The sequence below is a fragment of the Andrographis paniculata genome, unplaced genomic scaffold (genome assembly GCF_009805555.1).
Source record: "Andrographis paniculata isolate CXL003 unplaced genomic scaffold, ASM980555v1 Contig77END, whole genome shotgun sequence".
NCBI lineage: Eukaryota > Viridiplantae > Streptophyta > Magnoliopsida > Lamiales > Acanthaceae > Andrographis > Andrographis paniculata.
The window spans coordinates 2,351,901-2,496,079 of NW_026137614.1; the positions used below are offsets into that span (position 1 = coordinate 2,351,901).

The 144,179-nt window shown below is 33.5% G+C and overlaps 9 protein-coding genes across 14 annotated transcripts; 5 read left to right on the forward strand and 4 right to left on the reverse strand.

Moving 5' to 3' along the window:
* Positions 1 to 3,856: 3,856 nt before the first annotated feature.
* Positions 3,857 to 4,522, reverse strand: LOC127239190 (uncharacterized). Its single transcript, XM_051257217.1, has one exon. It carries the CDS (start codon positions 4,520 to 4,522, stop codon positions 3,857 to 3,859), a length of 666 nt encoding a protein of 221 aa, XP_051113174.1.
* Positions 4,523 to 22,220: 17,698 nt separating this feature from the next.
* On the forward strand, positions 22,221 to 25,137 carry LOC127266695 (mitogen-activated protein kinase homolog NTF6-like). Its single transcript, XM_051297047.1, has 6 exons — positions 22,221 to 22,473; positions 22,559 to 22,688; positions 22,765 to 22,902; positions 23,931 to 24,263; positions 24,365 to 24,554; positions 24,641 to 25,137. The coding sequence occupies exons 1-6, from the start codon at positions 22,295 to 22,297 to the stop codon at positions 24,802 to 24,804; spliced, it is 1,134 nt and encodes a 377-aa protein (XP_051153004.1). The 5' UTR covers positions 22,221 to 22,294; the 3' UTR covers positions 24,805 to 25,137.
* A 5,932-nt stretch (positions 25,138 to 31,069) lies between these two features.
* On the reverse strand, positions 31,070 to 40,335 carry LOC127239441 (general transcription and DNA repair factor IIH subunit TFB1-1-like). 3 transcript variants are annotated; one of them, XM_051257595.1, is made up of 20 exons: positions 39,839 to 40,335; positions 39,497 to 39,575; positions 39,201 to 39,262; positions 39,053 to 39,116; positions 38,483 to 38,609; positions 37,500 to 37,575; positions 37,127 to 37,219; positions 35,480 to 35,524; positions 34,850 to 34,906; positions 34,263 to 34,418; positions 34,094 to 34,150; positions 33,551 to 33,674; positions 33,280 to 33,333; positions 33,061 to 33,188; positions 32,791 to 32,982; positions 32,508 to 32,621; positions 32,322 to 32,399; positions 31,682 to 31,729; positions 31,512 to 31,580; positions 31,070 to 31,395 (listed from the first exon to the last, which is right to left on the reverse strand). In XM_051257595.1, the coding sequence occupies exons 1-20, from the start codon at positions 39,917 to 39,919 to the stop codon at positions 31,309 to 31,311; spliced, it is 1,791 nt and encodes a 596-aa protein (XP_051113552.1). In that variant the 5' UTR covers positions 39,920 to 40,335; the 3' UTR covers positions 31,070 to 31,308. The 3 variants fall into 3 exon arrangements, with proteins under 3 accessions (XP_051113552.1, XP_051113550.1, XP_051113553.1); XM_051257593.1 differs by having other exon boundaries at positions 34,094 to 34,159; XM_051257596.1 differs by lacking the exon at positions 39,839 to 40,335 and having other exon boundaries at positions 34,094 to 34,159; positions 39,377 to 39,499.
* A 10,059-nt stretch (positions 40,336 to 50,394) lies between these two features.
* On the forward strand, positions 50,395 to 55,114 carry LOC127239437 (uncharacterized protein YKR070W-like). The gene is made up of 12 exons (XM_051257589.1): positions 50,395 to 50,543; positions 50,661 to 50,764; positions 51,260 to 51,295; positions 51,773 to 51,846; positions 52,294 to 52,334; positions 52,959 to 53,030; positions 53,115 to 53,316; positions 53,821 to 53,916; positions 54,008 to 54,075; positions 54,319 to 54,508; positions 54,602 to 54,685; positions 54,799 to 55,114. The coding sequence occupies exons 1-12, from the start codon at positions 50,416 to 50,418 to the stop codon at positions 54,865 to 54,867; spliced, it is 1,164 nt and encodes a 387-aa protein (XP_051113546.1). The 5' UTR covers positions 50,395 to 50,415; the 3' UTR covers positions 54,868 to 55,114.
* Positions 55,115 to 57,808: 2,694 nt separating this feature from the next.
* On the reverse strand, positions 57,809 to 67,078 carry LOC127239386 (enoyl-[acyl-carrier-protein] reductase, mitochondrial). Its single transcript, XM_051257498.1, has 9 exons — positions 66,758 to 67,078; positions 66,102 to 66,233; positions 65,428 to 65,571; positions 65,247 to 65,349; positions 59,565 to 59,664; positions 59,273 to 59,349; positions 59,125 to 59,203; positions 58,346 to 58,464; positions 57,809 to 58,076 (listed from the first exon to the last, which is right to left on the reverse strand). The coding sequence occupies exons 1-9, from the start codon at positions 67,050 to 67,052 to the stop codon at positions 57,983 to 57,985; spliced, it is 1,143 nt and encodes a 380-aa protein (XP_051113455.1). The 5' UTR covers positions 67,053 to 67,078; the 3' UTR covers positions 57,809 to 57,982.
* A 19,508-nt stretch (positions 67,079 to 86,586) lies between these two features.
* LOC127239476 (DNA replication complex GINS protein SLD5) lies at positions 86,587 to 90,257 on the forward strand. Of its 4 annotated transcripts, none has more exons than XM_051257649.1 (8): positions 86,587 to 87,064; positions 87,751 to 87,966; positions 88,689 to 88,811; positions 89,058 to 89,140; positions 89,355 to 89,464; positions 89,543 to 89,618; positions 89,709 to 89,826; positions 89,902 to 90,257. In XM_051257649.1, exons 2-7 carry the CDS (start codon positions 87,796 to 87,798, stop codon positions 89,806 to 89,808), a joined length of 663 nt encoding a protein of 220 aa, XP_051113606.1. In that variant the 5' UTR covers positions 86,587 to 87,064; positions 87,751 to 87,795; the 3' UTR covers positions 89,809 to 89,826; positions 89,902 to 90,257. The 4 variants fall into 4 exon arrangements, with proteins under 4 accessions (XP_051113606.1, XP_051113607.1, XP_051113604.1 ...); XM_051257650.1 differs by having other exon boundaries at positions 89,906 to 90,257; XM_051257647.1 differs by having other exon boundaries at positions 86,587 to 86,865; positions 87,015 to 87,064; positions 89,709 to 90,252.
* On the reverse strand, positions 90,017 to 91,473 carry LOC127239475 (uncharacterized). The gene is made up of 4 exons (XM_051257646.1): positions 91,139 to 91,473; positions 90,919 to 91,023; positions 90,719 to 90,841; positions 90,017 to 90,502 (listed from the first exon to the last, which is right to left on the reverse strand). Exons 2-4 carry the CDS (start codon positions 91,012 to 91,014, stop codon positions 90,017 to 90,019), a joined length of 705 nt encoding a protein of 234 aa, XP_051113603.1. The 5' UTR covers positions 91,015 to 91,023; positions 91,139 to 91,473.
* A 23,184-nt stretch (positions 91,474 to 114,657) lies between these two features.
* LOC127239396 (probable serine/threonine-protein kinase PBL5) lies at positions 114,658 to 118,106 on the forward strand. Its single transcript, XM_051257517.1, has 5 exons — positions 114,658 to 114,939; positions 115,562 to 115,806; positions 115,896 to 116,085; positions 116,950 to 117,341; positions 117,420 to 118,106. Exons 1-5 carry the CDS (start codon positions 114,813 to 114,815, stop codon positions 117,657 to 117,659), a joined length of 1,194 nt encoding a protein of 397 aa, XP_051113474.1. The 5' UTR covers positions 114,658 to 114,812; the 3' UTR covers positions 117,660 to 118,106.
* Positions 118,107 to 140,784: 22,678 nt separating this feature from the next.
* Positions 140,785 to 142,685, forward strand: LOC127239381 (probable protein phosphatase 2C 75). Its single transcript, XM_051257492.1, has 4 exons — positions 140,785 to 141,554; positions 141,652 to 141,999; positions 142,180 to 142,285; positions 142,351 to 142,685. Exons 1-4 carry the CDS (start codon positions 140,958 to 140,960, stop codon positions 142,665 to 142,667), a joined length of 1,368 nt encoding a protein of 455 aa, XP_051113449.1. The 5' UTR covers positions 140,785 to 140,957; the 3' UTR covers positions 142,668 to 142,685.
* Positions 142,686 to 144,179: the final 1,494 nt, after the last annotated feature.

The following is a 144,179-nucleotide window of genomic DNA, read 5'->3' on the forward strand; positions in this document are numbered from 1 at the left end:
CGGAAACATCGCCTAAGAGGTTGTGGGATACTTTGAAGAGTAAATTTGTCACGAAGACATTGACTAACCGCCTGATTATGAAGTTGGATCTATACTTTTTGAAGATAGAGGAGGGAGGTAATATAATTGACCATACTAACAAGTTTAATGAGCTAGTATGTCGACTGTTGAATGCAGGAGAGAAAATTAAAGAGGAAAAGCAAGCGTTGCTCTTGTTAGCTTTATTGTCCAAATCCTACAAGCTCTTGGTGCAATCAATGTTAGTTGGAAAAACTACATTGAAATTGAATGAGACAATAATGGTTTTGAAGGAGAATGATAAGATAATAGGAAATGAAGGCGCTTTAAATGAGAGTCAACTACTAGTTGTGGGGAGTTCTGAAAGAGGAAAAAAAATGAAGAGTGATCGTGGTGGAAGATCGAAATCTCGGCCAAGAGATTACAGCTCTGTTGAGTGTCATTATTGTGAAGAGCTTGGTCATATTCAAAGAAGACTTGAGAAGTATGAGAAATTTGAAGGGTAAGTCGAAAGTTGAGAACTCCGCCAACATGGTCAATTATGAAGGTGATTTACTTCTTTTAAATACAAACCCTGTTGAGAATTCTAATTGGGTGATGAATTCGGCTGCCTATGTCCATATATGTAAAGATCAAGATTTATTTGATACTTTGCATACAAATGGAGATTCTAGCTATATCAATGTGGGGAATAAGATGAAGCAACGAATTGAAGGCATTGGAAGAGTTTGCTTGAAGCTCCATTATGGTAATGTCAAAACAATTTTTAATGTGAGGTATGTGTCTACTGTTGGAGCTAATATTATTTCATTGGGCGAGTTGGCTTCATATGGACATAGATATGTTGGCACTAAAAATCTATAGAAAGTGTACAAGGGTGACAGCTTGATTATGCAAGGGAGGAAAAAACAAAACAATATTTATTATCCAGATGGATGCGCTTTCCGAGCAAATGTGGAGAGCAACAATGATATGAAGAATCAAAAAATCGAGAAGAGAGTTCAATTTTCTAACATAGTCGAAATATGTGAGACTATGGGAAGAGGGAGGATTTGTTGTGTAAGTTTCCATATCCCACATCGGAAGTGTGATAAAAAGGTAGGGGCATTGGCTCCTATAAATTGATCCATTTGGGTCATTTTTAAAACATAACAAGCCTTTTTTTTTTTAGTAACTAGAGAGAGTGAAATTGAGATTTGGTGAGTTGTTGTGAGGAGGGTTTTACAATTTTGTCCGTGCAAAAATTGTAATAAATATTTTAGTGGATTATCCCGTTTTAGGATTGTGGATATAGGTCTGTTGTGAGAGCAAACCACGTTAAATTCTCGTGTCTTGTTATTTTATTTTTCTCTTTTTCCTTGTGTGTGTTCCCAACAAGTTGCAGACGGTTGCAACTGTCAAAACTTTTGTTTAATCTATCTTGATCATCTTGGGATGATCACTTCCAATATAGACATTCCTCCCAACTTAATAGGAAGTGAGTAGTTGCGAAGTAAGATCTTATGCCTAACACTTTGTTTTCGTCCAAAGTCTATCACTCAACAAACTTCTTCCATCAAAGCAAGATTGATACATCATCGAAGCCAATTCATTCTTTGGTAGAAACATCTATTTTAGATGAAAAACAAAAAAAAAAAAAAAAAAAAAAAAAAAAATTCTAATAAGAAAGTAATCACGAGAGAATTCTTATAGTGTATTGTATAAAAATTTCAATAATCATGTGTCACTTTTTTGTGATTTTTTTCCTCTAGCCGTGTTGGTGTGAGTGAGACGAAAGTTGTTGTAAGATATATTTATTGTAATTTTCTCTTCTATGACGCTATGAGTATTATTTGCATATGTGTTTCTGAAGATTATATATGCTTCTCTTTTATATGGGAGAATGGCGCGTATTTGCTTTTGTGTGATTATTCTAATTTATCATATTCACTCTATAAAATTTTTATGCATCATTATTTTAAGTTTGTGATAATTTTAAATATGATGTTCTGATACTTATTAAAAACCTCCCACGCCAACTTAGCTATCTACTTTAAAGTGTTTATTTTTTATTCTTTTTATATTATAACTATGTAAATATTTTTGGTTATAAATTTATTTATTAACAATATATACATACTTATTTAATATATCGTAATAAATTTTCACCAAAAATTGATCTTGTTTATCTAATATTAAAAATTATTAAATTTTTTAATATATATATATATATTTAGTGTTGAAAATGACTTTTTGAATTTTTTCAATTGTCCATCAATTATTTTATTTTATTTAAACTCAGTCATTTTCTTATAAATATATCACATAAACTTCAAAGTTAACAATACATTTATTAAATCTATTATTGATATGGTAACTATAAATAGTTAAGTATTAGATTATATTAATATATGCAATAAATTAAATTAAATTATTTATAATGTAATTGTATGTAATTACACTTTTTTATACATAAATATAAATATATAATTAAGATTTTGCGAATATTTTTGTATTTATATCATCATTTTAAATAGTTTTGAATACTTACAAAATTATCTAATTACAATACTGGTAAAAAATAAAAATATTGAAGATAATTTATTATTTTGTTGTTACTTTAAATACCTAGAAATGGTAATAAAAAAAAACAGTTGTAGTTGTTTTGTTTATGTATGCCATGATTTTAAAAAGTCATAAAAATTTCCTACGACAACATCTGTAATAATCTAAAATGTTAGTAGATATTTTTTGTTATTTATGCCGCAGCTTTAATTAGTCACGAAAATATTTCATGACAATATTTGTGACGAAATATTCAAAGGACGCGGAATAGAATTATATTGGATATTTTTGTTACATAAGCCGCTACTTTAAATAGTCACGAAAAATTATTTATAAATTTTCTGCAAATATAACTCACGGAATACTCAAAGCAAGAAGTTGTAACATAAATTTGTCACACAATTGCTCTTTATGACTTTTAATCGTGGTGAACTAAAATCTGCTATAAATTTATGCAATTATCAACATTTTTCCTAGCAGTGAATCAGATGAAAAATGAAAATATATAAATAGAAAAAAATGAAATTCAAGAAAGGCAACAATATAACATATGTGAATTCTTTCTATTAAATTTGTAAGGAAATATACGACGGATGCGATGTTTACAGCGGAAAGCAGGGAGTTCTTAAAAAAAAAAAAAAAAACTAACAAACAAAATTTGAAAGAAGAAATGAAAAAAGCAAACTCAAAATTTTATTCGAATGGTTTTTATTAGTTTGTACGGAAATAATATGTTGAATGTTTTGTTAATGAAGTGAAATTATGAGAATGTAAAACAAAAAAAAAAAGAAAAGAAAAATAAACTATAGAGCAATGTAAAGTTAAAGAACTAAAAAAATATTAATAATAAAAAAAAGAAAAAAAAAAAAGACTAAATCAAACAATTCATATGAATCATTTTTCATTGGAAATACAAATAATATAACTGGATTTTTCAAACACATCATTGGAACAATCACATCATCAAAACTATTAGTTATTACGAGAAAATTGCAAAAAATATCTCATGTTAACCCCATTATCATTTTTTTCCTATATTTATTTCTTGGGCAGAGTATATCCTACATGTTTGCAAAAGTCGCTATTTCTATCATTTAGCTGCGTGTGACGTTCACACCACGCGCAGCCATGCACGACCAAATGATATAAATAGCGAATTTTGTAAACATGTGGGATATATTTTTTTGCCCGCGAAATAAATATATGACAAAAGTGATAATGAGGTATACATGTGGGATATTTTTTGCAATTTTCCCTAACTATTGCCAAAAAAAAAAAAACTATTAGACTCAATTCACAATTTTAGAGATAAGTCAAAGCCAGAGTCATCAATATCTGGGTAATCCTCGGCATCATTCCTTGGTGCTTTCGGGGAAAACCCACCGACATGGTGAACTCTACTACCAAAAGACTGAAGGTTTTCAAAACCCTGATTTCCAGTAGCCGAAGAAAAATCCGACCCCATAAAAGGGATAACATTCCTCTGGGTTATCCCATGAAAGGGATTATTGAGTCCTGGTTGTGGGTGTGCCGGTGGCAGTAGCACAACTATATGAGGAGATGGTACGGCCATTCGGGGGATCGGTTGCATTGCTTGACGAGGATTGAACCCCAATCGGATTCTAGGGTGTTGCAAAGGTATCTGTGGCGCCTGGAAGGGTCTCTGATAAGCCCCAACGATTGGCAAGGTAGGGCCCATTGCGGGAGTGTATGGTTGGCCAGCCCCGGCAAAATAGCCAAAAGGGGACTGACGGTTATGGGTATTTTTTTCGATAGTTCTCTCCATCTTGTGGGTATTTTGATGCCCTCCCAATATCTGCTTACTTCTAAACTTCTTATCAAAATAGTTGCAACTATATTCGGGTTCGGCACCCTCTGCATCACCGTCAACTCTCTCTGGCTCGGGAGGATTAGGGTTTTCATTAGGGTTTGGGGGGGATGGTGGTGGTGGGTGCTCCATAGGTAGGGTAGTAGCAGGGATAATTCTTAAAACAATTTTCGCAGAGGGATGTTAGAAAAGGCTTAAAATTTTGTATTTGTAGGATAAAATTTTGGAAAGTAGTATCTATAATAGGTTGTAAATACAAAAATGGAAAGTCAATAAAGACTATGAATTAATTACATCTCTTATCCGTCGACTCTCACCTATCAAATTAATGAAAAAGATAAAAGATAAAAATTATATTTTCATAATTATATAATTATATTACCTAACCAAAATAACTTTTCTTTATTATTATTATTATTATAGGTAAGTGAACTTACAAAATTGTATATGATATGCTTTTTTTTTTTTTTTGCAATCTATATACGCATGAGATTATAAGTTGAGGCTTTATCACTTTGAATTGAGTATGAATGTGGCACGATAGTTGGTTTAATATGATTATTGGTTTAAAATATATATAATTATTTTTAAATATTTAAATCAATTGAAATTGAAGACTAATCCTCACCTAATCTTCGTAATTTTGTTTTTAAAAAAATAAAAAATAAATTGTTGAGAAATTAACTACGATACCTTTACCGTAGATATTATTGTTATCTCTTATTAATTACCCACATTACTTTTTGAATCATTGAGAATACATAATTTGTTGGAATAGTGGGGTAATTATTTTTCTGGTATAATATAATTAAAAATGGGACTACAATGACCTAATGTATTAAATACATATTTAGCCGGTATTAATACATCATTATCTATATTATTTTATTTATTTAAAAATACTTTATTGAATATCTAAATTATTTTTAGTTTTTTTTAAAAAACCATATATGTATATTTTTCAAATCTATAAAGGAACCTTATTTTACATTTAAAAAATTATATCTAAAGGTTATTTTCAATGTATTAAATCATAAGTAAATATAAGTTTTTTTTTAACAAGTTTAATGTAATGTTAATGGATTAAAATTGTGACAAAGTCAAACAACCGAAAAAATAAAATAAATAAATAAAAATTAAAGAACAAAGAGAACAACAATATATTTTAATATTGTTAAATTGATTTTTACGGAAAAAAAAAAGTGTTTAATGTAATGTTTATTAAAAAATTATTAGATTATATAAAATTAGAAAAATAATAAAAATAAAATTTCCAACCTTTAATACGAATCATTTCAAATTCAAAATATAGAACAAATCAAAAGTAGCACACAAGATAGATAATACCTATAATATTATTCAATTATCAAACACAAGTCAATCTAAATCAGGACAATCAATGGAGACAATTAGAATGACTCAAACAACAATCAGACTATTTATTTTATAACTTGAGATTTTAGGTCTAACTTAGAATCGTTACTCACCAGGCGATTAGTAGCATCATTTCCTGGAGCAGCTTCCAGAAACTCATCGCTCCGACGAGTCACCTTGTTGTTGCCGCTAGGTCCACTGCCAAAAGTTTGATTGTTCAACAAACCCTGATTTTGACTAGCAAAAGAAGAATCCGGTCCCAAAAAAGGAACAGTACATCCGGCCACGGTGCTTGACCCAGGAAAGGGATTATTGAATCCCGGCGGTGATGGTGGTGGAGGCGGCAACATCACCTGGGGAATGAATGGTTGGGCTATGCTGGGAATCGGCTGCATTTCCGGGCAAGGATTAACCATGAGATAGATTCTGAAGTATAGTGAAGGAATCTGCTATGCCAGGTGGGGCATGTTGTAAACCCCAAGGAGTGGCCTCATCCCGGCGCCGTATGTCAACCCGGCCCCATAAAATAGCCAATATGGGCTTTATGAAGGTCCCAAATATTTTTCTCAATAACCCTTTTGTGGGCATTTTGGAGACCCCAAGGTCTGCATATTCCTGAACTTCCTTCTACAATGATTGCAAGCATATTCACGTTCACCACCCTCGGCCTCAACCTCGCCATTGAGCCTCTTTTGCTCGAAAAGGTTAGGGTTTGGGTGTGGTGGTGCTAGGAGGTGTTCCATTATTAGATGTAGTGTAGCAGCACGGATAGTTTTTCAGAATTTCAAGGTAATATTTGAAGACTAAACCCTTATATTAAAAAAAAAAATCATAATAAGACTTTTAGATGAAGTCAATTATCATACCTATCCACTCTAAGGTGGAGCATGATGTATATGTGGAACTCTGTGTTCAATATTTTAATATATGAACCAATATTATAGTATTTTCTATATTATTGTGTTCTTTAAATATGTTTACTTTTTTGATTTTTTTTTATTATGCTAAACTCAGTGAACTGATTAGTAGTAAATTTGCCATTGCTTCAGGTATATGTTTACAATATTAAGTATTTTATTTGTTAACAATGTGTTTCAAATGTATGAGGACAAACTTGGAGATTATGAATTTCTATGGGGTAACCTTTGTGCCATTAAATGGACCAAAATGTGTAAACATATAAGTTTTTTGGCCCTTGAGCCATGGGCTTGGCCAACTGGGTGTTGAGTTTATCTCTGTTGCGCCATAAAATGGTATCATGGACGTGCCAAGGATTGATGATTGGGACATGGACTTATCTCTCAAGCGATGATGTTAATTTGTCTAGTAGTTGTTTGTGACGTAATATCTTATAGCCCCGATGATTTGATTGTCAAATTTATTGAATGATATAAATTATATTTTCTAACTTGTTCTACTTTGTTGTTTGTTCTTAATTTTCAATTAGAAAGGACCCGGATAAATTATTAGGTTTATTTTCTTAGATTTTTTATTCTTTCTTTCGAATTATTAACTTTGTAATCTCAGAATTTTCTTTGTAAACCATTCAACACATTTTCCATGTAAATCAATTAAAAATATTTACATAATTTTTTTTTCAAATTTTATATTTTGTGATGACAAAACACAAATCGACATAGTCAGAAAAGAGTAGTACTAACAGCCTCAAACGGGGACAATTTAGTAGTAGTACTAACATGTCTATTATAAGAAAATTCAACATGTGGTAGACATTCATCCCATGTTCGACCACTATCATGTACCATGGCACATAGATGATTACCTAAGGTACGATTGACCGTCTCCGTTTGGCCATCCGTTTGGGGGTGACAAGTGATAGAGAAAAGTAAGCGCGTCCCAATTTCATGCCAAAGACTTTTCCAGAAATACGATACAAATTTTACATCCCGGTCTGATACAATAGTTTTTGGAACCCCATGCAATTTCACAACCTCTCGAAAGAAAATTTTTGCCACATGACTAGCATTTGTCGTTTTCGCACAAGGTATAAAGTGAGCCATCTTGAAAAATCTATCAACCACAACAAAAATTGAGTCTTTAGCACGCGGTGTCCGAGGTAAACCAAGAACAAAATCCATAGAAATATCTAACCAAAGACCTCCCGGAGTGGGAAGAGGAGTACACATACCATGGGACTTCAAAGTACTCTTCGCCACTCTACATGCTAGACACTTATCAACAAAAGAATCAACATGTTTACGCATATGAGGCCAGTAAAAGTGAACACTAAGAACATCAAATGTAGCATTTCTATCAAAATGTCCAAGCATATGACTACCATGACTCTCCTAAATCAAAACATCTCTAATACTACATCTAGGAATGCACAATTTATCACCATGAACAAATAGCCATCATGCTTATAGTAATCATCAAAACCATGCTTCTCACACCTCCTAAATATATTACCAAAATCTACATCATGCTCATACAACTCACGAATATGGGCAAATCCAACCAAATGTGTACGAGTATGATTAAGTAAAACATACCTCCGAGAGAGCATCAGCAACTACATTCTTCTTCCCTTGTTTATACTTAATCACATGTGTAAATTATTCAATAAAGCTCACCCACCGAGCATAACGCTGATTGAGTTGTTGATGCCCACACAAATGCTTGAGAGTCTCATGATCCGTGTGAATTACGAACGCTTTTGGCAGCAAGTAATGTTGTCAACTCTCAGGGCTTGCACAAACGCATATAATTCCTTATCGTATGTCGAGTAGTTCAGGGCTGCTCCATGGAACTTCTCACTATAGTAAGCAATTGGTCGCCCTTCTTGTAAAAGTACTGCACCTATACCAATTCCACTAGCATCACATTGGACTTCAAAAGCTTGTTCAAAATCGGGTAGTGCCAAAACCGGAGCATGTGTCAAACTATCTCCAAGCTTCTCAAAGGCTGCTTCGTGACTTGCCTCCCACTTAAATAGAACATTCTTCTTTAAAAGGGAGGTCAGTGGGCTGCTATTATACTAAAGTGTGGTACGAATCGCTTAAAGAATCCACGCATTCCAAGGAACCTCCGGACATCAGCCACACTTGTACATTTTTTCCATTCCCCGAATTGCAACAACCTAAGCTTCATCAACCTTAAGACCATTTGTACCTACAATAAAGCCAAGGAAAATAATTTTATTACTGCTAAATATGCATTTCTTTAATGCTTCATATAATCTAGCATTTCTTAAAGCATGAAAAACTTGCCTAACATGTTCAAGATGGTCCTCCAAACAAGTACAATAGACAAGTATGTCATCAAAGTATACCACCACAAACTTTCCAATAAATTCTCTCAACACATGGTTTATCAATTGCATGAAAGTTTTGGGCGCGTTTGTCAACCTAAATGGCATTACTAGCCACTCGTACACCCAAAATTGGGTTTAAAAGTTATTTTCCACTCATCTCCGGGTTGCATACGAATCTGATGGTATCCACTCTTTAAGTCAATTTTTGTAAACAACCGTGCTCCATGCAACTCGTCAAGCATATCATCCAATCGAGGGATTGGATGTCCATATTTCACAGTAATTGCATTGACAGCCCTGCAATCAACACAGATACGCCATGAGTTATCTTTTTTAGGGACAAGTAAAACATGTACAACACAATGAGATAAAGATTCTCAAACTCATCCCTTATCAAGAAGTGCTTGGACTTGTCTCCGAATTTTCTCACTTTCTTTTGGATTACACATATAAGCTAGCTTATTGGGAATTGATGCACCCGATACAAAAGCTTTATACCTAATATCATTTTGACTGACGAATTTTAAAATAAAAATATTTAGAGTTATGAATAAACAGGCATGTGTAATATACTGCCGAAATAACTTAAATTCGGATTAAGGTAAAATTCTCCAAATATAAACTTTAAGTTATATCTAACATAATAATTTAAAAATTATCTTGATTTGATAGTTAAATATTTAATTATCAATTTTTGAAGAATTTTTGTCAAATATCTTATTTATAAAATAAATAATCTAAATCGTATTTAGAATTGTAATTAAATTCTACTTGCATTCAAAATTAAGAAAGTCGAAACTAAAAATCACACGAAATAATTTTTCCTTTTTATTTTTTATTTTTTATTTATTCTTCTTCCCCCTTTCTTTCTCTTGCTGGATTTTGCATTCGTTTGCTTCGAAATTGGGGATTGCTTTGATTTATTTGATAACTATGTAAGTATAATTATATTTATTATATTATTATCGTTTACAAATTATAATATATATAATATATTATTATCATCATGATTATCATCAATATTATTGTATATAAATAATTTAACGTTTATGCATTCAAATACTATAATAATGATATTATTATCAATATTAAGAAATATTTGATATTTATCCTTAATTAAAATTTATCTCTTCAAATAATATCTCTTAATTATATTTAATATACAAAATACAAATAAAAATTATGATATACTAGTTATTTTTCCTTTTCATTAAAATTTTTGGAACATTTATTTGATATAATAATATTATTTTATACACTTGAAAATCGGGGCATTACAATTCACTCTCTCTTAAAATAATTTTGTCCCCGAAATCTAAACTCGAGCACATAACAACACTACTTAACTAAAAAACTGTAGGTATGCTTTAAACATATCTTTCTTTAATTCCCATTTGACTTCTCCTGCTTTATGTCGGGACTATGTTATCTTTACTATACAAATATCCAAGTTTCCCTTTTTTTTTTTTTTTTTTATGGTTCTAATTTTTGATCTTATAATTCAAAAATATCTTTATTCATACTTAAAACCTTATTTCATCTCTTGCCCATCCTTAACAATATATGAGAAGATTTTTCGATATACCTCCAATGTTGTAATACATATACCACATTCTATATATACATTTCATGAAATTTGGAAGTGCCAAACAATAAGTCTAGTCACCAAATCGCTCAATAATTTCATAGAGTATAATGTAATGAGCAGTTAATTTTTCTTCAATCCAGAACTTCCTAATACTTCTCATTTGAGATACTTTCACTAAAATAAAATCTCAACTTTGAAGTTGACTGTTACATCAAAGTTTTATTGGCATAAATCTTCTAACAATTATGAGTTGCCTTTATTTTCTCTCTAATAACTTAAAATTTTATTTTCAATTCTTTGATATTTTCGGACATAATATCAATCGATCACTTCTATCACCGCAACTCAAAGGAGTCTTGCATTTTCATCCATAAAGAGTTTCAAAATGAGTCCCTAATACTCGCTTGATGGCTATTATTATATGGAATTCCACCAAATTCAAGTGGTCCTTCCGATTCATTAAAATTCCATCACACCAGTTCTTAGGGTATATTCTAAATTTAAAATAAATCTTTCCGATTGACCATCATACATTGAATGAAATGCAATACTCATGTGCAACTAATTTGGCTACATCCTCTTCATGCATGCCCTTACCCAAAAATGCTTACGTAAATCTTAATACATTTTAGTTCTCAATGGATGCACATAATAAGGTGTGTTGTGAGCCTCACTTATTATTAGCTTTTTTTTCCAAATCAACTCGATCATTTGAGATACACCATCTTCAATAGAATCAAAGACTCTCATTTGGGCAATATTAAAGTTTTGGATCTAACTATGCTGAAATTTTATAGCTAACTCGATCATATTATTATCTTTCGATTGAGCCACTCCTATATGATCCTATATTTCAAGCTCAATTTGCATCATTTTCAAGTATTACCAAGTCATTCATCGTTCAAGTACCTCAATTTATCCGTGCCAAATCTTGGCATAGTTCATCAACAATCGACATGGAACTCAATTTATGTATTGGTTTTTTATGTAAGGCATCAACTACAATATTTTTTTGCATTTCATGATATGCAATTTCAAGGTCATAGTTTTTCACCAATTCCAACAATTTTTTTTTTCCGTCTCAAATTTAATTCTCTTTGGTGCATATAATTTTCAAACTCTAATGGTCAATAAACACTCTGCAATTGATGACATTAAAACAATGCCTCTAATTAGTTCAAGCAACCACAATTGTCGCCATCGCCAAAACAAGTGTAAAATAATTCTCCTCGTGAGATATCAGTTGTCATGATGCATAAGAAATAACTCTTTAATCCTCCATTAATACACCTCATAATCCACATTTTGATACATCGCTATAAACTTCAAACTCCGCACCTTCCACGGGTGAAGCCAAAACTAGTGCTTCAGTTAATCAATGTTTTTATTGTACAAAAGCTGGCTCACGCTTAAGATCCAGTTAATCTTTACATTCTTCTTCAACAAATTAGTCAGAGGTTTTCCAACCTTCAAGAAAAAATTTCTGATAATATCATACCAAACTCCGAAAAGGACTTCGTACCTTTGATTCATTGGTAAGCTTTAGTCAATCCTATATTGCCACCACTTAGGATCCACCAAGATACCTTCTCTAGAAACATGCCATAAGAAAGCAATTTTTCTCCATCAAAACTCACATTTAGATAACTTTACATATGATTTTCTTGTATGTAGTACATTTAATATCCCATGCATATATTTTTGCATTTTTCTCTTTATCCAGGGACTACATTAATTTATCATTGATAAATACTACCATAACAAACTGATCGAGGTACAATTGAAGAACTCTATTCATCAACCCCTAAATGCATTCAGCGGATTAGTCAATCAAAATGATATAACTGTGAATTCTAACGCTCATATCTAGTCCGAAAAAAAAATTATCTTCAGAATATTCTGTTACACAATCCCTAGGTTATAATATCAAATTCTCAACTTAATCTTAAAAATAAACTTTTACTTCACGGTAGTCAATAAACAACATCAAACTCTCATCCTTCTATTTCTTTTTTCACAAATAAAACCTAAGCTTAATTTCAAGGTGGCGTACTTGAATAAATATATTCATTATCTAACAATTTGTCAAATGGAAACTTAAATTTTTGGAGCCCTAATAGTGTCATCTGATGATGGTCATTTTTTATTTTTTTTGACACCCCACAGAACTTGGGCACAATATTAGAATATGACCACTGCCACCACACATAAAATATAACAACAAAATTTTATTATTCCGGTTACCAATTCTGGGATACAGTAACTTATCAGCTGAAGCATCCAGCTTTGGATCTCGAATAACCCTATATAAACTACCACCTCTCAAAATTTCAATGATGCTATTCACTTTCTGAAATCAACATCAACATGGCAACACACAACTAAAACAAGTATAAAATTTCAAATAAAACGAATATAAATACACACTTGTGCAGAATCTTTCCTCTCTTGGAAATCTGCACCATCATTCCTGGTGCAGTAGGCAAAAAATTTTCGCCATATGAGCCACATTTGTGCCGCTGCTGGGTCCACTGCCAACACCTGAGGATTTATAAACACATTATTTCGACTAGCAGAAGAAGAAACCGGTCCCAAAAAAGTGACAATACTTCTGCCCACAGTGCATGACCCAGGAAAGAGATTATTGCATCCCGGTGGTGGTGGTGGCGGAGACGGCAATGTCACCCGGCGAAGGAATGGTTGGGCCATGCTAGGGATCGGCTGCATTGCCAGGTGAAGATTAAACCTGATGTGGATTTCAGGATATTGTGAAGGCATTTGTTGTGCCTGGCGGGGTCGGTTGTAAGCCCCAAGGAGTGGCAGGACTGGCCTCATCCCGGTGTTGTATGGTAGCCCGGCCCTAGAAAAGTAGCTGAAATGGGCTTGCTGAAAGTACCAACCATTCCTCTCAACAGACCTTTCGAGTTTGTGGGCATTTTGGTGCTCTCCCAAGGCCTGCTTGTTCCTGAACTTCTTTTCACAATAATTACAAGCATATTCACGTTCAACACCCTCAGTCTTAGCCTCGTCGTTGCCCCTCCCCTGCTCGAAAGGGTTAGGGTTCTGGGGGAGTGGTGATGCTGATGGTAGGTTTTCCATAGGTAGACGTATGTAGCAACATGAATAGCTTTTCAGGATTTGTAGGTAATATTTGAAGACTAAATCCTAATATTTATAGGAAAAAAAAGGCTTTTGGGTGGAATACTTATCTCACCTGACTATTCTAAAATTTTGAATTAATGAAAGAAAAATTTACTAAAATTATATTTTCAAAATAACATTATCTTATTACACTGAGTTATTATTATTATTAAAAAGTTACCTAAAAATCAACTAATCTTTTTTAATTGTAATAAATAATTGGTTAGAATAATAAATTTTGTGCCTTTACTATAAAGATTGTTGCTATCTTTTACTAATTACCGAATTTTTCTTTGAATGTAAAAATAAATAATAAATTCTAATAGTGTATTAATTATTTTATTGTATAATGAAATTAGAAATGTAATTAAACCACTTACTACATTCAATACGCTTTAGGAAGAGCTTTAATACATCACTAAGAAAAAAATATTATTTTTAATATTAGTTTATCTTAGTTTTTATACTCATTCTTATTGTAAATATGAATAAATCAAGCTTATTTGGTAATTAAAATTATTGAGTGTAAATTTAAAATTAGGATTTTTCAGCCCATGGGTCGAAATTGAATGGGCCCAATGATGGGCTCGATTGAAAATTTCAAACCAGATAAGTAGGTTGAAGTGAAGAGAGCTCACGAAGGTTGTTTAGAAGTTAGGCGATTGATTATTTTAAATGATCAACTGACGAACATTACTCGGACGGTTAGATTGGGAGGAACTGATTGAAAATATTGAATTGGTCGGTAGCAATTTTAAATGACTACGTGATGACATGAGAATCATAGGTTGTAATGGATGACGGTTTGACACACGAAGAGGGTAACCGACTCTAGAACGGTTCTAGACGATTTGGATGGGTGTATATATCAAGCGATTCTAATGAAAGGATAGAAGCATCTTCAATCAACAACAATTTCATGAAAGTCTCATTGGGGATCATCCTTTTACATTCTCAGTCTGACCTTTGTTTCATGTATTAGCTTTTTACATACTTTAATTAGGGATCTATGATCTCAGACACTATTTTGTTCAAATTCAAACTATATCTCCGAGTTTTACTTTAAATTGTTGAATTTCTACATCAACAAATTGGCGACCATGGGAGTCGAGGCAAAATTGTTGATCCTACGTCCAATGATAATTTCATACAACTCTAATCCGGTCGAATCATTGCAAGGAACCTCATGGCGGGTTCCCAGTCCCAAAGCCTTAGCATAGCCGTCGGAGCCACCACAATGACTCCATTAACTATCTCGACCACGTGGGGAGTATCTCAAGTTCCATCTGAATGGTTAGCATATGTTCAAAAAATGAACAACCAGCAAACAGCAACCATGCAGCAATGTTGCACGATCAACAAAATTTATGCAGAATATGCTGGATCAGGCTCTATTGAGGGGCACCCTGCATTCCGTGCCTACACTGCAAGGAATGTCTCATTCACGACTGCAAGCGAATTTTGCGGGGCCATCGTTCATGGATAGCACCATTCCAAGTGCTACCGCCCCTAGTAGGGTGGATAGGGGAAAAATCCCTCGCACCTATCCTATCAACATTCCTTTAGGGGCAAGACCTGATCCTTTTCAAGAAAATCTCCAGCGAGAGAAACGACCAGGATGTCAAGCAAATGATCCCATCCTTATGCCGGATCACCAACCACTCAGGCTGGACCAGAGGATGTCACACACATTTTGAGAGTCTATTTTGTCATGAATCCCTAGATTGCCAACTGACCCGTATATCAACGGTCTTTCCCGAAAATGATTATCAATGAACATCCTCTTTCGAGAAATTATCAACCACCTGATTTTCATGCATTTCAGGAGAGGATGGTTCATCCACTATAGAGCACGTAGGCCATTTGATGGCTCAGTTGGGAGAAATTGGACACAACCCTTTCTATAAACTGCAGTTGTTTGGTTTATCTTTGACCAAGACGGCGTTTTTGTGGTTTGCTAATTTACAACCAAGGAATATTCAAACGTGGAAGGGGTTGGAAGCAGTTTTTCACGTCAGTTTTTCCAACCCTATTCTAACGGTATATCTGACTGATTTATTGGAAATCAAGCAACTGTTGGAGAAATCTTCTGCACAGTTTAAAGAAAGGATTTGTCTAATAAAGGGAAGGTGCCCAACTATGATAAAGGAGAAAAAAAATGACCAATCTTATGGTCTAGAACATGCATGGACGGTTATGGAAAGCGTTACCCACCCAGGATGTTGAGGAACTGGCCAGTCTAGTGTCTAAGGTTGGAAGGTTAGAATCTCTATTCAAGGAAAAAGATCAAAATTTTATACGTAACAAGGTACAACAGATGGCCAATAAAGCCAAAAATTTCAAATATGTTACTTTGGGAGTGCAACAACAACCATTCCCAAAGGTGATTATGGTTACGATAGGAGTTTTTCTGAACAAAGGGTTAAAAAAGAGAGCTCGACTAGAAGAACACCAGAAGAAAAGCTCAAGTTGTGGGAACACAGAGTTGCAGAAAAGTGAGACCACCCTAATGGAACTTATAAGGTGGAACTTAAAGACCAGGTGTTGGTTCAAGATCAGCCGACTAGGAAACTCTATCCAGTCAACAACAAATGGAGTCGAAATAGGAAGCCGTTGTAAGTGGATATTGACCCTCGATTTCCAGGTATGAATCGTACTCAAATTTGCAATGCTAAATTTAGGTACGCTGTTAGGCATGGTCGGCGTTTGGACAACAAGAGGGTTTTTGCATCGGAATCCTAGCCCGGAATTAGAGTGTCTCTTGATACTGCAACAGATTATAGATCCGTCCAGAAAGAGAGTCAAGAAAAGCCCAATAAAAATGAAAAATGCTTCAGGTGTCAATATTGTAATTGGATTAATATAGATCCAGTCATGAAGAAGATCAAGAAGGATCGCCACAAAGTGTAGTTTGGGTCATTTTCTTCGACCGAGATTCAGTCACTTATGAAAAACCAAGGCAGACCCTGTCACCAAGCGATTCCTTTTTAAATTTGGGATGTCAAGAATGAACTGGCAAGAAAAGAAGCGGATTTGGGCTAGCTTAGTGGATGAGTGTTTGGAATAGCCTAAATGCGCAAGGATAACATATCTCTATCCACCAATGAATATTCTTTTACCTATGATTTTTTCTCCCCTCTCTGAAGAGATGGTTCCTAATCTGAAACCCCTTAATGTAAATGCTCATATTTGCGGTAAGCCAATCAGAATGGTGTTTATTGATAATGTTGCAATCTTCAATGTTATGCCTTTGAAGACTCTTAAAAGATTAGGCAAAGGAATTGCTCATTTATCACTAGTGGATATTGAGATGACAAGTTTTACATGACAGCCGACTAAATGCTGAAGCTACATATCAAAGGGCCATGAATGCCATTTTTTATGACTTGATCGTTAAGTCTGTGGAAGTCTATATTGATAATGTGATTTTCAAGTCGATTGATTTTGAAAGCTACTTGGATGATATGAGGGTAGCATTGCGTCGGATGAAGAGTTACAATGTGAAAATGAATCCAACTAAAAATGTATTTTTGGGGTGTCAGCAGGAAACGTTTTGGATTTCCTGGTACATAAAAGAGGGATAGAGATAGATGCGAACAAGGCTAAGGCAATTCAGATGATCAGACCCCCTGGGTCGGTCAAGAAAGTTCAAAGCCTACTTGGGAAAGTAAATTATTTAAGAAGATTTATCATCAATGCCTCCGGAAAAATGAAGCCCATTACAAAGTTGTTATAGGAGAAAATGATGAATTTTGTTTGGGGAGCCGAACGCAAAAGGCTTTGAAAGCCATCAAGGCGGCTCTGACCAAGCCACTTGTGTTGATGCCTCTAAAGGGATACCAACTGCTTAAGTTGTACTTGTCAAACACTCACGACATGATAAGTTGTCTTTTGGCCCAGGAATAGGAAAATGGTATGGAGTGGGCTATTTATTATTTGAGCAAGACCCTCACAGGATCCAAGCTGAATTACATTATACCTAAGAAGATGAGCTACTCGCTAGTTTTTGTTTGTACCAAGTTGAAACATTATATTCTTTCCCGACAGACAAGTTATTTCCAAGGTAGACTTGATCAAATTAATCTTGCACAGACCAACTATGTAGGGAAGATTAATGAAATGGGCCATTAAGTTAGCCCAATTTTTGCTAAAATATAAACCTTTGAAAGCAGTGAAAGGACAAGCAGTCACTGATTTATTGGCTGAATTTACCGGGAATGGACTGGAGGAAACAAAGTATGTGTCGTATGTGGGCAGACCATAGTATATGTTTTTTAATGGTTCTAGTTCAGGAGGAAGATCAGGAACCAAAGTGATTTTAGAGGGACATGATTCCCAAAAGATCAAATTACAACTACAATTGAACGCAATGACCCACAATTCCGCTGAGTACAGAGAGTTGATTTTGGGTTTAGAGGCGTTGGTGGCAAGAGAGGTCCAGTTAGTTGTAATTCGGGGAGATTCAAAGTTGGTGGCTAACCAAGTAACAAAGCGATATGCATGCAGTTTCCTTCATTTACATCTGTACAAGGATTTGGTATATCGTTTATTCTCCAGAATCTCAGACGTTGTTATTGAACACATCCCGATGACAGAGAATTAGCACGTAGATGATTTGGCTCAAGGTGCTTGTAAACGAGTATCAAAACAAGTTTCAAATATGGCCATTTGATACGGATTTAGAGGCGTCCGCATCGACCGACCCGAGGACATATGTTATTAAATATCTCAAGGAACCGAATTCAGCTGCACCCATGGGAGTGTGACTGAAAGCGCTCCGGTTTTGCTTGATTGAAGAAGCTCCGGTTTTGCTTGATTGAAGAAGTTTTTTAGAAAAGGACTTTTGAAGGTGTGTTATTGAGATGCTTAGGGCCGGAAGAATCGTTGGAAATAATGCAGGATCTACACAGTGGATTGTGTGGGGCCCATCAAAGAGGCTTGAACATAAAATAGGCCATACATTGTATGAGATTCTTTTATCCAAAGATATTCGAAGATTGTATTAAGTTTGCTAAATGATGCTAAGAATATCAAAGATATCGACCATTGAATCATTTGCCAATTGTTGACCTCCAGGCATTAATCAAACGATGGCCGTTCAAAGTTTGGGCAATGGATGTTATTGATAAGATTCACCCAGCTTTCTCAAAGCATCATTGTTTCATTAGTTCAAAGTTAAGTCTTACAGGCCATTGTGTGACTTGTCTTGTCGAGCTTAGTTTGCAAGGTATTAGGTTCGGCCAAGTGTTTATTCAGAGCGCACTCGAAGAGTAGCGGCTACGGGTTCCCACGATATAAAAGAAAAAAGAACCCGTAGGCGGCTTCACAAATAGTAATTACATATAAGTTATAACATCAACTTCATGTCAACAAAAAAAAAACATAATATAAACATCAAAGTATCAGAGAATAACTTCTAGCATTCCAGCTATAGCTCCAACTCCTCCTTAGCAAAAAAACTCTCATCGGCTTGTTGTACCATCTCCCTCTTGGCTTGCAGAAGAGGCCAAAAATGGGCAACATCAAGGGGCTGCCTCTTAGGCATCATCATCGGCATCGGAGAATTCATCATAATCATCACAGTTGTAAGATAGTAGGGCACGAGGCTCAAAGCTTGAGCAATTTTTTGTTTTTGAACAATTAAGACAACAGATATAAAGGTTTTCTCCTTCATGACATCTTGTAGAAACTTTTGTCACTTTTCTAGATAGGCATCGGAATCTGTTGGTTCACCATGAAGAAAATCATTGTGTAAACGCTTTAGGTTGGACTAGGCCAAAAATGAGTGTGCAATGGACCATTTCTCACTAGCTCCATGATGAATTTCATGAGAACTTAAGAACAAGCAGATCAATGCAGGAAATGGTCGATTCAACCTTTGATTCAAATGAGAACTCGAACATCTTTTTTATCACAACAAATCCAAAGTTTATCAATTTAATGTGTTTATCGATGGAAAAAAATTAACTTATCAATTTTTTGTGCTAACAGTACTAGCATTCGCCGTTGGGAAAATGATGGTTCCACATAGACGATAAATGCATTGGAACATCATAGTTAACATTACAGAAGTGACACCTTTTCTTTCAAAAGAAGTGGAATGCTCAACATATATAGTCTTGGCAATCTCTTGAGTGGACTCCTCAAGTAGTTTTGATAGCAATTTTGATTTGTTGTTATCAAGTAGTTGCAACAACAAGTTAAGGACATAAGGATTGAATTCCAAGATTTTGTCCTTGTTGCCCAAAACAACAAGTGTCTCTCCTCCAAGTTGGTGCTAATGATTATGCGACAAACACCCTTTACTACCTGTGGTGATTAGAATGTTGTAACTACACATGAACTTCCTGCTACTCCTACTCAAACAGCGAAGCCTTTGGATCGTGTGACGAATGATGATGCTGCAAATGAAGAAGAGGTTTAGGTCCCTTGTAGGTGTTGATAAAGAAAATGAAGATGACAAGGTTGTTAGGCCATCTCTAACCCACGAACTCTATTTATGCAGTATTAACTCAAAAAATATCGTTGTTACAATATGTTTACTCTAATCCACAACTCTATTTTTTACTTCAAAAAAAAGAATATTATTCAAATATTCTATTTTATACATTATTTTAAACCACTTTTTATATCTATAATTAATTATTATCTTTTAAAAAATTAAAAAATAAAAAATAAATCAAATAATTAATATAAAAAAAAAAATATAACAACACGAAAAATGGTCTTGTCACAGTGCAACACCAAAAATGATATTGCACTGTAGCAAATACCAAAAATGAAGTTGGATATGGCGTTGCATTGGAGGGGCCAAACTCCAATTATGTGAGGCGCTTTCGAGATGACCTTATAAAGGATCATACATGGAAAAGAAAGTTTGAAAGCTCATCTTTCTCTCCTCCGCACGGAGAAGAGATGTAATTATTTATTTATTTAATATTTTTTAATTAATATATAAAATTTATACAATGTTAGTTAAATCAAATTTAATATTATATATAATAAAAAATATAATTTAATATTTTAAATATTTTTATTACATAAAATAATTATTAATATATATAATTAAATATAACTATAGTAAATATTTTATAAATTATAAAAAAAAATTTAATTTTATACTCCAAATTAATTATATATACGTGAATATTAAATTAAATATTTTATTATATAAAATTTATATTATATAAAATAATATATTTATTAATATGAAAAAACAAAGGATAACTTTGGGAATGCAAAACTCAGTTTTATAATATGACTAAAAAATTGAATAAATTCTTGATAAATTCTTAAATTGATATATCACACTATAGAGAAAAGAAAACTTCGAAGAAATCAAAATGAGTTTTTGATCTTACAAAAACATCAAAAGGCCTTGCTCTGAAAACCTCCAAAGTGCAAAATAGCACAACTATGCAATTGCAACAACAACCTAATAGAAAGTATTTTGTGTCAGATTGAAGCTTTTGTCAAAGCTTTTGAAAAAAGTAATACGATAGCCTTTGTTTTGATGGGAAAAATGAACAATTTAGTTTACCCCTTATGCAGGTGAGGCACACTTCACACCTCTGTCTTTTTTTTTCTCTCTTTATTTTTTTATTTTTTCTTTTTCTTTTTAATATTTTTCCCGTCCCAAAAATATAGTTTGGATTGTATTTGATAAGAGATTTAATAAATATTAATATTATATTGGTAGTGGATAAAAAGTACGGATAAAAGACTTTTTTGTCTTTGTGAGTGTATTACTGTAAAAGTAGTGACAAATGTGTAATAATAATGATAAAGTAAATATAGTTTTATAATGATATGATTATTTATGAAAATAAACAGAGAAAAATAGTAAACACAACTATTTATTAAATAATAAATAGTTTTGAGAGAGTACATTTATTTTAACTTTATCTTTTCCTCTTCTCTCTTTTTTCTTCATCTCTCTCAAATAAATTTATTACACACATTATCTTCTATTTATTAAAAATATATTCTATTTTTTTTGGTATATCTCAAACACCGTCTCATATTTTCAAAATAAAAAATAATTAATTATATTTAATCTCTACCCCAATAAAAAAAATAAAATAATACATTTATCTCTACCCAACAAAAAAATAAAATAATATATTTATCTCTCCATCGTTATCCCTTAATTTTTAAATTATCTTACTTAACCGCTACTCACCTAAAAATTTATACCCAAATATAAATGTTGTGTTTTGTTTGGCATCGAGGGAGTAATATTTTGTTGAGACATGTAAGCTTACGAAGCTATTTTAGAATTGGCCATTGCAATTGGCCTCTAAAGTTGGTTGGATTGGGTCGGCCCCATCCGCCCCCAAAATTTACACCCGTCCACACTGAATCATTGCCCAATACCCTACCAGATCAGACCACATCTCACTTTCCCTCCTTTTTAAATTTGACTTGATTTCCGACTCTGTACAGTACAGGAGCAGCTGCCTGCACTGCAGCAGATCTTATCTCCTTTTTTGAGATACCTCTTCTTTTTCTTCCAGGAGAAGCGGCAATGGAAAGGGAAAGTGAAAGGGAAAATGGTTCCGATTGTTCAGTCGTTCAACTGGAGGGGAGCCCCGTCCATGGAGGAAAGTTTGTCCAGTACAACGTCCTCGGCAGCCTCTTCGAGATCCCCTCCAAGTACATCCCTCCTATCGCTCCCCTTGGCCGAGGCGCTTATGGTCTAGTTTGGTAATTTTCTGTGTATATATATATATATGTTCATGTCTGGTTGATTACAATTATGTGAGTTTGCTGCGGTTTCTGCTATGTTCAGTTCGGCGACGGATGCGGACACGAAAGAGGAGGTGGCGATTAAGAGAATTGCGAATGCCTTTGATAACCGGATAGATGCTAAAAGGACACTGAGAGAAATCAAGCTTCTCACTCACATGGATCACGAAAATGTTGGGGGAGATTTTGATTAAATTTGGTTGAATTTTGATTCTGTGATTGATTTTAATGTAATGATGATTCCCGCAGGTTATTAAAATTCTGGATGTGATAAAGCCACCAGATAAAGCGGACTTCAATGATGTGTACATTGCATATGAATTAATGGAAACTGATTTGCACCAGATAATAAGCTCGCCCCAGGAACTTACCGAGGACCATTGCCAAGTAAGTTTTACTCGATAATGATCTGCCTGAATGATTAGTCACTAATATTTACATATGTTCTTTGGCAGTAAATGTTTACTCGTTTGAATTGTTTGGTTCCATACCAATCACTGCTCCATCAATGTATAATCTATTACTCTTGATGATCTGATATCCTGATTTGCTGATGGCATGTCTGTGGGATGAAATCTTTTTGCAATTAAGGCTGGGTGAATGAAACTTAACACTTAGAAATTTTAAGTTTGCTAAGGATTTGATCTTCGTTAACTTGGCTAGCGTTCCTTACTTGTTGGAACCAATTGTTTGGAGTTAATAAATTAAAAACAAAATGTTCAACTATCGATCTAGGCAGCACAATTTTCATTTGTAAACAAAGAAATGCAAGTGCAAGGAAGTACTTTTTGAGCTATTCTTTCCATTCTAGAGAAGATTTAATCTCAAAATCCACATTAGGAGCTTGTAGAAAATATTGGTGACAGTAGAAATTTGTTATCATTACCTTTTCATCAGTTGTGTTATACCGGTACCTATGGGTACATATATGTGTGAAACCTTCAGTAAGTGTTATTTATTCATTTTTGTTTCTCTGCCTTTTTTGTATTTACTTTTATCACCTTTTCACTTAAAATTCATTTTTCTTAATCTTCATCTCGGACTCAAATGTGTTAATTTTACGGGACGGAGGGAGGGAGTCTATAATTTAATATTTGAATTTGAGTTCACAACCTTAGTTGCCAGTATCATGTTGATGTTCTGTTGAAAGACTGGTCTTTTAGTACTAAGCGGTGTATCAGTTTTTTATCTGTGCATCAGATTTTGTTTCGTTTTCTCAGTTTTCAGCGACTAAAGTATTTTTATTTGCTCAGGACTAGAATTTGTGATGCCTCATTGTTCTCTAGTTTGTACACCATGAATTAATAATAATGTGTTTTTGATGTGGTGTAAGAAGTATATTAATTAGCTTTGGTGAATTTATAAATGATATCTGCCACTGCTTCTTCAATTGTACTTGTCTCTTGCTTTGGCAGTATTTCCTTTATCAGATATTGCGGGGACTAAAATATATACATTCCGCTGATGTTCTGCACCGAGACCTTAAGCCCAGCAATTTGCTCCTAAATGCTAACTGTGACTTGAAAATTTGTGATTTTGGACTTGCAAGAACTGCCTCCGATACTGATTTTATGACTGAATATGTTGTCACCCGATGGTATCGAGCTCCTGAATTATTGCTCAATTGCTCAGAATATACTGCAGCAATTGATGTCTGGTCAGTTGGTTGTATATTAATGGAGATTATTAAAAGGGAGCCTCTTTTCCCCGGCAAGGACTACGTACAACAGTTGGAGCTAATAAATGAGGTACCTCCCTCCCTCCTAGCTAAAATGTCGATGATGTGGTCTCTAGAGTTGTAGAATGTTACCTAAATCAGTCACTGATTATTTTGTCAAATTTGGAGCAGCTATTGGGACACCCTGAAGATTCTGATCTGGGATTTTTAAAAAATGACGACAATGTTCGAGGATATGTCAAGCAGCACCTACCTCAGGTACCCAAGCAGCCCTTTTCCCAAAAGTTCCCGGAGGCATCTCCTCTTGCAATTGATCTTGCAGAAAAGATGCTTGTTTTCGATCCGGCTAAGCGTATTACAGGTATCCATCCATCAGTCCTTAATCCTTTTTGTCCAATTGGAAAATTTCTAACATTCACATTGATGAGCTTTTTTCGATTGACAAAGTGGAGGAAGCACTGAATCATCCATTTTTATCGAGCCTCCACGAGATCAACGAGGAGCCGACTTGTCCATCACCATTTGTTTTTGATTTCGAGCAATCTGATTTGAGTGAAGACGACATAAAGGAACTAATATGGAGGGAGTCTCTCAAGTTCATTCCTGAATAGAAGAACAAGATTGCAGGAGGCAGGTAAGCATCCTCAATTTTTCTCCTTGTTGTGATTTGTTATGTTAGTAAATAATAATAATAATAATACTCCATGATTTGTTGTTGCTGCTATCTTGTGATACATAATATTCTATACTATACATAATATACATTTTGATATTGTATGGCATTGCTGTGTTTGGTGAGAAACATTATTATATATAACGAGAGAAAAGAGTGAGTATTATAAACTAGGGTAGTTTAATGTGATTAAGGAACTTCCCATGTCTGTTTGTGATCTGTTGCTTCTTCATCAGGTCAGGTGACACTTTGCTTGATGATGATAATCTCATTTTGAATTCTGTGTATGGTTATCTATTGGCTCATCATACCTTTTTAATTGGAAGTTTGTTGATGTGTAGTTTATTGTTCTTTCAGATTTTGTTATATTATTTTAATTTTTTATATAAATTTTACGATATGAATTTTTTTTTATTTATTTTTTATTTTGTTAATCTTCGATCAATAAAAATATATAATAATATAAAAATAATTATAAATTTTGTACTGTTGTGTATATATATATAATTAATTATCAATTGATTATTGTTAAAATATTCTTTAAGATGGTCTTTCAAGTTTGGTCTATTGAAAAATAAAATGAGTTTTTCCTAAGTTTTTCAATTTATTAAAGAAAGTATTTGGATTGAACCTCGTTTTTTTATAATTGAAGGGGTTCAGATTTTGAATTTTAATTTTGAATAGTTGAATTTGAATATTGTTTGTTTCGATATAAATAGGTGTTATGCGATATTTTTAATATAAAATTAATTTTATATATACTATTAAAAAAATAAAAATTTGATTTAATGATTTTAGAGTTAAAATTTTATGAATAATTAGAAGAAGTCTTTTTGCCCGCTTTAGATCAATAAAATGGGAGATTTTCGCTCTACCAGCCTGAGGCCAATCCACCTATAAGCAAGAGTTCATTTCGAAAGCGGGTGGTCCCATCGCATCGAATCTACAGCATAATTCATCCTGATGTTGCATCGTAATAGCTGTGGTTGTTCTGAGTGAGATTGGAATTCCAGTGGCAATATATTTACTGCATTTATTCTAAAATCACTTTGTTATCGGAAGGCTCACTCCAAATCCCAATTGGTCGCATGATATCCAAGCTAACTTCAGATATTTTATCTACTTCAAAGTAGCTATCTTGGGTTTTCCTTAGGTAACTCAACTATATTAACACCTTGTTAGGCTCCTATGTTGCTACGTAATTCCCTCAAGGGGGCCTACCTCTTAGTTTTTGTTTTGGCTTTCATTTCTTTTGGGTGGTCAGTCGATGTTATAGGTTGTCTAGGGCTAACTTAGATTCCTTGGAGGGTTTTTGCTCTTAGTATGAACTATTTTCTCTTTTTTATTATATGTTTTCTTCTCTAGCCTTATGACTTAGCGTTTACATTGTTTATACACCTATTCAATCAACTTAATCATACTCTTGGATGGCCTAACATTGGTTCATTGGTTCATCCAAATACGGGAGTTGGCCTAGCACCAGCCCAATTTTTGGGGTATTACATCCTCTCCCATTTTAGAATGCAAAGTTCATGTTACACTATAAGGATTCATCAATTTCTAGGTCCATCAACAGTCAGGTCAACAACTGTGGACTATTGCAGGTCGGTTGTCATACTAAGTATAACACCATGGCTTGCAAGCCACACTGACCAGGCGTGTCGGGATTTAGATTGGCTCCACAGATCAACATAAGTCCTTCAATTCGTTTTTGTTTTCATTCACACGCACTTTGGGAGACTTCTTAGAAAGGTCATCCATCCTCAAATCAATGTACACCTCCATGGAAATCCCAATCAACTCATGCAAAATATCATTCATGGTATGCTAGTAAGTTGCTCTGGTATTCTTGAGCCCAAAAGACATCACAATCCATTAAACAATGTCAATGGCTTTTGGACAATGGAAAGTTTTCTTGTAGGTATCCTCTTCAGCAATATAAATTTTGTTATAGCCGGAATATTCATCCATAAAAGTAAATTTGGTACCTATCCATGACATCGATCAACATATCTGCTATTGGCATTAAACTTTCATCTTTAGGGGCTCCTATATTTAGGTTCCTAAAATCTATGCACACCCCAACTTCCTATTTTTTTTTAAGATCAGTATAATATTTGAAATCCATTTCGGATACCTACAAGTTCGGATGAAATTAACCTTTAGGAGTTTCTTCACCCCTCTTTAATTTTTAGAAGCAAATCTTGATTGAATCGTCTTGGAGGCTGCTTGTGAGGGCGGTAAGTAAGCTTGGTAGGTAATCGATGTTTCACCAAACTTCGAGCCAACTGGGCATCTTGTGATACATCCAAGCGAAGCAATCTCGGAACTCTCAAATATTTGTAATCAACTTTTCCTTATGCTCTTAGGATAGTAAAGTATTGATCTTCTTCATCTGAGGCTCTACTTCACTTCCCAACTTCCGATGAATCTTGAGCTTTGAATGGTGGAATCGTCCTCCAGATGGCTGGATTCAATTTTTCGTTATCACGATTGCTACTAGCAGGCGGAACGTCATTAGATACTGCTTGACCCTCAATGGATTCCGCCGTTTGTTCTTTTTCTTGATAAGACAGCTTCCGCAGTCAATCCTCCCACTTACTAACGAACTCAAGATCATCAACCATCACATTCTTCTATGAAATCTGGCCGTTGATCAGCCTTCGTGAGGATTTCGAATCCTTAGGTGGTGAGATTGTATTCTTCCCAATTTTTGAAATCTTGTACCATCATGAACAAATGGTACACATTCGGAGATAGAAGATTGCTTCCAAAGTGTGCACCTTCATAAGGGGATATGTTTCTGCTTCCACTTTTTCACATTGTCTCCATTCCAAAATATCACTTTCTGATAGAGGGTAAAGGGAACGCATTGTGCCATGTGTATCCAATCATGACCTAGGATGTCAGAGTAAGTTGGCTTTTCTTCAATCACAAAGAATGTCATTGAGTCATTCTGCTTCCAATGGTCACATCCGCCACAACAACTTCAGCAGCCTTATGGGCATTGCCCATTAAATCTGTCATCCTCATGGTTAGTAGAATCAGCTCGTTCTTGGCCCTCTCAATCTTTTTCAGAGAACCTAACGTCATGATATTGACAGAAGATCCGCCATCCATCAATACCTTGGTTACTGTCCACCCATCCAGGGCGATGGTGAGGAAAAATGGCTTCAAGTGTCGAGTTTCTTCCTCAGTAGATTTCTTGAACACCATGTCCTGGTGCTTAATTCCCGTTGGGCTGTCCGAATCATTAGCCCACAAAATCAGCCTTGCACCGTCTACTATCACGTCTTTCTGCAAAAATTCTAGCTGCAGAAATAGTGCACTGAACGCCTTTGGAAATACTCTAATCATGTTGATAGCAAAGTCTTTGTGGTATTTCATGGCTTCTTCATATCTTCATTGGTCAGTATGACTATGAAGCTGGCCTCAGACTCGTTGCCCTCTTCCATGAGTGTATCTCTTAACGGGTCGTCTGACTGATCCTCAGACATCTTGTTGTCAGATGACTATTTTGGTGTTTTTCAGCTAGGTCCAACAGGAATGACGTCTCTCGTTGGAATAGGCTTGGGGCGCCATTCCTACCTCATCCTCAGGCGAGGCTGTGATCTTTTCTTTGGCATATTGTGGTATCCACCAGGAACCGTAGATACTGCCCTTTTGCTACCTTCCATCTGTTGCATGGCTTCTGGCTCCGTCCGATGTTGGTGCTACATTCGCCACTTCTACATCACTTCTACGTCCTGATTATGGGTTTCTGTTGATTTTTCTTCTGGTTTACCACCCATCTTCCATCCGCCGGAGGCTGCTCTAGACATCGTGTGGACTGTGGAATAATTACCACCTGATCTACTGACGTAACCTTCCAAACTCCTTCGTTCTTGTAAAAACTCACTTCCGCTACTGTACTGTGTGGTGAAAGTATGTCCCACACAAAAATCCTCCTTGGTAGTGCGGAAACTCGTCCCGGTGGTCCAACATTCCACCCCAACCTTTCGAACAAGTTTCTCCTCTGCACGGCTTTCATATATTTATTTTTTTGCACATTGGACAAGGTTGGTTCGGGCACACACCAATTACGTTGACCAGGGCTGAAAATGAGTCACTGTCCACCTTTATATATGGCTTATCCGCTAATTTATGTCGTCTTTCTTTGATAGTTCACTGCACAACGTTGCGGAAAGTTAGACAATTTCCCATTTGATGGTCATAAATACCTTAAGTCCACTACATATTTGGATTGTAATAGGGCTTAATCATACAAATATGATTGTACCTCCTCCATGCTTTGTTCTCGGATGAGACTGGCGGACACGGACAAGGCCGGCGACTGCTCTTTATTTCCGTTGTGAGTTAATGTGTCACCAGTGTGGGGATCATTGTTATGTGGTGAATTCTCCTGACTCCCAATGTCAGTAGTGTTGTTTCTTGGCAACATGATATATGGTAGTTGTCGGCTACACAGTTGCATTTACAAATGAGACATAACAATCGTGGTCCCACTGAGTGTCAATTTATTGTATCCGGAAATTTAGCTATTTTAATTTCGCAGCAGCGTAGGAAAGTTTGTCAAAAAAAATAGATAAAGGGTTCCCTACGGCATTCTAGAAAGCCCCTAGAAAAAAATTGTGTCCACGGAAAAGAGGTTTAGTGGAAAATCCACCGAATAAAATAAATTATAAAATGACTTTTAAAATAAAATTTTCATTAAAACTTGAAAACAAATGCGGGAAAGTACTGTGAAATTGAAAGAAAGCTGGATGAATAAACTTACGGAAAATAAAATAACAAGAAAAATAAAAGACAACAAAATAAAGACAAAAAATTGGTAAAATTGGAAAATGGGTTGTGTTGTTGGAGTTTAGGACTTTTTTCTCATCTCTGGTTTTCGTATTTTATAGCTTCACTAAGGTTTGAGACTTCTCTTCCTCTTGAATGCTTATCATTTCCGTCATTATTAAAGATTATTTAAACCGATATAACCTACATAATCTCCATGCTTGTTCAATAACTGGAACTCTTTAGTCAATACTTATTAGACTTTATATAACCTCTTTTTATTATTCAGCTTCATTTTATGTATTTCTAACCACCGTAACCGCCATGCCCCTCGAATAGCTTATCTTAAGAAAGCCTCCCACTACTAAGCTCCTTACGTGCTTGATCTTAAATTTATAATAACCAAAACTTCCAGGTTTATTTAGGGTGTGTTTGTTTGAGGGTTTGAATTTTGGGTTGAGATTTGAATAGTAAAAATTTTGAATTTGAATAGTTGTATGATGTGATATAAATAAAAATTGATGTGATGTTTTGAATGTAAAATTTATTTTTAGTATAATATAAAAAATAAAAAATAAATATTTGATTTGATGTTTTTTAAGAAAAAATTTTGTGGGAATATTAAAAATCCCACAAAATCCCTCGAACAAACACACCCTAAATATAGACCTCCATTTCCTTAACAAGTATCATAACTTTTGCAGCTACAATTTTTTTTCATCAATTCCGCTATGTGTGAAGTTTTTGCTATAGAGTGCACCTTAAAATTCTTCATGGGCCGACACCAATTCCTCTGGACTTGATCGAGTCTTCTTGTCTAGGCCTTTACCGAATCATATTAGCATTTTCCTCTCACATTTTTTTTTTAGCTCAACATAGGAAAATAAATAATGATACAATATATTTATTTATTATTTTCTACTTTTAATATTTATAACTATTTAATATTATATTATTTTAATCTTATAAATTATCCCATCTAATTTATTATTTGAGAGTTTAATTTTTATGTTTTAGAAAGAAAATACTCTTAAATCTAGTCCTATATAATATCATATCTAATTTATTTTTTTATAAAAGAAATCGCCAAAAATATCTCACTCCTTCAACGGTCATTTTACCTGATTTACACTTCATGTCTCTCTGTGCATATATATATTTTTTACATTTCTCAGTTTCTATTTTACCAAACAGAATTTAGTGATTTAATTTTCATTTTCTAATCTCATTTATCTCTGTAATTCATTCTCTACTTATTTATCTCTAAATTAATTCTCTATACCAAATAGCCCATAATACATATCCTAATTTTATCCCTTTTTTCTCATTATTATTTTAGGATTGTTTGAAAAAAATATTATTTCTATATGATAAATTATTGCAAGTTGACAGACTTCAATAATAAAAATAATAATAATAATGTCATGCAATATAGATTGCGATCAAGAACAATACTAGAATTGCATGAACGGCACAAAATTAGTGAGAAGCTTGACTCGATGATACACATGGAAATCTAGCACAGCAAAACAAACCAAAACAAGCACATGTAAATGTAAATAATGATACTCTTCCAATAAAATACCAAAATTTTGTGATAAAATGTACACTTGAACAGAACAGGAGAAGTGATACGTACGTTGATTATAAAGAAACTCTATCAGGTGAAGCCGTTTGGCCTTTCCCCACTCTTGGAAGATCTCCTCTGTGCATCCGCTTCATAGTGTGCAAACGCGGCGTCCAGCGCCTACAGGATACAGTTGTTATCTTATTGATCGAGAAGAGAAGCATGCGACGCCATGCAACATAATAAAGGGAGCATTGGCGGGTATGAATAATGAACAAATCAAAGTTTAGTGTAACCTGAAGCATCGGGTGAACTAGAAGTGAGACTTGATGTCTGAAATCGGACTGCACAGATTCCTTGATCTCCTGAAACAAGAGTATGAAAAAATGAGATGATAAATGCATATCCATATCCTGGTTGCATCATTATTAGCATTGTATGGCAGATGTTGGATTGGAGTAAGTACCTGCAACTTGGGATAAACTTGGGACATTGCATCTTTCAATCTGGTTACCTGTGGCCCATGTGATCGAATGAGCACAATATTGAGAATATTTAGGTGTGGACGAAGATAACAAAGAAGATAATATCCCCAAAACTGTGGCTGGTGATATAAAACTGTAACTCGGATCCAGTGTGTTTATGGTAAGAGTGAAAACCAAGTTTCTGCTAAACATTACTAATTAACAGAAATGGTTAGTGGAGAATAGAAACATCCAGGCTCACTTTATTGATGAGCTATAGCTTAATCCATTTCATCCTACGAAGCATTCTTGTGCCCGGATAGTGGTAGGAACTTGGCTTCATAGTAGCATTGCATAATGATCATTTTTAGAAGCTAAGAAGTGAAAATGGGTTTCTAATTGCTAGTATAGAGGCGAGATGCAATGCAATGATCTGTGGCCAGATTACTACAAGGAATCCTACAATATTATACCAATATGGTAGATCGCACATGGTGTGAAGGATTACAACATAACTGTTCATCATGTAGATAACAGGAATCCTATAATATTATACCAATATGGTAGATAGCACATGGTGTGAAGGATTACAACATAATTGTTCAATGTGTGGATCAATGTAATCATGATGTAGATAACTACCTTGGTATAGAGGTACTTGGTTGTAATAGGATATGATGACCAAAAATGTTTGAGCAATTCTTGGATAGAAGTCCAGTGCTGCAACAGATATGGCATTTCATCAGTTAGTACATTATGGAGCAACAAGTTTTCTTGAACTGAAACACAATGCTATGTGGAGAGGTTCTATTATTAGCATAAACTCACATGTAAAAGCTCCTCTTTAGTGACTTTAGGCAACCTGTTCAAGACACTCTCATTTGGATTGATTCCGAGATGAAACCTGGTGCTGGAGATATTTTGGGTCAACCCACTAAGGACCTATCCGTAAGTACACCAAGAATTTGGTTACCGGTTGATTATTGAGTTTGAAGTTGAGTTGGACTAATTTATTTAATTAATATTTGATTTATGATGTAATTTATATAAAATTTACTGATTCCACTAGACCACAATCAACAGTTTAGACATGCAAAGGTACATTGCATACCTTAAGAGCAACATCGTGACTCATTATTGGGTCACTCAATCCAGTACCTCTGATTTCTGAGACTAGATCCCTTAAGGAACCATAAGCTTTAGAAGAGCTCACGCTGGATTTTAATGGTTTTGTACCTGTACCTGCATCTCCCAGTGCTTTTAGTGCATTAGCATGTTGAGAGTCAAAATAATCCCGTGGATCCTGTTATAAGAAGGAAGGCGTGTCAAAAATACACAGCAATCTGAGATTGGAGTTCGTAAAAGTTATTGACAGCCAAACCTTGATGCTGAGAGGAGCAACTGCAGTATCACGTGGCCCTTGCAGATCTTCAATCTCAGCCATTCTACAAATCTTGTCCGATAGCTCTTTTTCTAAATTCCGATTGGATATCTCATCAGATAACTCAGCTGCAATATACAATTCGTATCATTAAGCTTTCATATTGTGAATTTGAATAGTAAATAGGAAGTGTTTGAAAGTTAAAAGAACACTTCCAACCTTGTTTTGTCCTCGCAAGGGCCTCCGCAACAGACCTTGTATCTCCTAGCTCATCTTTTCTCGAAGACAAAAATAGAAAATTAAGGTTTTATAGAAATATTTACTGCTCACGATTTACATATTTTGGTCAATCTATTTTCTAATTAGTTTCAGAATGCCATGATACAAATTGGCTTGAATGACTGTAGTCATAGCAATTACATTTATTAAGCAGACCAATAGTATAATTTACAATTAAAACTGATATTAAATAGTGCATTCACTAACCTACCTACAAGCCTTCCCTGAAGAACAACAGAAGCATGTTGATTCAGATCTTGTGCAAAGGATCTACGATATGGCTTATATTGTGATTCCAATACATCCTTGGTTTCATCACCAAGCAAGCCATGATCCTACATTATTGCAAGTGTGCTCAGTGAAGAGAGAAGATTGTGCAAATTACATTGTATGAAGGACTGAAAACTGAAAACCAGAATGAAAGCTGTCATGATAACGTGTAAGCAATCTTTGGCAATTTACATCAACACAAAAAACAGTTCTCAAGAAACGCAACAGGAAATGTTAACATTTCATTAACAAGGGTAATGTCTGGAGACAAACTTGAGCAGTTTCAATCAGTTGGCACATCAGAGATAAAAAATAAATAAATAGAAAAAGGAAAAAAGAAAAAAAAAAAAGAGTGAGAAGAGAGAGAGACAGAGAGACAGGAGGGAGGGAGGGAGAGTGAGACAATATATATTCTACTAGAAAAACCATTCAGAAACATTTCTAACAATAAGCTTACACAATAAAGGTGAGCAGTATAAAGTACCGGTAGATGAGTGTAATCATCACCTTCATCAGCTTTCATGTCTACAGTTGGATCAACCTGCCTGATCTGAAGGAAGTATTAACTTGTGAAATCAAAATAACAACAGCTAATGAACATTGAATTTACAATTGTCAAACAAGGACAACATAGAAAGTTGGAATCAGATTACCTTTCTCCTAGCCTCATTTGCAAGCATATCATCTTGCTTCAGAAAAACAGCAAGCTCTTCATCTTCAGCAGCTTCGGCTGCTGCAGCAACTACGTTTTTTGTGCTGTGAAGATATTCAGCTCTTGAATACTTGGTCCAGAACTCTTTTTCTGTCATCTGAAATACAATAAATATTTTTTACTAGCATTTCGTACCATGGCACTTTTTACAGGTACAGCACTATGGTGGGATGATGGCTAAGGCTTCAAGATCCAGAAAAGATACTATATACTTTTACCAAGACACTGTTCATTTGAACAGGAGTAGCCCTTCAATGAAGCTAAACTAATTTTGTTTGCCAGTAAAAATTCATATTCTTTAGACTCAATTTTCAACTTACAAAGAAGCATGAGAAAATATATACAGTGATCAAAGATAGAGAAGTGACACTGAAGTTTCAGTTCTCACGGAAGCCTGAATATTTAAAAACTAATCACAACTACCAAAAAATGTTTGGAACTAGGAAGAACAGAAAGGCATGCAACCTGAAGGTGAAGTTTAGTAAATATGAGCATGGATTGCGTATAAAGCTCTATCATTGTTCATACCTTGTTTGGGACAAAATTTAAATAAGCCTGGCGTACAGCAGGTTTCTCAGCAAATATCTGCAAAAAACATATTCAAGGAATCCATTGAAAAGACTATAATAGTAAGTATAATAGAATAAAGGACAACCACCCTTTGTATACTACATCTACTAAATGTGATATTGTTTTAATTTTTCTTCTAAAACTCAATCAAAAGGTTATTGCCTTATTAACAGAACCAAAAATTAATTAGGGACCAGTGATATATATATATATAACCACCAGATGTGGTAAACAATAAAAATAGATAAATAAATAAAAAACAGAGAGAAGCATGATGGCAAATGAATGATTTTAATCATAGAATTCTTTGAAGGACAAGGTGTCAGGAGACCCCAAAGAAAAATGACTATAATTAGTTCACTTCATTCAAAACATGTGAGTGGACACGAGAAAGTTTTGGTTCCCAAATCAAATGATGTTATTTTCTAAGAACTACAAAATTTTAGATATTTGTGCACTGCTTTTTCCACTCCTGTCTAAGACAATCCATGTAATTGTGTACTTGTGCTACAAGGAAATCTATCTAGATTACAGCTCCACACACACATAATGGGCAGCAATATAACAGGAAGGCAAAAGAAAATGCACCTGATGAATGATTTCTGGTGTCAAGTTAAACGTCACTCTGTTGGACTGAAAGAAAATAACCCTAGATGTCAATGCAACATTCTTGTTGATATGATAAATGGCAGAAAAAATATTAAAGCACATAAGCTAAGCATGAAGTAATAGATGCAAAAACGCTATCAACACATAGGTCTTATGTTTAAACAAGCACACATTTATATAGTGTATCTTTTCAGAGAATCATATCCATTGTGCAAGTTTCTCATGTTTCTGTGAAAACTTCTGATTTTTTATGTAGTGTAAGGGTTATAAACAACATCAAATTCATGGGTTTTACAATTCCCAAGTTTACATTCTTAATTCATATTGATGTCACATTTCTTTGTTTCACGGCTTATTACACTCACTGTCATTCAAATCTATACACCTTTTTTTTTTTGTCATTAGAAGATGTTCTTTTCCATATTTAGCAAAAAATACATTACTCTTTTTTGTACTTTTTTACTATTAAAGACAAAAAGTAACAATTATGATCCACTTTTATAAAAATCCGTACTCAAATATTTGAGCGCATAATTAGATGACAGAGAGAGTATTTAATACTTTATGTAGTGAACTAAAGATAAATGTAATAGAACAGGTATCAATGTCTTTTGGCTTACGAATAGTCTTAAAACATGAAAGGTGTGTTTGTTTGGGGGATTGGATTTTAAATCCACTATTCATTCCATTTTTTCCCCCCAAAATATCAAATCAAACTAACTATTTTTTATTTTTTATATTAAACTAAAAATTAATTTTACATTCAAAATATCACATCAACACCTATTTATATCACATCATACAACTATTCAAATTCAAAATTTTTACTATTCAAATCCCAACTCAAAATCCAAACCCCCAAACAAACACACCCGAAATGTCTCAAAGGCAGCTGCTTACTCATATTGTTGAGTAATCTATTTTTCTAATTAATCAAGTCATTAACAAAAGGTATTCAAAAGTTGATTCTAGCATACTTCAACAAGCACGGAGGTTATATAATACATATTGATAAAAGTGACAAGTTCAGAGTAAAGTAAAACAGAGATCGCATCAAAAAATATTGTTAGATATATTGGGTATGTTTGTTGTGGGATGTAGTTTTTGGGTTTAGATTTTTTAATAGTAAAAAGTTGAATTTAAATAGTTGTTTGATGTGATATAAACAGAGGTTGATGTAATGTTTTGAATTTAAATAAATTTGTAGTATAATATTAAAAAAAAAAAAAAAGTAATTGTTTGATTTGATATTTTTTAAGAAAAAAAAAAAGAATTTGAATAGCAAAAACCTGCGGTAAAAACTACAAAAGAACACAACAATCATATAATAGTATGAAATGCAGTTTAGGTATTTTGGATAGTTGTATTATATTAGGAATTTTTGTATATTGTAACTTTTAATTTTACGTCAATGAGAATCGCGATATTCTTCAAATATACTATGTATTAACATGGCATAGATATGCATGCATTAAACTTATATGTATTCTTCTACAATGTTAACAATTGGAGCTGTGTCTGAGAAAATCAAACACAAGTACATAAAAGAAAGAAAAGGGTGCAACTGGAACATGAGCATTATTCTGGACTAGGAAAAGAAGTGCCTAAGAAAGTGATATCTTGTACCTGACCATCAGATAATGGTTTAACACTCCACATTTCATTTTTTAATGCCAAACGCTGCTTTGGCTTTCGGCTATCACTGTGGTCCAGCAATTTCTGCGTTTACAGAAGATTGAAATTATTATCAATTTTTTACTAGAAGTTAAATGGTAGAAATAAACTAGATAACACCTTTTTGTCAAATAGACACTGAGGAAAATAAGAAAAAGTATCGAACATGTTTGTTAAAACAACAGAGTTACTTATGTCAGCAAAGATTGGGGTAAAGGGTAAACTCCATGGTTGAGAGAATAAAACTGCATTTCATGTTTTATTCTCATCTTCCTTGTTTGTTAAAAAGGAGAACAAAACTTGTTCAAATTTCCTTTTAGCTAACCTTCCTTGTAGCCCAGAATTCATCATCTGTCAATATCCCTCCGAATACAAGTTGCTTGTGAAGTGCCTGTAATTCACTGCCATTTACACTAGCTCAGACTTCCACAAAGAACAATTTAACATGCAAATTTCTAAATTCTAAAGTTACAGAAATGATTTTATCTGGATTTTCAATTGATACTTTCAAGGGAAATAGGGTTAAGGATGTGCTTATGACCAAGAAAGTAGGCAATGGCTTAAGCAATAGAGACAACTACCTTATGTATGTAAAACATGCTGTTATATCATCTCAGTGAATTTGATCATTGCAGATTATAATATCATGGAAGAGGTGTGTCATCTTATTGTTAATTGGAAGTCACAAGTATAGTTTCCTAAGGTACACTAGACGTTACAGAACACCAAGGATTACTTGTTCTTTTCTTCTAATTTTATTGCTATTCTTTGTGATTATTGGATCTTAGCTTCTGCGTGAGATGATCTACATGAAATATCCTATTCCACAGAGAAAATAACTGAAAACACTTAGCATGCCAAAATTGTGATTTTTCGGAAAACACTGATTTATTTGTTTAGGGCAAATTTTGTTTCATTTGGCAGCACATCCAATAAGTTTGCCAAAATTTAGCATTACCGTTCAATTAATATGAAATTTTTTAAATAATAATGGCAGCACATTTCCAGTAAAGTTAGAATAAAATTGGTTTGTTCAAAGAAACAATCTTAGATTTCCTATTAGACTAATATATATTGAAATTGAATCATCTTCCCTATCAACATTCAATTTTAGGTTATTGGTCCAATCGAGGGAGCTATACAAGAACATGGGAGAGCACGGCTCTCAAATTGAAGGGATATCAAACCAAAATGACAAGGATTATGTTTCTTTTCACGAATGAATGAAATATAAATCATATTGTAGGAGTTAAATGGTTTTTCTAATACAAGAGTAAGAGATTTCACAAATCGAGAAATTCTATCTACCTATTCTCCTGAAGTAGCTTAATTCTTCGTTCGGTTTCTGCTCTACTAAGTTGTTCATTGCTCACAGGGACATTAGATTTTTCATTGACCAGCCTTCCAGCTTCAGAATGATGTGCAATAGCAGTGGCTGCTCGAAAATTAATATATATAGAGGTAATTGTTAAGCCCACAGCCGGAATGTTTTTATGAGCAGTGAACAGGAAAAAAACAACAGATATATGTACTGTCTTGCAAACTCATAATTTAACACAAGTGGATGCATAAAATTCAAATTAACCTACTCCGAACCACAAAAATCAATTTTCGAGCAAGATATAACATCTTATGACCCAACCACATTGAACTCCTAACAGAAACAAAACAAATCATATATTCTGCTTGTTCAAAGCTGGGAGAGGAAGGGACACATTTAAAAGCTACATGGTAGTTTGCAAGCTAATACTATATCAAGTTCTTTAATTTTCCAGAAAAACGAACTAGAACATAGCAAGCAAACCACATCTTCCAATAAACAATCTTAATATGTATACCGTGAAAGATGATAAATATATGTTAATGCTTGAGACTCACCAACATATTCCCGGCATGCATCTCGATCAGAAAAGCTATCAAACTCAAAAATGTAATTTTCCCCCTGCAAATAACAATAAATAATGTCTCTGTTTGAATGCTTGGAGATTTCATAAAGAATGAGTTCTTAAATCTAATGGCCACAAACCTGGTCTTGGGTAAGATTTAGTAGAGCCTGCTTACTTGAACCCTCCTTTGTAAACTTATGACCTGTAAGTTATTAATTCAATAGAAATGCTAACACATAAGTGGCATCGTTGAATTGCATTGATAATTAGTAAAAAGGTTGGTTGTTTCACTCAATATAGATGAAATGTGAATTACATAGATGAATTATTATGCCTTCATTTTCAATATGTATAGATGGCTCCGCCATTGCTTTCAACTGAATAACTCATTAAGCAGATTTGTCCAGAGAAACGGTCAGTTAGAAGAAACCAGCACCTTTTATCGTCCTAAACTCCACATTTAGCTTTGTGGCTGATGTAGGATCATTTGGCACAAACACAAATCTTTCCATCCTCTGGATAGAAAACAACACAAAAAAAAAAAAAAAACGAGTCACTGAAAATCACATTTGAAAAATCCATCCTTCAATCTCGTGCATAGAACATAAAAATTATCCAAAGTCCCTGCTTATGAATCTTGTATCAATTTGAGAGTCCAATATACACTAATGTGTCTTTAACATTTAACTTAATGAAACAGCATGGAAGGATTCACAAAGGGGTTTCCAAAATCCAATGCCTGTCTTTATACATAACGCAAATTGCTAGGGTTTAATACCATTTTGAGAACGCCGGCGACCCCGGGATCCTTGACTGAAGACTTGTACTTGGCACGCTTAACAACTTGTTTGTCCGCCATGGTAGATTAGAATCCACGTAACGAACAAGCGGAGAGAATTGAATCGCTGATCGGTACTCTATTGGATCATCGGTATGGAAAACACAAAGACATGTCTCAGCACAGTAGAATGCAGGATTCGGCGGTGGAGTCTTAGGGCTTCAATGGAGCAACCGAGAGCAAGAGGAAGAGTTCCGATTCGCCCCCGCGTAGGAGATCAAGAAGGCGGCGGAGGTGGTCGAGTCGCAACGGCCAAACAACGCAAAACTGACAGATGCGTCTGTCAGTCTGTGTATAGAAAGTATTGAGCCGGTGGCTGGCAGGTTCGATCGGCTTTGGCTATCAGCTGAGCAGCAAGTGAAACGAGTCTTCTTCCAACCTCTTCATCATAAAACCTCAAATTCTTCGTCATTTTAAGAACACAACACAACACAGGGCAGATAATTCAGCAGGTCATTTTATATTTTTATGAAAGTTGTACCTTCATCTCATTTACGGTGTACGGTTTTGTAACCATCAATTTCGTTTATTCAATTTTATTTTCAAATATGCAGTTGTTATTTCAACTATAACTCTATTTTTCACTATTATTCTTCAAATATTTAATTTTTTTATTATTTTAAACAACTTTTTATTTTTATAATTTTAAATAAATTTTTTAAAAATTTAAAAAAAATAAAAATTAAATTTAAAAGTAAATTTATAATTTTAAAAATTTAAAAAATTAAAAAAAATAATATAAAACAAACACACATTAATGGCGTTTGTTGCACCGTAACAAACATCAAAAATGATGTTTCAAGTGGCACCCGATTGAAGACCATCAGCGGCATAAATGGGGTTGCAACGTCAAAATTGACATTGTATTGAAAATGCACTAAGAATAACCGGTAAGGTAATACTCTCTCTTTCTCGGAACATTACTCTCATTACATAAATACAGGCATTATGATTTTTTTAAAAACATTTTTATATTTACTATCAATATAATACTATTACTCTTTAATTTTTATACCCATCTCAAATATCTATGTTATTTTGAAATGAAAGGAATACTACTTTTATATATTAATATTTTTTATTTATGTTATTTTGAAATGAAGCAAATACTACTTTTATATATTAATATTTTTAATTTTATAATTTTTAGCATTCAATATTTCAATTTATTTTAGTCTTGTTATATATGTATATATGTTATTAGTGTAACAATTTTAATGTGTAATGGCAATATGATGAAATAAATATGGAGAGGACAATAATGATTTATATCATATATCATATCATATAGTCACTTGGTCTCACTCCAAATGGGTTCTTTTGGAATTTTGTAGTAGATTAAGAAATAATAGTACTCTCTCCGTCTCATTCCAAATAGATCATTTTGGAATTTTATAGTAAATTAAAAATTATAGTATTCCCTCCGCCCCAATTCAAAATACATTTTTTATTATTTTCGTTTGTCCAACTTCAAAGTATTTTTTTCCTATTTTAAAAAAAATAATCATATACTAATATCAAAATACTCTTAACCTTTACTTATATTACAAACATACTATTACACATAATTACTATATACATAAAGTCAAAGTAAAAATGTCAAAAACTCTTGCACACTCCCATTAATTATTTTATTGGTTAGTGGAAATGTGTAAGAGGTTTTAACATTTTTACTGTTTGATTTTATGTATAAAGTAATTGTATGTGTAATGGTACATAATTTAGGTAAAAGTTAAGGGTATTTTAGTATTGATGTATGATTATTTTTACTAAAATATTAAATAAATACTTTTGAGTGGAACGAATGAAAATAGTAAAAATAGTACTGTGAGTAGGAAGGGAAACATCATATATATATATATTATGTATATGACAAGTGATTTTAATTTATGTATTCTCATAATTTTTTATTTTTTATTTTTTTAAATATTATATTTTAATAATTAATTAAAATTTGTTAGAATAAAAAATAATTCAATAAAAATAGAATTTATTGAAATAAAAACAACAAAGATATGGATAAAAAATATTTATGTGCTAAGTTTACTCTTAGCCCAACATAAATACATAACCTACATTGAATAAATATATCTATTTAGATCTATCACACATTTTCGATTTTGAATTTTGCTTAAGAGTTTAGAATTTTATGGCTTATAGTGATATTTTTTAGATATTACATATATATATATATATATATCATATTTAGGATTTAGAACTTGTTACATGGCCAGTACAATCTTAAATGTAATAAAATATATATTATATAACTTCTCAAGCCTATTCGAATTACATATATATTACACGACCAATCTATATATTTCATTAGTATAGATTGGAAAAGTAGACATCTAACTATCTTAAAAAAGTATATGTACATTTTACGGGACATATTATAATATAAAATAAGTTTATAAAGTAATAATTGAAATATACTATTAAGATTGGAGTATGTACAATATATATAGAAGTATGTATTGACAATGTAAAAGTACATAGACGTATACCAAATAAATATTATCCTTTAAATTTCAATGATTTCTAGTCACATTTCAATTAATATTATTAGCATATGGTGTAATGAGATATATTTATTACTAAAAAAGTTGATAATATACAACTAATGATAGTTAGAAATCGCATGCATTTTATATTCATATCATATGCGATATTTGAGTAATTTTGATTGGATTCTACCTAATTTATATGTGAATTGTTTATTTGTTGTGTGCAGAGGGCAAATATCGAATTTGACATAATTGGCAGAAAAAGGAAAAAAAATTCAGATTTGAACAACCTAGTTAGTCATGATCATTACTAACTACACCCTCTTGTTATGAGAAATTAATTAAAGGTCCAAAAGTCCATCTACAAAATAGTTAGGGTAAAAATTAAATAAAAGAAGAGGGGATGTTTTGAAGAAGAGAACGGCTGGAGCAGATACACACAGGAGCATGAGACTGACAAACTCATAGATCGCACAGAAGCAAATCAACAGAGAAGATTTCCCCCTCCCACTATGACTTTCTCTTTTGTTCTTTGTTATTTGATTATGGAGTAGATACTTTTCTGGTTTGAGGGGTGATAATATTTTGGTTCTTTTGTTTTGGAGATTCTTGATTTTCTTTATAAAAGTTTTTCTTATTATCAATATCTGTCTAATTCTGATAATAACGTTTGTGATTGTTAGATTGATTGAATATTTTGGTACCGATATTTGAATTAGTCTGATAATCTAAAGTCAATTCAGGTAGGATATCCGTAATTGTATTCGCACTTGAATAGATGACAACCGGGTCGAATAGTTCCTTCCCGGGGTTAGACAATCAAATTTAATTGCTCCTCTTAGATAGTAATTGTTTTGAATTGGGTTTTTCTAAATTAAAATGCAGTTAGGCAATATTCTTATGGGCATACTTAGATTTATTTGCTTAATTAGGGGTAGTTAATGGTCGTACCTTAATTACCTACATTGTAAGAAAAAATTGGTTATCAAAACTTGTTGATAACTATAACTAGTTTATTGATACTTTAATAAGAATTAACTTTATTGAATTAATGATAAAACACAAGTGTCATAACTGCATTATCCCTTGAGCCAGGCATCCCTTTAATGATAAAACTCCCCCTTTTATTTACTGTATTAGAACATGAAAGAGTGAATCACACAATCCCTGTTGAGACATCCCTTTCTATGTATTACATTAAATTGTGATAACGGAATAGGTGAAATATTTGATTAACCGCGCGACAGGTCAACTATACAATAAATTATTTATAAATTGGGTCATAGAAACCTATGACAATGCGGTAACATTATAAGAAGTATGTAATCATGATGGTGGCGGCGACTACAGTGTTGAATTTAAATTCAGCATTGTGCTGAACAATACATCGTGTGCTATTAGACAACACATAATATTATTACAAACAACACATTGTATATGTTAATATAATACAAATACAACACATGAACAAAACACACATATTATAGTCTCGCCAACATAGAATATTACTACATACATCATACAGTATTACTACAGACAACACATTGTATATGTTAATATAATACAAATACAACACATGAACTAACAACACATATTATAGTCTCATACAATACACAACAATTGATTTTAGCACATAACAATACTTGTATACAACACACTTGTTATTATTGAAAAAAACCACATACCTTTATCATACATAGTATGTGTTGTGTGTAATACTAATATGTGTTATTTGCATATATATAATGTGTGTTGTGCGTTGATGTGAAAAATTAGGATGGTGTTGTCAATGCATGGAGTGTCAATTGTCCATTTATTAATAATAAATGAGATAGGCAATTCATACCCACATTTTATTAATATAAGTGTATTAATGAAACCGTTGACAATGCATTGGTTGCGATGATGTAAAAATTTTAAAAATCAAAGGAGTAATCAATCCACGTTACAAATATTGTATAAATTTTTAAATAAATTTTATTTTATTGAAAATACATATATATAATAATAAAAAAAATTATTGAGAATTATTTAAGAACTCACACAAACAAAATACATCTTAATGTGTTACTAATAATGTATGATGAGATAGTTGGTTGACTATAATTTATAAATTATTTATAGTGTATTATAAAGTACTCTATATAATTGTTTACTCGTCGAATTTCATTCTCATTCAAATAATCATTGAAGACAAACCATATATAAATAAAATTGTGCCGTAAACAGTTACCTATTTTGTGTTACATAACATATATGTTGCAAATATATTATAATAATTATGGAGTGTTATTTCTATTATTCAATATTTATAATTTTGTAATACTTATCTAAATATTTGATCAAAATAAATAAATAAAATCGAAATATAGAAAAATTACCAATAAAAAAATCCCCTTGATTCCTTATTAATTTACGGTGTTCCCATAATTCACTTGAAAGGGAAAAAGTAGAGTGGAGAATGTTGTCAATTCTAAGAATCTAATTACAATTCAGTGTATATGCAATATTATTATACTTATTTAAACTTGATGTGTGCAATATAATAATACATATTGATTATAATCTTATAATTGATAGTTAGAAATCGCATGCGTTTTATGTTCATATCATATGCGATATTTGATTGATTTTGATTAGATTATGCCTAATTTCGGTGCGTATTGTTTATTTCCGACATGTAGGAAATAAAAGACAATTTTGGTGAATTTGGAGAAAAATAAAAGAAAAAAATCAGTATTGGACAATCAAGTTAGTTATGGTCATGACTAACTATACCCTCCTAACATGGTAATTTAATTAAAGGCCCAAAAGCACAACTACAAAATAATTAGGACAAAAATTAAATAAAAATGAAGGATCACACGTAGAAGAGAAGAGAACGGCCAAAGTAGATACGCAAATGAGGAGAAGAACGACCATATCAGATATGCACATGAGGAGGAGAACGGCCAGAGCATATACGCACAAGAGCAGAAGACACACAGATTTATAGATCGCGCATGAGCAAATCGACAAAGAAGATTTCCTTTCCCACTATGACTTTATCTTTCTCTTTCGTTCTTTTTTCTCTGATTATGAAGTAGATATTTATCTGGTTTGAGGGGTGATAATGTTTTGGTTCTTTTAGTTTGGAGATTCTTAATTTTCTTTATAGAAGTTCTTTTTAATTATCAATATTTGTCTAATTCTGATAATAACGTTTGTGATTGTTAGATTGATTGAATATTTTGGTACCGATATTTGAATTAGTATGATAATCTAAAGTCAATTCAGGTAGGATATTCGTAATTGTATTCGCACTTTAATAGGTGACAACCGGGTTGAATAAGTCCTTCCCGGGGGTTAGACAATCAAATCTAATTGCTTCTCTTAGCTAGTAATTGTTTTGAATTGGGTTTTATTAGATTAGAATGCGATTAGGCAATATTCTTATGGGCGCACCTAGATTTATTTGCTTAATTAGGGGTAGTTAACGGTTGTACCTTAATTACCTAGACTGTAAGGAAAAATTGGTTGTTAGAGCTTGTTTATAACTATAACTAATTTACTGATACTTTAATAAGAACTAACTTTATTGAATCAATGATATACACACAAGTGTCATAACTGCATCATCCCTTGGGCCAGACATCCCCTTAATAGCTAGTTCTCCCTTAATTTAATTGTTTTCTTGTTTTATTTTCATTAGATAACAAAAGAAAATTCCACCCAATTATTTAATGGATTAGAATACGAAAGAGTGAATCACACAATCCCTGTGGAGACGATCCATTCCCCTTGTTAAATTAAATTGTGATCACAGAGTAGGTGAAATATTTGATTGACCGCGCGATAGGGTAATTTTTGGCGCCGTTGCCGGGGATTGGCGCTTTGTTTTACTATTTTGTGTTATTTTTATTTATCCTCCTATTTATGCCCCGTTTTTCTCGTACAGGTGAATTGATATTTAATTTTGAGATCGAGAAGGTTGAGCGAAAGTTGTGAAATGAAGCTAAATAACAAAAACCTGCTCAAGTTGCAAAGCTGACAGAATCTTTAATCATTATTTTTGATTTAAATATTAAAATCAAATTATGTCAATTATTGTTAGGAAAATCATTGCATGTCTATTTAATAGATGATGTTAGTTGAGTTGCTTCATTTTTGTACAATAGTGCATAAGTTAGATATTAACCATTTTTAATAAATGGTACTAATATTTAGAATAAAATATTAGACATATTAGTAAATGTAATTCTAAAATTAGGTCAAATTCAATGAATATGTTAATTAGTAGTGACTTATAATATGTTTGTTTTAATCTCTTATATGCAATTTTTAGTTTAGGTCAAGTTCAATGAATTGAATATTGTTATGCTAATAATGATTAAGGTTTGTTACTTATGATTTTTTTTTTTTTTTATCAAATTATGATTTTTTTTTAAATATTATATTAAAGAAATATTTTATCTAAAAAGTAAGTAAATAAAATGGCAGGGAATAAAAGGTTTTGATTCTAGAATACCAAAATTTTAAATAAATTTTATTTTATTGAAAAAATATATATAATATAAAAATTATTGAGAATTATTTAAGAACTCACACAAACAAAATACACCTTGATGTGTTACTAATAGGGTATGATCAGATAGTTGGTTGACTATAATTTATTTATTATTTATAGTGTATTATAAAGTACTCTATATAATTGTTTACTCGTCGAATTTCATTCTCATTCAAATAATCATTGAAGACAAACCATATATAAATAAAATTGTGCCGTAAACAGTTACCTATTTTGTGTTACATAACATATATGTTGCAAATATATTATAATAATTATGGGGTGTTATTTCTATTATTCAATATTTATAATTTTGTAATAATGATCTAAATATTTGATCAAAATAAATAAATAAAATCGAAATATAGAAAAATTACCAATAAAAATATACGCCCTGATTCCTTATTAATTTACGATGTTCCTATAATTTACTTGAAGGGGAAAAAGTAGAGTGGAGAATGTTGTCAATTCTAAGAATCTAATTACAATTCAGTGTATATGCAGTATTATTATACTTATTTAAATTTGATGTGTGCAATATAATAATACTATATTGATATTGATTATAATCTTATAATTGATAGCTAGAAATCGCATGCGTTTTATGTTCATATCATATGCGATATTTGATTGATTTTGATTAGATTCTGCCTAATTTTGGTGTGTATTGTTTATTTCCGACATGTAGGAAATAAAAGAAAATTTTGGTGAATTTGGAGAAAAATAAAAGAAAAAAATCAGCATTGGACAATCAAGTTAGTCATGGTCATGACTAACTATCCCCTCATGACCTGGTAATTTAATTAAAGGCCCAAAAGCACAGCTACAAAATATTTAGAGCAAAAATTAAATAATAATGAAGGATCACACGTAGAAGAGAAGAGAACGGCCCAAACAGATACAAACATGAGGAGAAGAACGACCAGAGCACATACGCACATGAGGAGGGGAACGGCCAGAGCAGATACGTACAAGAGCAGAAGACTCACAGATTTATAGATCGCGCATGAGCAAATCGACAGAGAATATTTCCTCCCTGCTATGACTTTATCTTTCACTTTTGTTCTTCGTTTTTTGATTATGAAGTAGATATTTTTCTACTTTGAGATGTGATAATGTTTTGGTTCATTTGTTTTGAAGATTCTTAATTTTCTTTATTAAAGTTCTTTTTAATTATCAATATTTGTCTAATTCTGATAATAAAGTTTGTGATTGTTAGATTGATTGAATATTTTGGTACCGATATTTGAATTAGTCTAATAACCTAAAGTCAATTCAGGTAGGATATTCGTAAGTGTATTCGCACTTTAATAGGTGACAACCGGGTTGAATAGTTTATTCCCGGGGGTTAGACAATCAAATCTAATTGCTCATCTTAAGTAGTAATTATTTTAAATTGGGTTTTTCTAGATTAGAATGCGATTAGACAATATTTCTTATGGGCGCACCTATGTTTATTTGCTTAATTAGGGGTAGTTAACGGTCGTATCTTAATTACCTACACTGTAAGGAAAAATTATTTGTCAGAGCTTGTTTATAACTATAATTAATTTATTGATACTTTAATAAGAACTAACTCTATTGAATCAATGATAAAAACACAAGTGTCATAACTGCATCATCCATTGGGCCAGACATCCCCTTAATAGCTAGTTCTCCCTTAATTTAATTGCTTTCTTATTTTATTTTTATTAGATAATAAAAAAATACCCCCCAATTATTTATTGCATTAGAACACGAAAGAGTGAATCACATAATCCCCGTGGAGGCGATCCCTTCCCCTTGTTACATTAAATTGTGATCACAGATTAGGTGAAATATTTGATTGATCGCGCGACAGGTCAATTTGTTGCGCCGTTGCCGGGGATTGGCACTTTGTTTTACTATTTTGTGTTATTTTTATTTATCATCCTATTTATACCCCATTTTTCTCGTACAGGTGAACTGATATTTAATTTTAAGATCGAGAAGGTTGGGCGAAAGTTGCGAAAGGAAGCTAAACAACAAAAAGCTGCTCAAATTTCAAAGATGGCAAAATCTCCGATCATTATTGTCCATTTAAATATTAAAATCAAATTCTGTCAATTATTATTAGGAAAATCATTGCATGTGTATTTAATAGATGTTGTTAGTTGAGTTGCTTCATTTTTGTACAATAGTGCATAAGTTAGATATTAACCATTTTTAATAAATGCTACTAATATTTAGAATAAAATATTAAACATATTAGTAATTATAATTCTAAAATTAGGTCAAAATTCAATGAATATGTTAATTAGTAGTGACTAATATGTTTGTTTTAATCTCTTATATGTAATTTTTAGTTTAGATCAAGTTTAATGAATTGAATATTGTTATGCTAATAATGATTAGGGTTTGTTAGTTGCGATTTTTCTTTATCAAATTGTGATTTTCTTTTAAAAATATTATATTAAAGAAATATTTTATTTAAAAAGTAAATAAATAAAAAAGCAGGAAATAGAAGGTTTCGATTCTAGAATATATGCCTATTTTATTTTATTTGTATATATTTGTTAGTCCCACATGAAACCTATTAATATAGTATATACCCCGACATGAGATCAATATATCTTTTAAAATAATTTAAAAACTCATGTTTAGTATAAATATACTCCTATGGACTAACACGATTGCTTTTGTAATATAAATGTAGTATGACGGTGCATGAGAGGTTAGGTACTTAAACAATCAATTTACCCATACAAGAAAAGTATTTTATTATTATTATTATTATTATTATTATTATTATACATGCCAATCCAATATGCATATATGTTAAGTGGTTTAGGGTTTTGATTTTAGGGTAATGGGTTTAAGGTTTGGGATTTGGGACTGAATTCTCTTGGGGTTTAAAGGATAGATATAATAGGTAAAATAAATTTTTTATATGCGTAATGAATTGTTGACTATCTAACTCTTTTTTTTTTTTTTTTTAACGCACAATTGCAATTACATTATATAAATAATCTTGTTGATCCATGCACATAATAAACGTGAGTATTTAGATAAAATTTATAGGTAAATTAATAGCATTATGATTTATTGACTATAAAAAATTATGTTTATAATTCAATATATATATATATACTCTCTCCAGTCCCATAAAAAATATTCATTTGCTTTTTTACGTAATTTTAGAAATACTAGTATTATATTGAAATATAGTAAAAATAAAACAAAAATGACTAAAATAATTTTATTAATTAGTACTTGTGATATAAAGGTAATGACATTCGGTGTAATATATAGTAAATTGTAAAGTTATTTATAATGTTAGATACAATACAATTATTATAAAAAAAAATAAATATTTTATTACTAGACGAACTAAAATTGAAAAATAAATACTTTGCCATGCTGGGGGAGGAGTATATATTTTATATACTTTTTATATTTAATACTCTCTTAATTTGGAGAAATTTTCGAAGTATGCTACAGAGCAAATGAGATTTCTGCCAGGTTTGAGAAAAGCTGTCAACGCTTCTCTTCCAAATCAGGCCAGAGTTTCTTCGGTTTCCGCCGCCAATGGCCGCCGCTGTTTGTTGACCGACCACTCTGATCCTAGCTACTCGTACTCTTTCTTTGTCATTTGCACCTGCTGAAACACATCTATTTGCTCCGATTTTGTATCCGTATCTGTTTTATGGGTGGTAATTCGTTAACGAAATTCTCAAATCGTTTTATGTAGCGCACGGTTTGGCATTGCGTTCGACATTGATGGCGTTATTTTGCGAGGCGAAATTCCCATCGGAGACTCTCCGCGGGCATTGAAAAGATTATATGATGATTCTGGTAAACGAATTCCTTTCTCTTTTTTCTTTTTCCTACCCCGATTCCCAACTCGGAACACGAAAGCCAAAAATGTGTAACTGCGCAGTTTATGGTTATCCCGATTTCTAACTAATTAGGTGTTTCAAAAGATTTTGGATTTTCGAGCTGTAACAATCTAACGAAACTTCGGAGAAGATAAAACTCAGAATAGAAAGAAGTAAAGAAAGAGTTTTGTAATAAAATCTTAAAACATGCAAAATACAAAGAAAATTTTGTTGAAATGTTTAAGTTCTTTTTCTTGATTTTACTATTACAATGAAGCATGCTATATTTTATTTATAAGATTAAGGAGGTGCTTTAGATAAAGTTTGACATAGATTTTAGTTTAAGCAGGTACATTTTTGTTATAATTCTTTATATGTTCATATTTTTTGGATATTAATGTACCTATGACATAACTATTCGTATAGTGAGCGCATTGTTAAACTTCATAAAAACTTCTTTCTTTGATGCCAGGTAACTTGAGAATTCCCTATGTTTTCTTGACCAATGGTGAGCCACTGGATCATTCCTTTTCTATAATCCTTGAAATCATTTTTATACAATATGATGTGAGCACTAAGCCGGGCTGTCTTTGGGTGATTATCGTTTGGTATGATGATGCTTCTTTATTATCCTTGTGTTTTGTACAAAAGCCAGTTTCCTATGCGGAAATCGAACGTTTATTTCTAAGATTGCAGTTACTAGAAACTTCTACCTGATTTGAACAGTTCATGTAATTTCTCTTTTGATGTTTATTATTTCAGCAGCAAAACAATAGTCGAATTTAGGAGACAATGTGCAAATTTTATATATTCTCTATTAAGTGTATTCACTTATCTGCTGATCTATATCTCACTTAAATTAAACCATTACTTGTGCTCAATAAAGCATTTCCTGCTTTCATGCTGCACATACATGTATTAAGTGAAGTTGCTGCCGTAACTCTTTGCTAACATTTCTTATCTTTTGGTCAAACACAAAAATTAGGTGGCGGTGTACCTGAATCTGAAAGAGCAGCGGAGTTGAGCAAATTATTAAACGTCCATATACTTCCTTCACAGGTTCCTGTTACAATGCATCTCTTTTCTTATTCTTATAAGCATTATTTACATTTTTTTTCCTTTTTTTTTGGATAAATTGCTTAGATTAGTGAAAAATATTGTAGATCACCCATTTGTGTCAAAAGAGCATTGATTTTGGATCCTGTTCCTAGTCTTGGTTTTAGTTTTAAAGATGCATCAAAGCGTTTTTTATTTTTTCAGACATTGACAATAATAAAGTCAAGTGGTGGAAAACTAAAACTAAAACTTATTCCATGAACTTCAAAAGATCTCAACTTCTCGGACAACAGTTCTTTATTTTCTAATTGCCTGGAAGGGTTGAAAGAAAGATCCTGTTGTTTCTTCAAAGATTTCTGATCTCAAGTGGACCTCTCACTAGGATCAAACCCAAATTTCCTTTCATTCTTCTACGTTTAAAGAGTTAACTTAGTTAAACTGTGATTTCAGGTTATACAAGGACATTCACCTTTCAAGCAGCTTGTGGGAAGGTATTCTTTTGCTATTGTACAGGATTTCTGCATCTTGGGTCTCCTAGAATGTTTTTTTGCCAGTAGAAGTGGATCTATTCCTTCAAGTCATTTGGATCTATTTATATAATATTTATTTTAGGCAAGTTTAATCAATGTGAGAATCTTACTAATGAGAATGTTTCTCGAGAAATGCATTATAAGATATATTGAAAAAAAGGTGCAACCAAATTTGGCTCCTGTGTGGTAGATGAATTGTAAATAGATTTGTGATTAATATAGTGTTTTGCATTTATTTATTTATTTTTTTTTTATAATTTGAAACGATGATGTGGTTTCAAGATGAGTGTGACAATCAATCTTGTATTCTAGATGATTGAATTACCTTTTTTTTTTTAATTTTTTTTAATATATGTACAATTAGATATTGAAACTGTTGTTATTTGCTATTTATTGTTCGACAATCTATTCATGTTCTATATATGCAAAATAATTAATATTCAAAAGTTTAACTTTTCTATATATATATATATATATATATTTATGTACCTTAATATTTTTACACCACTAAGAAATATGAACCGGTCAAATATAAGAAGTAATTTCTTGTACTTAGGCAAGTCGTTAATCGTCTCTCTTTTGCAGATTTGAGAATGAGCTCATTATTGCAGTTGGAAAGGGAGAACCTACAGCAGTGATGTCTGAATATGGTTTTAAGTCAGTGTTTTTTTTTGGTATATTCTTACTGATTTGTTAAACATGATCCAATTTTCTGATTCTCTTGTGACCTTACTGCTCCAGAAATGTTCTCTCCATGGATGAATATACATCTTATTTTCAACATATTGACCCATTGGAAAAATTTAAGAACTGGATGAACCAAAGGGCTGCCCATGGGAAAAGCTTTTCCAATGAACTTCCCCGAATTATTAATCCATGTTCAGAGAGAGTACAAGCTGTTTTCATTGTTAGCGATTCTGTAGATTGGAGCAGGGACATCCAGGTAATTCATCTTATTTTGTTTATGTTAAGTTAGCATCAATTTCATTCTAACAATGAAATTCTTGACCTTTAGACCTTAGTAGTTAGTAAGTAGATGGGAAGTTAATATGGTTTCACAGTTAATCACTAGAAAGTACAAAATCCATCAAGACCTTAGTGGATTAGCCCTTTAGGGGGAAATCTAAACTAATTCTTCTTCCACAACTAAGACAATTTTGTAAGGCTGCACTAGAAATTATACATTTGAATGAAATCTGTTTGGTAAGAATTATGAATCTGTATCTTTTCGGTTTGTTACAAGATTATGTGAGATGTTATTGGGATGTGGAATTCTCTCTAATGTGGAAACACTTGGTAACACAATTTTATTTCTGTTGCTATTGTTAATGTGCCAAAAGATTTTTGTTCAACGTATTAAGCTGCTGAGCATGACTGCATAAGTTACTTGAAAATCAGCCCACCTTTTTACTCCTTACTGTACAGCACAAGAGGAATCAAATTGCAGGTTTTATGCGATATTTTGAGCACTGGAGGTCTTCCTGGAAGTGAGATATCAAGCCAACCACCTCTATATTTTGCGAATGATGACCTTTCCTATCAAGTTAGTTTGCCAAGCTGGAATTGGCGTATGTAATTTGTTTGCGTGTACGCTTTGAACCATTGCTAATAATAATAATACACATCAATTGCAGGGCCTATTTCGTACCGAACGCCTTGGAATGGGAGCATTTCGGATTGCATTAGAATCTGTTTACAACAGGTATGTTTCAAAGTGGTCTATTGAGAGGGGCTTGATTATCTTGAAAACAGAAACATGTTGACGCTTTTCATTAAATTTCGTCTGTAAACACTTAGGATGAAGGACCTTTTGATTTTCACAATAGTCTATTGAAAGACATTATTTGTCGCAAGTCTTGAACAACTTCATAATCTTCATGATCCAATTGCCTTGTGAACTATAGTAGCTTGCAATGCTGTACTACTAAAATGTATGTATGCACAGAATTTACTGCAATCCTCTGGAGCACACCTCATACGGCAAACCAACTCCATTTGTATTCAAGAATGCTGAAAATGTATTGACCCGACTACTACCTTCCAGCATAGACCATACCGATAAAAAACCATATCCTTTCAGAAGGTTGTACATGATCGGAGACAACCCCTCAGTCGACATTAAAGGGGCTAGGCAGGTTGGTTCTTAGCTAAGTCCTTGTCTTCCTATTTTCCATAGCTATTTGCATCTTATGTTAATATTATCAATAATTTTCTCCCCTATTATACAGGCAGGGCATCCCTGGTTTTCAATCTTGACGAGGTCTGGGGTTTTCAAAGGAAATGAAAATGACCCGTCGAATCCTGCAGATCTGGTGATTGTCTTGGGCAATAATCTACAATCTTTCTTCTTTGTTGTCGTTATCTTCTTCTCATATATCCCGCAAGGAAGGCAAGTTTTGTGATGCAAATTTGATGATGAGTGCAGGTTGTTGAGACAGTAGAAGAGGCAGTCGATTACATAATGAGGAAGGAAGAAGAGGAGGCACTGAACTAATTTATTTATGGGCATATGATCAGACAACGCAGGTACAACACAACATCTAATAAGCAATGTCTATGCCTGCCTGCCTGTGCCTGTGGATTCTTATGGATGCAAATACTATAGTATTCGATTCGGTATTTGTGAAACGATTCAAATATGCGATTTGATATTTGATTTGTTTCAAATATTAAATGCGATTTGTATTCAATTCGAAATTGTGTTAAAAATTATTCGACTTGATTTGAATATTTTATTTGAATTTTAAAATATATTTTTAATAATATTATTCAAATATTAGATTGATTTATTTTTTTGTCCTAATGAAATGTTTTTAATAATATTTTTTTATGATCAGTGCATACGAATGTAGTGATATAATGTTTATCTCTATAATGAAATGCAATTCACAAAATATTTGTTTTCACAGTTTCAACTCAAGTTCATGTTCAAGAAATCGAGTTCACGAGTGAAAACGTGACTACAATGAGTATATGTAATGACAGTGAATAGAAAAATAGATTATTAGAATCATTCAATAACAATCACCAGAGGGCATATAAAGGATAATCAAGGAATAACAGTGAATATCGATCCACATCCAACTCTAATAGAATAGAAAAATGGTTTAAGAACATTCATCACAAGTCAAATAAAGCAAAATCGAGTCATAACACTTAAATAAGATATGAATTGCAACATACTTGAAATGAATCCCACATCACTGAGTTATGAGTAAATATTGATTTAAATCTCACCAACATTCTCAAAAGGGACGTGTTCGTAGAAGCGGTGATTGGAGTAGATAAATGGTTTCCTCCATATCAACATCACGCCCGTCTTCTGAGTCAGAGGCGAACCCAAGCATAAACATAGCCATTACAACATTCCCAATTAACAGACAGGACGTCATAGGTAACGATTTATGTTGACATTTATGTTCAAAAGCGAGGCTCAGTTCTTACAAATATTTCCCACTGTGATGAAACAGGGCGAGGTAGAGCCTTATGGATGTTGGTTATTTTGTATTGGATTTATTCGAAGATAAGGAATGTAGTAATGAGCTATTCTCGGGAAAGTGGGGTGCGCGCTCGAGCATGTCTATACGACATTGAACGAAGTGTTTAATAATTACATGAATTTGTATATGGATGGATGGTTTAGTCATGCCCATGACTAAAAGAGGGTTACATACGAAAATCACGCACAAAACTCTCATGATTCAGATTAAATTAAATATTTGAATTGAAGAGATTTAATCTCTTAAATTTGAAATTAAAAGTTACAAATTTTCAATTGACGATTTTTGGGATTTAAATCTGAAATTATTTGAATAGCCACTTCAATGCCTATTTAATAAAGCTTATCTTATTCTTATGGAAGAACAATTCTTGTCTGCAGAATTAATCTACGTGCGCAAATTAATTTTTCAATATTTTACTTGCTCAATTTTTCGCCTAAAATTCGAGTGTTGCTTTATTTTATCCTCATACAAATTTTGTGCAACCCGGGGTATTAATAGGGTCGAAATATTGTATAAGGAAAGCGAATCTACGCGACTCAAAGTATATCTAAGATCATATATATCCTGCGAAATTCGATTTGTTCTTATTTTCATTCAATCCGGATTATTTATCCAACAATGGAATCCGTCAGTTCATAGTCAAGGCAACGACAAAATTGTTGGACGAGCTGGCCGAGGCAGAGATTCAATGCTTAGCCGAGGCCCTAATGACGTTGCACACGCACTACAGGCCGAGGAATCGATTTCTCCGGCCCACCACCCCAATAGCATCAAATAAGCAATGCAGTCAGTCGAGACGGACCTTGATCAAACCAGAAGCGAGATCGATATATTGTTGTCAACTAAAGACAATATACTGGAAGATGTATTAAGAAACGAGCGCAAAGTCGAGATGATCAATATTAAGATATTTTAGATATTCAATTTTATATTTAATAGATTTATATTTAGATATGATCTTATCCATATATTAGATCCTCCTTATTTTGATGATTAATAAGACAATTTTATTATTTTTTCTCACAATTTCTAACAGGCACAAGGTTGGAGAAAAAACACGTTGAACTAATTATGGAGATAGACAAACACCTTGACGGTATACTTTAGAGCCTCACAAGACAACAAAACTCCCATGCAAAGTTAGCAAGCCATTGGAGTAAAGCTAAACTAGCAAAGCAAATGACGAATATAACTATTACCCTAGCAAGGAAGCACACCAACACCCTTAACAGAAAATGGAGTGATATCAAAAACATAATTAGGACATTACTGTAAATGTATTACACTGTATTCTCATCCTCAAAATATTAATTCCCCAACAACTATTACATTGGTGGTGCTTCTTCCTTCCTTATTTTCGCATGCACAACCGATCTAACAACCAATATGTTGTCACATTTATTATACTCCCGCTACCTCATGCCTCAAAGTTTCATATAAAACCCACAACATGCCCTCCACAACGCCTCCTTCAACCGAAAAAAAACGCCCAAACGCAAGGTAAGGCGAGCTCTAGTATATATATATATATATATATCTAGTAGAACAGAGTGAATAACTGCTCAGAGCTCACTGTTTATTTGTGGATTTTAGATTTTGGGTTTAAATTTTTTAATACCAAAAAAATTGAAATTGAATAGATGTAATATAAATAAAAGTTGATGTGATATTTTGAATGTAAAATAAATTTGTAGCATAATATAAAAATATAAAAGTTATTGTTTGATTGATGTTTTTTAAAGAAAAAAACAATCTGAATTGTAACAAAAGAACACAAAGTAAAAGTTTGATTGATCTTAATTTGAAATTGAATTTTGATTTATATAATATTTTAATTTGATAATTTGCAAAAAAAAAATATAATACTTATATTTTTATTGAAAATCATATTGAGTAAATTATTATTATTTTGTTTCAAATCAAAAGCAAACCTCTGATAACTTTCTTGGATTGTGACCTGTTAAAACAGAAGGTTTTATTACTGCTTCCTAACAGCTATCCATCAACCGTTAGTTGCAAACAGACAGATATATCGAAGTGTATTTGTAGTGTTTCCAGTGGTTCCGATATTAGTAATAATAATAATAATAATAATAATAATAATAATCAGAACTTGAGAACTTGCTTGGGATGACTTCCCAACTTCCCAAGGGCCTTCTCCAATGATGCACCAAATTCATCAAATGGACAAACCTCCATGCTGCATATACACACAAATACAATCAATCTATCAATGCTTATGCTTTGATGAGAGAGAGAGATTAATTTAGAACTCAATCACTGAATTCAACCTTACCAAATGCTAGTCACTGAACTTAATTCTTATGAACAACTAAGACACACTGTTACAACCTTGAACAAGGCTAATAATGAAATATGGAATTCACCAGAGACAGAGATATTCCCTTCTTAGCTAGCGATGGAATAGGAATGAACGACGTGAGGAAAAGACAGAGAAAGGGAACATACTCGTATTTTAGCTCACCACGACGGGTTAGATCCAAAAGGTAATCAATCATCTCCCTGCACTCTTTCGCTTTCTCCGAACTCAACCATTTTTGCAACCAGAATCCTCTCAGCTGCAAATCCTGCAAGAGTTGGAACATATTTCATAAACCATCCCGGGTATGCAACAAATTCATTTGTACCTCTGGCATTAGACATCATCCAGATATACTAACAAGAAGACAACTTGACCTCTAACCACATCAATGTTTTATGAGCTTTATAATGCTGCTTTGTATATTTTCTTGTGTACCACCTGATTAATTCACACTCTATAAATTATGCATCCCAAATTTTGTCATATACATGAAATGCCACTTCCATAGTTTCCCAGAAACCAATGACCATGCAGATATCACAAAAGCAGAGGATAGAGCAATTGCATAGGCATAACAGTAATGCACAGTTATGACTTAATTAGCATTATAAGTTACAAATTCAAAGCAGAAAACTAAAGAACTGACTAGCAGCATCATTCCTGATGCTTGCTCACATTATCGAAGCTTTTCTAGCATACAAAATTATTAAAGTGTGTCCTTCTTTCCTTAAACTTATGACCTTTTCATGAACACCTACAGATTTGGACCTTTGTTCAACCATTTTCACACAAGATATTAATGTTAATGAAAGAGCGCTCAACTTAATGATGCCTTTGCTTCACATATTAAATTCATTCCCTTTATAATATTATGCAGGAACAGGATGAATCCAGAAAACCCAAGTTGACAATTTTCAAAGTGTACCTTGAATATGAAAGATGTAGTAGAGACTGTTATAGGCTTTTTCGACATTCCACCATATGTAACCATTGTCCCACTATGCCTGCAAACAACAAAATTTTAATAAGGGAAATGAAAAGAACATACTGGAGAAAATTACAATCGATCTCACTTCAGGAATTTGAGGACCAAGGAAGCAGCATTGCCACCAACACAGTTAAATCCTAATGCTGGCTCTGGTAGATCACCCTGCAAAATATACAAAACAAATTAGTAATTTGGGCAAATATTGGGGATGAATAATACAGATGATGATCAGTAGTGTGAAAGATGTATTAGAATTAACACCAGCCAATGATACACCTCTTTCAAAATATTCATAGAAAACATGAAACACATAAAGAACCAAGAGAATAATAGTAATGCCATTTTTCTAGACACTATTTGTAGGTTCGAATTGATACCAAAAGACTCTTCACATTTTTAACTTCCAGTTGGCTCTCTGTAAAAACTTCACTAGCACCCAGTCTTGTTAGCTTTTCTTTTACTTCATCAGATCCTGCCCTGGATCATACGACTTCATAACATGAGAAACTGCCCACACATAACTTTTCATGTTTGATGCAATAAATGTTGTGAAAATATCATGGAAAGCAAAAGAAAACAATATGAAAGCTAGTTTTTCACTAGAAACTCTTGGCAAAAGAACTATTAAATGTGAAATACATCAGAAAGCAAGATAGAAAGTAAGATTAGGGTTGACATGTGTTACATTTTGAGAGAATTTCATAGCAAGTTTCGAAAGGCCGATTCGTTGGTAGTACGGCTGATTCCGAAAAATTCCACAATAGCACAAATAATAAGACATCAACTTTAGACCATTTAAATCGATCATTTGTCGTGGTGGCAGCAGCGTGGCTCTAAACCCAAAAAAAATTGGTTTTTGGTGGTGGCGAAGATCCACTGTCTCTACCACAGTACTAAGCTGAGAAGCTAAACCCTAATAGAAAAGTAATTCGTGAACAAATAATCATAAAATCAAGCCAAAAACTTAATTATAGCTGCCAAACCCTCCGGCTGTGTAGCAAGTGGTGCCGAGGTCGAACTACAGGAACTATGAGGTTTAATTCATGTGTTGTCACAATTCAAGTGATGGGGGGATAGATTAGCAAATTCAACCAAGGTAATTAAAATAAGCGACCAGAAATAAAAATTAGATTCTAAAGAGATTAGGAGGACATTTGGTAAAGAGAATGAAATTGCAAAGAAAAGGAATTGAATAAGAATAAGTAATTCTCTTGTTTGATAGAATAGAGAATTCAATTGAGAAATATAAAAAAATTGCAATTATTTGAATACATCGAATAAGAATAACTGATTAATTCGAAAAAAGAGAGTTTTAACATGAGAATTCATGAAAAAAAATATTTATTTGATGAATTTTTTAAAAAATTTATAAATTATATACGATGTTTTGTAAATTATATTTTAGTACAATTTTTTAAAAAATCGTAAAAATTAAATACTTATAATAAATGTAATGTGATTTTTGTAAAATTGAAATAATATAATTTTAAAAAATTATAAAAATTAAATAGTACTAAAAAAGATTAAAATAATTAAAAAAAAAATAATATTGCACCGTTGATTTTTCTCCATTTATCTGGATATAGGAGAAAAATAAAATCAGAGAAATGAAAATAATTTATTTCTCAACTTCCATTTCTCTTACTAAACAAACAAGAGAAATAGAAACATTTTCATTTCTATGCAACCAGATTAAAAATTTGATCATCGATTTTAAATAATCTTCTTGTTCAATTGATAAATTGGCTATATGCATTAGATACGATCATAACGCCCAATTTTTGCTTAGTTTATTGGTGGCAATGGTACGACCGATTGACCGCATCCGTATTCAAAGAAATAATCTAGGTACGATCATAAATTAATTTTTCCAATTGAAAATAGCACGAGAAAAACCCAATTCAAATATTCAATCAATTACGAAATGAACAAATTATTTGATTATGTAATTCCTAAGCTAAGTTTGTCAACCTATTTGTCACTTTATCAAAACATGTGCGAAATTACGGATGCAAATGTTTGATTAGCACACAATTGCTAAACCAATCTAAAATCCGACCGCGATAGAAGATTAAATAAAACAATTGTAGACATGTATCACAGAAATTACGTAAATTTCAATTAAATAAATAAGATTCAATTCAAATCAAAACGTAATCTCACAAATCCGAATCTGAAATCTACATCAACCCTTGGACTAGAATAGAAAATTAGCTACTCATGTTTTAAAATAAATAAAACCGATAAAAGTGATGATCATTCGTGGCACTTCCTCTCAAACCGTCCTTCTCAATCCTCCACTTGAGCTATGAAATGTGAGTGTAAATCATTATGCTTCAGTTCAATGCCTTACTCCCATTTTATAGATGAATAGGTCTTCAATCGCGCTTTAATCACTCCATCTCAATCATCACTTGTTTTGACATGCAAGCTTAAATCAAGCACTTTCATAATTCTTTGACCAAAAATTTGGCATGGGCGTTCAATTCTCTTGCACCAATCAATAAATGCAAAAAATGAGTAGAAATCTATCCAAAATATTAATTATATTTTATCTATACAATATAGGATAATATATGTTGTATCATCACTATTCATGTTGAACTTCTCTAACACTTTCCTGATATACTTCTCCTGAGATAGCGTCAGAGAGCCATCCTTGTTTTTTTATTATACTCATCTTAAGTATCTGTTTGGCTGGACCTAAGTCTTTCATATCGAATGCCTCAGACATTGTTGCTTAACTTAGTGATTTCTCTCATGTATGCACCAGTTATCAATATATCATCCACATACAAAAGTACAATGATGTATGAACCCTTATATCTTTCACATAGCAACAATGGTCTATTTTGCATCTCTTGCAGCCTGTTCTCATCGTGAAGTTGTCGAACTTCATATACCACTGCATAGGGACTTGTTTCAAACCATATAAGCTCTTTTTCAGTTTGTAGACCAAATTCTCCTTGCCAGCAACTTCATATACCACTGCATGGGGGCTTGTTTCAAACCATATAAGTTCTTTTTCAGTTCGCAAACCAAATTCTCCTTGCCAGCAACTTGAAAACCCTCAGGTTGTAACATGTAGATATTCTCATCGAGATCCCCATGTAGAAATGTTGTCTTAACATCCAACTGCTCTAGATGTAAACCCTTTGTAACAAAAATACTGAGAACAAATATGATAGTGGTCATCCTTACTTTGGAGAGAGCAAATCTAATTTTTCGATTTATTTGAAATTGTGTATTATACTCTATATATATAAGCCTATATACACAAACCCATTGGGCTTTACCCTGAACTAATCCAATCTAATAGAGTAATATCTAACACTCCCCCTTAAGCTGAAGCATACAAATCAAATGCGTCAAGTTTGTTACATAAGTACTTGATGCGAGGACCACTAAGAGATTTTGTGAAAATATACGCAAGCTGATCAACAGAATGTACATAGTTAGTACTAATACACCCAGGAATAAAGTGACAATCGACTTCAATATGCTTTGTGCGCTTGTGAAATACTGGTTAGAAGCAATGTGAAGTGCAGTTTGATTATCACAGCATAACTTTATCTCGGAAATAGCAGTAAATTTACGTTTAGAAAGTAATTGCTTAATCTAGATGAGCTCACATGTGGCAATGGTCATAGCTCAATATTCGGCTTCAACACTCGATCAGGCAACAACGTTTTGCTTCTTACTTTTCCAAGAAATAAGATTACCTCCAATGAAGATACAGTATCCCGAGGTAGAACATCTGTCAGCAGGAGATCTTACCCAATCTGCATCGGATATCCAACAATGTCCATATGACCGTGATTCTTATATAACAAACCTTGTCCAAGAGACCCTTTGATATACCGTAGAATGCAAACAACATCTTCCCAATGGACGAGTAACAATAAGATAGTTCAGTTTACCGACTAATCGTTGATAACGACCAAAACTAATTTGGACATGATCAAAATATTAGTTGACAAATCAATGGATTAATGTTTTTCAAAGCATGTTATGAGCCCGTAGGAAGATCAAGCTTCAAGACCTTCTTCAAGCCGATGGGAGTTTTTCAAGTTAATGTCAAAGCTTCAAGAAGTTCTTGCCATTCTGTGTGGAAATCAACAATTCGACCCTCCTCGATCCAAAAGTTAAAAAGACATGATGTCAAACACCGTCAAATCCATCAAAAGAAGTCTTCAAAACCAAACCCGATGATCAAGTCCACATTCATAAAGATCAAGCTTCTTCAAATCCGTCAAAGGAAAGACATAAAATCCATAATCGAGAATCAAATCCGTCTTTGCAAAGATCAAACTCCTTTAAATTCTCTAAAGAAATCATCCAAAATCAAGTTGAAAATCAAATCGACACAAAAATGAATCAAAGCACTCATTTAGAGAATAGGACATACTATAAATTCAATTCAAATTATATATAACTTGTACCAATTTTGGTATTTATAAAAATACAATTTTTTTCTACACCTACTATGGACTCTTTTATGTTTGACACCCGGAGCACTTAATCATATCATCCTAAGATCACCATCTCAAGAACTTGGACTGCCCACCAACAATATCAGTAACTATAGAAAGATCCAAAAAATCCCATATTTCTTTTCTTATAAAATAAATTTTCTACAAATTTGGTTTCCATATCTAGGAGTTCTCTTTTAACGGGTTTCCTTGCTTAGGAGTTTCCTTTTGTTAAATGTTTTCTTTTTTTTCCCCAAGGACCTCCATGTAAAAGGCCCTTGGTTATCATTGCAAAACAAAAACACTTTAATATTCTTTATAAAATTTTGTTTTTTTTCAAAAATGATTCTTGCTTGCTTCATTATTTGAGATTGTGAGATTCAATCTTCGATAGTCTTTTAAAATCGTGTTGTTTTCGAGTTATTTGAAACAGTTTGTTGTCTCTCAATCGGCGTTGGACCGCTTATGCATCAACTTCTTTCCTTGATTGGTTTAGAAATCTTGTGTTGCGTGCTGCCTAGTTCTAACGTAGTGTCTATCCGACCAACCTTGTGGATCGAGAAGTCAAAGTCCCCTTCTATATTTCTTGTTTGGTATAAAGATTGTGTTGTGTAGTCTAGTTCTCACGTGGTGTCTACCCGATCAACCTTGGGAATCAAGAAGCCAAATTGTCCTTCTATTCATATCCTTTTCATCTCATTTCTTAAATGAAATTTTGCATCCTTCTTTTTTCTGTATTTCTTGTGGTTTGCAAGTTTCCGAATCCTTTGATCATGTTTGCATCAGTATTTGTGTGACAAGCACATTAGACATATGCTCCAGCTTGAGGGAATATGTTAGATAGTTAAGGTTAAGCCCATTGGGCATGCATATTTATATATAAATTATATTCGTTGTGAAGAAAAAGATTATACAGTGTTCTTTTTTTTTGTTTTATTGATAAAGGATCTATAATATAATATGTCATTTACACAACACATTTAACTTTGAGATTATAGTATTGAATTTCAGAAATCATCGATTGTTACATGATTGTTTACACTAATAAAATTGTCTTGAAGTGATATAACTTTATTTAACATATAAGGTAATTATATATGCATACATTGTAATATCTCTGAAGTTGGACCGTTGTTGGGCCTATTCCCTTGTATGGATGAGCCAGTGCCAGGCCATCCAAGAGTGATTAGAGATTAAATAAATTGAAAAGACTACTCATGTTAACAGTATGCACATTCCTTTTGTGGAGCCCTACCGAAGGAACTCTAGAGTTAACGTGCTTGCCGTAGAATAATTTGAGTATGGATGATCACTTGGGAAGTCTGCTAGGGTTCGGGTGAGTGAGGACAGAAATGCGCTAATATAAAATTAATTTTTAGTATAATATAATATTATATATATATATATATAGGTGTTTGCTTTCATATTTCTTGGGGAGGACCATTTGTGGATAGGAAAAATCCTTCCCAAACACACCCTAATTTTTACAAGGGAAAATAAATCCAGCCTGGATACTAATATTAAGAAAGCACAAAAGACAACATGGCACACACACAAGATGTCCACTTGTGTATATTGAGAGCGCACCTGTCCCTTATGATGTTGATAGAATGGATGCCTCGAAGCTTTGCAAGCTGAATGATGCATTGCCCCACAATGCTTGTAGCACCATTCTGAACAACAGCATCGCCTATTCCAGTTGATTACAGTAAGGAAAAGCGAGTGAAAAGGCTCTAAGAAGGCAGATATTTTGTTTTATGTTTAGAACCTGATTTTAGATCCACAAAGTCCTCTAGCATTCTCAGTGCAGTCAAAGGATTAACAGTTATGGTGGCAGCATACTCCATGGGTGTGCTTTTATCAATTCTATGCCACACACTTTGCTCTTTGACCACAAAAGTCTGCCATGTACCTAAGCAGAAAGGGCTGTCAAAGATAACATAGAGCACAAAGTTATGATGAATTACTTGCTCATACAAACATGTCTCCCCGAGTTCGGGAAAGGAGAATCAATTGCCTTGTCCCTGAAATTACACTTGCAGAAAGAACTCTGCCAGGAAAACAGCAGCTTTGAAGTGATCAAATAATGAAAATGACCACAACTGATACATTTGCACTTTACATGTTAACATGTAAGGTTACCTCTCTCCTCAGTGCAAATACTCAAGAAGTCATTATGTGATAAGGACCAATACTGTCCTAATTTTATGCCATGCTTCTTAATACACTACTCCTTCATTTTTAATGTTAATACTATAGAAAGACACATGCTTTCTCTGATTATACCTCAAGAATAACCACATTAACTCAAACATTAAAAACCAGCTATGGTGATGTTTCCCCACTATAGCACTAGGATAGGCATCCCAAATCAATCTATGTTCATACTCGTATCGAAAAGTTATACAAATTCAAATCCAGCTGAAAAACATATGTGCATACCTGAAGAAGGTGGTGAAGGGATGACCCAATCGCCAAGGTTAAGTCCTTTAACGGCAGAGCCTACAGAATGTACCTCCCCTACGCCCTCATATCCACCTACAGCAGGAACAGGTGGCCTCACAGGATATACACCTGCATCGTACCAACTTCCATCACTTCCCTATTTAAATACTTCCATCGCAATAAAAGTTACCACGGGGAAAGTACATGAGTGTGTTCGTATGAGGAATTTGACCGGATTTCTACTATTCATCAATTTTTTTCTCACTAGAGACGTCAAATCAAATACATATTTTTCTTTTATATTTATATTATATTGAAAATTAATTTTACATTTAAAATAAAGCATCATCGCTTATTTATATCACATTGTACCGTTACAATTCAAAATTTTTACTATCCAAATCTAACTCAAAATTTTTACTATCCAAATCTAACTCAAAATCAGAACTCCCAAACAAACACACCCGAAGTTTATCAAACACCATCACAAACAACGGGCAATCAGTTCAGCCAATTCTAGAACTGAAATAGAAGATTTTAGCAACATACAGCTCTTTCAAAACAGATAACCTAATAAAAACAGGAAAGGCCTCACTTATATATTATAATACATAGAAATTTAGAACCGGTTGATAGTGAAGCGGACGATGGACCTTCAATTCGATTGATGTCGGAGGGATTTATCGGAGCTGCGAGCATCCTGACACAAACGTCGTCGTCCTTCATTGGTACGGGGGGCAGTTCTTTCACTTTGCAGACGGCATCTGGAGGGCCATGCTCCTCGTAGACGACGGCCTTGGAAGGCGGAGACAAGGTGGAGGAAAATGCTCGCAAGTCTCTGTTTGGAGGGCGAAACAGCCCCACCCACGGCGGATGAGATAAAGCCGCGCCTCTGCGCCTGCGAAACGGGGCGATCGAGTGGACGAGTCTGGCACCGGCAGTTGCCATTGTTGAAGTTGGATAGTCCGTCGGAGCTTGAAAACTACCAGATTAGGCCCATTAATTGTAAGCCTGTTATATATGTGGCCCATCAGGACTGGAACTCATTTGGTCTACTAAAGAGGTGTGTTTATTTGGAGGATTTTTCAAAATTTTTACTATTAATTAATTTTATTTTTTTTAAAAGAATATCAAATTAAATGTTTATTTTTTATTTTTTATATTATAATAAAAATTAATTTTATATTTAAAACATCACTATCGCACCATTATTTAAATTCAAAATTTTTACTATTCAAAAGCAATCAAATAGTTTCTTTGTTTAGTGTTTCAATTCATAAATTTTTTTGGTGTGTTTGTTTGGGGCTTTGGATTTTGAGTTGGGATTTGAATAGTAAAAATTTTGAATTTGAATAGTTGTATGATGTAATATAAATAGGTGTTGATGTCATATTTTGAATGTAAAATTGATTTTTAGTATAATATAAAAAATGAAAAATAGGTGTTTGAGTTGATGTTTTTTTGAAAAAAAAAATTGTATAAATAGTGTATTTAAAATCCAATCCCCAAACAAACACACCAATGTAAAATATAAGAAATTATAAATAATACTCCCTCCGTTCCGGTGAAAGAGTGACATTTGCTTTTTGTACGTATATTTTTTAATATTAACATTATATTGGATTGTAGTAAAAAAGATAAAAATACCCCTATTAGTATAGTGTAATATAAAAGTAATGGCATTTGTGTAATATATTGTAAGTTGGAAGGGTATTTATTATGTTAGGTAAGTAGTACAATTACGAAATTAGGAAATAGTAATCTTGTTTTGGGACGGACAAAAATGAAAAATGGCAACCTTTCAATGGAACGGATTGAGTATTTTATATTGAATATTGATTTTTGTATAAATATATATATATATATATATTAAACATTATATTAAAAAATAAAAATTATAGACAAACAAACACAAAATTTCATAAAATATAAAAATACAAAATATACATATATATTAGCCGTCAAGCCATGTGTAGCTAAACAAAGAAAAAGTGCTATTATAGGCAAGTTTTTAATTAATTTATTTATTAAATTTACTTTTTTTTAATTTTAAATTTATAATAAAATTTTCGGATAATTGGATAAAAGTCCCAAAATGCATAATGAACTTTGGATTCAGTCCCTTCGTAAATTTGTTTGAACTGCAATCTCTACTTTACATATAATATTTGTTTTAACTCCCTGTTTTTTTTTTTTTTTTTTTTTTTTTTTTTTTTTTTTTACCTTCATCGCCTTCTTCCTCCGCTTACCCTCACACGATTATTCGATTTCTCTCGCTTGATTTTTTGATAGTTTACCATAGTATCAATCAATACCGGCAGCCACTTAAATCCTACATACGCTTCTTTCTTCCATGGAGGCTAGCCGCCGGGAAGTCAAAATTGAGCGATGTCATCGGAACCCAAGTAAGCACAACCTTATAGTTGTAGTGATTGATTTTTCCGATATAGAGTTAGAATCAGGAAATCAGACAAGAGCTATGGATGAAATCCTCATATTTTGAAATAAGATGAGACTCAACGCAATTCCTAACCTTTTTTTTCAGTTTTTTTTTTCAAAACTAAGACACAGATTGTTGGGATTGTGTCTGGGTTCATAATTTTTTTTGAGAAATTGGAGATTCGATCGAATATTAAATTGGGCAATGTGTTGATCAATATATACTCGAAATATGGCTGCATTTATTTTGCTGAGAAGATGTTCGACGAAATCTCTGAACGAGATATAATAACACGGAACGCTATGATCTCCAGGCAAATGTTGTAGGAAAAAAAGAATGTCAATTTGTTTTCGAGGATGGAGGACTCGGGAATTCATCTCGATCGGGTGACGTTTACTTTTTCTCTCGTGGGATGTATATATTTGGATATGGCGATTAAAGGATTGGATTTGGTGAGGACTTTGCGAGATGTGTATGACGTCGTGCCCAAGATCAAGCATTTTGAATGCATTATCAATTTTTTAAAGCCGGGTGGGGCTTGTCGGATAGGGAAAAAAATTGATTCAAAGGATGCCATTGAGGTCGGAGGAGGCGGCGAGTTTGAGGGCATTGATGAGCGGGTGTTGTGACGACAGGGAGGTGGTGACGGAGCGGGTGTTGTGACATTGGAACGGAATAATGAGACGTATGTGTTATCTTCCTAATGTTTATGCAGCGGTGGGGATACACGGTTAGACGCAGAGGGTTTGAAAGGCGATGAGTTGGCAGAATGTTGAGAAGACATCGAGATGTAGCTCGACAGAGTTATTCATGATTTTGTTTCCAAGGAGAAGATGTATTGTAATGTGAATCGAAGAAATGATGCTATGACTCGCAGCAAATAAAATAGTCACGAAAATGTGGACGTTGTGGTTGTCTCGGGCACGTCAAAAGAAATTGTAAAGTTGCGGTACTGTAGGCCTTTTGAAGTGTAATTTTTATTTTTGTTCTAAACGTCCTTTTTGGTGTGTAATTACATTTGGCATAATTGATAAAAATGTAATGTGGAAGGTAAATATACAATAGCAAGATTCAAATTGTACAGAACTGTTGTTGTAATTTGGATATTCTGATGGTATATGAACATGAACAACGGGTATGTGACAGTTCTCCTTTGTGTATGATAATTCAATTACACAGGTTTCAAATAAATGAATAGAGACACACGAATTATCTGGGGGAGTATTTAGTTGATCTATCGAGGCACATTTGGTGGTAGCGTATTACTGTCCCAACAATATCAGTGTGGTCTTGATAATTAATAATCGCATTGACATAAAGTACACGAACATACTGTGTTGATCATGTCATATCGGTTAGAAACATACAAATGAGGATTAAGTCTTAATCTTTTTCGGAATCTATGAAGGTTATATGCTAAATCCTTACATGCATTAAATGGAGCCATGAAGGTACACAATTCGAAAACCTTGCCATAAGATTACGTTGTTCAGTTACACGTTAGACTACAGAAGGTACACAATTACTAGGATTTTGTACACCATGCGAGTTTGGGGGTATGGCAGACCCGCTTGGAGCATTTGCCTATCTAGTTGAGTCATGCGCTATGCAAGTATGCTTCTAACCAAATGTTGTTGTGTATGAAACAATGTGGATTAATCGTAATAAGTCTAATGAATTTCAATTTATGACATCAGTCATTTATACTAACAACCAACATAATTTAATTTACTTACTCATGACTTGTTTAGTCATTTACAAGTCAAGGTTGGAATATTATCATACAAATTAACTAATTATTTATGATTTGTTTAACCATTAATAGTAAATATGTATTGTTTATCTTTCCATACACTTTGGGGTGTTACGAGAAATACTACCATGGTTGAATTCATTCATGGTTACTATCATTTAGTGAATATTTTAAGCAAAAATGCATATTCTCCCGCTATAGGTTACCAGAGCATATGTAATCGTAACTGAAGTATATTTGATTGTTATTGTAGGTATGTAATATCTTATATAGGGTATTTACATTTATGATTCTGGTATGTAACCATCTGAGCCGAGTATAAACCTCAATATAAGAGATATAAATAATAATTTCATAGGCATTAGATTTGTAGTACCAGGTATCTTCAAATGTAATTTATTTTAGTCAATCCCATGCAGAGGGTCCAATGCGCGAACTCGGTGAGAGTACTTCCTTTCTCTACCTTTGTAGACCAAATATTGTTTTGTGTGCTACGGTGTGTATTACTGGGTAATAGGTCTAAATAACCAATCAATCCATGGGAACAATGGTATATGAGTAACAATCAACATAACTTACCCTAGTCACTCATTACTTGTTTAACAATCTATAGTAAATATGTGTTTATTACAGTTTCATACACTTCGGGCATTCATTTAAAGTATGCAGGTACACAATTACCCACCTATTCATAATGTTATATTTTCTATTTACATGAAAGCAGAGCATGGGTACATAATTTGATAAGAATTGGTACATTAAAATCAATAGGGGGTACATCGGAGCCATGCTGAAGTACTTACCATCTCAACCAAGTTATACTTCTTTGAAATGTTTCTGGCTAATTGATATTGAGTTTATAAATGTGCAGTAGTTTGGATTATTATGTCATGGGTCAAAATATTTTAGACAAGATGTGTTTGTCCTATTACGCACAAAACACTTGAAGTCCTAATAGTAGATTACGATTAGCGTGTTCACTTGAATATTGTTGTGTGTGCTACGATGTAGATTACTATGTAATGAGTCTAAAGATTTTCAATTCATGACAGAAATTATGTATTCTAACAACTAATATAATTTAACTTAGTCATTTATAACTTGTTTAGCCATCTACAAATGAAGGTTATAGTATAATTCTACATATATCATACAATATAATTAAGTCATATTTTACTTCTTTAGTCATCTATAGTAAATATGTTGTTTATCTCTTTATATAATTCAAAGTGTTATGGAAATACTATTACAATGAATTCATCCCTGATTACCGACAATAAATGAATATTTTGAACCGAAAATGATTGGTTACCTAAGCACAAGTTACCAGGGTATATATACCCGATATTGAAGCATGTGATACCAACTTTATCGGTACGTAAGATCTGCGCTAGGGCATATCGGTATTTGATGCAGGTATGTTAGTATGTGTTCCGGATACAAACACCGACATTTAAGGTATAAATAATGGTTGCTTAGGTATTATCTGTGTAGTAACAAGTATCCATGAATGTGTTTGATTGTAGTTGATCCTCTTATGGAAGGGCCAATTCACGAACTCGGTGTGAATACTTCTTCTCCCAACCCCGATGGAAAAATTTGGGCATAGTACGTTTACATTCGACAGCACATGCCCACACTTTTCAATGGCAAGACAATAAAGCATGTACAAGTAACAACCAACATAGTTTAACTAAGTCCTTTATGAATTGTTCAGTCATCTACGGTAAATATGTATTGTTTATTCATTACGTAGATTTCTGGGATTCACGGGAATACTATAATGATACCTTCATCCCTTATTACCGACAATAATTGAATGTTTCAAACAAAGAACAATCGGTTTCTGAAACACAAGTTATCAAGGCATATATACTTGGTGGAAAGGTTTGGGCATGATACATTTACATTCAACAACTTATGCCATATTTTTCAATAGCGTGATTACAAAGCATGTAACGTTATTCAATGGGTGTAATATAATTACTTTATGCGTCAATAGGATATAACCGGTTGGATCTGCTGGTATATTTTATTGTAGTAAGTGGTATGTAACTCTATTACACAAGTATATAATGAAATAGTAGAGGTTTGTAAATCTATTCTGCAGGTATATTAATAATGTACTGAGGTATTTGATGATGCAACTCTGTAAGAACGAATGATAAATATAATATCATGTTATTTCCATGGTATTTGAATTCTATTATTGGGTAATCATTTGGTCTTCTAATAGCTGATTAAAACCCGTTGTTGTTGCTAAGTACAACCATTACCTATATAGCACAACTAAACACCAAATTTCCACATCCCACACAACTACATTGCTATTATAAAGTTATATACGTTAATATTACATGTATATATATGTATTCTGCAAGCATGTTGGTAATGGAATGAGCTATCTGGTGATGCTAACATGTGGGAACAAATGGTAAAAATAATATCATGTTGTTTCCATAATGTCAACTCCGATGTTGAATGACGTGGGCTCCGGGCTAAAGTTATTAATTAAGGCAAGCAGGCGGTGCCACTACAACCTTATCTTTGGGTAGTCCAGAAAATGGCCGAATTGAGTCATTTTGATGGCTCTAATATGTTCATCCAATATGCATTTCTTCATTTTCTCCACCTTGTTATGAAAACATGGTACTGCAAATCAGATGATAACCTATTTGTATTCTTTCCCCAATTTGTAAATAAATACCACCAGTTCACATTGCTCGAACAATAAAAAAAAAAAACTAAAACATGCAACTTCGGGTAGCTAAACAAAATGTACATTTACAAAATTAACAAAATTCACAAATTAAATAAATAAAATAATCCAAAATTGGTGCCAAAATAAAACACTCAACTCGGTGTATATGGGCAAATATACGAACGATTTCAAATCCGATTAACAAATAAAACTACATCGATCACTTAGGGCTTCTCAACACCAAACCAATGCATACAAACACGGGACCAAGACTTACACCTCAAATAATCAAACAAACTATGGTATAATATCAAGGTCAACAAATCAAAACTTCTCAACAGATCTTACTTCTTCGAGCTTGTCTTGGGGGATGGGAGCGGTCAGCTGTTTTCTTCACATTCTTGCACCAAATCGGTTGTTACTTAATTGCCGGAGGTTCAAAAGCATCGGTTTGCCTAGAGATTGAAGAAAAAGGGTTTAAAATCGGTGTGGGGGGAGTTATGAGAGGTTTCCTGCCTTTACCCTTATTAAATCGTGAATTAATTATTTTTTTTAAATTCACAAAAAGAAAAGGTACGCGATTTCTAACTAGAAGTATATAAGGTTACAATAGAGGTAGAGCGGGAAGTAATATAGGTATATATTACAAAATTTGAAGTATTGATCAACCTATTTCGAGTACATATTGCGTATATAACGGTGATTGAGGGAAAAATACACATTGGGGAGCTATAACAAACCTAATTCATAAAGTAGGGATTGCAGACTAACTAATTTCTAATAGGGACTGAATTGCAAGTATATTTGTCTGACAGGGATTTTAATCCAAGTTTCCCAACCTAAATTTTTTATATTTTACCTATTTAACTTCATAATATTGTTAAAATATAATGTAGTTATACTTTTCTTTTGATGTAATATTTTAAAGTAAAAATTATTTTTAATGAAATATGAAAAAAGAAAAATTTAATGTAAAAACTATGTTTTTGAAAAAAAAAATTAAATTAAAAAAATGATGAATAATAGATATTAAATCAATATCACTCAAACAAACACGCCTTGTATCCTATATGTTATAGTTTTAGATTTATAAGGTTTAAACAATATTTGATTTGTATAGTTTATTAAAAAAATATTATTACTTGTATCATGTATGTTATAGTTTTAGATTTCTATGGTTTAAACAATATTTGATTTGTATAGTTTATTAAAATAATATTATTTTTGCAGAAAACACAAATTCAAACAATAAAATTTGAAAAAATTTGTTCAGTAAACACTTTTAGTAATTATTTATATAAAAATAATAATAAATAAATAAAATACAAATTACAATCAATCAACTTAAAGTGTCTACTCCTGAATGTAGGGGAGGACTAGTAGTTGGAACCCGTACTGGCTAGGAATCAGTAATCGACCATCCAGGGTGGAAAATAAAGACATCTTAGCACAACAAAGTCATGGTCTGGGAGCCTTATGTGAAAATGCACTATGGGACGAAAGACACCCCAGTGACAGAAGAAGAGCACATTGCTTTTATACTATACTGGCTCTGCAGGTACGTAGCCCTCTCCAATTAGCATTTTGTTCTTACTATACACTTTTCTTATATGCTCTATATTCTGGTCATGATATATATGTAGTCTGCCCTTCTTTCAAATCTATCACCTATACTCATAATGACATCGCCATCCACCTGACCCAGGGTCAATTTCTCTCAATCAGTATCTTGGTCCTTGCCAGCCTTTTTTAGGCCCTCTCCAAAACCTGTCCGAAACTTTCAAGTTCCACTAAACTTGACACCATCTTTTCCGGTCCAATTTAGTTTTTGGAACTATGGTTCCGTCTATACTTTCATCCTCTCTTTTTCGGGCGGCCACCCCTTCTTATCGATTCGGATATATCATTCGGCCAATATCTTCTCTTTCTTTGCTCCGACTGAAAACACCATAAAAACCTTGAGACCACCCTCAAAGCTATTTAGGAAACCGACCTTACCGACTCAAACTATTATCCCTATTTCCACCTTACTACGTTTCTCCTGCAATCCATTTTCCATATCTGACACCCTCCGAATCGCCGCACCCGACCTTCAAATATTTTTGGGAGGCGGCTTTAAAGCCTCGATCCCTTTTCTCTGGGAAAAAGATCGGCAAAATGAAAAAAACATATGTTGCATTCCCCTACTATCCGCATTACTTGGCACGTCAATTCGGCTACTGCCAAGGCATCCTAAATTTAGCCTTTACTCATCACCTCATCCGAACCCATATCCAAAACGTCGTGGACGAATACGTCATTAAGCCATACACCGATCAACTCACCAACTACCTTATCAACCACATCTATACTCCCTTCCGTGAATGTCCCAATACAATCCCAACCTTTCGAAAATGGTGGTTGGAAATCGCTTGGCCCGTGGTCAGGATAACCATTGATGATTGTATAAAGATCATTTTTCCTTCGACCGCCCAATCGGAGTCCCAACTAATTCTACTACTACAACCTTTAACAGGGCCGGTTGCCATGGGACCCCCACGACCGAAATGACAACGAAGGACACAGGCCGGTGGGGCCAGCTCTTCCCTGAAAAAAGGCCAAGACTCCCGCAACCGCCCAACTGGCGAGTTCGGAAAATCACTGCAAAATGGAAGACTACCTGGCCTCTCTACCAGTAGACATGACCCTTTTTCCTGAATTCCGAACGTCTGCTGCATAGCGAGCCCTGGCATGTAACTTACTCCAGTAAACCCTTGATCTTAAATATCTATCTTGATCTCACCTTACCTTTGCGTCAGCTGCCGCCGGTCCAACTACCAATCCAACCATCGCACCGACGGACCCCCCAACTCCTGGCTTGGCTATTCCTGCACCAGAAGAACCAACTCCTGCCTCAATTTCCTTGCCGACTTCAAGTCATCAAGCCACACAATCTCCTACGCCTGAGGTATTCCTTGGATTTTAACCATAAATGGCATTTCAACGTGATAACGTCCGACTGAACACAGGGGCCAGACATTCTGAGGGAAGGCAACCCACTACAGATTTTCCGATAACCGACCATAACGTGAAGCCGCTGGTCGAAAGGCAAGCCTCACCTACCGACGTTCCCAGGCCGGAACCCTTAGTGCCTGCCGAAGTTGGAGTCCAGATCTCATCCAAGTAACATTTAGTTTCTAATAATTATTGACATATTATTCGAGTTGCACTTATATGCCGAATTTCCACATAGTCAAAGTTTCAGATGAAGGGTCGGGGATAGTCAACAAACCCATGAACGACCAAGGTGCGGAAGCACCAGTTGAGAGGTAAGGACCGCTAGGAGCAGCTGAATTGCAAATGATATCTGAAGAAGCTCCTAAGCACCCCCAATCCCTCTAACGCAAGATTCTAGACAAGGAATCATATGTGGCAAGCTTGCTTATTCATTACAACTTAATCCTAAAAACTTAACTCATTTTCATATCTCAGGAAACGGTCCCGTCTGCGCCCGAAGAGCACGTCGTTGGGCCGACCGAATGGGGTGTCGCCCAATCTTATGTAAGGGAAGAAGTGGTGACTTATTCTTCTGAAGATTTAGCGCGAACACTGACAGCTCCACAAAGACCTCAAATTCTGCTCAACCTGTCCGTGTTCTTGGCCCCGTTCCATACGGCCGCCCACGATCAGGTTACCAAATTTTGCATTTTCTCTTGTTATGAGTATTTCTGCAACACACTTACCCGTAATTCATTTTGCAGGATCCAGGCTTTCTGACTCCTCTCTCCATTGTCGTTCTCTCTGCCGACAACCGGCGGGTGATCTCCAAGATAGTTGGGAGACCTCTTTCCAGCATGACTATGGGTGAATTACATGAGCTAATGGATAACCTCCTCAGTCTGCTGAGTAACCAACCCGCCGAATCCCCTGCCAACCAAGTGCTCGACCGGGTTCTTGAGCGACTCTCGGAAGTTGTCGTAGACTTACCACTTCTTCAACCGATGACAATTTAGGACATCAAACCCCCATGACCAACTCCATTATCGCACCTTAGTAGATATGGATTCGGCCCTAAGCAGATCGCGACAACGAGTGGCAACCCTCAAATTATCCAAGGAACAACTCTCTGCAGACATAGATAGAAACAAACGAGAAATCGAGTGTCTACAGTAAGAACTGTTGAGGCAAGAGAAAGAGCTGGCCAAACTGGACAAGTGCCTGTCTGACGAACACCAAATATTGCAAAGCCAATTAGATTGTCAGACAACACTCGTTGTCGGACAACATTTGTGCACGAACTGAAGGTTGCCTGCGGAGCTAAACAAAGGGCGGAAAGAACCTCCGTTGTTGCCTAACGGAAGGCGGCCAGGCTAAACCAAATGTGGTTAGACATCCTGGCCGCAATCAACTCTTTTTTTGTAAAGACCTCGTAAATTGGTAACTTATTATAGACGTTGTCTTTTATGCCCTTTCTTATTTTCAACCAACACTTGGTCAATTCAAAATTTCGATCCCACAAATAAGGCCAAAACATCGGTAACCAATCGAATAAATAGACAATCAACCTGCAACCCTTACAACAACACCTTCCAGATAGCAATTTTCGACCAGACGACCAACATGTCTTCCTAAAAACCTCATATCCGTGTCCCAATCAAGAACTAGGAAGGTGTTCTCCAACCCTTTTTGGTTGGGCAACACCCTATTTCTTGCACCGAACTACCCGTTTTATGCAATGGGTAGTTGAAAGCTACGAGACCTCCAGAGACGTGCTCAGTTGGTTCCCCGATCTGGAACACCACATGGATTTGATTGAACACCATGTCATGTCCATCATGCCAGATCTCAGTTGGGTAAGCGAATTCTTTCAGCAAATGACAGCCTTTACCCGTTTACGAGTGCTCCTTGATAAAGAACGTCAAACCCTGGATGATATGAAGAAAATGACTGAAAGGGCCGTTGAGGAAATGCAAGAGCAATGGGAACGGTACCTCTCCGAACTGGATGACTAATGAAGAGCCATCAATAACTGTTGGACCATGGGCCTCAGACTCCGATGATGACGAAGATACCCCATCCATCACCATTCCTGATGAAGACTATTTAGGTTCCACACAGACCTAAACCCCTGCCGGGTTCAGAAACAAAGTGACCGTTTAGTCGGTCCCACACGGACCTGAACCTATGCTGGGTTCAGAAATAAACTGACCGTTTAGTCGGTTTAGGGTTTAGGGTTTAGTCGTGTATTGATTTATGTCCTTATCAATAATAACAAAGCCTCATTTACCATTCTTTGTGGATTATGTAAGGTCCTTCCCAATTGGTGGACCACTTCCCTAGTTAATCCACATTCTTATAGATTGGTAGAATACTTTTCCACACCATGTCTTCTTCTTTAAATTTTCTTGCACTAACCTTCTTGTTGTCATATTTCATTCAAACTTCGCTCTCCAAATATATGAGGTCAATTGTCTCCATCTGAGATACGTCCAGTTCTTCAAACTACTTAAACATTTTATATTTCATTTCATCTATGTTATCGACCTCAGTCAAAGCTGTTCGGGCAATAGGTATTCTAACTTCGGCTGAAAAGACTGCATCTTGCCCGAAAGTAAGCTGATACGACGAGAAACCAATAGCCGAATTATGGTTGTTTCGATGTGCCCACAAGGCTTGTGGCAGAAGCATGTGTCATTTCCTCGAGTTATCGTTAATCATCTTCTTAGTAATATTGATAATGATCTTGTTTGCAGCCTCGGCTTGTCCATTTGCCCTTGGATAATATGACGAAGAATGATGCAACTTAATATCAAATTCTACCAAAAAATCCACAAACCTTTCTCCCGTAAACATGAGCCCCTGATCTGTCACAATAGTGTACGGAATTCCATAGCAAAAAAAATAATATATTCCCAAACGAAGTTCATCACTTTTTGTTGGGTTGCATTCTTCAGAGGGATGGCTTCCACCCACTTAGTAAAATAATCAGTTGCCACCAAAATGAAACAATGTTGTTTGGATGACGAGGGGTGAATTTTCCCGATGATATCCATAGCCCAAGCTTTGAACGGTCATGGTTTGATCATCGCTTGCAACTCCACACTTGGTAAGTGATTCAACGGCCCATGTCTTTGACATTCTTCACATTCTCTAACGAACTTTATGCAATCTTCGAACATTTTGGGCTAGAAATACCCCAAACGATGAATGACCCATCTTATGTTCAACCCTGCTCGATGAGCCCCGCAAATTCCACTATGGACCTCTTGTATAACGATAACCAATTCCTCGAGCCCCAGACACCGAAGAAGAATATCATCCAAGGTTCTTTTATATAGTGACTCACCAATTAACCGAAACCGTAAAGCTTTCAATCGGACAATGATCATGACCGAGGAGTCTGAGTTCTTCAGATAATCATTAATCTCTGTTATCCAATCCGTGTTATTTACTTCATGATCGGGATCCTCTATTATTACACAATTAATACATCGGTATGCCGTATGACCGTTTTGCGCTAGCTCGTCTGCCCAACGGTTTTCCGCCCTATGGATGTGCTTGATCGTAACCTTAGCAATTTTAGACAGCAGTCTACTTACTATGTCCTTATATCTCCTCAAGTGAGGCAGATTACAGGCATATAGACCAAAAACTTGATTGATTACAAGTTGAGAATCCCCTTTAATAACCACTAACTAAACTCCTCTTTTCACAAGAGCTTCCAAACCCAGAATCAGAGCCTCATATTCTGCTGAATTGTGAGTCATAGCTTTTAATTGCAAATAAAGTTTGATCTGTTTGGACCCCGGGCCCTCCACAACTACCCCGGCTCCCAAACGTTCCCGAGTGTTGGACCTATTGAAGTACATAACCTATGTCCTGACTCAAACAAAGAACTCGTGATCAGAATTTATTCTATCCGTTTGGGAGAATTCTGCCAAAAAAATCGGCTATGGCCTGGCCCTTTGACCGCCTTAAGGGGTTTGTATGATAAAGCAAGAGGGGCTAACTTAATTGCTCATTTCATCAACCTACCCATGTATGTTAGGCCTCTGAAGAATTAATTTAACAATATCAAACTTGGTAATTACCTCAGTTTCCCTTGGCAAAAGATAATGCTCTAATTTGGTGCATACGTAGACCAACGAATTAACACATATTTTCAGGCATAGTATAGTTGAGTTCGAGTCCGACCAATGTTTTATTAAGGTAGAACACCGCTCTTTCCTTCATCGTCCCAATCCTGTGCAAAAAGGCAACTCACCGCGTCATAAATAATTGCCAGGTAGAGTTTGAGTGGTTGGACGAACCTGGGTGATACTGAAACTGGTGGTTTAGTAAGAGCTTGTTTAATAGCATCCAAGGCCTTCTGTTGTTTTTACCCCCAAACGAAATCGGATGGTGTCTTGGCCTTTAAGAGCTTAGTAATAGGCCCTGCCGCATTAGCTATGAACCTTCTTAAATAATTTACTTTCCTAAGCATGCTCTGAACTTTCTTTATGGCCTCAGGGGGCCGAATAGCCAACAGAGCTTGGCTTTATTAGCATCCACCTTGATTCCCTTTCTGTGGACAAGGAAACCCAGAAAACTTTTAGCCGAGACCCCAAAAGCGCATTTTATTGGGTTTATCTTGAGATTGTATTTCTTCATTCGGACAAATGCTCTCTCGAGATCCGCTAAGTGTGTTTCGAAATTGGTTGACTTGACGATGACGTCGTTGATATATATCTCCATGGACCTACCTATAAGATCATAAAATTGCATTCATAGCCCTTTGATAGATAGCTCCTGCATTCTTAAAGCCAAATGACATAACTATACATTCATAGATCCCAAGAGCTCTGGGACATCTAAAGGCTATTTTATGGACATCTTCTCCAGCCATAAAAATCTGATTATACCTTGCGTATCCGTCTATCAGACTTAGAATCTGATGGTCTGCTGCTGAATCAATGAGCATATCGACAACTGACATGACGTACTCATCCTTAGGGGTGGCCAAATTTAGATCCCTAAAGTCGATGCAAATCCTGATCTTGCCATTATTCTTGGTCACTGGAACTATGTTAGCCAACCATTCTGCATATCTACATGATCGAATAAACCCGAATTTTAAGAGCTTCTCGATCTCCTCCTTGATTTATGGCATCAATTCTGGTGAGACTCATCGGGGAGCTTGCTTACAAGGCTTAAGACCTATTCTTATGGGGAGCCGATGCTCAATCAAGCTTCGGTCCAACCCTGGAATCTCCATATAATCGCAAGTCAGACATTCGATATGCCTTCGAACTAAATCTATGAGAATTCTTTGTTGAGTTCGCGAAAAAAGCCCACTGACCCAAATGATTTATGGGGCTTCCTTCGTTTTCAGATTAAATTCCTCCAACGAATTCTGAGATGTTAAAGATGACTATGTTTTATCTAAAAGATCCGGCCATTCAAAGTGGCCGTTTTGGTTTTGAATATCAAAGCTCGTCATCAAATTTCTTAACCTAAATATTAATTGTTTAAAGAAAAGACTGCAAATACCTTCATATTCCGTAGTATCTGAACAATTCATCATATCTTTAAAGGGAAAAGATGTTTTTGGCTTTTATTAGCCATTGAAAACTGTTCCCTCTAGGATAACATATATCCGTGACTGGTAAGCCTAAAGCTCTTCCATGGGTAATCATTTGCCGATGTTGCTTGAGAAATATATGGGAAGTTTCCTGTGTAAAAGTGGTATCCTCAATAGCGTCCGAAGATGGGACATACTTTTGATGGCTTCCATGGTGAGGACCCGAGTTCCGTCCCAAAACATCAACTGCTGATAAAGTAAGGACGGCACACAATGGGACACATGAATCCCATTTCTCCCCAGAAGAACAGAATACGTGGTATCTGCTTTAACCACGAAAAACATAGTAGAAATGGTCTTCAGACCCACCTCTATAGGAGCAACCATCATGCCATTTGCCTTGATTGGCTGACTAGTAAAGCTTGTCATTTCAATATCGACCGGTGTGAGGTCGGCCACAGTTTTACCTAGTTTGTACAAGGTTTTCAAGGGCATAACGTTAAACACCGCACCATTATTAATAAAAGTTCTACTTACAGCTTTCCCACAAATATGTGCATCAACGTAAAGGGGCTTCATATGCGAAACTGCTTCCTCAAGCATCAGTGGGAAGATAACTTGAGCCGTTTCGAATGGTTCGTATGGACTCAGAGAAGTCCATTCTTCTTCAAGCACCGTGTCATCCGATAGATGAGCCCATAATGGCTCTTCATCCATTTGACAGATGCCTAACATCCTTACTATGAATAAGTCGGTAACCTGATCGTGATTCCCCTTAGAGTCCATCAGGCTCCTTTTTTCTGAAGGAATTTGCTTCAACCGCAGTAATTTTGTACCTCATTTGGTAAAAAACTTCCAAACACCATTCGTTCGAGCTCGAATGCAATATCCACCTTAGGATCTCTATTAATTTGGTGGCAAAATCATCACCTAAAACTTCTTTTTACTTGTGCAAGGGGGCACTCCTTCTCTGTTCGGCTCAGAATCTTAACATTTTGTTTGGGTGCTTCTTTCGATGCCCACCCATGACACCTGTCTTTCGCCACCTAGTTCAGACTCCCAATATTCTGCTTATTTCGATTGTTTTTCGGTTGTTTCCTCTGCATAACTGCATAACTTCGCTTAGCATTCTTAATTTGTGTACGATTCATCCCAGGGAACCTTGAGTCGATATTGATGGGTAAAGGTTTTTGATTCTGGTTCCATCTATCCTCCTTTGATGTTTGGGGCCTGCGCATGGACTTAGGATATACGAGTGTTCCGTTCTTGACTTTGATTTCAAATGTACCGTTTGAACGGTCTTACTTTTCAGCGAATCTGGTTGGAACTTCCACAATTTCCTTTGACTTATATCTTTCGCGTATGCCGATTGTTGCTACAGTAACTTTTAGAAACGGTTGTTGCTCAACCCCCAGAGTGACATACTTGAATCTCCCTTCCCGAATAGCCTTTTTGTATTTCTTTTCGAAAATGGATGCACGGGCTAGTATTATGGGTAAACGAATTATGCCACTTACAGTATGGTTGCCATTTGATCTCTTCTTTGGTGACCAACCGTTGTCCTTTTGGAATATGGATCTGCCCATCAGCCAACAGTATATCAAAAATATCATTTGCTTTTGAGGTATAAAAAATAGGCTAATCTTTGTTTCACTCTGTCCCAGGTGTAGGCTTTAATTTGGGATAGACATAAGGTTTCTCTTTAACAACTTCAGCAGCCATCTCCTCTATTTCTTCGCAATATGTTGTTTCAGGGGTATATGCGTCCGCCCCTATAGTAGCTATTTGTTGGAATCTCCCTCTCTTTAGACTTTGGTCTTTTTCCTTAAATAAATATTCCAAACATCTTGCCTTCAACGAAAGCTGTGCCAAATCCTGAATATCATGAGCCATCAAAGCCTCCCTCAGTCTGGTATGCATGTTATGAACCACCAAATTAGTCATCTCCCTTTCATCAATGACAATCGGACACTTCTCTTTCATCAACCGAATGTGTTCTATAAATTGAGATGCACGCTCCTTGTTCATCTGTCATGTTTTCAATAAATCGGTTAGTGATACTATTGGTGTGAGATTGAAAAACTTGGTATGGAAAGTAGCTTCTAATCCTTCCCAGGTTTGGATTTGTCCGGTTGGCAAATTAGCAAACCACGATAATACTGTCATTGTTAGCGGAAGCCCGAACATCTGTAGTTTTTAGTATGGATTGTTGCCAACTTCGCCAAGTTGAGCCGTAAAACGGCCCACATGCTAGATGGTAGAAAAACCATCTTCGCCCAAAAAAATGTGAAAATCAGGAGGTTGGTAATTCCTCGGAAGGGAGTGTTTGTTGACAATTCTCTCAGAAAATGGCCTCTGATATGCTGGACGGTTCACCATCTGAGGATTCATCCCGAAGTGCAATCTAAGAACATGATCGACATCTTCTGGGTCAACCCTATGTGGTGGGTTTTTGTGTATAGGGATGAGATCATGGGCTTGTCCTTCCAGACGTTCTTCCCTCAAATAACCGCCGGAGGGTCTGTTTTTACTCCTAGTGGAACATTATTAAGGTAAGTAAGAGGCGAATTTTCCTTATCCATTCTGCTTAGAACAGTGACATTCGGAATCGTGCTCTCGATATAAGATGGCCCTGCGAGATACGCCTAAAGTCGAGATGGGGACATTCATGATGGTGTAGGGACCGTTTGGAATGTGATTCTTGAAAAAGCTTGATCTAACATATTTGTATCAGATTTGTTGATCACACAACATTGCTTGCATGGTGGCTATTTGTTGGTTATTCAACTGTTGAACATAGGCTATCCATTCGACGGGTACTTGAGTTGCACCTCCTGTAGATGGGATCGCGGATGGTATGGATGCCGTGCTTCCCGCAGACGTACTGGAGGTTTGCGGCTGAGAACCAGTCATGTGACTGACTCATCTCAATAATCCGACCATATCGGAGTCGAATGAAGTTATCTTGGGATGTGTGATTGACAATCTTGTTTCCACTTCCACTGTGGTAGCCAATTTGTTGACTTGAGAAATCCAACAAAGCAAACTAAAATCCAAAAATAGGTTTTTGAATTTGATGAGTTGTGTCTGAGATCACGTATGAATCCCTAAGCGCTAGAGTTGCTAATATAAAAACCCAAAATATACACAGGAAACGAAAACTAGAGTGAAGAAAAAACTAAAATCTAAAGTTGTTCAGAACTTTTTTATGTTGTCGAGTGTTTTTTTCTCTTTGCCCCTGCTTCTCGCTTATATCCATTTGCCGGCATCGTTTTCGAGCGGTTGGATTCGGTTACCTGCTTACGGGGTAACCGAGGCGGTTACCCGTGAACCTTTAACCATCCGAATCAGCTACTTCACAGAGCGTGCCCCGTTAGTTTTCGGACACCTCAACCATCCAAGCGGTGCTTCTTGACTTTTTAACCAATTGACCCGAAAATTAACGATCGTTTAGCTCATCACACCTGTACTCCAGTCTTCTGAATTGTACTGCCAGATCTCCTTGTACCCAATTTGACTCTACGGACCAAACTTGTCCTTGTGATCTCGTGAGGCGAAACCCTAAATTCCACTTTCTCGTAACTTAACAAAAACATACAATTATATTTTTAAAAAAATAAAAATAAATTATAAACGAAAAAAAATATAGACAATTTCTTATCTATTTTTTTAATATTAAGTATTATTTTTGTTTTTATAAAAATTAATAAAATAAAAAATATGAAAGGGAGAAGTACTTATTTTTCAATATTATTAATTAATAATAATTTTTTAATATTAAATATTATTTTTATTTTATAAAAATTTAATAATATATAGGATTTGTTTCTTCTGTGTAGTTTTGGCCAAAATTACTGTATGGTCCGAATTTAGCGCCAAACCGGGCCTGTTTTTTTGCTCCCGACAGCTCTGTGCACAGAGTTGACATGTTTTTTTTTTTTATTTAAAATTATAATCATAAATTTAATTTTTTATAATATTTATAATTTAATAAAATGTATACAATATATGTTATTTTGCAGAGAATAAAATATTTTATAATACAAATAAATAAAAATTTAGAAATATATAGATATAATATAAATTTATAATTAAATTATACAAATTAATACACATTTATATTATTATATTTATTACTAATCAAATCAATCATATCAAAAGTCTCTCTCTCTCTTTCTCTCTCTCTCTCAAAACTCACCAAACCCCCAACCAAACCTAAATACAAAAGAAATATCAAAATTCAAATAAAAATTAAATCCAAACCAAAATTTCCCAAAAACCCTTAAAAAACACACCCATAATAAATCTAATTATAAATATATAATACTCCTCCGTCTCATCTGAATTGAATTATTTTATTAGAGACACGATATTTAAGGTAATGATATTTTATTATTTAATAATAATGAATTATAATTTTATTTTATTATTTTTTAATGTAGTTAATAATAATATTTATAATTTTAAAGTAAATTTAATATATATAATCAAAAAAATAAAATATATGTTTAAATATTTTAAGATTATATAACAATAAAAAATATATTCAATATTGATATCATATTATAAAGAATAAAATTTTTTATAATGTAAGTAAATAAAAAAATTTTATTTATTTATTTATAATTAATATAAATTAATTTTATAAAAAATGTGTAATTTTAAATATATATAAAATATTTATTTTTTTAAAGAGAGATTTATTAAATATATTTTGATTTAATAATTTTTATTCAAAACAAAAAAAATACTCTCTCCGTCTTCATATAATAGTCTTGTTTATCATTTTTGTTCGTATTAAAACAATAATATTATTTTTATAAATAACCATATCACCACAAAACTACTTTCTATTTATTTATTTTTATTAGATAATTATTACTATTTTTTAAATTAATATACTCACATAAGTATAAATTATTAATATAATATTAATATTTTTTAAATGGATGGAATCCAATTAACACTATAGTTGTTCGACTAAGGGAGTATCAATTATTATAAGCTGATTAAAAATAGAATGTCTAATCAATACATTTTACACATCCACCGACTCAGCCGCCGCCGACACCGGGTACTCGTCTTTCTTCTTCTTCTTGCCTCCAATCTTTCCTTTCTTCCCATTTCTTTCCTCTCCTCCATCTTATTTTCTTTCCTTTCTTCTTCACCTACCTGCTCCGGTTTTGGTTTGAACCGTAACTGCCGGCTAGAAACCGGCGGTTCGAACCGACGGTTCGGAATTGAATGTGCAAGTCTTATTAGACCTACGATCCTAGGCGCCAAACTGATGAGTTGTTTTGGAATAAGCGGGAAATATTTTCAGATTAGGTACAGTGCCGATATCTGATTACAAACCCATGCTCAAGTCTTCCCTGTCTTCGGTTCCATTCTAGATTCCTCGTTTCTCCCTTTTTCGCTTATAACCCTTTGTCTTCTTATCCCACGAAGTCGTAATTTTCTTCTCTGTCGTCCTCCAGGACAAGGCATTTTAGCTGTCGATATCGTCTACGGTCTCGTCGGAGGTTTTGTAAGTTCAATCCTTTCATTAGTTTTGAATTGTTTGGTGGTATGAGCTTCAATGCCAGCCGCTTTTGGCTATTTAGGGTTTGAATCGTTTGATGTTATTTGCAATTAGTTGTGTTCATTTTAGATTAGTTCCAAGGGCTGCGGTTTATTTCATGTGACTATACAGAGTTTCTGTGGGTTGGGGCTCACCTTCTATTTCTTTGGATGGTATTGGTTCTGTGCTTTTTGCGATTTTTTGTATTTTAGATTCAAAATTTTGTTTGCATTTTCTTTTCTTAGATATATATATATATACTGTTGTGTATGTATGTATGCATGAATATGATTTGGGTATGCTTGGATCCGTGCATTTTATTGAAAAATTGAAAGAAATAATGCCAAATCTGCCTGCAACTGCAATTGAGGTTTGAAACTCTTTACTTGCGATATATTGGATATTCTGATAGCATCTTCTTTTTCGCCTCAAGGCATCCAAGACATTGTTGACCTGTGTTGGATGCTGATTTGTGTTGCATTTGCATTGATGTAACTGATATTGGCTTTTGAAAGTTTTAAATGGCTAATACCCTAAATTCTGAAAACTCATTGTTACTCTGTGATGTATTTTTCATTATACAGAATAAGTTTTACTATACAGATACACCCATAATATATATAGCACAACTTCATCCCTATTCAAATCTGTAGAATTAGTGGCAACCAGAAGGAAAAGGAAAACGAGAATTTTATTCCATGGATGCAAGTGCTGAATTAGGCTCTGCTGCTGACAATTACAACTCGTTGATGTCAACAACTGATGCTGAGTTGTTGAAGACTGCATGGAGGAATGAAAAGGCAGCTCCAGAGATTCTGAAATTCGACTCTGATTTAGTTCAGAGATCCCGCCAGCAGCTCCATTTAATGGTGAGTGATCACTTTTGACAATTTGTTCTTAATAAGATATTTCTTCAATTTGCCTTCCTGGCCTTCGAGAGACCGAAAGAGTTTCTTGTGATGAATGAATCTTTATTCCCATGTTGTGATGGTGTGTTGTTAGTCTTATTATTTGCAGTACTGTGTGTTTAAAAGGGTTTAGGGTAAAAAATCTGTAAAAGTTGCCTATCAAAATGTTTTACTTGTGTCAAAAATGTATTTTAATGGCTGTGAATGATGTTAATTGTTAAGTAAGCACCAGAGCTTATTATTTGCTCACGACGCCCTTTGTCTTCCGTCTAGAGTAATGCCTTTATCCATGCTCGAAGTTTCTGATAAACTTTATGTCCTCTTTTTTTGTTTTAACAAAGTTTTTGTTCAGATGTTCTTGTGTGCAGTGACATATATGCAGTTGATTCAAACTTCCAACATTATCAACATATGGAGCGGGTGTCATTATGTGTCTATTTTGACTAGGGATTTTGTGAAGATTTTCTCTTCCTATGATTTCTGTTGTCTAACCCTGGTTTAACCGAAAAATGATCAGATTGTGCTCTTAAGATATATATATATATATATATATTCCCTGATATCCATGCCTCTGTTAGAAAAGGATCGAATTTCTATTAACTTTAGACTATTTATAGGGATGATGCCATCTGTGCATAGCATGAAATCTGATTATTAAACTGCTTTGCCTTCTCACTTTCCAGGAAGAGATGGTGAATGACTTCAACTCTAACGGTGTTGATCCACTAACGGTGTCCCTTTATCAGATGGACCTGGATAGGACTATGTTCCTTTTGAGATCGTATGTGCGTACTCGATTGCAGAAGGTATAACTGTAGGCTGGACTTTCTGGAAATCCTTTCTTGGTTCAGTTTTTATTTGTGTTCTTTTCTCAAAATTTATCATTCTGATAGAAGAAACTAGAAACCAATCATCTGGATCAAATTTATATTTCAGCTGATGTGCAAAATGCACATAGAATTATATAGGTAGCCAACTTTGGTCCGGAAGCGCAATTTCAAACTTTACCCAAAGATGCTTCTCGACTAAGATGATGATCGTTGTTTTGGCAGATTGAAAAATATGTTTTCCACATAAATAAAACTACAGAATTGTGGAACCGGCTGTCCATGCAGGAACAAAGATTCGCCAGGAGGTGAGTTTGTCCAGTGTTGAAACTAAGAAAATATCTATACATTTTATCTAAAATTGCAACTATATTATGCTCTCTCAATTGCATTTTCGATGACATTTTAATCGATACACTTTTACTTATTATTAAGTAAATGGATACATACATTCACTCAGGACAAAGATTATTCTTTATGTGGCGTTAATTTACCAAAAATATTTTTTAACATCAAGTGCAGGTGTGCTGGAGATTTAACAAAAAACCTGGAACAATCTGTGCTCTCTAAACTACCCGAACAATACCAATCTCATTTGAGACAATCCGCGGCAAGTGAAGATGATGACATGGGTAACTGCAATACTTGCGATCTCTGATATCTTACCAAAAGATTTTGCTTCTAAGTTTTTTCCCTTTGAAATTTGTCAGTTCCCGAGCCACGACTGGATGCATATGTGGTGTGCAGAAGCAAGAGATATTTGGGAGCCTTTCAGCTCGACGATGGGTAATTATTTATCATAAGTGATGAATTTTGGTTTATTTGATTGTGTGTTTGGTAAATATTTACAAGAATGTATGTGCAACACTGTGACAGTGAAGAAGAACCAATTAATATCGAAGCTGACGATCTATATGCCTTGCCGTACAAGTCTATAAAGCCGCTAGTGGAGAATGGGCAGATCGATCTAGTCTGAGTCTGAACAAATGGACCGGTAAGAATTCGTTCTATACAACTTACTACAAAGTTCCATATGTATTATTCCGAGCTCTGTCAAATTGCTTTCTAGATAGATAGATGTTCCAATATATGAAGAACAGACAGACAGAGCAAGAAATGGAGCAGACCCCAACAACTTCATCAAAGTAAAAATCAATATTCATACTGTTATATACATAAATTCATCAAGTTGGTGTTGGATCCATGGGAAATGCATTAGCAGCAGCAGCAGCATCCGAGTTGAAGATCCAAAATACGATGATGAATAAAGCAAAAGTTATCCCGATCATAAAACTCAGTTTGAGCATGTTTGATAGTAGTTTATCGACCCATTCCTTCTTCTTGTATACACCACCATAGAATTCATCAATGATAATGTCCAGCAAACAATCCAGAAGCAGTTTCATTGAATTACCCATATCTTTTGATTTCAAGACCTCAGTTCTGGCTTCCCTCAGATGTTTTAGCACCAATTCAGCCTCAACACATTCGATCTTCTTTAGAAAATCTAATTCAGGATAGCTTACTTGGGGTTCTGAGGTAGCAACGAACTCCTGCTTGTCTGAAGTAACAACGGAGGATGAAGACAGAGACAGTGCAGGTGAACTAACACCTACTGTTTCTGTTGAATATGCATCTGCTGCTGGCGTTGCTAGACTAGTTATCAAAATCTGAAACAGGACAGGGCAATGTTATCAAACTTTCAAACAGAGTCGGAGAAAGAAATCGATGCTACATCATTTTTGTTTCTAGAGGACAAAAATCAACAGCAGTGAAAATGAATGAAAGTTCGCATGCATCAAGGCTTATGATAGCGAAAATTTAAGAAATGTCGGCAGAAACAAATGAATTGTACTTCAGAGCAAAGAAACGTAGAAAAACTTTACCTCTGCAGAATCGCTGAATGAATTATCACCGGAAACATCAGAAATTTCCTTGAGAGACTCCGTAACCACAGATTCTTCTTCTGAAACGGCTTTGAACTCAGGATTCAAACTCTTTTTTGTGACCTGAGAAGATTGATTTTGCCACCACAGTTACATAAATTTAAGAAGATGTATTGCGGTTTGGTCGAATTGATTTGCACCTTGCGTGCATTCCTATTGAGCTCTGACGAAGATTTCAGCCTGCGAGCTGAAGACGATTGATCTCTCTGTGGTGTTTGAAGTGCTAAGTCTCTCATTTTCGTTTCCTAAATACATAATATATATAAATACATATATACATATATATATATATATATAGCAGGCAGCATTGAGATTGATAGCAGCAAATAATTCAAAATTAGTGTTAAGGATTGAAGTTACAAGGCTTCTTACGAAATCACAGAAGAAGACGTTAAGACGACGACGACGACGACAACGAACCTGCCTGCTTGGTTTGGAGGACGAAATCTGGAGAAGAAAATTATGTGGAGGTTGGTCAGAGAATAAGAAGACGACAGGTGGAAAGGAAACGAGTTTTGGAAGTTGGAAGTCACGGAGAGGAGAGGAGAGCAGAGGCTAAGGATTTTGATGGAACTGTAATTTAAACATCGAGTTGGATCTTATTGTACTGTACAAGTTACAGTAGTTCAAATTATTTATAATAAATATACTTTTGAGGTGTAAACATAAAAGCTTTGTTAATTATATTAGATTGAATGTACAAAATATATTTATTCCATCGAGATTTTCGGAGTGTAGATTTTTAAAAATTTTACAGTCCATGGATAGTTTTATGGATTTTATTAATTAATTTAGATTTTTATAGACTTTGTTGAATTTTTTTTTTATAAATTTATATGAATCTTGTAGAATTGTAAAATATATATTTTTTATTGATTTGTATAATTGTATAAATTTATATAAACACAAATTTTACAAATATAATATATTTATTATATACGATTATATTTTATAAAATATAAGTAATATTAATAAATAATATATAATTATTAATGATATAGAAATATTGTAACATATATAATGCTACTAGTTTGTATATTATATTTTTATAATTTTATTATATTATCATTCAATATATTAATTTATTTTTATATTTTTTTATTAGTTATTATTATTATTCTTATGTAATAAATTTTGTAAAATAGAAATATATAGATTAAAAAATTAATATATCATATATATTCATTATTTTTATATTATATGCATAATTTCTTATACTTAAAAAAATATCCCTTCAAAATATTTCACAAAACAATCACACCAAAAATAAAAAACTACATTTACAATTTTACGTAAGAAATAAAATTTAAAAGTAAAAAGTAAATAAATATAACTAACTTTCAACTAAGAAAATATATATATTTAGTTAATTTTACCGACAATACAAGGTATTCGATAATTAAGAAAAACAGTAATACATATTTATTATGATAATAGTAATTTTCAAATATTATTTTATAATATAAAAATACATATTTTAAAAAAAAATTGATAATAATTTATTAATATATTTTATTTTTAAATTATTACTTTTTATTAAATATTTAAAATAATATTAATAAATATAATCATATTCTTTATCACTTATATATTATCAACAACAACAACAACAATAATAATAATAATAATAAATAATAATAATAATTTTAAAAATTCATCAAAATCACTCATTTTCATGAGAGATTTTTTCATGTACAAATTTTTCATAATTGTCCATTAAAATCCATAGAAAGTCGGTGGATTGTTGAATACTTCAAAATTTTAAATAAAAGTCTGGATTGAATACACCCGAATTTTAAAAGTTCAACAAAATCCTATAGAATTGTGATTGAATACACCCCTCTTAGCCAAGGTCTGATATCTCGTCGGATGCAAAATGACAGTTTCAACTAAAAACTCGAATTATTAAGAAAACGTAGGCATCAATTTATATATCCGCAAACGAGAATCCCAAAATAAATAATTGAAACGGCTAGAAATTTTGGAGGAAGATAATGGAATTGTCTTATTATTGATCATTAAAATAAGGAGCCTATATAGGCAATAGAAAACAGACTCGATAGACTCAAATCTAACTAATCTAATATATGAATAAGATCAAATCTATATATAAATCTACTAAATCTAAAACTGAATATCTAAAATATCTCAACATCCCCCTCAAACTCAAGTGGTATAACATAAACCAACTTGAGTTTGATAAGAAAGTTGAATATAGATGGAAAAAAAAAATGCAAATAAAAATAACAGTTGACTCTCCACCGAAGTTGAAAACGACATGACTCCACCGGAGCAAAAAACAACATAACTCAACAGGAGCCGAAAACGAGATGACTTCACCGGAGCCGAAAACGAGATGACTCCACCAGAGTTGAAAACCACATGACTCCACCGGAGCCGAAAACGAGATGGCCGAAAATGAAATGACTCAACTGGAGCCGAAAATCACATAACTCCATCAAAGACGAAAACGAGATGACTCCACCGTAGCCGAAAACCACATGAGTCCACCGGAGCCAAAAACCACATGAGTCCACCGGAGCCAAAAACCACATAACTCTACCGGAGTCGAAAACGAGATGACTCCACCGGAGCAAAAAATGACATGACTCCACTAGAGTCGAAAACGACAAGAGTACACTCCACAAAGTCGGAAATAACGAGACATGACTCTGGAGAAACGAAGCAGACGGATCGCAGAATCGCAGACAGATGCGCAGACATGACTTCAATCAAAATTCAAAATTGGGAGACCTCCGGGTACATCCTAGGTTGAACGTACCCGGAAAAATGCGGGTTGGTAGGCTATATCTACGGCATGAGAAAAGTAGGCTCTGATACCGTGTTAGAAATTTTGGGGGAAAATAATAAAATTGTCTTATTGATCATCAAAATAAGGAGCCTATATATGCAATAAAAAATAACTCAATCTAAGTAATCTAATCTATAAATAAAATCAAATCTAAATATAAATTTACTAAATTTAAAATTGAATATCTAAAATATCTCAACAGAAACTATTGTTAACACTAATGATTCAAATAGATTAATTTCTGCTAATGAAATGAGATTAAAAACTATATATATATATATATATTTTTTAAAAATACTATAAATTGAATATTAAGATTTTAAAGATCTTGACGCGAATATATGTATGTTTAATATTTTAACTAAGTGCATTTATATATTTATACTATCCATTTCTCTTAAATGAGACCGATCAAAAAATTGTTAGATAATAAATTTTGTATCAATGTTTAATGGGTTAGAGAATATTTATATTTTTCTACAAAATATTTTCTATTATAATAAATTAATTAAATTATATTTTTATAAGCTCACTCATCGTGCACTGCATTGGTAATAAGCTAGTTATTAGTATTATACTTTTATAAAGTATAATATCTTTATATGTTTATAAATATAGATATAAAAATTATAGGGTTTGTATGTTTTTTTTATTTTTTTATATATATTTTAATATTTTACGTAAAAAAATTACTATTCAATCAAAATAAGTCCCAATAAATATATACTATATCCGTCTCATAAGAAATGTATTATTTGTTTTTCGCGTTATTGTATTTAACATTAAAAATATATTTTTATTTGTATAGTTTACTCCACAAATGTCATTGTATTTGTATTATAAGAGATTAATATATATATATATATATTTGTATTTTTTTCTTGATTTATACGACGTATTAATATAATAATTAATATTCAAATATTAACATCCAAAAAGATATGATATTTTTTTTATAAGACGAAGTTAATATTATTTCTTTCACAAAATATAATATCAAATATTATTTAAATAAAAACTTAAATCAACACTTAATTTTAAATTAATTTAAAATCACAGCCAAACAAACTCATATATAAAATAAAATTTTATATTATAATACAAAATTTAAGATAAATTTATTGGCATATTATTATTATTATTATTATTATTATTATTATTATTATTATTTCATTTGATTAAAATCAAAATTTGAGATTTGAATTTTGAGTTGAAATTTGAATAGTAAAAAATTTGAATTAAAAAAAATTGTATAATGTGGTGATATAAATAAATATTTATGTGATATTTTAAATATACAATTGATTTTAATATAATAAAAAATAGATATTTGATTTAATTATTATTCGGGAAAATTTTGTATGTATATTAGAAATTCATCAAACAAACACACTCAAATTTAGTTATGTTGATATTTTTTCCCAAATTTTTATTTATATTTAATTAGTATATAAAGAAAATGTTCATCTAATATTTTTTTTTTGATAATACGATTCTCAATAAATATTACTCATTCCGTTCCACATAAAGTGTTCAGTATTTTCATTTTGTCCGTCCTACATAATTTATCTATTTTTTTTTTCAGAAAATAATTATATTCTTTAATTTCATTTTAAGCTATAATTTTCTTAAATTATTTAATTATCTTAATCCTAATTTATAATTATTTGTATTATACTATAATTATTTATACTAAAACACTTCTTAATTTATTGCTCATTATAATCTTTTTAAATTTTCATATTGCAGTAACTTGAACACTTTATCGGGATAGGAGATAATATAAAAATAATATATAAAAATATATACTATCTATTTAAAAAAATTAATCTTCAATACAAAATAATATTTTTAATATTATTGATATGAAATAAACACACCCTAAATTCTTAAAATGTCTCGATTTATTTGATTTTGATTTGAAATTGAATTTCTGATTTCTTGATTTTTTTTTTTATTGTGATGTTATATTTTATAACAAAAAAATAATATAGTTTTGTCAATAGATACTAAATAATATCATTTGTATTTGAAATACAAATCAAACACATCCTTCTTTTTATTCTTCTTATTATTATTACTCCACTTGTCCATATATTACAAGAAAATAGTATTTTTGTAACGAAATTATTTTGTCCCTAAATCTACTTTTTCTATTATTAATGACATTACAGACAAAATTATGGATGAAATTACGTTACAAATATATTTTTTTTGTAATAATAATCAACCCTCCTAAACATTATTTACACAGTTTTTTTATGAAATTATCTTTTTATCATTATTTGACAATTTTGCTCCTTCGTCCTTTATCATCCTGTAAATAATTGTACATTCTGCGAATGATTTTTTTATTCTTCTTCTCTATCGTCCCATACACTCATTTATTCTATCAAATTTCATCTTCAATATCGTGGGTTTGATTCGATATGTAATATCATTTTATTGAAAATGGAAAAGCAAATTTGAATATTAGGGCACAACATGAAGAGAAAAAAATGTATTGTCATCATTGAGTTCATTGTGGTTTAGAAATTTGCAATCAGAAGAAGTGCAGCACCATAGCAACGGTATGACTATTTTAGTCTTAATTTAATTTTGTTAGACATCCAATTTTGTAAGAAATATCTTTTGTCAACTAAATGCCGGATTTATTTTTTTTCTTTTATTTTATCGCTACTAGCTAAAATTTTTGCGGCAATTTTACTAATTTTGTTTTGCCGCCAAATGAAATTTTTCATAATTTTTTCCATCCATCTATACAAGCATTCTATTTTATTTTTGAGATATTTATTTGTAACTCTTCTCTCATTGTCTTTCTGAATTTAAGCAATAGAGTCATATTAAATGAAAATGAAGTTAGATTGCCCAAAATCAAGTGGAAAAGCTCATTAATTAGGATATAAATTTGATGTTCCAAATTCTTTTATAAAAAATAGAGATGGAAAAGTAAAATTCGTCTCCATTAAAGAAGTTGTTAATCAATTTGAAGTTACTGATCGCATTGCACGACGAATATGAGCCCAAGGAAAAAAAAAAGTATGTTTGATGATGGTGTGGTGAACTTATCATCGAGGGCAAGTAAAACCGGTTGTAAGAGGATTCAAATTGATTCAACTGTTATAGCTTAAGTGTCTCTATGATAGCGTTCCAATATTCGCTCATTTAGCGCTGCACTTGAGGTTTCTAATTTAACAATTCACAACTGATTCAAAGAAGGTTGTCTGAAACGTCATTCAAATACCATTAAACCTTCACTATCCAGTGCAAACAAGAAGGAACGACTTGAGTTTTGCATATCAAAAGTTGATCAAAGCATACTAAACGAAAACTCAACTTTTGAAGGTATGTTTAATTATATACATATCGGTGAAAAATGTTTTTATTTATCAAGAACTTCAGAGAAGTATTACCTTACTCTAGAAGAAGTAGATCCACACCGAACTTGTCAAAGTAAAAACTTCATCGCACAGATTATGCTATTAGCTGCTGTAGCACGCCCAACATTGGATAACAATGATTCTGAAATCTTTGATGGAAACATAGAAATATTTCCTTTTACTTATAAAAAACCAGCAAAAAAAAAAAAGAGCAAGAATAGAGATGTTGGTACCTTAGAGACTAAAGTTTTCACTAGTATTACTAGGGATGTTATTAGATCATATTTGATAGAGAAAGTATTACCGGAAATTCGTGAGAAGTGGTCAAAATCTCGCTCTAAAGTTATTTTTGTGCAATAGAACAATGCATAACCTCATATCTCTATCAATGATCCAGAGTTTGTTTTGACTGTAAACAAAGATGGATTTGAGATTTATCTTTAGTCACAACATTCAAACGATCCAGATTTGAATGTGTTAGATATTGGTTTCTTTAATTCAATTCAATTTTACAACCTAAAAAAGTTCCCAAGTCCATTGATGAATTGGTTACGACCGTTCTTACCTCGTTCAATGATTAAAAAAAAATAAAATAGATACCCTGAATCAGGTTTGTTTTTCTTTGCAACTAATAATGAATGAAATAATAAAAAATCTTGGGGGAAATGATTTTTTGTTAAAGCATATCAAAAAGGAAAAGCTAGAGCACAAAATCAATTGTCAATTTGTTTGTCTTATGATCATAATGCTTTAACCAATGCCTTGTGAGTGCTTCAAAATCTGCAGCATTAATGGAGAGAAGCATTGTAATGTTTTGGAAAACATAATTGAAAATGGTATCCTAATGTGTAAAAGATGGCTACTAAGTTTTTTATGTAAGTTTTGTATTATGTATATTTTTTAGTGGCATAATAGATATAATGGCCACTTTTATTTTTGTAACTTTTTATAAAAAATATTTTTTTTTGTTTCTAGAAAAACATATATTTACTTGTCTTCATTTCATGGTTGCCCTGTCATTTTTATCGAGCAGTCAAAAGGTGTTATTTGGTAGGTTGTTTGGTTGTGAATTGGTTTGGAATTAAGACATGCAAGTTGGTGTTTTGATTCCTCTGATTTGTGTTATTCTTTCATTATATATGAATGGCTTTTATATTGATTGCTTTCAATTTTGAGTTTATATATTTTCGATTTAGCATGTTTTGATTCCTTCGCAGTTTTAGTTATTATGAAATTTTTTAATGTTATTTTTTGTGATATTGTAGCTTGTAAACTTTCAATGGGGTTGTTCTCATTTTTAGCTATCATGAAAACTCTTTTGCTTACTTTTTCTGCATATGGTTTTTTTGTGTCTCAAGTATAGTTTTATGGCATAATCTTTCATTCTTCTGCATGTGTTGATTTGTATATTATCAATTGTCTATTATATTATGACTACATTGTGTCTTTTGCCACTGTCTGATGGTTGGGCTAGCCACTGATGGAAATATTTTATTTAGAAGTGGTGAAGGCTGTAAAGAGCTAACTTGAGTTGTGCGTTGAGTTGCCGTATTTGACTCATCCCTTTGTAACATCTGGCTTATTGGATTGTGTCAAGTTAATAGAATGGATGAGGCCCGAAAGATATTTTCCTTTTTTAAGGAATTAAATGTTGATATATATGCCATTGGGTGTATGAATTTGATTAATGCTCTAGGCACTGAAGGAAATCACAAGAAAGTAACTGATGTTATGAAGAATTTCTCGCTGGCTGGTTGCTTTAGGAAAATTAAAGACCAAAAACCGTGTATCCTTTCTTGAGCTCAACCCCTTGTGTTTCTTATGCAAGGACTGCTCGGAGAACCTACTACAAATTTATTTTAAATGCCCATTCTCAAATCAGATCTGGATGAAAATCTGTAATTGGATCCGAGCTCCGTCTTACTTGATCTCTTTTGAATCAACTGCAACTTGGATTCGAAACTGCACAGATTGTGATCCCATCCTAAAAATGCTTCGTCGGCTTGGATTCGCGGCTACAATTTACTACATATGGACTGCTCAAAACAAGAGCATTATGGAGAATTTCTCGCTGGACCTGCGGTTCTCCATAAACAAAATCAAGACTTGCTGCTATTGCATCTTATATTCGATTGGACTCCAGAGGGGCAGGAAACCTGGCTGATGGCTTTTGTCTTTTTATATATTTTCCTCTTGCAAGTTTGTTTCTATCATGATCCACCAGCTGATCAACGTTCAGCCCCCAACATGCATGGATAACACATCATACTTGCTTCATGGATTATCTTTCCAGGTTAATCATTGTGGGTATCGAGCTAGAGAGAAATTCCAAAGGCCACATAAGTTTGGATCATCACAGAACTTGCTTGAAGCTAGATCGAGCATCTCATAAAAGAACTCCCAGGGACCTGCTTGGTTATGCCAACATCAGGAGGAATTTATTTTATTTTAGAATAGACATTTTTTTAATTGACTTTATTGTGTGTTGAGGCACTACTTCTCATTTTTGGACTAGTATTTTAGGATTGTTTAGACTTACCACTGTCAATACCTATGATTGATAAATTTTTCATTTGATGTAAAAAAAAAAAAAAAAAAAACCCGTATATCATATTGATCCTTAAACAATGAAAGGTTTGAAATTGTTTTAAAAATATATCCCATTTAAATTTTACACTCTTTCATGTCATACCAATGATGTCTATTGAATGAATTTTTGAATAAACCAATCAAGTCTTCCTTACTTACATTCCAGTTCCTGCATCCAAGTAGTACTACACTATGCAATGATCGTACAATTGCTTTTTTAGTATTTTGACATATTGATTCAATTTTGGCCAAAGTTACATGAAATAAAAATGCAACTATTGAAGAATTCATTGAAGGATGTTATACAAAAGGTCTGCATAATTTCCCAGATCAATTTCAGACAACATTAGATTCAATATATATATATATATTGGAAAATAGAAATAAATTCAGTCTATATTGGGGTAGGCTAATGATTAAAAAAAAATCAATCTACATTGGAAAATAGACATAAATTCAATCTGCAATACATATCAATTATAAAATATATATATATATACAAAAAAAAAATACAAAGATACATCAATTTCTTCCATCCTCATCAGCCTCATTAATTACTATAAACAAATGATATAAAAAAAATAAAAATATATAACAATCATCGATAACAATCAATAAACCACAATAAACTTCAATATAAATTAAATCTAAAATATCATATCACATTCCGAGTTTTATAATTGAAATACAAGTGCAAAACAACATCTTAGATGAGGATCCCACAAATAATTACTTATATTTAAATAAACTATGCTACAAACAATACACTTTGATCAAGTCATTAAGTTTTATAAACAAAACCCGGTTTAATATACTTCTTTCCCACTTCATTCATTCCAAAAAATTTAGTCCCATCTTTTTCAAAAGTGAAGTGTTCCCAAGCCTTGAACAAATTTCATTGCAGCATGTCTTTATAAACATTTGGATGATCCAGCACTGTGCTGCTCATCATACGAATCACTAACATACACTGCTTTATAAATATTTTGAATTGAAATTACATATAATCAAATTATTAGAATAAAATAAACATAACATATGCAAGTGTAATAAACAATTTTCAATGATCTTACTTTCATAAATGTTTGAGTTGGAATCACTCGAATTACTCGACATTTCAGGACCTTCATGAGGATGATAATTTCCTTGTGCGGCCGAGGATCGGAAATAGTTTGTAATTCTTGTCACATTGGTTATCCTTCGTAACTATAAACTATACCAAGCTTATAGTTCTGCAAAAATACAAATCAATCCATTTACATATCACATTTCAATATACTATTCCACCGAAAAACATTAATTTAGATAAGTATAATCTATGGTATTAACATAGAAATGAAAATACCTTGCAAATAGTTTTCCACACTTATTTTCTTGCCCCAATGATGTTAAATTGCTCTTCATAATAAACTTCTTTCACTTTAATAATTTGATTGAAGGTCCAATATCTATCACATGCTAATTGATACTTTAAGAAGCCATAACTATATTTATAATTAGTCCCAATTTGTTTGTTCACAACATCTAATGCTTCTTGAATAGTTGTAGAGTTAGAAACTTGTATAATTAAATCAAGTTGGCATGTTTTGTCTACTAATTTATTAATGAATGTTTCATCCATATCACGACTCCAAAATGAGTCATAAAATATAATTTTTATGTCAAAATTAATCATTTTTTTCTATATTATTCATCACATTTGAAATCTTCGCAACAAATTCAAGTCTGAATAACCACACTTACGATAGGTGTGAAGAAATCCAATAATTGCTTGTGATACTGCCCTAGAGGTTGATCGTTACTTGGCCAACTCCCATGTGTGGATGAGCCAGTACTAGGTCATTCAAAGTTTATTAGAAGTTATATGAATTGAATAGACTACTAATATCAACAATGTGCACATTCTTTTTCGAGAACCCTACTAAAAAACTCCAAAGTTAAGCATACTTGCACTAGAGTAATTTGAGAATGGGTGACTCCCTGGGAAGTCTCCTAGGGTGTGCGTAAGTGGGGTCAGTTTACGATTCTGACATGCTCGATTTTGCGTGGCTTGCGGGCCGGGGTGTCACAGTTGGTATTAGAACCAACCGGGAAGTCTTCTATGGTGCGCGTGAGTGAGGACAAAAATGCGCTGAAATGACTCGTGTTGATCTGTGGAGTCAGTCTATAATCCCGGCACACTCGGCTTTGCGTTGCTTGCGACTCTAGAGTTGATTTTATCATCATAAAAAGTAGCATAGTTCCAAATTTTTTCACCTAAACAAAAAAAAATAATTTCTAACAAATTTAAAAGAAAAATCAATTAAAATTTTCAATTATATTATTTATATCTCTTAATCATTCTCAATAATACTAATAAATGCTCAATTATCGATGTATTTTTTCACCCAAGATTATTCTTGAAATTCAATATCTCAAACAACATAACAACTGAGACATAAAATGTCTCTTAAAATTATGTTATCAAAAAATGATAATTAAATATGATATAAATTAACTGGAATAACTTAAAAAGAAATTCCAAAATCTCAAGAATTATGTTTTAAATACAGTATAATTCATTCATTGAAAGTGGGGTCACAGACCCCACTTGATTTTTATTTTATTATATATATACTATTTATATTATGTTATTTTAATTTAAATAACCATAAACAAATTATATCCGTAAATTTTATCTACAAACCTTATCCACAAACCATAAAAAAATTAAACGTTTTAAGCGTAAGTGACAATTGTAATTTCTTTTTTATATTTTAATGATAATTTATTAAATTGTGCACTCACTTGAAATGACGGCTAGATCCGTCATTGGTATAATGTCTCATAATCCGACTATGAAATTGGAAATTAAATAAAACAAAAAAGATATCAAGGAGTTGAACAAAAGAGCTTAATGGTGTCATGAGTAATTACCTCAAGAAATTAGCACATAATCAATCAAACTATTTTACACTCTACGAAAATTAAAACACAAAACATAAAAAAGTAAACTATTTCTACACGTAAAAACCTCCACATCACGAGTCTTCTCTATTGGGTATTTAATTAAATAGGTGAAAGGGGAATAAATTATTTGTCTCATATTGTATTTGATTAATTTATTTTGATTTACAAAAATAAATAAATAAATAATCAAATAAAATAGTTGTTGCAACTGAATGCAAGGTGCAGAAGTTGACAGTTTTTCCTCTATACATGATTAAATACAAAATAATCTTAACCTTTTGGAGATATGGAAAAACTTCTTCCTTTTGAGTTCTTAGAAAATTCCAAATTTTCTTCCAAAAGTTTTCTAATTCGGTTTGCGGAATCTATTATTCCGTTAATATTTCGTTCTATCCTGGGAGACGATCGGTGGAGGACCGATGTCATTTCAAGAAAATTGCGTGCCACGCGAGGTTTGGATTTGATTTCGCATCTATTTGATTTTGTGTTTTCGGAATTCGCCATATCCAGATTTCAACAAATTTATTTTTTAACAAATCTTGAAGCGAATTATGTGGAATCTGAGATGACTCAAAATTCCCCAAATCCACTTGCAGCATATCCTTCTACTCTAATTCTTTTTGAGTTTCTCTATCAAATTATGAGCCAATTTATACTTTTTTTTTGTGGTGATTTTTTTTTTTTATCAAATTTATTTATAGAGTTTCTATTGAATATTTGTTGGAGCTTTCCTCAACTTAGCGAATCCAGGGAAATTTATGGCTCTTATAAGGAATGAATTTTGATCTAAAACACTTCAAAAAACAAAAAAAAACAAAATTCCCTCAACCCGTTGCTAATCCGGACAGCCGCGATGGAAGCGACATAAATCTGAATAAATGATATTCAGATTGGCACAGATGGGGAGGAGAACGAGAAGGTTAACTCTAGCGAGTCTCACACTTTTGTTCTCTATATTCCATGACTTTAGCAATTCCGTCCAAATGGTGAGGCAGCATAGAGGGCTGCTGCCGAAAAGGCTGTGCTAACAGCGTATGAATAAGGTCTTCAAGGCCACGGTGAGGGAGTGCAACCTGTTGTTGCAACCTCCAACTAGCCTGTTGCTGGAGAAAAAAGAAAACGGGATCATTTTGATACCTATGTGAAACAGTCTGTTATTGTTCTGCCTTGTCCGCAACAAATGGCTGCAGTACCTGCGGTCTCATTGCATCTGCCGGCCAACCAAATGACTTGGAGGGTCTATGTTGCTGTTGCAGACCATGTAACGCAGCCTGTTGCTGCAACTTTCAGGTAGCCTGTTGTTGTGGCAACCGAGAAAAAAATGCCACCTAGTTGGGGTGATTTCAAGATTTACTTGAAATACAAACGGAAGGAAAATAGACATGGCGAGACTGATCAATCGTCTCCAAACTGAAGAGGAGCATCGATCGAACCTGGCAAGCAGTGGACATCTGATGCTCGGCAGCAAGGCCAATGTAGTCGACACAATTCCATAAGACAACTGATCACAACTAAGGTTATTGACATATTGCGATAGACCATGTTGCGTCAAAGGATAACCTAACGGATCCACTAACCAAAGGGTTAAACCGTAAGTCAGTTTACAAATTGACTAAAGGAATGGCGCTTAAGCCTGTTGAAATATAAGTTTTATAAAGGAAAATACAACCTAGAAAGATTGGAGATCCCAAGAACTACGTTCAATGGGACAACCTGTCTATAAGACTTATGTGTGTCGCTGTGGGGTTAATAGTCTTAACCCATTCCTGTTAACAAACAGTGACAAAGTAGGAAGGATAGAAAATAATTGCTTTAATGATCACTAAGTAAGTGTTGTATCACTCGAAGACTTAGAAAGATCACCTATGTGAGTGAGAAGTGGGTCTACTTCAAAGGATAATTGTTCAGGCTCAGTTCTTTAGAAACTCTCGCAAAACCAAGACGGGTTCCATGGCCAAAATGGACCAAACAATGAGAACCGAATTAGACACATGAATTCTGTGTCGGTATGTAGCCCAGTTACTAGGAAATTGAACAGTTCAAGGACAACGTGTCCACTGGACAATTGGTAAAGACTACGTACTGTTCAAGGGAAAGTTAAAAGGAAATCCTACTTATCCTATGCAGAATTCATCTTTCTTTCTTTCATCGAGTCACCGTTTTCCTCTTTCATGCGGAGGATTGTTGGGTATTTAATTAAATAGGTGAAAGATGAATAAATTATTTGTCCCATATTTTATTTGATTAATTTATTTTGATTTACAAAAATAAATAAATAAATAATCAAATAAAATAGTTTGTTGCAACTGAATGCAACATGCAGAAGTGGACAGTTTTTCCTCTACACGTGATTAAATACAAAATAATATGAAAAATCTAATTTATATTATATTTTCCTCCCTTTTGGAGATACGAAAAACTTTTTCCTTTTGAGTTCTTAGAAAATTCCAAATTTTCTTCCAAAAGTTTTCTAATTCGGTTTGCGGAATATGTTATTCCATTAATAATTCGTTCTATCTTGGGAGGCGATCGGTGGAGGACTGAATTCGTTTCAAGAAAATCACGTGCCACGCGCGGCTCGGATTTGATTTGACATCTATCTGATTTTGTGTTTTCGAAATTCGTCATATCTCAAATTTCAACAAATCTATTTTCTAACATTCTCTAACGCCAAAATATTACAAATCAGCAACAAAACTTCATTGTAACACATATCGAAGAAATTGCAAGCAAAAGGTACCTTCGATCAATTTTCGATTGCCAATGTTTTTCGTTTGTTGTGGGTTGGCTAAACTTCCTTTCAAACTAATTTTATGGAAAATTTTCCAAAAATTTTTGGGCAATGCAGAATTAATCCAGAGGCGGACATCAGCCGGAGATGGAAAGCGTTGGTAGAGAACCTTAAATCTAATTTACGGTATGGTTGAAATTAGTGGTTTGGTTGTACTTATATTTATATTTATTGTAAACATTTATACTTAAATAATTATAAAATTAAAATAAATTTTGAGTAAAAATGAAAAATTTATATTAATTAATAAATATAAAAAAGGTAACGAAATAACTAAATATTTGATTATGTTTTAATGTGATAATTTATTTATTTATTTTGCTTTTTACTTTTATAGTAATTAATTAAAAATAATAATATTTTATATTAAAAATAGAAGTATATACTAATAGCAGTTAAAAAATAATACTCCCTCCGTCCCATATAATTTGTCCATATTTTCTATTTTCGTCCGTCCCACATAATTTGTCAATTCCTTTTTTGGAAATATAATTATACACTTTAATCTCATTTTAAATTTTATAATTTTTTTAATTTTAATTAAACTATTTAGTTATCTTATTCTTAATCCACAATTATTTTTATTATACAATAATTATTTTTACTAATATACTTCTTAATTACTTACTAATCACACTTTACCTAAATTCCCGTATCTACAGTAATAGACCCATAATACATGGGACGGAGGGAGTAATACATTAGTTTATTCACTTTATGTTTTTATATAAATGTACTTTTTTATATTAGATAGGAGGAACGTGCCCGTAATATTAAAATTAACATTATTATTATTATTAGTTTATGGACGGAATTATTATTATTATTATTATTATTACATGTAAAACATAATTTGAAAAAAATATCATATCATTAAAATTTGTCATTTTAAGTGTATGTTGAAGTGGCGGAATGTACCCAAACATATCTGTGTTTTTAGTCATGTCAACAGAACTCAACGCTTCTGACATGATAGAAAACACAATTATGTTATTGAAACAATTGACAAATTGCAATAATTTGTTAATTTTAATTTTGTTTTATTGTATATTTGTAATAACTAAATAATTGACTCTGTTTTAATACGATAATTTATTTTTTTTATTTTTTTTGTTTTTTACTTTTATAAAAAAAATTAATTAAAAAATAATATTTTTTTTATTGAAAATAGAAATATATATTAATAGCAGTTAAAAAATAATAATAGTACATCAATTTATTCACTTTGTGTATTCAGATGAATATATTTTGTTATGTTAGATACAAAGATCGTGATAATATAAAAATTACTATTGTTATTATTATTATTATTATTAGTTTATAGATGAAAGAATTATTATTATTACTACATGTAAAACATAATTTTAAAAAAAAAACATCGTATCATCAAAACTTGTCATTTTAAGTGGCAAAATCTGCCTATAGATATCTGTGTTTTCTATCATGTCAATATAACTCAACACTTATGATACGATGGAAAATGAAACTATATCATTGAAACATGGCAAGTTGCAATAATTTGTTAATTTTAATTATTATTTTTTTGTATTTTTTTAATAACTAAATAATTGGTTCTGTTTTAATATGATCATTTATTTATTTTTTTTTTGTTTTTTATTTTATACTAAAAATTTAATTAAGAAATAATAATATGTTTTTTTTTAAAAAAAATAGAAATATATATTAATAGCAGTTAAAAAATAATACTACATCAGTTTATTCACTTTGTATTTTCGAATGAATATATTTTTTATGTTAGATATGAGAATTGTGCCGATAATATAAAATTTAATATTTTATGGAATTGTTGACATCTTTTTAGTTTATAAAGTATACATTATATATTATATTAAAATATACTATATTATAATTTCTTTTATAATATTTATAGATATCGTACCATTCAAAAATAGGTTGATTATACAAACTTCATATAAATTTGGACTATTGGATGAAATAATATTTTATGATAATATTTATCACAAACAATTATTTAATATTTATATTTCAAATTACATATAAATACTAAAGTTTCATTTGGATAAAAAAATTATTTTTTAAAAAATATTCCCTCCAACCAGTAACAAGCATTACAATTTCTATTTTCTTTATATGTTTAGGATCAGATACTTAATGTAAATATTCAATACATGTGCTGAGTGCCTTCAAAATAAAAATTATAATTTATATTATTAAATTATATCATTAATTTAATTAAGATAACTATGAATTAAGTTATTCAGCTTTTATTTCAGCACCCGATCTGTACATTTTTTATATCCACTAACAAGAGTTATATATTTTTTTTATTTAGTAACTACATACTTCACTACTTATTACAAATATATTTTCAATCATTATTATTTATACAAATATTATTTTATTACAAATAAAGTCAATAGTAATTTTGTCTTTTAACCTGAAAACCTACCAACTATCATTATAATAAAATATTTTTTCTTCGTGCCAAAAGTAAATATAACTCGGATAGAGTATTAAATGTATTTTTTTTTTTGTTTGAATTGAAAATGATTTTACTTAAATTTGTATTCAAATAATATTTGGTATGATATTTTTAAGAGATTTTAATATTATTATTATTATTATAACTTAAAATCCAAATAATAATGTTTGAAAAACTAAACCAAAGAAATACAAAAATTTTTGGAAATTTGATTTAATATTTTTTTAAAAATACATACTTGATTTGATAGGTTTTTTTAAAAAAAATATTGTCCATGAATATTATAAAAAACTTCTAAAAATGTCTATACAAATAAAAAATAATAATAATAATTATCGAGATTAATAGTGATGTTGATTTGAAAAATTCAGTATCATGATATTTCCCTGACAAACACGTTAAAAGTCCAGATAACACTTATTTTAATGCAATACTTCGGCTTTGCTTTTTACCCAGAATTTTTCAAAAAAAAAATTAATATACTAGACACACTTATTATTTTTACTACCTCCGTCCAGCTCTAAGGTTTTCATTTACTTTTTGCGTGTTTATATTTGAATATTAACTAATATATCAAAACGTAGTACAAATTAAGAAAAAATTGCAAAAATACTTCCATTAGTATCTTATAATATTAATAAAATGACATTTGTACAAGAAATTATACAAATATAAGGATATTTTTAATGTCAGGTATAATGATGCAAAAGGTAAATGTGATTTTTAGACAGATGGAAAGAGTATTATTTATACAATTCTCTATACCTAATATAAAAAAAAATATTATTTAAAACCAAAACACAAAACAAACACATCTCTCATGTTCTTGTAGTTATAGTGTGCTATTCAGATGAGTTGAATTTTAAATTCAATTTTAATTCATCACTGTAATCACCGCCCTAAATTGAAATATACTATTTTTTAAAAAATTAACATATTATACATATTCATTATTTTTATATTACATACAATTTTCTTTATAACTCACATAAAAAATATATATATATATCATTTTAAATAATTTTACAAAACACACATTTTTATTTATATGTAAAATATATTTTAAATACATATTTATGAAAGTATCTACCATAAACAAATACTACCTCCGAACCAAAAGATCAATGTGGATTTTGTAATAGATTAAGAAATAATAATATTTTATTAATTAGTAGAACTGTGTAAGGAGTTTATTATATTTTTGTCATTTGACTTTATATGTAATAATATATTTATAATTTAAGTAATAATTAATGATATTTTTGTATTAGTGTATGATTACATTTTCTAAAATAAAAAAATATAATTTAAAGTGTGATGGAGGAAATATTTAGTGTTTATGTTTGAAATTATAAATAAATACTAAGGTTTCATTTCGAGATATATATATATATATTTAGAATTTTAAAATTTTTTGAAAATATTAAGAGTATGTTTATTTGAATTTAGCTTGAAAATATTTAACTTAATTTTTATGTTAAAATAATATTTAATTTGATATGTTGTAAGAAGAAAATATGTATATATATTTTTTCAGAAAATATAGAATTCAAATGTAAAATTATATAAACTAAATCCAATGAAATACAAACTTTTAGAAATTTTATTTGATTTTTTTAAAAAATATTTAATATGACATTTTATGATTAATACTCTCTTCATCTCAATTTAAAATATTTTTTTTTTTACCAATTTCATCTGTCTGATTTCAAAGTATCATTTTCCTATTTTAGAAAATTAATCATATACTAAATTAAAATATTCTTAACTTTTACTTAATTTACAAACATACCATTATATATACAATTACTTTATACATAAAATTAAAGAGGAAAAATATAAAAAACTTTTAGACGCTTCCAATAACTATCATTTTTTTAATTTACTATAAAATTCTAAATGACCCTTTTGATTTGAGACGAATGGAGTACTATGTATTTGATAGTAACTTTTTTTTAAAAAAAATAATAATATCAACGAATAATACTGAAAACTTAAAATATATCTATTGGTATATTTGATTTGATATTTTGAGAAAATTAATATAAATGAATAGTATAATTTTTTAAAATGTATATGGAAATAAAACCTAAATAATTATCTAAATTCAACAATCTTTATATGTAAAATTAGCATATTTGAAAAATCATACACATTTATGAAAGTATTTATCACAAACAATTATTGAATACTTATATTTCAAATTATAAATAAATGTGAATGTGTTTCATTTGGGTGGATTTTGAAAAAATTAATTTGAGTTTGATATTAAAATAACATTTAATAAAATATTTTGTGAAAACAAAAATGTACTTTTTAGTTTTTATATTTATGAGTCCAAATCATAAAATTTGAGAAATTTGAAAAAGAAATACACCAAGATTTATTTGAATAAAGATTTTTAGAATTAAAATTTTTTTTATAAAGATTAAAAGTATATTTCTTTTCATTTGCAATGAAAAAAATTGGTTCGAATTTTATATTTAAATAATATATGATATAATTTTTTATAAAAAAAACTGTATATATATTTTTAAAATATTATAGAATCCAAACAATAAAGTTCAAGATATTAAATCCAAAGCATTGCAAAATTTGAAAATTTTGATTTGATATTAAAAAAATATTATTAATAAATAATATAAAAATATTAAATAAGATATATGGATATAAAACTGAAACAATTATCTGAATAAAATATTTATTTGGTTATGATTTCAAATACAAATCTATATTATTTAGGATTGGTTTGTTTTCTAAAAAAAACGAATACATTTCTTCAAAAATTAAATAGTAAAAAAACAATAAACAAATAAACAAATTCTTTTTATTATATATATTTATTAATTTTACAATTATTTCACAAAATAAACAAATCCTTTTTATTATCTTGAACGGATGTTTGGTACAGATAATTGAATTACAGAAAAATGAAAGTAAAAAATAAACTTGTTGAGAAAAAAATTTCAGTAGCAGATAATTAATGCTTTTGTTTGGTAAAATAGAGAATTTAGTTAAAAAATATAAAAAACATACAACTATCTGGATGGATCGATAAAAAATAAATGATTAATCGAATAAGAAATAATTCTAACGAGTGAGAATTCATTAAAAAGATATTTTTGGTGACTTTTTTTAATAATAAATTATATACGATATTTTATAATATCAGATTTTATTTAATTTTTTTCAAGTCATAAAACTTAAAATACTTGAAATAATAAATTAAATGTGATATTTTGTAAAATTGAAATAATACAATTTTATAAAACTATAAAAATTAAATAGTAAAAAATATATATATATATACTCCCTCCGTCAGCTTTTAAGAGTCACATTTACCTTTTGCGTCATTGTACTTAACATTAAAAATATCCTTATATATGTATAATTTTTTGTACAAATTTTATTCTATTAGTATTATAAGACACTAATTGAAGTATTTTTTAATTTTTTCTTAATTTGTAGTATGTTTTGAAATAAACGTAGACAAAAAATTGTGTTATTTTTAATAAACACAAAAGTTGTACAAATTATATTTAATTTGAATTTAATGTGGGTTATATTATCTAAATGGATCATTTGATTCTCTTTCTTGGTCGATTTATTTTCCAATTTGGTTTTTTATGACTTCTTTGATTCGAAGAGATTAACTTTGGAGGACTTTAATCTCCGTGCAGGCGATTTGATCGTCAGCTTTGGATTTGATGTCCTCTTTGGACGATCCGAGGCTTTGATCTTTAATTTGGCTTTGCCGCCTTTTGGAGAGCTTTGGTCTCCGTGTGGGCGATTTGATCGTCAGCTTTGGATTTGATGTCCTCTTTGGACGATCCGAGGCTTTGATCTTTAATTTGGCTTTGCCGCCTTTTGGAGAGCTTTGGTCTCCGTGTGGGCGATTTGATCATCGGCTTTGGACTTGATGTCTTCTTTTGACGATCCGCGGCTTTGATCTTTGGTTTGGCTTTGCCGCCTTTTGGAGGGCTTTGGTCTCCGTGTGGGTGATATGATCATCAACTTTGGATTTGATATCTTCTTTGGACGATTTGAGGCTTTGATCTTTGGTTTGACTTTGCCGCCTTTTGGAAGGCTTTGGTCTCCGTGGGAGGCGATTTGATCGTCGGCTTTGGATTTGATGTCTTCTTTAGACAATCCGAGACTTTGATCTTTGCTTTGACTTTGCCGCATTTTGGAGGGCTTTGGTCTCCGTGCAGGCGATTCGATCGTCGGCTTTGGATTTAATGTCTTTTTTGGACGATCGGTGGCTTTGATATTTGATTTGGCTTTGCCGTTTTCGGAGGACTTTGGTCTCCGTGTGGGCAATTTGATTGTCGGCTTTCGATTTGGTGTCCTCTTTGGACGATCCATGACTTTGATCTTTGATTTGACTTTACCACCTTTTGAAGTGCTTTGGTCTTCGTGTGGGCGATTCGATCGTCGGCTTTGGATTTGATGTCTTCTTTGGACGATCCGCGGCTTTGATCTTTGAGGAGATGGATTTGGTGTTTCATAACACTTTTGGTGGCATGTTCCTTTGACTTTTGGATCGAAGAGGGCCGGGTTGATGTTTTGGTGAAAAACGCGATGAACACCTTGAAGCTTTGGGATGAACTTCAGATGCTCTTCCTTGGCTTTGATGGATTCTTCAACGACTTTTGGAGTTTTGATCCTTGAAGAGGTGGATTTGGTAATCTATAACACTTTTGGTGGTGTGTTCCGTTGACTTTTGAATCGAAAAGGACTGTGTTGATGCTTTGCGATTAACACCTTGAAGCTTTAGGATGAACTTTGGATGTTCTTCCTTGACTTTGATAGATTCTTCAACGGCTTTTGGAGCTTTGATCCTTGAAGAGGTGGATTTGATGTTCCATAACGTTTTTGGCGGCGTGTCCCTTTGACTTTTGTATCAAAGAGGGCCTAGTTAATGCTTTGTTGAAGAACGCGATGGATATCTTGAAGCTTTGAGAAGAATTTTGGAGACCTTCCCTTGGCTTTGACGAATTCCCCAACGGCTTTGGGAACTTTAATCCTTCCTTCGGCTTAGACATACGACGAAGAACGTTAACTTTATCGATTCGTCAACCAATATTGGATCATTTGTCCAAATCGATGACTTTTCGACGAAAAACGCTTTGAAGGACACGAAGAACATGAAGAACAATACAGAGAGAGTCTAGAGACTTATCCCTTTGCTTGAATCATCGATGTAACTTCGGTGTGTCAAATGAATTGGTCATGACTCCTATTTATAGGGAGGGTGGCCTTGGCTTCCTTTTAGAATGATGCCACGTGGCGCACTTTGATTGGTCAATAGGAAAATTTTATAATATTTTCTTTTCCATCAGATGCCGTTTTCCATTTTTGACGAATTTGATTGTGCACGTTCCTTTCTTGTCAGGATCTTTATATCATTGCCTTTTTCGAAAGATATTAATTTATATACTTCATTTATTGACATGATTAATTTATTTTGCTACAAAATTTATTATGCTTCTATTTATGCACGTAATATTTGTACGATATCTCCAATTTTTAGCAGATTTTTGCATTAATGATTGATATTTATTGTGCAAAAATTAACATATATTGCATAATTAAATATTATATATCTATTTATTGGAATTTTATTTTCTTCCAAAATAAATGATATTTAATTTATTTAGACATATAATTTTTAATGCTTACAATAATAATTAATATTCAAATATGAACACGCAAAAAGTAAATGAAACCTTTAGGATCGGAGAAAGAAAGTATATTTTTTTATCAATATTCATTTGTCTTCATTTATATATATATGGGAGATAAATAAAATTTATTTATTTATCAAAATTTATTTATTTGGCTCAGATAAATAATAAAAATAAAAATATTTTTATTTCTTTATTACTATCAATTTTTTATACCAAACTCATTTTAATAAAGATATACTTCGCCCGGCCCAAAATTATGCATCAGTTTTCTTTTTGCATGAAGTTTTATAAATATTAGTATTATATTGAGATATAGTAAAAATAAAATAAAAATGACTAAAATAACCTTATTAGTATTGTGTGATATAAATGTAAAAATTAGACAATTACTAACAAAAAAAAAAGGAATACTTTGTTACAAGAAAGATTAAAATGAAAAAATGAAAAATTTATTATGAGTCGAAAAAAGTATTTTTTATTCGATAAAATATCAAATCAAAATTTTAATTTTTAAAAACTTAGATCAAATATTCAAATTCAAGTTATAACCCAACAAAACCAAACAAAATATACTTGAAAAAATCATACATATTAAATTGTTACTCAAATAAAATTACTTTCCATCCATGATCTCGAATATTCTCTAAATGCTCGATCTAAATGCAGTAATTACCTTACAGACGTATCTGACTCACCAACACACGTGTCTTACTCTAATTGGAAGAATAAAAAGTCAACTCTGTTCTTACAAGCCTACTACAAGAAGGGCCCACAAAAATTAATAACTGCCGTCCGATTTAAACACCCAAGGCAAAACGTGTTGGTCGACGTCTCCGTCTGTGACGATAGAAAGGTGACCCCACCAAACACAATCACTCCCTAATCTAACGGCCAGCAATCGTCTGTGACGGATGGCCCCATCCGAGGCGCGTGAGCGGAGCGAGTCTCGAAAATGACAGAGGGGAGAGTTTTCAGGTGCGGCACCGATCCGTTACGTCAAATAAACTCAGCCAATAAATAGCGGCAGTCGCTGTAAACGTGTGGCTGGTGAATCAGGGCTTATCTGTACACCAATACACCCAATTCAAACTCCAATTAAATTAAAATAAATTAAATTTAAATTAAATAAAAATTACTGTCTGAATTTACCTATATATAAAAATGGAAAAGTTGAAAAAATCAAAAACCATTGTTGTATGTGTATTTAGCAGCCTCACTTTCTCTCTGTCCTCTCTTCTCCCTAAAAATAATTTCTGTTGCAGAGATCATTCTCCCGACTGTGCGAACCGATTGACCTATAGATACATATATCTGTATGTATATATCTTCGCATAGAGGGTGAGCTATAGGAAGTGAAATATGGGCTGTTTTCTTTGCTCCGGCGAGTCATCAGTTAGCAAAAAGCAATCGAGGAAGAGAAGAGGCGGCGACGGCGACGGCAACGGAAACGGATGTAAGAGAGACGATCACTCAAAAGACCTACCAGGTGTGTGTAAGATCAACTGCTGTAAGGACTCATCTCTTATGGTGTAAGAGTTTTCTGCGGTGGTTTGTAGAGGATTTTGGTTGTTAGTTCATAATTTTTTATTTTTTTATTTTATTTTTTCAAAGTTGGGCAGTGATTCTCCATTGATTTTTTCTTGCTTTTTTGTTTTTGTTTTTGCTTTTGTTTTTGGTTATGTGATTGAAAGTTTGAAAGTGAATGATTGTGCATGCATATTAGTGTTACATCGGAAGCTAGATTTCGAATTGTTTCTAGAGGACTCGGTGGTGGCTTTTAGTGCAGTGTGACGAATTGTGTGTTTTTTTAATTGGTAAGATAAGATTTGAGTCAAGGGTGGGGACCTTTTTCTGAGGTTTTCTATTGCATCATCAATTTTGTTTGTCGTAGCTGCCGTATGTTATGTTGTCTGAGGATATGTGTATTATATATAATGAGTAGGTAGAGTTTGAGAAGGAAATCATTTCTTCTATGTCACGAATATTTCTCTAATTTTCCGCAGTTTCTTTGGTCTATTTCCTGCCTAACTCATATTCAATTCTATATTGGTTTCGAACAAATATCAGTTGTATTATGATAAAACTTTCATTACCTGTTGTGCTTCTAGAAACTACCAAGGTTAGTCATCGAAAATATGTGGAAGAAGATGATGTACTAGTAAAGACATCCGACGAGAAGCTGCCGGGAAAATGGCTACACGACGGAAGTATTCCTTCCGAAGCTGGGTGCAAAGCCCGGACATTTAGCTTTCTCGAATTAGCCGCTGCAACACAGAATTTCAAGTGTAGTAATTTCCTCGGGGAGGGAGGGTTTGGAAAAGTATATAAAGGTTGTATTCAGGACACCGATGAGGTACATCGAATTCCAGTTTAATGATCTTTGATTGATCCTTAATTATCGACAAATCGATACATTTGTTACTGAATCTTGTTGAAATGTAGGTCGTGGCCGTCAAACGTCTCGATCGCAATGGATGCCAAGGGGTTAGAGAATTCGTCGTGGAAGTCGTAACCTTAAGTATGGCCGACCACCCTAATCTTGTTAAACTTATCGGCTTTTGCGCCGAGGGCGATCAAAGGATGTTGGTTTACGAGTTCATGCCTCTCGGCTCTTTGGAGGATCACTTGCACGGTATGCATTATAGTTGTCTATCTCAAGCTATATCGCCGCAATAGCGGCATAGCGTAGCAGAGCGGTACTCTGCTGCTACGGCTGCTTTGCAATTCCGCGTTTATGCAATGGTGGCGTAGGATTATTTTTTAATACAAAAACAATTGAAATATAATTTTAACTTATAAAATATACTTTTTTTATTATAATAATATAAACGAAAAAAAAAGGAACATTTATCTTAAATCTTAATTAAATTTTTAGATTCATTCCAATAAAAGAAACAAATTAGAAAGATAAAAGTTGCAAGATTTGGTTTATAAAAAGTACAACCAAAATTTATTAGATTGTAGCAATGATGTAATTGGTTCTATTATTTCAAACGATATTGATGATTCCAATGAGTGATTAATTAAAGAAGTTGATAATTGCGGAGTATAAGTTAGTTTTTTACAATGATAATTTGAATACGGGAGTTGTTGTTGATGCTACTGGAGCTAATGAGCCTGCTTTCTACACTAGGATGCAAACATCAATACATCAATGAGAAAGAAAGCTATAGATACTTCTAGCTCTAAAAAGGGAAATGATATTATGTAAGATGTTAAACATCAATAGAATAAATGGATGAAAATGAAGAAGAGGAGGAAGAATACACAGACAAGAGTAATTAAGTAGTGAGGACGACGAAAATGAGGAAGAAAATTCTTTATAAGATTTTGAAGCTGATTAGCTTTGATCTGCTATAGCATTTTAGATATTAACGGCTACGAACTGCTATCCGTGATTAACAACTATGGTATGCGATCTAGCCGTTGTGTTTGTCAATAGTATTTACCGTTGGTTAGTATCGATGTATTTTACTTCCCTTGTGTCTTCATATAGACCTTCGACCCGGCCGAAAAGTATTGGATTGGAACACACGGATGAAGATAGCGGCCGGTGCAGCTCGAGGCTTAGAGTATTTGCACGACAAGATGAAGACACCGGTTATATATCGTGATTTGAAATGTTCGAACATTTTGCTCGGGGAAGGATACCATCCGAAGCTCTCCGATTTCGGTTTGGCGAAAGTCGGGCCTTCGGGAGATAAGACACATGTCTCCACCCGAGTGATGGGCACGTATGGATATTGCGCGCCCGATTATGCAATGACCGGACAGCTCACCTTCAAGTCGGATATATACAGCTTTGGCGTCGTTCTTCTAGAGATCATCACGGGGAGGAGAGCCATCGACAATCGAAAAACTGGCTCGGAAGCAAATCTCGTTACGTGGGTAAGTACGCGGAGTTTGAATTCCCTATATCGCAAGTTTTGTCTGAAATCCCGAAAACTCGAATGGTATTTTCTGCAGGCGAAGCCGTTGTTTAAGGACCGTAAAAAATTTCACCAAATGGCGGATCCGGCGCTGGAGGGGCAGTACCCGTCGAGAGGCTTATACCAAGCTCTAGCGATCGCAGCCATGTGTGTCCAAGAGCAGCCCGGCATGCGACCGCTGATCGCGGACATTGTTACGGCTCTGAACTATCTATCTTCCCAGAAATACGAACCGAGCAGCCATCATCATAGGACCCGAAGAAGCTTCGATTGTTGATCAGATCAGATTCGTCGAGTCAAGTCGCACGGCTGTAGTCCGTTTTCGTTACGGTATGAGATCACCGGCGCCGGTGCTGGTTCTAAGAGTTAGCCGTTCGTAGAAAGGCTCCGGCGAGGGGTTGAGGATCGCTGCTCTGATTAAAAATGTTCCTATGAAGAAACTAGGAAAAGCAGCTGAAGAGAGAGAGAGAGAGAGATAGAAAGAGGAATAGAATGGTGTTTGTTTGTTTGTTTGTTATAACAAATAATTCTGTATAGCATAGCATATTTATCTATCTGTTGATGATGAAGAATGAGTTCATAGAGAATATACCAGAGGGAGGGAATTTGCTTGCTGTAGCTTTTGTGGGAGGGTTTGCTTGCTGTAGCTTTTGTATTTTAACAGACAACCTACTATAATTACAAATAAGCCAAACCACAGGTGGGCTAAAATTTAGTGCTAACCCAATCTACAACTGGTAGCTAGTCAAACGGGTCACGTCATGGATTATTTTAGCAATGTTTAATGGGAAAAGCTAATAACAAAATAGTCAAATTTAGACTACATTTTTTTTTTTTTTTTACTTTTTTATAGTTTAATGAAGGAAATTTCTAAGTTATTACATAAATACGAAAAAATAAAGTTTGTGCAAAAAATTAAATTCATGATCCAAAATAAAAGTTTAGAGAAATTTGTGAGAGAAAATGCCAAAAAATGGGATCTAGGCGGTGCGGGGACCACCACGGCTTTTCTCTTCTCGAGAATCCATATATCTTTTGTCAGTGTTACACCCTTGATCGTGAAATATCGATTGCTTGTTGAATTCTGTGAATTTCGTATCCATCTTTTAGAAAGAAAAGAATTTAAATAAAAAAACTTAATAGCATGGCAATACATTTATACAAAATTTCTACCCCGATCACACGCAATGGAACCGTAGATAGTCAAGTCAAGTGAAATCAAATCCACAAAATAATTTGATTTATGAACAGTATCATCGTGGTAAAGGTCGTAATGCAAAAGGAAGCATTACCGCAAGACATAGAGGAGGAGGTGTGCATGAGCAGTTAAGAACTAGCTAAAGCAATTTGGCTGATTTCATAGACCAATTTTTTGTGTGTTACAATTTGCTCTCCTTTTTTGCAATTTCAAATAGTCTAACACCAATCAATGCATCAGGTAACAATAATGACGTTTGGATAGGAAGATTTAAAATTGAGTATCTTCAGCCGTGTTTCTTTGGGAGTTTTCTTTCCAAATCTACTGTTCGATTACTATTTTCTAAAATTTAATTGCGAAACCAACATATCATGATAATTTCTGCACCCTATTTTTTATTTTTCAGTCTAGGTGTTAACTATATGTAATACTATTAATTATCACCCTTACATCTTCTCAGACAATGGCTGAAAAAAAACGAAGCCGTTGGCTAGGTTCTAGCGGAGAGGGGATAGTCAACCCCCCTCTCACATATATGTATATATACATGTATTATATACATACTTAAACATATATATAAGTATATATACACTATATGTATATATACATGCATATACATATACATATATAATGTATGTATACATTGTATTGTGACGGGGGGTTGGGGGCTGGGGGCTGACGATCCCCTCCCGTTCTAGCGGCATCCGGAGACAAATGAAGCAGCAACAGGACCTGTGTTGCCACTGTCTTTTGGTGGTTCCGATGAAGTCATCCATAACTTTGTTGCCTGAGTTAGATAGTACGAGCACTGTAAAAAAAATATAGGAGGAAGAAGATGAAGGGAGAAGAAAAAGAAAAGACAATGACAATGGAGGGAAGGGGCGGCGGCGACTATAGAAAGATTTTATTTTGTAAAGTATTTTTTATTATTTTTATAATAAATTTATGGTTAAAATAATATATTATAATTAAAATAATATTATTATTAATAAAAAAATTTAATTTATTTAATTTGACATAATTATTACCTATCAAATCACTATTAATTAAAACTTACAAAACTCAAACAAAATCTACTACACCAAATGAAAACAATTTCCTAAAACTAGAAAGATATTCAAATTTAAACCAAACTAAAATCCAAACCCAATTTTTCCAAACCCACAAAAAAAAAATACATCCTTTAGTTTTCGAGGCCTACAAAAATAATAATGATAACCGCTATTGTTTGTCTTATGTAAGTTTCTCTTTTGCATCTAGGGATCATGCCAAGGATGATAACATTCCTCTAATTCAGCTTCATAAAAGGCCGAGGTTGGAAGAGGTAAAACCTTGCCCAGAAAAACTTTATTTCCAATGGTTTCTTCTAACTTTATTATAGGTGCAAGTTTGCTACTTCGGCTCAACTCGCCATGAGGGCTGAATCTCTAGCAAGGGAGATCGTACTCAACTTGAAATTGTTGAAGAATCAGAGCTTCCTCCAACTAGGAGGAACTGATATGATCGAAACCTAAATGGTCAGACATATATAAGTTTGTCTTTAAATTATATTTTCTCATTTGGATCAAAGCTTGCTCCAAATTGACTAGGTGTCTGTGGAAATTTACAGATCTGACAATGACATCGTCAATGTACACCTTTATACTATGACTAATTAGGTTATTAAAAATTTCATTCACAATCCTTTGATAAGTTGCTCCAATATTCTTAAGCCTGAGAAGTATATAATGGTCTATTTGTAAATTTCTAATGCACCAGGGCATCTAAAAAAAGTATTACTCACATCTTATATTTGGCTAGAAAATTTTTGTTATATCCAACATAACCATCCTTTAGAGACAATATCTTGTGCCCTTTCGCCGAATGGATCAACATATCTGCCATGGACATGGCGTATTTATATTTGAGAGTGTCTAGGTTAAATATCTGAAGTCAATGCAAATTCATATCTTACCATTCATTTTTTTTTTAGCAAGAACGATGTTTTCCAACCATTTGGAATATCTGCATGGCCAAATGAATCCAACCTTCAACTTTTTTTTTTTTGATTTCTTCTTTAATTTGGGGCATTAACTATGGATTAATGTGCATTAGCGATATTTTTCATAGTTTGTATCTTTCTTTGATTGACAATATGTGCTCAATCATATTTCTATCCAAACCTGACATTTCAAAATAATCCCAAACTAGAAAATTCAATAATTTTATGATCACACCAACAATTTGGTATTCCTTGAGTCTCGACAGTTTTCACATTGTAATCCCCCAAGAAATCTTGGGTTGAGAAATATGATTCTATTTTTTTTTTTTTTTTACAGTAAATAAGACCATCTAAACTTTTTTTTCTTCACAAAAATTCAAACCTTTGTTTTCAAACGAGTTTTGTAATGGTTCCAATAATTGTTTATAATAATACTTAGTAATAAAATTATCCATTTCATACATAGTAGTCTTTGACATAACTAAATATATTGATATTAGTAAGTTTGGTTATGCATAACCACAAAATACACTATGTTTTCTTTAATTGAACAAATACCATTGATTGGTAAGTTTGCATCTCCTTCATAGGTATTCAATAATAAATATTATTTGTGCAATAGGTGAAATGTGATATGAATATAATACTACCTCTTCTATTGTATTAACTGATTGGAACGAATTCGGGCTTGCCTCCATCGTGAGCACTTGGTCTTCTTTCTAAAATATCAATTGCTAATAGGGCATGGAAGGGATGAGTTAGGATACGTATATCCAATTTCTACCTAATAGCATCGGATACGTGTGATAAGCGAAAATATGTATGGGAGTTACAAGGAATTTTAAGTCAAATATGTATGCGAATTACAATGAAATGTGAATTATTGGGTATGTTCAGATATAGATGATGAAAACGAAGTTGTAGACCCTGGATCGCATTATCATAATTATTTATATTTATTTTATTGGTGAGTTTTTAGGTCGAACAAATGGATTTCTTTTAAGTCACGGAATTAAATCAATAATTTCATACTAAGTTAAACGCAATGGGAAAACGGTAAAATGGCTCGCTCGTGAGCGAGCCAATGGAATGTTAAACTAAGACAATTGAAATTTAAGCAAGTAAAGTAAGCGGTTAGTGGAAGTTGTAGTGAGGATGAAGCGCGAACGGTTGATGTAGAGAGAGCGGTGGTGGGCGAAAACAAGCGGATGAAGACTGAGCGGAATATAGATATGTAAACAATAATATGCAAGCGATGATGAGGATCATATAATGTTGTGTGGGACTTGTACGTTCCTTAATGGCTATAATTTTATGGATGCAATGAGTGAATGGTGTTAGTGAATAAGCGAAACATATATTTATAACACATAATAACAGAAGAAATGAATGTAATTCCGCAGAATGATTAACACATGAACCTAAATCGTTGATACTTAAACTTAAGGGATTGACAACAAGACTTCTATGATGCCCATAATCATAACATTATAAGCAAAAAATGCTACTGTCACTAGACATTCATATGGCCTAATAGACAAGTGCCTATGCCCTTTTAATTATCCTAGTTTCTGTCTCATTAGTGGCTTTAATCTTCTGTTACATCTCTTTAATCAGAATTGAATTAGGAACAACAAAAAAAAAAAGGTCGAAAAGGCTCCCGCATACTTAACTACATAGAATTTCTGTTAATGAATACGATGCGAATCTAGGCTTAGATAATCGATTCTTTTCTGTTCTTTCTCAAAGAAACAGAAATCTAAGTTCATCAGTCAAAACACAAATATGAATTGGGGGTAAAGATGAGTACGAAGAAATCATGATAACTCATTTAAGTATTGAAAACAGTAAAGATCTACATTACCAAAACATTAACAAAACTGTAAATCGAAGCAGTAAACAATTATAGAAATCAATAAAGTGAGCGGCCAGAGGAGGAGATGATCTCGACGCCTCTGGCCATTTCTATCTAGATAACTCCCTTATAGGATTGAAGCTATTGGAAAACACAAAAACCTGCAGAGAAGTAAGAATACTTGAGTGTAGTGTAATGTTACAAATAGAATTTGGCTCTATTTATAGATCTTCAGAATCGGCGGTTGAAAGCAGTTGAGCGGCAGTTGAAAACACTGAGTAGTTAGGTGGTTGAAGACGGTTAATCTGTTATAGTAGTTGCACCGGCCATAATTCCCAGTGTAGTCGCTTCGCTTGCTTCAGAATGTAAGGGCGCAGATCTTCCTCGCCAAATAGCCGTAATCTCTCATCAGTTTCCTGAGCAAAGAGAGAAGCAATCTCATCTTTCTTATCTCTTACAGCTTCCTCGGAGACTGTCTTCTCTGAATCATGTTCAGCGGCGGCCCCTTCTATTTCGGCCTCCGATGCCAACTCCTTTTCTTCCTCCGCCCCTTCATGTCGCTTTCTTCTTCCTTTTCTTCTCATTGGGATCAGGCTAAACCCCTTGTTTTCTAGCCATAACTGACAAGGACATCCAATCTTCAAGCATTCAAATGCCCGTAGGACCCATCACTCGAAGCCGAGCTCGTCAGTTTCAAAAATCCGTCACTACATTAATCGGAGGCTTTTTTTATGGAGAATCAATTTAAGGATGATGCTTGGAGACCACTTAGCCCTCACCTGACGCTCCTTCAATGAGACCTGTAAGAATCCCAATTAAAAGATCAAAAGAATCACTAATTATGAAAGATTATCAAGAGAATCATCATTTATGGAGAGAATCACTAATCATGGAAGATTATCAAGGGAATCATCATTTATGGAGAGAATCACTAATCATGGAAGTATATCAAGGAAATCATTACTTATGGAGAGAATCGCTAATCATGAAAGATTATCAAGAGAATCATCACTTATGGACACTTCTAGAAGTTACCTTAATATATATTTCCTTTTATTATAAGTTTCCATATAGTATAATTCCATATCTAAAATTTTCCTAATTATTTATTTCTTTATAGTTAGACTTACCTTTTGGTTTGTTTCTTTTATTATTTGTTGCCTTTTATTTTCCTCAAGGACCTCTATATAAGGTCCTTGCCTATCATTGTAATGGAAATTTTTTTTATATCTTGAATCAAATTTCACTTTTATAATTTTCTAGTGTTAGGGAGTGATTTCCTCGCATTTAGACTCTTAAATCGGGTCTTTGGAGTGATTCCATTAGTTCGTGGCTTCCAATCCTTTGCAGTGGGATTTAGCCTATTGTTTGTGTTTTACCTATGGATTGATTTCAGGTCTGAGGCTTATTCTTGTGGTTGGTTATCATCCATACTAATTCACATTCTCTGCACTATCTTTTCTTTTTCCTTCTCTTGTCATATATATATGTTCTTAATCCATTTGTTCTATTGAACTTTGTGGGTAAGAAAATTATATTGGTTATAATTATACACGGTCGGACCGTGTCAATAACTTATGGAACGCCACTGGGTTCAGCGAATTCATCTGGTAATTTGGGGCTAGAGTGGGCAAATCAATTCTCGCTCGTCTGCATAGTTCAGTTATCAGTGTCCCGTAACCCAGCGGCTTGTCGATTTTCTTCTGCGGCCAAATATCTATGCAGATGGCGGTGCCCATGTCAATGTCAGCCTTTTTTCTTCAAAAATGAAGCGTAGCGCGACTAAGTATTTGGGCTTAATGTCGGTTGTGTGAGAAGTAATAATAATTTTGTTCAGCGAGCATTTTTACCCATTCCTTCTTGTCATCGTCCACTGACCCGGACTTTAAGTTTCTATTTTCGTATTTTGGGGTCGCAGTGAAAGTTCTATAGAGAGATTGCAGCTCCAGTGATCCACGGCGCTCCGCTGTGTCCAACTTATTCTCCATCTCAAGACTCGGTTGATTTTCCTTGCCGAGCAATCCACCTATTTCCCTCGGACATATAGGCTCTTAGGATTCTCGGCTTGACTCAGATTCATATAGAATTCCCTCACCAGTGATACATCCACTGGATCCTTGGGATTTTGAATCAACCAAGTCAGGCTTCGCTCTTCTTTCTAGTCGGCAAGCGGGCATGAGACATTCTCAGTGGTGAATCCTCTATCGGAGAGGATTCCCATTGCCTTTGTCAGTTCAAATAAACAGGTGGAAATATCCTAAATATCGCTGAAATATCCTAAATCTCGCTGATTTGAACCATATTTCCTCCTGCCACAATGAAATAGAACACACCAGGGAGGGTTTCATTGTGAAAAAGGAGGAAATCATGAACACATTAAAACCATATAAAAATGGAGAATTGATCTATTGAAAGTAAAAAAATCAGTTACTATATCTAAATCTAAAAGAAAACAAACATTGATTCACAAAAAATCAGGGTTTTTAAGATTTTTGCAAAAGTTCGATGAACATTGATTTTTTGGAAAAGAAATTCATTATTCTGCGCTATAGAGTGTGAAATCAGAAGAAATTAACCATAAAATCAAGTAATTTGACCATGGAGAACGTCGATCTTACCTCAGATTTCTTTAAAATCAATTAGAAGATGTTGATTTTTTGAATTTGAAAACATGGAGAAATGACGGTTTCTTAGTAGAAGTGGAAATGACTGAGTGGGGAGGTATTTATAGAAGGAGAGGTGCTTGCTTGCTTGTGGGTGATGTAAGTGGTGGGAAGTTCAGCTTCTCTATCAGTCCAGTATTATTATATTAATGTAATGACGTAAGGGTGAGATATTAAGGTGGGTGAGCGATTAAAGCAAGACTTCTAATTTTTCTTCAGTGTGACATACAAGCAACTAAAAAAATGGTACTAGGTGAGCGATAACACTCATCCAACATGTATCAGGGTGAAACAAGGGGAATGAAGGTTAGCTTGGGTCAGGCTCATGTTAGAAACTTAAAAATTTACCCAAGTTATTCTACGAAAGCGATATGAAAGCAATAAAACTTTAATCTGCTGAAAGCGATAAACTACCTAAGAAAACGATAATTCTACTTCTAATTAAAAGCGATAAAGTAACTATGAAAGCAGTAAATTACTAACCTATTAAAACGATAAAATCTAATTATGAAAGTGATAAAAATACTACTTAGGAAAACTTTAAAAATACTAACTAGAAAAGCGATAAAAGAAAGCAAGTAAAACTTTGGGTGGATATAAGATTAGGCAACTTTCTAATCAGGGAGCGAGCTACTGAACTTCAATCAGATTAATTTCTACTTCGCCCACTGAAATACCTTCTATAAACAGCTTCAGTCTCGCTCCATTGACTAGGAATGAATCACTTTTCCTTGAGTTATCTACATCACTGATTCTTATAGCTCCGCTTGGCAGCACTTGTTTGACAATATACAGCCACTCCACCTTGATTTTAATTTTCCTAAGAACAAGTGAAGCCTAGAATCATACAATAAGACCTTGGATCCCTTAGAGAACTCTTTCTTTTTCAACTTCCTGTCATGATAGAACTTTATCATTTCCTTGTATATTTTTGAACTTTCATATGCAAGATACCAGAACTTGGTTAAATCCAATAATCGCTCTACGTGCTTCTCCTGGGCTGGAAACAGATCAAAATTCAGATACTTGATTGCCCAGTATGCACAATGTTCGAGTTCCAACGGAAGATGGCAAGCTTTTCCATATACTAACCGGTACGGGGACATCTTAATTGGCGTCTTATAGGCTATTTTGTAAGCCCACAGTGCATCATCCAATTTCTCAGCCTAGTTCTTGCGACTTTTATTGATTGTGGTTTGGAGGATATGCTTGATTTTTTTGTTTGAAACATCCACCTGACTACTTGCTTGTGGGTGATAGGGAGTAGTTAGATGCTGGCGAACCCCATATTGTTGAAGGTAAGATTGCAACGCTTTATTCACAAAATGGGTGCCTTCATCGGTGATGATAGTTCTGTAAACCCCAAATTTTGGAAACAAAGTGTATTTAAGGAAGCGAATCACTGAGTGGGAGACATTAATAGGGAGTGCTTGCGCTTCAACCCACTTGCTCACGTAATCCACTACTACCAAAATATATAGCTTCCCATTTGAATTCGGAAATGGTCCCATAAAGTCTAGTCCCCACACATCAAATATATCCACAAACAAGATTCCAGTCTGAGGCATCTCATCTCGCTTCAAGATAGACCCTAATCTTTGATACTTGTCGCAAGCTTTGGAAAAAGTATCAACATCTTTCTACAGGGTTGGCCAATAGAAGCCATACTGCAAAACTTTGGTTGTTGTGTGCTGGCCAGCAAAATGCCCTTCTACATGGGACCCATGACACTCATCTAAGATTAGCGGGAGTTCTGATTCCGCTACACAACGACAGATAATCTCATCAGAGCCGATGTTCAACAAGTAAGGTTCATCACAAAAATAGTCCTTTGCCAAACTGAGGAGATGACTCTTTTCCCTCTGAACAGCGGGAAACTGTCCTGTAGCCAAGAAATTAGCCAGGTATGCAAATCATAATTCCTTACCCTGCACAAGGAACAATTTCTTGTCAGAAAAAGAATCATTTATACATGGGGGTGTGTTCTCCGGTTGTCTTAATTTGCTTAGATGGTCAGCTACAAAGTTTTCTTTCCATTTTCTATCCTTGGTCTCTATGTCAAATTCTTGGAGAAAAAGAACCCAGCGGATCAAGCAGGCCTTAGTCTTTTTTTTCTCTATAAAAAATTTGATTGTTGCATAGTCTGTGTGAACTATGGTCTTGCTCCTAATCAGATACTATCTGAACTTCTCGAAATTGAAGACAATGGCTAGCAGCTCCTTTTCAGTCGTAGTGTAATTCTTCTGAGCGGAGTCCAACATCCTATTGGCAAAATAAATGACATTCAGTTTAGACTTCACCTTCTATCCTAGTACAACGCCGATGGCATAGTTGCTTTCATCCGTCATTAACTCGAATGACTCGTTCCACACTGGTACTTAAATGATGGGAGCGGTAGAGAGTTTTTCCTTCAGAATATAGAAAACCTCTTCACACTCGCTCGACCACTCTAATTTTGCATCCTTGCTCAACAACGCGGTGAATGGTTGAGTGAGTTTATTGAAGTCTATTATAAACCTTTTGTAGAAACCAGCATGTCCAAAGAAACTTTGTACTATTTTCTCTTTCGAGGGCACTGACATTCTTTCGATTACACTAATTTTAGATCTATCGACCTCAATTTCGGCGAGCGAGATCTTATGGCGAAGAAATATTCCTTTATTTACTATTAAATGACACTTCTCCCAATTTAACACGAGAGTAGTCTCAATGCAGCGGAGTAGTACTTTATCCAGATTGCTCAGACATCTTGAAAATGTCTTGTCATATACTAAAAAGTCATCCATGAATACTTCAATACATGATTCCATGAGATAACTGAAATTATGATCCGAAATATTGAGGTGCTACCTAATTCAGAGACAAATATCATTTTATCTTTTAGAAGTTGTGCCACGAATCGGATGCACTACCAAGTAATATTCATTTTTACGGAGAGAGGTTCTACCTCGACTCAACATAGTTATCAAATTTTTGTCAATAAATTATTTTTAATATTGAATTTATTTTGATAATTATCTTTTTGAAATATAATATTTTATTATATATCCAACACTTTGATCTGGAGGCATGGTGGTTGCAAGTGAGCGAAGCTTGTTCTTGTCCTAATAGATCAAGGAAAGAGGCACATCACCACGGCTATACTCCATGTTGCAGAATTGAGATATTTTTTTTCTTGATCGCAATCATTCCATCTTGAAAGCAATAAATATGAAAAATATTATAGTAAAGATTGGTATTAACATAGAATATTAATACTATATAACATCAGTGGCATACCTTTATACGATTTGCCTTGGTGCTACAGTACTCACGACTGTCATGGCGCGCCCACTCGTAGGTCCCCCATTTCTCGAGACACTTCAGCCATTATTTGTATATATTTATAAGAAAATATGTTCTAAGTCTTTCTAGAGTAATTATTATATAAATGTGTTACCATTTTCATAGAGGTCTCCATAAATGACCGGGAGCCACAGGTGTGTGTGGACTCCGTATCGGCATTGGGATTTCTGCCATTTGGTTAGCCTTTTCCGTTGTTGACTTCCTTATGACGTTCTTGAAAGTCCAATGTTGCCTCCAATATCCAACACATGTGCGAGGATGGCCGAGGTAACATTCCCCTCGCGGCTGTGGCGAACTTCATACAACCATTTGTTGTATATCTCGCACGTCTTCTTGGTATAGATAGGATGAAGAAGTTTCTCATTTCTGGGTTTCTACTTAATATGTTTCTGCAAGTCAAAGCATTATCAGTTATTTAACAAATCCTTTCTAATAGCGTATTTGTATGTCTTTATCTATTGCATGGAATATCTTATTTTTTAATCTTACTTTCATCTCGACTTCATACCATCGTTTAGTTTCCAAGGGTACTCCCTTCTAGGTTGTACCCTCTGGGATGGGTTGAGACTTGAATATAGACCGTAAGTGCCTCGTTACAGCACTAGGACAAAGACATTGTACATAAGTGTGGGTTAGGTGCAAAAAAATAAACATTATGACAATAAAACCTTACTCGAGTAAATTAAAGACACATCTACCATCCGAGCGGGCTATAATCTCAATACAACCATTGTCTACGTTCTCGTCATTGTTGGCCTCTACTTGTGAATTTGAAGTCCCACATACAGCCCTAGACCTACCTAATCCCGTTCTCCATTTTTTTTCAGTTCATATACAGTGATAATTTAAAAACCAAAGATTAAAGAGGTTTATTCTAACTGATGTTCCCCATGCGTGGTCCCAAGGGAAATATGCATTGCTGCTCTATATGTACTTGTAAACCAAAACATATAGTACAACAATGGAAGCGACTTTAGCCATAGACAAATTTTCATCACTAATGCCTATAATTTCAGTTCCATTTTAAAATTAAATCCACCAATGAATAGAAGAAAGTCATCTACAAAACCTTCTATTCCAACTAAAAAATAACATTTTCTTTTTTTTTTTGACACAACTAGTCGATCAAACACCAATAATTTTTTAAATATATCTAAATAATTGAAATTAGGGCATCAGCGTCCACTATCCTCCCTGAAAATGGCCTCCGCTAGCCAATAGGCCATCCACTGTGGCTGGCGGCAGCCACCGCTAATCGTCGTGGCTCATTTCCGGAGGCCGATTAGGAAAAATTTATATAAAAAAATAAAATTAGAGCTTTCAAGGAGGGAAAACCGCCACCCCTTCCTAAAAATCGTTGTCGCCGACTGGTCAGAGTTCCACCGCAACTGGCGACGGCTAAAGACAGTCGCTATGGCTTATAACTGGCAACCGTGTCTAAAGTAAAAAAAAATAAAAATAAAAAACATGAATGTCTTTTGGTACCTCCAATGCTACCGACATTGTCTGCAACCCGCCGCCGTTGTCCATGCCCTACCGTCGCCTCGCCGTCCACCGCCTACTCATCCTTGATCATGAGTTGTGAGTTGGTTGTGGCACTTTCATTAATTTTAATTTGAGATTCAGGGAGAGAATTTTTCCGTCCCTAATAAGCGATGGAATATTTTTTTTGTGCTATATTATGCCGCTAATTAGTAACAGAATTGTGGAAAATTGCAAAAAATATCACACACATGTACTTCATTATCAGTTTTGTCTTGTATTTATCTCGCTGGCAAAACATATCCTATATGTTTGCAAAAGTCGTTATTTCTTTCCTCTGGCCGCGCGTGATGTTCACACTACGCGCGATCACGCGCGGCCAAAGGATATAAATAACGACTTTTGTAAACATTTAGGATATATTTTGCCAGCAAGATAAATACAAGACAAAAGTGATAATGAAGTATACATGTGGGATATTTTTTTGCAATTTTCTATCTCTGATTTCTGTCCCTACTTGCGTCATAAGATATTTATGTCTATAACATGGACGGATTTTATTCCATCCTTAAATTTTATGGCAAATGGGTAATAAACGACACTTTCTTTGATTCTATCTTTATTTTTGTTGTTAGTAAGGATGGAAAAAAAAAATTCATCCCTAATATCTGTTACAAAAACATTTTTTAAAGTAATAATAATAATAATAATAATAATAATAATAATAATAATAATAATAAAATTAGTGATTTGGCTTGGACATCATTTGAGAAATCTTGGTGGAGAAGATGATAAGCGGAATTTTGATATTTCAATCACAGGGAATTTGTATTGGAATTAGTGAGAACTGTGCTATTGCGGATGGTCAGATATAGATTAACATATGTAGTTGTATATCCTGAATCGTTTATTACAATTATTTATACTCTTTAACTTGTGAGTTTTCAGATCAAATACAGGGATTTTAAGTCATGAAAACTTGTCAAGAATCGATTAGCGAAAAACGGCAAAAAAAGCATAAAGATGCTCGCTCATGAGCGAGCCAGAGAGCTACTGCAAGCTAAGACAGAAATAAAGAAAGCGATTGAAAATGAGCGATGGGATGAACGGAGCGAGGCTGATGAGCGATGGGGGCAGTGAGAGCGGCTTGTGAGCGAAGGTGAGCGGGGAAGATAAGAGCGGTATATGTATATGTAGTTAGCGATAGGAAGTGACCGGATGATGTTGTGTGTGATATGTGCGTTCCTTCATGGCTAGTTTGTCATGGATGAAATGAACGAGTGGTGTTAGTGCATAAGCGGAGATTATATGTATAAACACGTAAGCGATAAGAGATCTAAATGTAATCATACAAGCAGATTTACACAGAAATTGAACCGTTGTTACTTGACCTTAAGGGATTTACAACAATACTTCAATGACGCCCAAACTTAAAACATTATAAACAAGAAATGTTACTGTCACTAGACATTTATGTGACCCGATATACAAACTCCTATGCTCCTTCAATTATTCTAATTTCTGTCTCATTAGTAGCTTTACCTTACTGTTACCTATCTTTAATTAAAATCGAATTTAGGACAGTAATTAAGCAGGTCGACAAGGCTCCCGCATACTTAATTACGTTGAACTACCTAGAATCTGTTAATGAATACGACGCGAAACTAGACTTAGATAGTTGATTATTCTCTGTTCTTTCTCAGCGACTCAGAATTCGATGTTAATCAGGCTTATACAAATGTGACAAAAGGAAATGAACAATGATGAAGAAATTGCAATATTCCATTACTTACTAAGGAAAACAATACAAATCTACATAAAGAAACACTACAAAAGTAGTAAATCAAAACTGTAAACTTAAACTAGGAAACAGTAAAGTGAGTGGCTAGAGGAGGAGAAAATCTCAACTCCTCTGGCCATTCCTGCTGAGAACTCCCTTACAGGGTTGAAGCTCTCGGAAGGCAGGAAGACAACAGGAAAATTACAGAAAAATAGCAAGTGTATACTCCTGTCGAAGTATATTTTACAAGAGATATCTGATCATATTTATAGCTAGATGGGACAGCAGTTGCGAACACTTGAGAAGCTGTTTCAACCGCTGAGTAGTTAAGCAGTTGGCGGCGGTTATTCTGTTGAAGCAGTTGCACTGGCCATAACTCCCAGAGCGCTTTTTTCGTTTGCTTTGGTATGTAGGGGCGCAGACATTCTTCGCTTGCCCAAACTGCTGGAGGGCATCAACGTAGCTAAGCGGGGCTATCCTTGCTGGCTGGTAATGGAATGGCTTTACCGTTGCGAGTTAGACACTTGAGTATTTTCCTGGGATGGTTCACTCTCGCTTCGTTGCGGTGGATGTCTGGTCGCTGGCACTGGCTCGAACGGAAAGAGCTTCGTTTGTTGAGCGAACAACACTGTCGCTTGAGTTTCAGGACTTAGTTTTTCTGGGCCAGAATCATCGCTTAAAAATGCAAAAAATGTTAATAACCTCGACAAATCGGTTCGGGATCATGCCAAGCAGAACAAATTAATAAAGTATGCCATAAATCAAATATTGTGATGGTATTCACATCAAAATTCAAGTAATATACAGTTTTGTCAAGCAAATAATATGCTAATATTTGGAGTTATCAATTCATGTCGGATCTTTTGATCTATTTAAATGAATGGATTGATTTTAAATTGGGTGATTTCATTCATTTAGAAATTCAACCTGATACAAACTCGACTGGGATCGAAACATTATCAGCTTTACACAAATTCTCACTTCTCTTCTCTTCCTCTAATCTTCCTCTTCCTCTCCCTTTCTCTTACTCTATCCCCTTCACTCATGGAACCATCACATACACATATATAGATGCATATGTATATAGATAGACCCAAAATAGAGAAAACTAACATACTTTATTGAGACACGAAAAAACATATCGGACAAAAAAGGAAGGGAACAAACATGAGCTATCGCTAAAGAAGAGATAGATTATAGCATCACATAATCTCAATAAATACAAATTTGGTCAAAAATGATACATTGGATAACACCACTTCCACCACCACATAAATCTATTGGTGTAAAGTGGGTCTACAAGACCAAATACAAATCCAATGGAAACGTTGATCTTTTGAAGACGCGTCTAAAGGTCAGTGATTATAAGCAAAAACCCGAAATTAAGTACTTAGAGATTTTTGCTCCGGTTTTTCGAATAGATACCATCCGAATGCTACTTTCTTTAGCTGCTCAAAATCGTCGAAAAATCCACCAAATGGATGTTAAGTTTGCATTTCTCAATGACATACTTAAGAAGGAAGCAAGGTTTAGCTTAACTCGAGATGGAAGTGTCCCCAATTTTAATCCAACATACCTCAATTAGTTGGTTGGGAGTTTACCCTATTTGACATGCACCCGATCAGATCTTGTTTATATTTTCGAGGCAATTAGTAGATTCATAAAATCTTCGAAGCAGTCACACTTTCAAACAACAAAGAGGATTCTTCACTGCATCAATGAAACTACAAATGAAAGAATCTATTATGGTTATTCTCATAATATTCAACTCATGGGTTTTATCAATAGTGATTGATGAAGTGATGTTGATGATAGGAAACAACACATTTAGATATGTTTTTTTCTTTGGAATACGGACCATTCTTTTGGTCTTAATTAAAACAATAAATTATTATCTTGTCTATCACGGAAAGCTGAATATATAGTTATAATTTATTGTGCTACTAAAACTATTTGGTTGCATCAAATGCTTATCGAGCTTGGATACGAGCCCAAACATCCAATGGTGATCAAGTGCGACAACAAATCAGCAATTGCATTGGCCAATAACATGGTTTTCTACGGGAAAAGTAAGCATATTGATATACGCTATCATTTATCTAGTGAAGTCAAAGAAAAATGTGCTTAAATTCTACATATCGAAAGATCAATTGGTTGACATTTTCACAAAAGCATTAAAGACCGAATCTTTCTTAAATTCAAGGATCAACTAGACATGCCAAAGGTGAATAACTCAAGTGATTGAGCTCTCTTTTGTATATTTTGGTCCGGGACGAACGAAGTATAAATTAATTTATAAAAAATAATAATATTAAGAGTAATGTAAACAATTGTGTATTTAGGAGAGATAAAAATACACTATTGTAAATAGTTATTTTTTAAAATTGGAGCCAATTGCAATAATTCTTCATGGTTATATATGAGCTAGGTACATATGTATTTTTAGAATTAATTTGATGCTATTATACGTAACGTAACTTCCACTGGTATTAGTTGGTGGATACCCCAGGCGCGCCAAACCATTCATCATTTTTCAAATTAATTCTTTGGCTTCCATCTCCTCCATCTTTTCCCTCTCTCTCTCTCAGTAAAGCGTTGCGTTGTTCGAATTTCAGCCTCGACAATGGCGCGACAGAAGAGCATGTCCGCTTCCTTACCAAGATCCTTGTTCTGGAAGAAGCAGGACGAACCATTGGAACTCCCTCTGTTCCACAGGCATTCCAGCCATGCCAAGAAGGGCTTTTCGTCGCCCGAAATACTCGTTCATCTCATTCCTTTGGTGATCCTGATCTGCATCTTCGTCCTCTGGTGGTTTTCTAGTTCAGGTACCATTCTGGTTTCAACGGAACTCATTCGATTTCGATGCCTACTTTGTAGTTGATTGGTCGTTTTCAAATTTGGGGAAATTAAAGAAATTAGGGTTTTACGCTATTCTTTTAAATAGACGACCGAAAAAATTAAATTGGTGTCGATATGCTCTCTATTACGTTATGAATTGTAGTATCCTTTAGGTTTCTTGCATCGATCAGTTTTCGTTCTTCCGATTCTCTCTTCGAACATCTCGTTTTTAATTTATATGGTAATTGCCGAATAATTTATCATCTCATCTAAAAATTAGTTAAAAGTGTGTGAAGGATGTATTCAAGTGTTGGGCTAATTCTGTTCTTGACAATTGAATTAGCAGTGGATTTACAAGGTGGGAAGGAGTCGATAGTACCTCTTGGCGTTATCGATCAGAATTTACCTAATTTCGAGCTCTCCATCAAAGCTGGAGACCCAAGCTTTCCGCCACATCCATGGCTTTCTGAGGCTGGCAACGATACAATGGCATTGGCAACGGATATCGTTGCAGGAGCACAAATTAAAGTGAAGAAAACTGTATAGGTACATAAGATTTTTCCACAGAACTTAAACAATTCTACGGATTTCTTTTTGCATGTTAACTTCAATCTAATATTGTGCTCTGAGGTCAATACCCTGCTGTAAATATGTATAGTTAGTTCAAATGGCAAATTACTGCATATTCTTTCAAAATTAACAGTATAAAATAGATAATAGAATATGGGGATCAAATCTTGATCTTCTGTGATAATTAGAAATTATTTGTGTATAATAGATAGGTGTGTGCCGATTATATTAGATATTTAATTTAACTGTAAACATACAAGGGGGTTCTTTGTATATTTTGTGTTAGATATTTAAAAATTATTTTTATTTCAAATTTTTTTTATTTTTTTTATTCTCTTTCTCTCCTCTCTTTTTTTTTTTTTTTTTTTTTTTTTTATAATTCTTTCAAGAAATTCCTCTTTTGCTAATTATATCGATTACATAGATAATACTATATGACCGTCTTATATAAACGTTTACATCATTTAGCATAATATTAGAGTTGTAGGTCGAGTCCCACCATCTCCATTCGTCATCATCCATGTGCAAAACATGAGGGGCGAATTGATTAACTATTGTATAAATAAATTATCCGTATCTCTACCCATTTAAATTTTTAAGTAAAAATGTCATATAGTGGTGTTTGGTTGAAAATAAGATTGATATTTAAGTATAAAATTTAATCTGATATATATTTTTTTAATAAAATATTAGTAAATAAGAAAGTTTTTACTAAAATCACCCAACCAAACACACCCTCCTCTGACAATATTTTATTGGAAACTAGAAACATATAAAATTAGTTGTAATTATGATTATTCTAGACTCCAAAACTTACGGAGAAAAATGAAGGCAGTGGTAATCATTCAAGTATTAGAAACTCCACATTTCATAACAATTGAATCCATATTTTGTGCGTTGGATTAGTTACGAGCCACCATAACAATACAGGGTTTGTTTGAGGGTTTGGATTTTGAGTTGAAATTTGAATAGTAAAAATTTTGAATTTGAATAGTTGTATGATGTGATATAAATAGGTGTTGATGTGATGTTTTGAATGTAAAATTGATTTTTAGTATAATATAAAAAATAAAAAATAAGTGTTTAATTTGATGTTTTGGGAGGTGAAAAAAAAATTAGGATGAATAGTGAAAATCCAAACAAATCCCTCAAACAAACACACCCGTATCTTTTCAAAAAAATTAATGCATTAAACATATTGATTAATTTTTATACGATTTTTTATATTTCACATATAAAATTTCTTTCCAATAATCTCAGGAAACAAACACAACCATAATATGTACACTAATTTTGTTAATGCATAATATATCTGCTGGAAATGCACCACAACGCATTGTACATATTGCGTCATTACATTGTCCACATGTCATCACCAACATGAACTCGTTAAAATGACACTTGTGAACTATAACTACTAAGATTATATATATAAAAAAAAAAACAAAAACAAAATGAGGGAAAAGTCTACGTACCATAAATAATAAAAATATGATCACATGAAATTTTAGTATGTTTATAAATTGTAAAACAGACAGGATATTGTATTTTGAAAATGTGCAATCCCTCGAAGAAAGGTGATAGTGGGAAGATGAGCGAGGAAAAAGTGGACATATATATAAATACATATTGTTGACTTGTGATTATCGCTAACAATCTAAGGTATTTTTTGATTAATAAATAGATATTAAAAAATTCATTTGAGTCTTGCAACCACGAAAAACAATTATTAATATATATGTAAATACTACCATTTATTTGTGAACTTTCTATAATATATGTTCCCTGTTCAATTATAAATCTCAGACTAGAAGAACATTCTTTTTTTCGATTTACACTTTACTGCAGTTTATTTATTTTCATTGCACTATTATTTCAGTTTAGGCAACATAACTAACAATAACCATGGCGAGTTTGCTTTGTCTGTAGTCTAATTTGGAAATAGTTTGATTCTCTAGATCTGAAGATGCATGCATCGAAGCTTCTCAATGTTTAAAACAGTGGAATTAAATAACTTTAAAGATCTACTGATTCAATGTTAAAAAGGATTTAACGAGGCATTTATAATAGTTGGAGAGTTGATATAATTAGAGATTGAGTAGATGAAAAAAAATATATATAATGGTGGATGTTAGTATTGGGTTGAATTTTTCGTTTAGGGGTTGTTAGTAATAGCATATGTGCTCGTTATTGACAGCATAATTTAAAAATAAAAACATACTAAATCTATTGTTTAGGAATAGTTAATTTTGGCAATGGGGAGGTAGCAAAGAGGCAAAGGTAGGCTACACTCTCACTCTTATTTTATTGAGTTATATATAACATCAAGCGTTGATTTTTTTTTTTTTAATGAAAAATTATATTATTTTTTATTCCATTATATATATATTCAAATATTAATAATATATATAGCCAGAGTATATAATATTAATGCTGTTATAATTTATTATTTTGTAATAAAATAAAAATAAAATACATGCATTATCTTACGAAGAAAAAAATTTTAAATTTTTAAGAAATTTGCTCCTATACTTTTATATTAGTTCAACCACTGAGTTATACTCCCTTCGTTCCTCGTAATTTGTTCCTATTTTCCATTTTCGTTCGTCCCACATATGTTGTCCTTTCTATTTTTGGAAATATAATTATGCACTTTAATCGCATTTTAAATTTTAAATTTTATAATTATCTTAATTTTAATTAAACTATTTACTTATCTTAATTTTAATCTATAATTATTTTTACTAAATAACAATTATCTTTACTAATACATTTTTTAATTACTTACTAATTATACTTTACCTAAATTCATGTGTCTACAGTAATACACCCATATTACATGGGACGGAGGGAGTAACATATTTGCTGGTAATTAACAGTACAACATAAAAGCACGGGTATGGTTGCATATGAAAAAGTAATTAGGCATGCAATGGGAGTCAAAAGATTTAGGTTTGCTTGATTTTCAATAATGATGTAAAGGATTATAAACAAAACTGTTGAAAGATTTGATTTTCATTTATTTTTAAAAATGATGTAAATGATAACATCTTCAAAAGGCTAAACTACTATTATTTGTTGGTGGTTGCTCTTGTTGGTTTAATGCTGAAAATTTGGAGAATTTGTCGCAAAGTTCATTATTGCATATTGTAATTGTGATATCATTTCCCACGTGGATTCAAAATCAAAGATGTTTGTCAATAATTGTTCTTAACAATTGTCTAATAATTTTATTGTTTATAACTTATAATTGGATGGTTTTTTGCCAAGTTCAAAATTGTGCATCCTTTTGTAGCTATGATCTTTGTTTATCACATTTCCATGTGGAAAAGAATATTTAGAAAGTTTTTAGTAATTGTTTTTAACCGTCATATCCAATACTTTGATTGTTTGTTTCTATATCATTAGAATTTGTCGCTAAGTCAATAATTGATCTTTTCCCGTTGTGATCTTTATTTCTCATTTCTCCATGTTGAATGGAAAGATATTGAGGAAGTCAATAATCTGACTTTTTTTTAGCTATATAGCTGTTGGATTTGTCGCCAAATTCATAATTGTACATATTTTTATAGTTTTTATCTTTATTTCTTACATTCCTACATGGAAAAAAAATATTGAGAAAGTTTATTGATTATTATTCTTAGCGGTCATATCCAATAGTTTGACTGTTAGTTTCTCTAATTCGAAAATTTGTTACCAAGTGAATAATTAATCTTTTTTGTTGTGATCTTTATTTTTAATTTCTCCACGTTGAATGGAAAAACATTGAGAAAGTTTGTCAGTAGTTACTCTTAACTGTCGTATTAATAATCTAACTATATTTTTGGCTATATAATTGCAGGATTTGTCGCCAACTTCAATTGTAGATATTTTTTATAATTTTATCTTTATTTCTTACATTCCCACGTGGCAAAAAAAATATTGAGGAAGATTGTTGGTAATTATTTTTAACGACCATATCCAATAGTTTGATTGTTTGTTTTTAATTGGAAAATTTGTCGCCAAGTCAATAATGGATCTTTTTTCGTTGTGATCTTTATTCACTTCTTCATTTTGAATGGAAAAACATTGAGGAAGTTTATCTATAGTTGCTCTTAGTTGTAGTATTAATAATCTGATTGTTTTTTTGGCTATATAATTGCAGGATTTGTCACCAAGTTCATAATTGGACATCTTTTTATAGTTTTTACCTTAATTTCTTACATTTCCACGTAGAAAAAAAAAAATATCGACATAGTTTTTTGGTAATTGTTTTAAACGGTCATATCCAATAGTTTGATTGTTTGATCCTATATAACTGAAAAATTTGTCGCCAAGTCAATAATTGATCTTTTTTTTGTGATATTTATTTCTCACTTTCCCACATCGAATGAAAATATTGAGTACGTTTGTCGATAGCTGCTCTTAACCGTGGGAATCAGCCAAACAGTTTGGGACAAATCCTAAAGAAAGCTAAAAAGCGTTGTTTGATGATTTGACTTTTTTTTTTTTTGTTATATAAATGCAGAATTTGTCATCAAGTTCGTAATTGCATATCTTTTCATAGTTGTGATCTTTGTTTCTTACATTCCCACATGGAATACAATATATTGAGGAAGTTTAACGGTAGCTTATCTTAAAGGCCGTATCCAATGATTTTTTTTGCTATATAATTAATTGGAGGATTTGTTGTCCAGTTAAAATTGTACATTTTTTGTAGTTGTGATATTTGTTTCTTACTTTCCCACATGCATTAAGAAAAGTAGAGGAAATTTGTCGCTACTTGTTCCTGCCGATTATATCCAATAGTTTGGTTGTTTTGTCGCTATGCAATTGGAGGATTTGTCGTCAAGTTCATAATTACACATTGTTTTGTAAAGGTGATACTTGGTTTTTTGCATGTAGAATAAACATTTTCGAGGAAGAAAGCACAATTTGTTTAATTCTTTTTGCCTTTATTGCAAACCTTCTCTTTTTTTGATCGGATTATTGCAAACTCTCGCTTATAGTTCTCGCCGTAATGTGCGATATTTAGATGTCCCTAAAGATAGGATGCTCATGTCAGGCTTCTAGAAACATCATTTATTTTCGTCCTACTTGCACTTAATTATGCTTTGAGTTTTAAAGTGTCATCACCCTGAGTGAACAAAACTTGTATTTTTCTGTGAACCAATGCTTCAAGGGTTCTCTATGGCTATGGGTAATGAGATGAAGCATGGTGGATATAAAGAACCGCTGCCATACTTATGTATTTCTACATACAAATAGTGATGGATATATATATTCGATACAATGAATTAAAGTAGCAGTAGTAGTTGTTGTCATCATTCACTCACGAAAGTGCCTGTATACGCCCTGAATTCACGCCGGCAACCCACTGCCCCACGCGCCTCCCATCCCCACCGGAAAATGAACTCCGACCACCAGGTCCAGGTATCGCGCGGGGACCTGTGATTATATCATATCCATAAATGATCAAATAGTCCATTTTTCTGATCCGATCCCACGTGTCATAAAACCACGTCACGGAGTGAGTAGTCTCACTGCACTGCACTGGCACGACGACTGACTGGTCACCATTAAGTCCATGCAATCGAGCCTTTTGACGTCCGCGGCTCGAACCATGCGGTCGCGTACCGTTTCGAGCTTCTACGAGAATCTTGATGGACACGTGTCGCGCGAGAGCGATGAATGGAGTGGGTGAAGTTTCATCAGAGCTGGCTCCATCGATGGCTTCAGCAACGAGCACTGTAATTCACATGGGTCGTGTGGTGGGGCTTTTGTTTGTTTGCACTTTGGCGGTTGCGCTCCGGGGCTATAAATTGGGGGCCGCCCTACCTAGGGTTTGCATCCACCTCTCACAGCTTTCTCAGATCTTACAGAAATGGCGGACAGACGTCAAGCAAGCGGCAGTGGTAGCGGAAGTGGCAGCCGCAGGCCGCCCGTATCTCCGGAAACCGGAGAGAGGCGCCGATTGAGGAGACGCCAGAGGGTTCTCGGCGCCATCGGAAACCTCTCCAGAGATCCGATGACTTTCTCTGGGCACCTCGACGACGTCTCCGGCCCGGGTGGGGCACCACGCGCTGCTTCTAGCTCTCGCGGCGGCCTGCCATCGACCCCGGATATCAGATCCGTCGCCGACGACGACTCGGGGGCGGGTCCATCGAGGCAGCCCGGCGCCGCTGGCGGGGAGGACCACGACGATGGGGTCGTCGTTGTGGGGCGTATTGTCCGGAGCGGCGAAGCCAGATTTCCGCCGCCGAATGCCCCATCTAGGGTTTTCGGTGGTCCTAGCAGCTCGTCCGCCCCACCTAGGGTTCCGCCCCCGGAACTGTTCCGCTCCGCCGCGATGGCGTTGATAGGGAGCGCCGGAGTGATGGAAGACGCCGTCAGCATCCGGAAGCGTCTTTGCTCGCCGGCAATCGCCAGATTCAAGCCGGTGCACTACGTCGGCGTTTTCGATGGCCATGGAGGATCTCACGTGAGTTTAGTTGTTCAGATCTGAAATATATAAATCTCAATCTCCGTATTTAAGTGGATCATATCGTTAATTAATCCAAAGTTTCGTATACGATCAGTGCGCCAATATGTGCAAATCGAGGATGCATGAGATCCTCCGGGAAGAGATGGACCGGGAAGCCGGCAGACGCGACGAGATCGGAGCAGCCCCGTCGTGGCTTCTCCAGGAGGCATGGACACGCATCTTCCACCGGTGCTTCAGGAGGATCGAAGTGATGGCGACAACCTCCTGCCGGTGCGGGTCCTTCGCCGGCTGCGACTGCGACCGGACGGAGTTGCTCTTCTCGGGGACGACGGCGGTGGCTGTGGTTCTGACGGCGGAGCATATAGTCGCCGCCCACTGCGGCGACTCACGCGCCATCCTCTGCCGCACCGGGAGAATAATCCCGCTCACCCACGACCATAAGGTACGTAACCGTCGACTGTCTCACACTGAAATTCAATTTGTTTTAGTATTTATTATGGTTGCGCCGCCACACGTGTCTTAATTCTGAACCGGGTCTGCCTTGTAACTGCACTTAATTTCAGTTAATTATTTCTTCTTTTTTCATTTCTTTATTATGTAATATATTAAAATTGCATTGCAGCCGGACAGGCAGGATGAGAGGGAGAGAATCGAAGCCGCGGGAGGGTTGATTATCGAAACCGACACAGCTCGCGTCCAAGGGGTCCTGTCAACGTCGCGAGCAATCGGTAAAGCAATTATATATATTACATTATAATTGGGGGAGTTGAATTATATATATACATACATACAGGGGACTGGTACCTGAAGCCGTACGTGATATCGGAACCGGAGGTGAGGTTGCTCCGGCGGGACAGGGAGGACGAGTTTGTGATCATTGCGACGGACGGCCTCTGGGACGTGATGCCGGTGGGCATGGTGATCCGCGTGGTGAGCAGCTGCTTCCTCATGCCGCCCGCCCGAGATGAGATCACTCCGCCGCCGGGGACCACCTCTGCGTCCGTGGCCGCACGCGCCGCCGCGCTTCTCATGCGCCTTGCCGTCGCCAGGAACTGCGACGATAACATCGCCGTCGTCGTCGTCGATCTCCGCAACATCCGTCCTCTATAATTATTATTATTATTATGTTCATATATAATTTTATGTAATTAATTCATTTATTGAAATTAAACTATATGTGTGTTGTTTGTTTATGTTTTCAAGTAATTGAATTATATTATGGGCTAAACTGACAGACAAGGCTACTTTCTTTCATTCTTACGGGTTGTTCTATAGCTTGTTTTGCATTTGCATTTGCATTTGCATTTGTGGATGTGTTTGTTTGAATTCTAAGCATGCGAGTGAACTCAACCATTTCTCCTTCATTTCTAATCCATATATATATATTTGGGATTTTTTGAATTTTGACCAATATTGCATATTTGGGGTTATTATATGTTTATGAGTATAATTTTTAAAGTTAATTAAGATATTATTAATTAGGTTGGATTACATTGTGGGAGACTCCAATGGTTGTGTTCCTCAAATAGTTCGATCCTTTAGGTGATACGGTTATTCAGCATCCGACATACATATAGATAATTGGTTGACAGAGGCATGAGTGTAAATGAATGGTCAAAATTGAATAAGGATAATTTAATACTTCTTATTTACCAAATTATTTAATTCTGTAATTTTTTCTCACTTTATAAAGTGTGCCTTTATTATATATTTGAATCGCAAATCTTAAATATATGTTAATATTTTGCAAAAATGGTTTTGGATAGTTAGCAAAATAATTTTTTTTTTTTTTACAATTGTGTTCAATCTGTGTTGGATGTGGTATTTTTTTTTTTTTTTTTAAGTATGTATTGCTTTTAACTTTATGACTTTTTTTTTTTAATTTTTTATTTATAAAAAATAGTTCTATTTATTTTGTCATTGTGTTGAAGTCCAGTGCTGGAATCAACAGCAAAAATTTGGGGGCAAAAATATCATTTTTTTTTATTGATTCAATGATGTTTTTTTTTTTTTAATTCATAGCACATCGGGCAAGAAAAAAAATTGAAAAAACTTAAATATTTTGAATTTTTTTTTTAACAAAACTACATAAAAGTCAATATTTTTTACTATAAAAAAATAAACTTAATAAAAGGTTAAAAATATAAATTAACAAACAGATATATAATTTTACTATTTTTTACACTAAAAATTACATATATTTTAGGACTAGGTCAGTTGCCCCCCTAGCCCCCATGTAGATCCGCCTATGTTGAAGTCTATATACTTCATCTTCTTTGATATCGTTTGCGTCGCCACAACGTCGCCGCCGCCAGGAACTCTTTTCGCCGTCGATATTATTTCGCCCAACTTCAGCACGGCTCGTCCATCCGTCGTTCTTCCCGTTCTCCCATTCGATTCGGTAATTTCTTTAAAATTTGGATATTTTTTGTTTTTTGATTTGTATGAAATCTTTTCCATATAATAATGGTTTAACCTTCGATTTACAGATTTGATGTGTTCCCAACTTCGTCTTCTCTCCATTCATCCTCAAAATTTTTACCAGCAATTTACAATAAGACGTTATTTTGTATCTTATTTAGGCATGTCCATGGATGTAAAATGGATATTCTATGAATGTGA

Coding starts and splice junctions, on each gene's coding strand:
- LOC127239190 (XM_051257217.1), bottom strand. CDS start 4,522: ATGGAGCACCCACCACCACCATCCCCCCCAAACCCTAATGAAAACCCT.
- LOC127239396 (XM_051257517.1), top strand. CDS start 114,813: ATGGGCTGTTTTCTTTGCTCCGGCGAGTCATCAGTTAGCAAAAAGCAA. Junction 114,940..115,561: donor TCACTCAAAAGACCTACCAG/GTGTGTGTAAGA, acceptor TTGTGCTTCTAG/AAACTACCAAGGTTAGTCAT. Junction 116,086..116,949: donor TTTGGAGGATCACTTGCACG/GTATGCATTATA, acceptor GTCTTCATATAG/ACCTTCGACCCGGCCGAAAA.
- LOC127239475 (XM_051257646.1), bottom strand. CDS start 91,014: ATGAGAGACTTAGCACTTCAAACACCACAGAGAGATCAATCGTCTTCA. Junction 90,842..90,918: donor TCAATAGGAATGCACGCAAG/GTGCAAATCAAT, acceptor CAATCTTCTCAG/GTCACAAAAAAGAGTTTGAA. Junction 90,503..90,718: donor CATTCAGCGATTCTGCAGAG/GTAAAGTTTTTC, acceptor GTCCTGTTTCAG/ATTTTGATAACTAGTCTAGC.
- LOC127239476 (XM_051257649.1), top strand. CDS start 87,796: ATGGATGCAAGTGCTGAATTAGGCTCTGCTGCTGACAATTACAACTCG. Junction 88,812..89,057: donor TGCGTACTCGATTGCAGAAG/GTATAACTGTAG, acceptor TTGTTTTGGCAG/ATTGAAAAATATGTTTTCCA. Junction 89,141..89,354: donor GAACAAAGATTCGCCAGGAG/GTGAGTTTGTCC, acceptor CATCAAGTGCAG/GTGTGCTGGAGATTTAACAA.
- LOC127239386 (XM_051257498.1), bottom strand. CDS start 67,052: ATGGCAACTGCCGGTGCCAGACTCGTCCACTCGATCGCCCCGTTTCGC. Junction 59,204..59,272: donor TTGGTCCTCAAATTCCTGAA/GTGAGATCGATT, acceptor TGTTGTTTGCAG/GCATAGTGGGACAATGGTTA. Junction 58,077..58,345: donor CGTGGTGAGCTAAAATACGA/GTATGTTCCCTT, acceptor GTGTATATGCAG/CATGGAGGTTTGTCCATTTG.
- LOC127239437 (XM_051257589.1), top strand. CDS start 50,416: ATGAGATTTCTGCCAGGTTTGAGAAAAGCTGTCAACGCTTCTCTTCCA. Junction 50,765..51,259: donor AAGATTATATGATGATTCTG/GTAAACGAATTC, acceptor CTTTGATGCCAG/GTAACTTGAGAATTCCCTAT. Junction 54,509..54,601: donor ACATTAAAGGGGCTAGGCAG/GTTGGTTCTTAG, acceptor CCTATTATACAG/GCAGGGCATCCCTGGTTTTC.
- LOC127239381 (XM_051257492.1), top strand. CDS start 140,958: ATGGCGGACAGACGTCAAGCAAGCGGCAGTGGTAGCGGAAGTGGCAGC. Junction 142,000..142,179: donor CGCTCACCCACGACCATAAG/GTACGTAACCGT, acceptor ATTGCATTGCAG/CCGGACAGGCAGGATGAGAG. Junction 142,286..142,350: donor GTCAACGTCGCGAGCAATCG/GTAAAGCAATTA, acceptor ACATACATACAG/GGGACTGGTACCTGAAGCCG.
- LOC127266695 (XM_051297047.1), top strand. CDS start 22,295: ATGGAAAGGGAAAGTGAAAGGGAAAATGGTTCCGATTGTTCAGTCGTT. Junction 22,903..23,930: donor TTACCGAGGACCATTGCCAA/GTAAGTTTTACT, acceptor TTGCTTTGGCAG/TATTTCCTTTATCAGATATT. Junction 24,555..24,640: donor TCCGGCTAAGCGTATTACAG/GTATCCATCCAT, acceptor CGATTGACAAAG/TGGAGGAAGCACTGAATCAT.
- LOC127239441 (XM_051257593.1), bottom strand. CDS start 39,919: ATGGCGGACAAACAAGTTGTTAAGCGTGCCAAGTACAAGTCTTCAGTC. Junction 39,576..39,838: donor TCGCCGGCGTTCTCAAAATG/GTATTAAACCCT, acceptor TTTTCTATCCAG/AGGATGGAAAGATTTGTGTT. Junction 32,400..32,507: donor CTAAAGAGGAGCTTTTACAT/GTGAGTTTATGC, acceptor TATCTGTTGCAG/CACTGGACTTCTATCCAAGA.